General features: G+C 41.8%; 4 protein-coding genes across 6 annotated transcripts; 2 read left to right on the forward strand and 2 right to left on the reverse strand.

Annotated features, from left to right (window-relative positions):
- Positions 1–3,676: 3,676 nt before the first annotated feature.
- On the forward strand, positions 3,677–44,510 carry LOC149311452 (1-acyl-sn-glycerol-3-phosphate acyltransferase epsilon-like). The gene is made up of 8 exons (XM_089531091.1): positions 3,677–3,987; positions 17,114–17,183; positions 17,710–17,825; positions 27,660–27,749; positions 31,366–31,456; positions 35,770–35,931; positions 41,748–41,871; positions 42,711–44,510. The coding sequence occupies exons 1-8, from the start codon at positions 3,769–3,771 to the stop codon at positions 42,934–42,936; spliced, it is 1,098 nt and encodes a 365-aa protein (XP_089387217.1). The 5' UTR covers positions 3,677–3,768; the 3' UTR covers positions 42,937–44,510.
- Positions 44,511–59,060: 14,550 nt separating this feature from the next.
- TMEM14A (transmembrane protein 14A) lies at positions 59,061–82,106 on the forward strand. 3 transcript variants are annotated; one of them, XM_089531094.1, is made up of 5 exons: positions 59,061–59,231; positions 75,410–75,495; positions 78,140–78,241; positions 79,932–80,019; positions 81,372–82,106. In XM_089531094.1, exons 2-5 carry the CDS (start codon positions 75,420–75,422, stop codon positions 81,409–81,411), a joined length of 306 nt encoding a protein of 101 aa, XP_089387220.1. In that variant the 5' UTR covers positions 59,061–59,231; positions 75,410–75,419; the 3' UTR covers positions 81,412–82,106. The 3 variants fall into 3 exon arrangements, with proteins under 3 accessions (XP_089387220.1, XP_089387222.1, XP_089387219.1); XM_089531096.1 differs by lacking the exon at positions 59,061–59,231 and adding an exon at positions 70,700–72,033; XM_089531093.1 differs by lacking the exon at positions 59,061–59,231 and adding an exon at positions 72,662–72,733.
- Positions 82,107–82,972: 866 nt separating this feature from the next.
- LOC149311454 (glutathione S-transferase-like) lies at positions 82,973–101,714 on the reverse strand. The gene is made up of 7 exons (XM_089531092.1): positions 101,634–101,714; positions 96,238–96,379; positions 94,721–94,772; positions 91,162–91,294; positions 89,606–89,744; positions 87,267–87,398; positions 82,973–83,613 (listed from the first exon to the last, which is right to left on the reverse strand). Exons 2-7 carry the CDS (start codon positions 96,322–96,324, stop codon positions 83,491–83,493), a joined length of 666 nt encoding a protein of 221 aa, XP_089387218.1. The 5' UTR covers positions 96,325–96,379; positions 101,634–101,714; the 3' UTR covers positions 82,973–83,490.
- Positions 101,715–104,641: 2,927 nt separating this feature from the next.
- Positions 104,642–120,509, reverse strand: LOC149311455 (glutathione S-transferase-like). Its single transcript, XM_089531101.1, has 7 exons — positions 120,433–120,509; positions 115,115–115,221; positions 113,353–113,404; positions 110,302–110,434; positions 108,050–108,197; positions 106,038–106,169; positions 104,642–105,023 (listed from the first exon to the last, which is right to left on the reverse strand). Exons 2-7 carry the CDS (start codon positions 115,199–115,201, stop codon positions 104,904–104,906), a joined length of 672 nt encoding a protein of 223 aa, XP_089387227.1. The 5' UTR covers positions 115,202–115,221; positions 120,433–120,509; the 3' UTR covers positions 104,642–104,903.
- Positions 120,510–121,896: the final 1,387 nt, after the last annotated feature.

Consider the following 121,896-nt stretch of genomic DNA (forward strand, 5'->3'; position numbering starts at 1 on the left):
AAAATGGATCAGAATTCTGACCCTTCTCTTCTTCTTCCTTCTCCTCCTCTTCCTCCTCCTTCATGTCAAGGAGACATTTGGTAGGTTTTCCTCTTCTTATCACTGAAGTAGATCAGTCCTAGGATAAAACTTCACACCTCCATCTGCCTGTTGTTGTTGTATGCCTTCAAGTCATTTGTGATCCTAAGGCGAACTTTATCATGGGGGTTTCTTGGCAGATTTCTTCAGAGGGGGTTGCTATTGCCATCCTCTGAGGCTGAGGGAGTGGCATTTGCTCAAGGTCACCCAGTGGGTTTCCATGGCTGAGCAGGAATTCAAACCCTGATCTCCAGAGTCATAATCTAACGCTCAAACCACTATACCATGCTGGCCCATTAGGAAGGCATGCCTGTTAGGAAAAGTATAAAAAGTTGTGTTAGAAAATGCTTGGCCTCGTAATACAGTACACAGCCTGTCTATGTCTTCCCAGAAGTCAATCTCGCTGGGCTTACATGGATTTACTCCCAAGTAAGTATGCATAATTTAAGTTTCTTCAACAGAATACATTTTTCAATACCAGCTCACTCCCACGGTGAACATATAAGGAAAGCTGTGCTTGAGACTATAAACTTATAGCAAAGCCTTTGACCACATAGATCACACAAAGCTATGGATTTGCTCTTAGAGAGTTGGGTGTGCCAATACACTTTATTGTCTTGATCTGCACTCTATACTCAGGACAAGAGGCTACCATTAGGGATGCGGTGCTGGAGAAGAGTTCTGCAGATACCATGGATGGCTCAAACCACAAACAAATGGGTCAAAGAGCAAATCCAACCTGAACCTAGAAGCCAAGATGACTAAATTGAGGCTGATGTATTTTGGCCACATCATGAGAAGACATGACTCACTAGAAAGGACCATTACGCTTAGTTAGGTAGAAGGTGATAGAAAAAGAGGAGGACTGCAGTCCACATGGAGAGACTCAATCAAGGAAGGCACGGTCCTGAGTCTGCAGACTTTAACAGGGTGATTGATGATAGGGTCTCTTGCGAATGCCTCATTCACAGGGTTGCCCTGGTGGCACAGTGGTTAAATGCCTCTACTGCAGCCACACACTCAAAACCACAAGGTTGCGAGTTCAAGACCAGCAAAAGGGCTCAAGCTTGACTCAGGCTTGCATCCTTCCGAGGTCGCTAAAATGAGTACCCAGGTTGTTGGGGGCAAATTAGCTTACAGTTGTAAACCACTTAGACACTGTGTCCAAATGACGCAGCGTGGAAGGGGCGCCATACAGCCATGCCACCACAGCTATGGTGCCCTTTCGAGGGCACAAAAAGGAGCTGCTTTTTGCAGCTCCTTCCTGCACCCTCAGAAGGATGGATCAGGGCTGTGGCATTAGGTTGCCATGGCCCCGATCCCTAAGTTTCCCAAGCTCTGGTCTTGTCATGTGTCTTCCAGCTATCTCTGTGCCCACCTCACCCTCCACCCCATCCCATCCAGACCCAACTCATCCCTTGGCCGTTACAGCTGTTGTTGCCACAATCCTGACTCATGGCAACCCTGTGGATGAGACATCTCCAAGCAGCCCCATTTCTACTCTGAGCCAAGAGGTGAAGTAAAGCGCATCCCTAGACACCCTGAAAAACTAGACAAGATCCTAAAGTTCAAAGACATAACACTGAATTGCTGTTGTTGTCTGTCTTCAAGCTATTTCTGGAGTACTAAAGTTCAAAAATATCACCGTGTTAGTCTGGAAAATCGGTGTGCAAAAGGATCTTGTAGCAGCTTTGAGACTAATTGAAAGAAAGAAGTTGGTAGCATGAGCTTTCATACACTTGAGCCAACTTCCAAAGTTAGGCTCATCCAAGCCTTTGTATTACAAGCCATCACAATGTGGGGATGTGAGAACTGGTCAGTAAAGAAGGCAGACAGAAGGTGAATCAACTCATCTGAGATGTGGTGCTGGAGAAGAGCACTGAGGATACTGTGGATGGCCAAAAAGACAAATAGGTCCTTGATCAGGTCAAGCCTGAACTCTCCCTGGAGGCCAAGATGATTAAAATGAGGCTGTCATACTTTGGACACAGCATGAGAAGGCATGACTCCTTAGAAATGGAACTGATGGTGGGAAAGACAGAGGGTAGTAGAAAAAGAGAAAGACCACATGCCAGATGGATAGACTCAATCAAGGAGGTGCTAGGTGTGCAGGACCTGAAAGAAGTGGAAGACAGGAGGTCTTGGAGAAGCCTCCTCCACAGAGAAAGCATGAGTTGGGGCTGACTTGAGGTCAGCTAATAACAACAGAGACCAAAATCACTCCTCCCAACCCAGGGTCACACACACACCCCACTCACTTCCATGCCAACATTCTCTGAAGATGCCAGCCACAGATGTTGGTGAAAAGTCAGGAACAAACTCTTCTAAAACAAGGCCACATAGCCTGAAAAACCCCACAAAATACTATAATTAGAGATCCATTTTCTACTGGGAAAACCCCTGACCCTGGGTGGTTTTCATTTGCATGGGCTGGGTCTTCATTTTGGTGTTTTTCAGTACTGGTAGCCAAACTCTGGCCCGTTCCCCATGGGCAAAAAGTACGTGCTCGGCATGTACTAGGGTTAGGATATGGCGTCCCTTCCCTAGTATGTGCTGAGCACGTACAAAATGGTGGCGCCCTATACACATGGGCGCCACTATTTTGACATCGTGGACGCTTAGTGTCCGCATGTTGTGGCTCACTTATGACACCACAAGTGTGCCATTGGCACCTTGCAGTGTCATAAGCGCACTGCAAAAAGAAGCCGCTTTTTGCGGCTTCTTTTTTTGCTGCCGGGAAGCCTCTCCGTTTGGAGGCTGAGGCTTCCCCGTGGTGGAAACGGAGGTGCCGGCAGACCGCCCTTTTTGGGCGGTCTGTAAAGCACCTCTGTTTCCTTTAAAGGGCGAAACTGTGCCCTTTAAGAGATTTTGGACTTCAGCTCCCAGAAGCCTCAGCCATGTTGGCCAATAGTCTGGGATTCTGGGAACTGAGGTTCAAAATTCTCTTAAAGAGCAAAGTTTGGGGACCACTGCTTTTAAGGGTTTCTTCTTTCCTGTTGCTTTCCTCTCAGCCAACAGTGTGTATATATACATACACACATATACATATATACAGAGTGCTGGCATGGAAGAGAGTGGGGTGTGCATGTGCATATGTATATGTGCTTGTGTGTGTGTGTGTGTGTATCCTGTTGCTTTCCTCTCAGCCAACAGTGTATGTGTTGGCTGAGAGGAAAGCAACAGGGCTGTGTGTGTGTGTGTGTGTGTGTGTGTGTATATATATATATATATATAGACACCACACACACACCCCCTACTCTCTTCCATGCCAGCATCCTCTGAGGCTGCCCCCCACAGCTGCTGGTGCTGGAGAAACATCAGCCATGAACCCCTTCCACAGCAGGGCCTCACACAGCCTGAAACCCCCCCCCCCCCACACACACACACAAATAAGACTATGGACGATGCAGGCCTTGAAGGCCTGGCCCCCCTGGTCGCCATGGCAACGCCTAATGCAGCCCCCCGTCCGCCATTTTCCTCCAAGAGGAGGAGGAGGAGGCAAAGGCGCGCCGGCGGCGGCGGCGCCCATGTTCCTGATCAGGCGGGGTGCCTGCCCCCGGAAGTCTCCTCCTCCTCCTCCTCCTCCTGCTCCGCCCGCGGCGCCCTTTCCCTGCGCCTTGTCCCCGTAGCGCGGCATGATCGTGGCGTCGTCGTCGTCGTCGTCGTGGTCCCCGCGGGGCTGTCAGGAGGATGCTGCTGTCGCTGGTGCTGCACACCTACTCCTTGCGCTTCGTGCTGCCGGCGGCGGCCATGCTGGGCTCTGCGCCGACATACCTGCTGGCCTGGGGGGCCTGGCGCCTGCTGGCCGCCCTGCTCCCGCGGAGCCTCTACCACCGCCTCGACGACCGCCTCTACACGCTCTACCAGGCCATGGTCCTCTTCTTCTTCGAGAACTACACCGGAGTACAGGTATCCCGGGGGGGGAGGCCGGGGGCTGCCATCTGAGCCCATCCCTGTCAGGGTCCCGGGCGCCCTCCTTGCCCTCCACAGGCCCTCCATTTCCAGCCTTCTCTAAACACAGCGCAATCACATCAATCAGCACAGGACACTCCTAGCACTCGGCCAAAGGTAAGAGCCCCCCCCATCCCTAAAGGGGGCCAGGCGCCCTCCTTTCCCACCCCCACAGGAACTCCAGTTCAAGCAGCCTCTCCACGGGGGGCGGCGGGGGGGGGGCTTCCAAAACGCCCTCCATTTTGGACATGGGCTTATTATGGTCTGGGTGCACACACACACACACACACACACACACGTGTTCAGTATACATATATATTCTCTATATATGTATATATAATATATATTTTCTCTCTCTCTCTCTATATATATATATATATAAAGTATATACTCAAATGGGGCATATATATATATATATATATATATATATACACTTTTGGCTGAGAGGAAAGCAACAGGAAAAAAGAAACCCTTATAGCAGTGGTCTCTCTCTCTCTTTTTTATATATATATATATATATATATATATACTCTCTGTATATATACACATAATATATTCTCTCTCAAATTCATATATATATATATATATAATTTTCTCTCTATGTATATATACACACATGTATATTCTCTCTCAAATATATATATATATATATATCTTGAATACATATATATATATATATATTCTCTTGAATATATATATATACAGAGTCTTGATTATCCGAGGTAAACTGTCAGTCCCATAGGTCAGATAGCCGAAAATGTCAGATAATCCAGAGGGTCATAGGAAAAACTTAGCAATCACTATGGCCTGTTACAGACAGCCAAAATAAAGCTGCTTTGAGTCACTTTGGAGGTATGGTATTTCAATGATGCATGAATCCTAAGAGTCTGGAAGCTTCACCAAAGCTGCACTCCAGTCCTTAGGACTGGAGCGTGGCTTTGGTGCGGCCTTTGGACTCTTAGGACGCATGTATCATTGAAATACCATACCTCCAAAGTGACTCAAAGCAGCTTTATTTTGGCTGTCTGTAACAGGCCTATGAAAAGCCTCTGCGCTTGCCTGGTGTTGGTGGCTGCTGCTCGCCACTGTGCTTGGAGCCCTTTCCAGCTGCGGGCGTGGCAAGGGCTCCAAGCCACGCCCACTGACCTATCCAATGTCACCGAGAGTCGGATAATAGAGACTCTACTGTATATATATATACACACACACACACATACATATATTCTCCTCTCTCTGTATTTATAGAATCATAGAGTTGGAAGAGACCCCAAGGGCCATCCAGTCCAACCCCCTTCTGCCATGCAGGAAATCACAATCAAAGCATCCCTGACAGATGGCCATCCAGCCTCTGTTTAAAGACCTCCAAGGAGGGAGACTCCACTATTCTCCGAGGAAGTGCGTTCCACTGTCGAACAGCCCTTACTGTCAGGAAGTTCCTCCTAATGTTGAGGTGGAATCTCTTTTCCTGTAGCTTGCATCCATTGTTCCGGGTCCTAGTCTCTGGAGCAGCAGAAATCAAGCTTGTTCCCTCCTCAATGTGACATCCCTTCAAATATTTAAACAGGGCTATCATATCACCTCTTAACCTTCTCTTTTCCAGGCTAAACATCCCCAACTCCTTAAGTTGTTTCTCATAGGACATGGTTTCTAGACCTTTCACCATTTTAGTCGCCCTCCTTTGGACACGTTCCAGTTTTTCAACATCCTTTTTGAATTGTGGCGCCCAGAACTGGACACAAAATTCCAGGTGGGGCCTGACCAAAGCAGAATACAGTGGCACTATTACTTCCCTTGATCTAGATACAATACTCTTACTGATGCAGCCTAAAATTGCATTGGCCTTTTTAGCTGCCGCATCGCACTGTTGACTCATGTTCAGCTTGTGGTCTACTTGGACTCCCAGATCGCTTTCACACATAGTCTCGTTCAGCCATGTGTCTCCCATCCTATATCTGTGCATTTTATTTTTCCACCCTAAGTGCAGTACCTTGCATTTCTCTCTGTTGAAGTTCATTTTGTTAGTTGTGGCCCAACTTTCTAGTTTATTCAGGTCATTTTGAATCTTGGTCCTGTCCTCTGGGGTATTAGCTATTCCTCCTAATTTGGTGTCATCTGCAAATTTGATAAGTATGCTCCCAATTCTGTCATCCAGGTCATTGATAAAGATGTTGAATAGCACTGGGCCCAGGACAGAGCCCTATGGGACCCCACTGGTCACATAATCTCTCAAATATATATGTATTTCTCTCCCCCCCCCCCTCTCTCTCTCTATATATATATATACACATACAAACACACACAGACGTCTATATGAATTCTGGAGGGATGCCTGATTCCCACCCCTGTCTAACTACCAATTTGTAAGCCACTTTGAGAGCATTTCTGAAGCGCCAGGTGCAAATGCAATACAATTAAATAAAGATTCTTCTCACATGCAACCCAATGTAAGCCCCTTCCCCGATTCCTTCAGGGTGGCCAGGCGTCCTCCTTTTCCAGGACATGCCCTCCATTTCAAGCCTTATCTCCATAGGAGAAATTCCAAAATATCCTTCATTCTGAGCAGGACTAAGAAGCATGGATTTATATTCTGTCTCTCTAATCTGTGCATATATACACTTGTTGTTATTATTATTATTATTATTATTATTAACCTTTATTTATAAAGCGCTGTAAATTTACACAGCGCTGTACATGCAATCTTTTTAATTGGACGGTTCCCTGCCCTCAGGCTTACAATCTAAAAAGACTCGACACAAAGGGAGTGGTGGTGGGGAAGGGACCTCTCTAGTAGGATAATACATAAAATACATAGCAATACAGGAAATGATTCAATAAAACAGACAACAAAAGAACATCAAATAGCAAGTGACAATTATGCAATGCCTGGGAAGGCTTCTCTGAACAAGATGGTCTTCAGCTCTGTTTTGAAGCTGGTTAAGGAAGTGATGGTTCTTGCTTGTGGGGGAAGAAGGTTCCAGGAGTGAGGGGCAGCAAGTGAAAAGGGGCAAATCCAGGATGGGGCAGAGGAAATCCTGGCCTGGGACAGCAGATCTTGACTACCAGAACGGAGGGCCCTGGTGGGAAGGTGAGGAGAAAGAAGGTCTGATAAGTAAGGAGGGGCCAGCCCATGGAGGGCTTTAAATGTCGACAGCAGGAGCTTATACTGAATGCGGAAAGGGAGAGGGAGCCAGTGAAGGGATGGCAACACAGGAGAGATGTGGTCAGAGCGGTGGTTGGATGTGATAATGCGTGCAGCTGAATGCTGGACAGAAATTAAAGGACGGAGGTGAGAGAGAGGAAGCCCAGCCAGGAGGACGTTACAGTAATCAAGTCGTGATTACTAGGGCATGGACCAGGATCTTGGCAGTAGAGGCGGAGAGATATGGTCAGATTTTGGCAATATTGTACAAAAAGAATCTATAAGCCTTGGCTGTGGTCTGGATCTGAGGGATACACTCCATGTTCTCTAGTGTTAGGGGCACAAGACCCCCGTGAATATGGAAAAACCGCAAATAACAAAAACGCCTTTCTAGGGATCTCTAGGTCCAACTACAGGGCAACTCTGTGGTCAACATCTGCCAGAGATCGGCCATAGAATTGCGCTGGAGGAGCTACAAAGGCCGAGTAGAGTACTCTCTAATAATCTCTAGGTCTTTCAGTACAACCTTTAGTTAAGGCAGACAGTTGCCTTCCTTGTATAAAGAAGGTTGGAGTGAGTGCCCTCTTTTCCTCTCATTGCAGCGCAGGTGGAAGATGAGTGCAGACCATGAGATTCATGCAGTCAAACCTTTAGTTAAGGCAGACAGTTGCCTTCCTTGTCTAAAGAAAGTTGGAGTGAGTGCCCTCTTTTCCTCTCTCATTGCAGCGCGGGTGGAAGATGAGTGCAGGCCATGAGATTCATGCAATCAAACCTTTAGTTCAGGCAGACAGTTGCCTTCCTTGTCTAAAGAAGGTTGGAGTGAGTGCCCTCTTTGCCTCTCTCATTGCAGCGCAGGTGGAAGATGAGTGCAGGCCATGAGATTCATGCAGTCAAACCTTTAGTTAAGGCAGACAGTTGCCTTCCTTGTCTAAAGAAGGTTGGAGTGAGTGCCCTCTTTGCCTCTCTCATTGAAGCATGAGTGGAAGATGAGTGCAGACCATGAGATTCATGCAATCAAACCTTTAGTTCAGGCAGACAGTTGCCTTCCTTGTCTCAAGAAGGTTGGAGTGAGTGCCCTCTTTGCCTCTCTCATTGCCGCGCAGGTGGAAGATGAGTGCAGACCATGAGATTCATGCAATCAATCCTTTAGTTCAGGCAGGCAGTTGCCTTCCTTGTCTAAAGAAGGTTGGAGTGAGTGCCCTCTTTTCCTCTCTCATTGCAGCGCGCGTGGAAGATGAGTGCAGACCATGAGATTCATGCAATCAAACCGTTAGTTAAGGCAGACAGTTGCCTTCCTTGTCTAAAGAAGGTTGGAGTGAGTGCCCTCTTTGCCTCTCTCATTGAAGCATGAGTGAAAGATGAGTGCAGACCATGAGATTCATGCAATCAAACCTTTAGTTCAGGCAGACAGTTGCCTTCCTTGTCTAAAGAAGGTTGGAGTGAGTGCCCTCTTTGCCTCTCTCATTGAAGCATGAGTGGAAGATGAGTGCAGACCATGAGATTCATGCAATCAAACCTTTAGTTAAGGCAGACAGTTGCCTTCCTTGTCTAAAGAAGGTTGGAGTGAGTGCCCTCTTTGCCTCTCTCATTGAAGCATGAGTGGAAGATGAGTGCAGACCATGAGATTCATGCAATCAAACCTTTAGTTCAGGCAGACAGTTGCCTTCCTTGTCTAAAGAAGGTTGGAGTGAGTGCCCTCTTTGCCTCTCTCATTGCAGCGCGCGTGGAAGATGAGTGCAGACCATGAGATTCATGCAATCAAACCTTTAGTTAAGGCAGACAGTTGCCTTCCTTGTCTAAAGAAGGTTGGAGTGAGTGCCCTCTTTTCCTCTCTCATTGCAGCGCAGGTGGAAGATGAGTGCAGACCATGAGATTCATGCAATCAAACCTTTAGTTAAGGCAGACAGTTGCCTTCCTTGTCTAAAGAAGGTTGGAGTGAGTGCCCTCTTTGCCTCTCTCATTGAAGCATGAGTGGAAGATGAGTGCAGACCATGAGATTCATGCAATCAAACCTTTAGTTAAGGCAGACAGTTGCCTTCCTTGTCTAAAGAAGGTTTGAGTGAGTGCCCTCTTTGCCTCTCTCATTGAAGCATGAGTGGAAGATGAGTGCAGACCATGAGATTCATGCAATCAAACCTTTAGTTAAGGCAGACAGTTGCCTTCCTTGTCTAAAGAAGGTTGGAGTGAGTGCCCTCTTTGCCTCTCTCATTGAAGCATGAGTGGAAGATGAGTGCAGACCATGAGATTCATGCAATCAAATCTTTAGTTCAGGCAGACAGTTGCCTTCCTTGTCTAAAGAAGGTTGGAGTGAGTGCCCTCTTTGCCTCTCTCATTGAAGCATGAGTGGAAGATGAGTGCAGACCATGAGATTCATGCAATCAAACCTTTAGTTCAGGCAGACAGTTGCCTTCCTTGTCTAAAGAAGGTTGGAGTGAGTGCCCTCTTTGCCTCTCTCATTGCAGCGCGGGTGGAAGATGAGTGCAGACCATGAGATTCATGCAATCAAACCTTTAATTAAGGCAGACAGTTGCCTTCCTTGTCTAAAGAAGGTTGGAGTGAGTGCCCTCTTTTCCTCTCTCATTGCAGTGCTGGTGGAAGATGAGTGCAGGCCATGAGATTCATGCAATCAAACCTTTAGTTCAGGCAGACAGTTGCCTTCCTTGTCTAAAGAAGGTTGGAGTGAGTGCCCTCTTTTCCTCTCTCATTGCAGCGCGGGTTTTAAGGCCTAAAACAGTACCTTAAATTATGTTTAGATGCAAAGTTTTGTTTAAAAATTAAATGCATTTAAAGTTTATATTATGTTTACATGGTATATCACTCACAGAGACACATGGGACTATGATGGCACAATTTTGTTGTTGTTAACCCAAAGAATTATCATATCATTATCAGCTATTTTGGAGCTGAAATACATCCAGAGGTCTCAATAAAATACACATAGCACTAAATACAACAAGGCCTAAATCCAATTGCTAGTTAAAGTAGACCCATTCAATCAGTTTAATTTATACAAATGTTGACTTTTGTAAGTCAGCAGTAAATTCAGTGGTTCTACTCTAGACAGTAGGCAGCATGGTGTAGTGGTTTGATCATTGGACTACAACTCTAGAGACCGGGGTTTGAATCCTGCTCAGCCATGGAAACCCACTGGGGTTTGGCTCATGAAGTCAAACACAAACCCACTCTGAGCAACTCATGCCAAGAAAACCCGTTCGCTTTAGGATTGCCATAAATTGGAAATGACAAATGCATGCAACAATAGTTAGACAATACTAGGAATTGCATTTGAGCTTAAACGCCTAATGCTGAAGATTACCTGCTGGCAACTGCCATCTATCTTAAGATAAGCTTCTTGAGCGCATGCTGCAAATGTACCAAGATGACTTCCAGTTTAATGAATACTGTTGAAAATGTGAGGCTGAATAGCCTCTTATTTAGACCACTTCCTGTAGTTTGTTTTTGAGATCTTAAAACATTACTTGAGTTGTCATGAACCCTTGTTAGTCTAAGGGGTACTACAGGATCTGTTTGCTTACTTCCCAGTCTTGTATGTGATGTTCACTGTGTATGGAAATACCTTACTCCTTCATTTTATTTATCATTTAGCACTGGATTTATTGTTTCTCATGTTGAGCAGCTGTTGAGGCAGTCCTTAAATTGAGAAGAAGCATGTCCATGAAGCTAGGAGGAGCTGTATATATATGTTCTGTTGCTAGTCTGTTTCTTTGGGTACTTCCTTGGGCAAGTCTTCAGAGGAAAGCACAGAGGCTGAACATGCTTAGGACTTTGCTAGTCTTTTATGGGTATGTAAAACAAAGGCAGTGGGGATGCAGTAGGGATGCGGTGGCTTAATGGTTAAGAGGCCAATTCTGATGATTGGAAGATCGGCAGGTTGGCAGTTTGAGGCCCAAGTGCCGCAAGAAGGCTGAGCGCCTGTCACTAGTCCCAGCTTCTGCCTAGCAGTTTGAAAGCATGCAAATGCAAGTAGATAAATATAAGATAAATCCCACTTTGGTGGGGCGGTAACAGCGTTTGGTGCAGTCCTGCTGGCCACATGACCACTGGAGTAGTCCTCAGAATTGTTGGCTCTTTGGCTTAATAACGGAGATGAGCATTACCCCCTACAGTTGGTTATTACTAGACAAGTCAAATCCCAAAACAGACAGGCAAACTAGCGCAGCTTCAGGCCACCTTTTATACGATGCATACTCCAAATGCAGCCTGAAGCTTTGCCGAGGCCAGGCCAAAAAGGAGCTCCAACAGTGCTGGAGGCAGCCCAGTTCGGAACAAGGCTAACATAAATTTTGGTGTTTTTAGTCATGCAGGTATTCAGGTAAACTTTAAGACATCATTTTTTATTATGTGTAATGATATGAGAGTTGGCTTATGGGTTACAGCATGAGCAAGATGCCATAAAAAAGTGGGCCCTTGGTGTCTGCTGGAGGTTCCTTCCAGGGCTCCCTATGGATACCAAAATCCGTGGATGCTAGAATCTCATTATATGCAATGGTGTAACCTTATATGGTGTCCCTTATATAAAATGGCAAAAGGACGGTTTGCTTTTTGGAATGTTTTTCTAAATATTTTTAAGCCATGGATGGTTGAATCCATGGATGCGGAGGGCCAACTGTACTTCATAAATTGGACTGTGGAGTTAGTACACCAGGCCTTCAACTCTGATTCCTCTATTTTTCTTTCTACTGTCTGACATCAAGCCATTCATAAATGGCATATGTAGATTAATTAGCAATAACATTTTATTTATTTATATCCTGCCTTCCTCCTCCTACAGGGACTCAAGGCATCTCCCTTGGTTACAGATTTACTGTAGTAAAATGGTAGTACAGTCAGACCTTGGTATCTGCAGCGGATCCATTTGCCTCCCCCTCCCGATACCAAAATCTGTGGATGCCCAAGTCCCATTGACCCAATGGCAGCGCGGCCATGTTGCCATGCCACCATTAGGGACAATGGGGCTGAAGTCTTCCCTCCCTCCCTCCTTCCTTCCTTCCTCCTCCCTCCCTCCCTTCCCCCCAATGATTCTGCCCCAAGCTTGGCTTCGGGGGTGGAGGTTGGAGCCATGATGGCCGGAGAGATCCGGAGCTGGCTTGGGATGTTGGGGGCGGGGGCTCTGGGATCCAAGCATCGGCCCCAGCTATGGCTTTTTGCGGATGGGGAAAATGCAGACATTGAAGCCCATATTAGCCAATGCACAGCAATATTTGGTTACCCAGGGTCTCTTGCCACCATTGGATAATATGAGGGGGAGGCAGTCCACGAGAGCCGATGATGCATAATGTTTTGAAGGCATCACGTACTCCTTGGCCCTCTTGGAAACTGAACTAGGTTGTGATGCAGAGTTCAAGATTGAATGTGAAACTTTCATAATGGCACACACCAGTTTATCACTTACCAGTTCTATATCATTTAAAAACAGGACACCATATAGGCCAAATACTAAAGCAGTATGAAGTATTTAGCTTCACTCAAACTTTGGGAATAAAAAGCTTTTGAACCAAATCACAAATCATGATGATGCCATGCATTGTTTGGCCATTAAAAGCCACTTCCCCTAATAGCCCTTGCATGCATATATTATCTGTCAACGTCATCCTGTATTTTCAGCTGCTTAGCATGTTTCTTTGTGGTGTTTGCTGACAGATAATACTGAACCTCAGTCTATTACTAATGCTTTTGGACTATGGTATAAATCAAGTTGTTAGTCCCCAATAAAATATATACATTGAATCAGTGGAATTAGTATTAATTTACTAAATTAATATAGATTCACTGGGCCTATTCTAGTTGGAACTGGCAGTTGAATTTAGGCCTACCTTACAAAGGCACACAAGATGCTATCCACAAGTAACAAACAGTGTGTTTCTGTTCACAATCAAACTTTGAACACAGAACTCTGTGTGGCTTTGGTTAGGAGGCACATCGCAAATTGACTGTTAATGATAAATTGTAAAAGCTGTGCCTCAGGGCCGCCACAGCATAGTCTGACATGGTCACTTCTGTAGTTAGGCTGAAGAGTCAGTTTTGAATCCTGAATATTTCACTTTGCAGTGCAAATATTTTAATTTAAGAAATCTCTAAATGACAGAATTCTTACTCTCATTAATCTTATGCATCACAGATCAAACAATATACTACATTCATTTAAAATGCCCTTTCCACCAACACATAAAACCATACTTAATGCAAAAAACCATTTCAACCACCTTGCTGTACTCACAATAAAATCACCGGATGATGTATTAGAAATCTATTCAAATTCATTCAACAGTATGATTACAGGATTATGGCAGATAGGAAAATAATCTCGCCTTTCCAGCAATCAGTTGTGAGATGTATTGTGGTCCCTCTCTTATTTTAAGGGAAAGATGTTCTGGAGTGTCTTTATATTCAAGCTTCCCCCCTAGGGTTGCCATATCCCGCCGGGGGGCGGGACAATCCCGGTTTGGGCGGTGCTGTCCCGGTCCCGGCCCGGTTTGGCGCCCAAACCGGGACGGCCCCGCCCACCGCGGCCACCTCAGGCCCCGCGGCGGCTCCAAGGCCTTGCTGAGGCCTGGGAAGGCTCTCCGCGGTTGGAGCTCCAGCCGCGGAGACGCTCCCTCCCGGGCCCCAGCGAGGCCTTCGAGGCAGCTCCGCGGTCGGAGCTCCGGCCGCGGGGTCCTCAAGGCCTCCACGAGGCCAGGGAGGAGGAGGAGGCCGCTTCCCACCGCGGCGATCGCCGCGATGAGGGGCGGCCCCCGCCTCCTTCCCGGCCTGGGAGCCGGCCGAGGCTTCTTCCCAGGCCGGGAGGAGGAGCAGGCCGCTTCCCACCGCGGCGATCGCCGCGATGAGGAGCAGCCTCCGCCTCTTTCCCGGCCTGGGAGCCGGCCTAGGCTCCCTCCCAGGCCAAGAGGAGGAGGAGGAAACCTGGCACCTCGGCGATCGCCGCGATGCCAGGCTTCCCCCCGCCCTTCTCGGCCTGGGAGCCGGCCTAGGAGCCCTCCCAGGGCGGGAGGAGGAGGAGGAAGCCTGGCACCGCGGCGATCGCCGCGATGCCAGGCTTCCCCCCGCCCTTCTCGGCCTGGGAGCCGGCCTAGGCTTCCTCCCAGGCCGGGAGGAGGAGGAGGAAGCCTGGCACCGCGGCGATCGCCGCGATGCCAGGCTTCCCCCCGCCCTTCTCGGCCTGGGAGCCGGCCTAGGCTTCCTCCCAGGCCGGGAGGAGGAGGAGGAAGCCTGGCACCGCGGCGATCGCCGCAATGCCAGGCTTCCCCCCGCCCTTCTCGGCCTGGGAGCCGGCCTAGGCTTCCTCCCAGGCCGGGAGGAGGAGGAGGAAGCCTGGCCCCGCGGCGATCGCCGCGATGCCAGGCTTCCCCCCGCCCTTCTCGGCCTGGGAGCCGGCCTAGGAGCCCTCCCAGGGCGGGAGGAGGAGGAGGAAGCCTGGCACCGCGGCGATCGCCGCGATGCCAGGCTTCCCCCCGCCCTTCTCGGCCTGGGAGCCGGCCTAGGCTCCCTCCCAGGCCGGGAGGAGGAGGAGGAAGCCTGGCACCGAGGCGATCGCCACGGTGCCAAGCTTCCCCGCGCCCCTTCCTGGCCTGGGAGGCGGCCTAGGCTCCCTCCCAGGCCGGGAGGAGGAGGAGGAAGCCTGGCACCGAGGCGATCGCCACGGTGCCAAGCTTCCCCGCGCCCCTTCCTGGCCTGGGAGGCGGCCTAGGCTCCCTCCCAGGCCGGGAGGAGGAGGAGGAAGCCTGGCACCGTGGCGATCGCCACGGTGCCAAGCTTCCCCGCGCCCCTTCCCGGCCTGGGAGGCGGCCTAGGCGTCCTCCGAAGCCGGGAGGAGGAAGAGGCCACTGGAACCGCGGCGGGATTCCAAGCGGCCCCTGTTCCTCCTCCCGGCTTGGGAGAGAGCCTAGGCGTCCTCCGAAGCCGGGAGGAGGAGGACAGGGTTTGAAAACGTAGGACTTTTTTTTTAATTTCCTAGCCAGGAAATAAAAATAAAATAAAAAAAAAAAGTCCTACATTTTCAAACCTGGTCCTACATTTGTCCCGGTTTGGAGGTCCTCCATGATGGCAACCCTATTCCCCCCCCACCCCCGATGATTAAGATGGTAGCAGATAATAAACATTTCTGTTCTTTAAGCCTGTCAGTTTAGAGGTTCATTTGACATGAATAACATTTGCAACTGAGCAACGGTATTTAGGGAAATGTGGTTAAGATCAGCTGTTCATTTTAGCACGGTTGCCAACAGGCAGATGGTTGAGCCTCTGGTCAGTGAGGCCACCAAACAGATGTCACATGGGCCCTCCATTGACCAGGCATGAATGAAACTGGTGATCTAAAGGTCAAAGGGCTTCTGCATCCTGTTATCCTGTTCAGTTATGTACTTCCATGTGCTTTCATCCCTTTCCCCTCATTCATGAGGCCTAATGTCTTCCAGCCCTCCCTCCTTTTCATTCACATTGTCTCTTTCAGTTCATAGTGACAACAAAAAAGCCCTGTAAGACAGTGCACTTGTTGTAAATCATGTTTAAGTGGGAAAAAATCTTTTACATATTTGGGTATTTTGTTTTCTTTAAACAAACACAAGCCACACAGACACATAGCTGTGTTCTCTGTGTGGGCTAGTTCCACAACATGGGTTTTCATTTGCACAAAGGGATTTTTCAGCTGGAGGCACGGTCTTTATTTAAAACCTGTAACATGCCTTCAAATGTGTCAGTATAATACCAGAGCTGTGTTCACACAAAACACTAAGCCTTTCCAGCTTATTGGCAATAAACAGCATGCTGGTATCCTCTGCTTGATTGCTTTTGCCTGATGCCTCCTGAAAACTGGAACTACTAAACTGTCAGGGCACTTAGCAGGGCAGGAAAGCATCAAATTACAACTGAACCCAGACCCTATCTCAGTGGTGGCAAACCTATGACATGCGTGCCAGAGGTGGCCCTCAGAGCCCTCTCTGTGGGCACATGTGCCGTCACCCCAGCACAGCGTTTGTTACTAGAAAGCCAGAGGGACACGGCACTTTGCAATAAATAAGTGGGTTTTGGGTTGCAGTTTGGGCACTCGACCAAAGGAGCATTAAGATAGATTCACTATCACTGCCCTATCTTAATGCTCCTCTTTGACAAGCCAGTATTTGTAAGCCAACTTTAAAGATTTGACTTGGAAGTTGAGAGTCACGTGTTTTGTTTCAGCCTGGATGTGGGACTAAATCTGTCTGCTCTTACACATTTCTGTTTACCTTAACTGTGCCCACTTTTAGGAGGAGCAGAGTGTGAACGACTGAGTAAAATGCACCAGTTGAGCTGCTAAAAATGCAGAATTCTCATCAATTGTGACTTGTCACTGTGTTAGGATAGGCCTAAAGGCATCAGATTCTGCCTGATCTTGGAAGCTAAGAAGGGTCAGCCCCAATTAGTACTTGGATGGGAGATGACCATTTAATGCTGAGGGCTTTATTTCCAAGGAAAGAATTGGCGAAAGCACCTGTGAGCATTCCTTTCCTAAGACAACCCTATGCCATAAGTTGACAGGTGACTTGAAGGCACACACATTAGAAAGGGCCATACCAAGTTTTTACCATAGATGTTTTATACTATTATAAAAGCAACAGTGAAATTATCTTTGCTATAATATAAAAGGTTTTTTTTAAAACTGAATAAATACATCATTTTAATTGTCCTTTCCTGCAGCTATTTAGGTGCAAATGGATCCTTGTGTTTATAGATGGTTATACTAACTTCAGCGCAGTGTCAGTGGGGGCTCGAATACCACTGAGATGGTAAAGGGCAATTGACATGCCTACTTTCCATCTATCATTAGTCTAATAAAATGGGATTTGTTAAATCTTTTTCTTTTCCTGGAAAAGAGGGTTCAATCATATTTGAAGTTTTTAATTGCTTATTTATATCATTTAGCTAACAGCACATCTTTTTTTTCCCTTCTAGATATTTCTCTATGGTGATTTGCCAAAAATGAAAGAGAATGTGATATATATATCTAACCATCAGAGTACAGGTTTGTAAACAGTTTGCTTATAAAAGAGCTTTTTTTGCAGTCAAAAATTATAAAATTATCTTGCACTAAAACAATATCTTATAATTTGGCTTTTAAAAGCACTTTTCTCAACATTAATGTATATTTGTATATTATGTATGTATATTATACATGTCTTGAAATGGTTGTGGATGGTTGTATATTATATATGTATTGGAATGTTCCTGCTTTATCCTTCAAGATATAGATACATTATATGCTGGCAGTAGAATGAATAATACCCAGCAGTATTATAAAACAAGTGTTAAACATCTTGAACTTGAAAAATGAGTAATTAATGGGGAACATGATGTTAGAACATTCAAAAAGGAGAAGCGGGAATGTGGTTTTGGAAACAGCTCCTTTTACATTTCCATCTAAAGCAGCTTCATTATCGGCATGTGAGTTCTCTTTAGAAAATAAATTTATTAAACATGCAAAGAATGGATGTTTGAGCCATTATCATGTATGTTTTTGAACATAAATTGTTCTTGTTTTGGCTTTGCAGTTGACTGGATTATAGCAGACATGTTGGCCATCAGACAAAATGCTCTTGGACATGTTCGATATGTTTTGAAAGATGGGTTAAAATGGCTTCCTTTGTACGGGTGGTATTTTTCTCAGGTAACTTTAAAACTTGTTCCCATATGGCATGAAACAGTGACTTAACTATTTATTTTTGACACACCTTAGTCTTAAAATGTATCTATTTGGGAGCAGACACCATTAGTTTCCGTAAAACTTCATCCCAAGTAAAGAACTATAGCAAGATAGTAATATGTGTTTGTATTGTAATAAAGCACATAAGGCACTTTTAATTTTGTTTCCTATTTGGTTGTTATCTGAATACTAGATAAAAGAGGGTGTCTTTGGCTTTCAACCTGATTTACCATTGTTACCAACTGAAAATCTCTGCATACGGGGCATCTGCTAAAACAGAATAAGATGCCCCTGTATCCCATATGCTGAAGGATAAAGACAACAAGGTATTCCATGGCATTTCAAAATTAATTGGATTATTATGGCTTCATTTATGGACTTCAATCTACTATATCAAGTAAAAGAAGAATTACAGTACTTCACAAGTGTATTCTCCTTTTTATGTTGTGAGAGATTAACATGATTACCTCTTTGACAACTAATTCACAAGTATATATTTACACATGGTTGGGATGAAGTGAGGTCAGGCAGAAATGAAATACAGAAACTACTTTTTACAGTTGGTAACCCTGTGTGAACTTGTAATATAAAACAGGGTAATTCAGAAAGAATGATGGAAAACCAAATAAGAACCACTTTGCTTTTTTGCACCATTCTTTTTGAATTTCTTGGCACTTCATACGTCTGATGAATAGATTGCAGTCCTTGAAAGCGTATGCCATAATTCATTTGTTAATTCCCCTTGTGTCTCTTGTTTTGCTGCAAACGTCTAATGCAAAAACTTCTTTGAAAAATGCTTAACAATGCAATTCTAGCTATGTTTATTCAGAAGTAAGTCACATTAAATCCAGTGGGGTTTCTAGCTAGGAAAGAGGGTTAAATTATTAGGGAATAGGTCCCATTGAAGTCAGCCTTGTTGAATTCGATGGGACTTGTAAATAAGTGTACTTAGGATTGCACAGTAAGTAAAATCTGAAAGTTAGCATTTAGTTAATTAAACAATATTGCTTTCAATGTATGTAATTCTGGGATTCTACTAATGCAAGTAATATAGACTCTTGTTCATGGGATACTACCACTGCTATATCATGGGAAACCATGTCTTAGCAGTTCTGGAATATAAGACTGGTTTGTCTTTCAAAACAACAAGTTAAAAATATTTCAACAAATGCCTGCCTGTAGTAAAAGTAATTTACAGTAATCCCATATTTTTGTCATAGTGAAAATTCAGATTACAAGAAGTCCTCTTCCTAAATGAATGGGTTGCTTAGATATATTCTTATATTCTCTTATTCTCTTTCCCTTTTGCTTTTTTGCTCCTCTAGTTGAGCTTCATGTGGATTTCATCCTAGTAGGCTATCAGGGTGATCTAGTGAGCTGGTTCCAATAGACACAATAGTTGAATTTCAGAAGATCTTTGGGAGACAAAGGGTAGTGTTTCTCATTAGGTGAGTGTGGTTCCCTGTCTAAATTGGTGCCATATATTATAAGCAGAGTGAGAAGAAAAAGCTATATTGAAAAGGTTTGATTTCTCTACATGTAGCCCCATAATGTACATCTTGTGACATGTATATATGTTGCAAGATGTTGATTACAGGCAGCAAAAGTGGCCAGTAGACTGCACAGTGCCTACCACTGGTTTATAAATACCACTCTGTATATTCATTCATTTTGAGGGTTCTTGGTAAAACTTGATTCTACCAGTTTGTGGGGGCAAGGAAGGATGTGCTTTGATCCACATCAGGTTAAGCAAAATGTGGCCTCCAGGTGTTGCTGAACTGCAGTTCCTATTGGCCCCAGCCATTGTGGCCAGTTATAGGAGCTGCTGGGAGCTGCAGTACAGCAACATCTGGAGGGTCCCACTTTGCCCATCCTTGGCATACACAGCTGAATTTCAATCCATTAATTTCTTAGAGATTCGTTCTGGCAATTCAGTTAGATAGAGGGATGACTGATCTCTCATAGATATACTACACAAGCTATTGCCAATATTCAGAGTAAATCTTTTCAGCTCTGATGTGTGAAACTGCTATACTGAAGATCAATTCAAATTTTATAGTATCCATAGTGCTTATGTGGAAGTGCTTGTTTAACCAACTTTCTGGCAGCTGCTTATATAGCATTCATCTGATCCATATGTAAGCAATTTGTACATGCTATCCTTCCCACATGGAAGTCCCCCCCCCCCAACCCCTGGCTACTTCCACTTCGAGACCTTCACACTGGAATCAGAGATACTACATGCAGAATAGTAGCCACGTGAAGGATAATTGTAGGTTGGTCCTCATGGCTGTGGTCTCTGCAGTAGAAGGTCTTTTTGTTTAGTGTTGCTGTTGGACACCTTTTAAAAAACTGAAAATTGGCCATTTGTGGCACGTCTTGCACTGGCAGCAGCTTGGCAAACATTAAGCAATTACCACTGTTCCTATTTAGTGTGTACCATTTGTCAGCCATTATGGTTGTCTAGCAGGTAGAATGTAAAGGTGTAACTTTCTGTGAGCTGGGTAACAATGTGCTGTGAACTACAGTGATTTCCTTGATGACTTACAGGCCAATATTCAAGTTATTTTCTTTGGAGGGAGCAACAAGGGGGGAGAGCTATAAATATATTACTGTTACTCTTACTTCTCAGTTTAGGTGTTGTAATTTTTTTAATCATTGCCGTTACTTAACTCTGATCTGTTTCATCTTGAGCTGGTTACACGAAATTTAAACAGAATGTGTTTATATTGTTGTGTAGCTTCATTTCCAACTTACAATGAAATTATCCAGGGGTTTTCTTACCAAAATTTGCTCAGAAGTGGTTTGTTCAGAGGCATTGCCTTTTCTGAACCTAGGAAAGTGACTTGTCCAATGTTACCCAGCAGGTTTCTATCGCTGAACAAGGATTCAAACCCTGGTCTCCCAGAGTCCTATTCCAGAACACAAACCATTACACCGTGCTCGCTTTTAAAAAACAGAATACAATTTTTAAAAATAGTATATTCTCCTACCCAGCTTCCAAAATCCACAAACACATTTCATAGTCTCTGACAGCAGTTCTAACAATATCTTGTAGTTTTTGCATGATTTGTGCTTGAATGTGTCTAGGGCCATATTGTCCCCACTGTAACCATAGGGAAACTGGCCATTGTGTTAAAGATATTTCAGAGAAGGTGATATGAGCAAATGAAGGACATAAGGAAACCAGTGTTAAATCAGACCAAGAGCCTGTCTGGTTCAGCTCCCTGTTTCCCAAACTGGCCAGAAGTGTTTGGTCTACTTGCCAATAACTGGTACCAAGTTGGTAACCCTCTGCCAAGAGAGATGGTGAGGGATGCCCAGCAGATGTTATGTGGCATCTGACAGTACCTTCTGACACACTGCAGATTTAATGAAGTTTGTCGCTAACTCTCTCACCAAATTACAAATCCCAGATGCCAATCTGCATTTATTTTGAAGTGTAGATGCAGCTTCTGTTTAGGAGAGTTTTCCCTACATCTCTGCAGTCTGAGAAAGTAGTTCTGCTTTCTGGCCATTGAGAGTTTCTTCTGTTTTTTTCCCTTGAGTCAGCTTCCAGATTACTGGACTATTGAACCTTTCATTCCCATGGGATTGTATGATTCAAAGCTAGGTTTTCCTTTAGGACATGTGATTGTGAAAAACATTTGGATGTTTTCCATGCTGTCTTTGGAGTAGCAAATAGGAGAAATTGTGGCTATGATAAAAATTCAGTGTCGCACATAGTAATGTGTGAATAATGGCACTTAATGGATATTCATGAAAAAGTTATTACAGTATTGAAAAAGGATGTACAATGTCTATGATTCCAGGTGACAGGTATGTGTGTGTGTGTATATATATATATTCCATGTCACGCTAAATCCTGCAAAACATGAAGCACTTCCTCTTCTTCCTGTTGATCCTGTGTCAGTGATGTCATTCACACTCAGAACTTTCCAGTGACAATTAATTACAGAATTGTGATGGAATGCATGTTTCCTACCTCAGATAAACATCCTGTTGTGGAGTATGTACATATTCTGAACATGGAGAAAGCAGAACACCAGTCAGGGAAACATGGTAGTAAACATATCTGAGCTTTTTTGTGTATGTTTGTTTTCATTTGGTCTATAAAACAGGCCCTTAAATCATAGGCTGGAGAATATGGAAGAACTTAAAAAAATATTAACAGTTTCTCAAAAACATGTTCTGACATACAGTTTTAATGTTGCTTCACAAAGAAGAACTGCATATGCAGTGCAATGGATGAAGGAAAAGTATGTGGATAAGAAATAGCTTTAAATGTTATGAATAACATTGTAGTAACCTGTTTAGAAAATCATTTTCTATGGAATTTCTTGATGTCCATGGAATTTACTTCTACCTATTCTAAGTGTATAGGATTACAAACGTGGACAAGTAAGTAAGTAACTTTGTGAAGATAATTGTAAGCCGCTCTGAGAGCCTTTAGGGCTGAAGGGTGGGATATAAATACCATAAATAAATAATAAGATGGTTTTAATGAGGTCAAATAAGAAAATCAATTTTTAAATAATATATTTTGTCTTTTCTAAAATATACCATATTTCTCTTAATTATTCCATGTTGAGCTTTAGTTTCTTATTAATGTTTGAATTAACTTGTAGGTTTTTATTAGGAGTGTATAGATGCCCCAAGTGTACCCCATGAAGACAGATGGTTTAGCATGTAGTGTTTACTCAATGCCCCAAAGATGCATTGAATAAACACTACATGCTAAACCAAATATGCAGTGGAAGATGGTTTAGCATGTAGTGTTAACTCAAAAGAAATAAATAATCAAAACCTTCTGAATGCTTTCTGTTGTCCAAGGCAAAGATGTGAGAACACAGTGTAGGAGTGTCATAAACTGATTAAAGATTGCCAGCCTGGCTTTGAATCAATGCAAATTCAAAGTGAAAATGTTACTTTTTAGGATATTGAAGGAAGTAGTCAGTTTCTCTTTCAGTATGTGGTTGCTTAAGATTAACTAAACAATCTTCTGAAAGACAAAGTTTTGTTCACTTTTTAAATCCTATTTGGAAGTATAGAATGCAAGTGGAGATGTACAACAAAATTGTTGCAATGTAAACTGCTTCCTTTCAGAATTTTAGCTATTCTATTCCAGTCCCACTTTTGCCCAGCCTTGCTTCCTCTCCCTTCCCTTGTGTAGTCAATGTTTTGTGTCCACTACGAAGCCCTCCTTGGCCTGTTTTAGGAAGGATTCCCTGTTTTTGAACAAGTGTTTGAGGCACACATTTGCCCAGTTCCACATACACTGAAATCCTGGGTTTCTTTATTGTCTTCTGTGTGTAGTTCTCAGGTCTGTTTGTGGTAGCATTTAAAAATAGCTTCTCAGCATGAACCAAGTAGTGAGCTTGGTTGGCTTCAAAAGGAATTATATAACTGCAGGGAGGTTAAGGCCATCACTGGCTATTAATCACAATGGCTCTTTATGAGAGGCAGCATGTATCTGAATAACAGTTGCTAAGGAACAAACACTGGAGGATGCTTTTGTATTTGTACCCTACTTAAGTGCTTCCCTTCCACCTGGCTGACCATGATGGAAATAGATAGAGCTCTGGTCTGATCTAGCAGACTTTTTCTGTACTTTCTGTTTTTGTTTTTTGTATCTTCTTCCGTTATCCTTTTCCCTCTGCTCTGTTCTATTCCACTTCTCATCATGTGCCCCCTTGCTATTGATTTCTTTCAGGGATCTTTCGGAGTTCCCTTCTCTGGAGTTACTGCCAGAGTGGGAGCCTTGAATGAGGAGGGAGTGGGTGCTTTCTTCTGGAAGTCTGAAAAAATGGTTATGCAGGCATAACCCCCAGTTATACCCACATATGTCTCCAACAGGATACCAGCCATGTTCTGCTTCTCTGTTACTTATTTACCATCTTTTCTAGGCTGCTTAACATGAAATAGTGTCTAAACATTGTACAGCAAAAGATTACCAGTATATTCAAAATGATAAAACAATGTACATCTAAAACAAAATATGAAATCCAGAAAGACAAGATAGGGGAAAGCTTAAGCAAGCAATGGGGAGAGTATTCCAAAGAAGAGACACTGACAGAAAAAGCTTGCTTCTTAACCAACCACAGTCCCATGAGTAATCTCCTCCTAGATGGCCATAAGAACCCTTGTGGGTCTATAAAGTATTTTTAACTGAAAGGTCCTGAAAATTGCTTGGTACCTAATAGGCAGCTATTGCAGTTCACCCAACTCTGGCATAATAGGTTCAGTTTCTGAACCATCTTTGAGCCAAGGTCCTTGTAGAGTGTGCTAGAGTCAACCAGATATGTCAGTACATAAGTCACAGTGGCCAAACTGTTCCTCTCCTGGAGAGGACACAGTTGACATACCAGCCAAAGCTGATGGTAGGTTTTCTTTGCCATAAAGTTAACTTGCAGCTATACAGAGAATTGTAAGTCTTAAGTCCCCTCCAACGGCATACCTGTTACTTCAGAGGGCATACAGCACCGTGCCCAAAGTCTACACCAGAGAATAGTCATGCTCAAGGTCTCTATTTCTTACTCTTACTCTGTGTTCTCAGCATTCAGTTTCTGTTAATAAGACTTTATCTAACCCATCACTGTATCCAGACTGTTGTTCCCTATTCATATGTGGGTTTTACAGCTTTGACTATGCAAGCATAGGATTTATTCAGTCAAAGTTAGAAAGAATAAATGACAGACACTTATAAAATGGTACAGGGCAGAGTGCTTCTTCCTGGAGTTCCAGTCATTACCTGCCATTTCTCCTCTTCTCTCGGTTTTCTTCTCTTTTTTTGAAATTTTCCTCAAAATCAAGATTATATTCTCAGTCCTCAGCTGGGCTCTGTTGGGGTGTTTCCCTTCAGTTTTGGCATTTTGTAATGAGGAGGGCTGTTTCCATTTAAAATAAAATCCTTTTCTTCCTTCATTGATTTCTATAGACATCTCCCCCCCCCCCTTTTATTCCCCCTTGAGGAAACTACCCGGAAATATGCTGTGCTGATAATGAGAGAGTTCTAGCTACCCTTTTAATCTTCTCCAGATACTCCATTCCCACTCCCCAACAAACTTTTCCCTATTTCCCAGCTACTCTCTTTTCCCACACAGATGATGGGGATGCGTCCTTCTCAGACTGTCAACGTTCCCCATGCCATTGAATTATCATTGGACTGCTTGGGTTTTCTTTCTTCAGTGATTTTTGGGGTGATCCTGAAAACCTCAGGATCACCCCAAGTCAGTAGGTATATACAGGGAGATTCAAATATGCAGTGGGAGAATACATCCCAGTTACAGTAATACATTAGAAGCTAAATGCTTGTATTTATAAAACAATTATTGAAGTACCACTATAAGAAAAACAGTCTTGCTTTAGGTTTGTCATACTGATAGCTGAAATAATCCAGGATTAGAACAGATGTAAATTTCAGAAGCAACGTAAAATAGACAAGCTTGCTTTTCCATTAGTTGTACCATCTTCTGGGGACCATGGGGTAATACCTGTCAATCGTTTCATGTTGGAACAAGTATAGGAATTATTCAGTTGGCATTAGAAGGAACAAAGCTGGTTAATGTTATTATCTATACTGATATGTTTGGGCTTCCAACAAGAGTGACTGAACAACTACTAATAGAGACGTTTGGGAAGGGGAAAAACAGCAGTAGAAAACAGTAGAAAAGTGAGGAGTAAGAATTCAAGACCTTTTGGTGCTTTCTGTGGCAAAAACATTTTTGATATGCATAATAAGACAATCTTTGCAGTAGCTGGTGTGCAGGGATGTGTAAATAGATTCATTAGAAGTGCATCTTTTAAATGAAAACATTAGGCTTTTTTCTTCCTGAGAAAGCCATTCAGGAGTTAGTTAATGTAGCTGCAGTTGATCTAACCTTCTTTTTAACATGATAGGGCTGTAATTATTACAAAATTGCCCCTTTGGTATGGTTCACCATTTTGTCCTATATTGTTTTATTTCATTGGGCAATATCCAGTATCTTATGGATACTGTGAGGGCTTCCCCATCTCTCTCTGTGTCTTCCTGACATCTGCTCCACAAATTGCTGGCACAGAATGTTTGTTGGGGGAAGAGAGTAGGGGAGCAAGAGGGCAGCAGAGAATCCATTTCTAAAGGAGATGGTGGACAGAAGCCCTCGCACTTACATGTCTGTAACTAGCTTGTGTTCAAGAGTTGTTGGTTTGCTTTTAACAGCCTTTCAAAAATATTGAACAACAAAATGAGTGAATCCATTACTTGTTTTTCATTTCAAAGAGAAATCCCATACTCAGAAAACTTCATCAAACCAGTCAAAATGGCTAGATTCACATAGAGTCATTTGTCTTTGGAATAAAGAATGTCACATTTGTAGCGTATATGTATTTCATGATTTTGTGCATAGTAGGAAAAGAAAGACCATGGAAAAAATTAAATGGTGCTAAGTATAGGAACATGCAAACTGCCTTGTAGCAGATCATCCAGTATTGTTTGCTTTAACTGTCAGGAGTTCATTGAGACCTCAGACAGAGGTTTTTCTTATTGACAGTGTCAAGGATTTAACCTGGCACCTTCTGCTTGCAAAATATATGTTCTACTTGTAGCCTCTTTTCTTACCCAACAGGTCTCTATTCATACCAGGTTCATACTGCTCTAGGTTCCCCTTAGCAGTTGCTCTCTCTCTCTCTCTCTCTCTCTCTGGTATCTTCAGTGTACTTTGGATGATACTGGAACTAGACAACCAGTTTTTATTCTTTAATACAGTGGGGCCTCTGAAACCACTGGCTCCAGATCCACGATTTTGAGCTACTGCATATCTTCATGCCCCATATTATTAAATGGTGGTGACATGAACACCATGCTTCTGGTTCACATTAGTGCCATTTAATAATATGGTGTGCAATCCTCTACATTTTTTCCTATCTGCTATGGCCTCTGGAACAGAACACCTGCTGATCCGAGGGGCCCACTTTCCAGTGCTATGGTTTCATCTAGCAATTTCAGTTTAAGGTTTAACAGTGCTCACACTTCTGTAAAAGCAACTGTGAAATTAGAAAATATGAAATGAAACTAGCATACAGCATTTAATTTATTCCACATTCAATATAGTGTTGACAGGGGCCTCCTCAGTGTCTTTCTGAGGGGTGGGAGAGACATACTCTATGGGACAAGAGTGCAGAGGGTCCTCTCCGTGGTTGTGGAATACCCTTCCTTCGGAGGAGGTCTTGATCACCACTAGCACTGTTGTCATTGCAGTGCCAGTTAAAAGCATGGCTTTTTACTAAAGCTTTTGAGCCAGATTGGTTTAATCCAAGTTTGCAAATTGTATTGTTATAAAATTGTTTTAACTGGTTTCAAACTGTCTTGTTTTTAATGTGTCAAATTGCTTAATATGCTTTTATTCTCATTGTTATAAATTATTTTGCATTTATTTTATTTGTGTGGTGTCCTAAGATCCTTCAGTATAAGACAGGATAGAGAGACAGCTAGAGATACAGAGACAAGCTCTGCTTGTTCAAGGGGCTTTTATGCTCCTCTCCCCTATTACAACTCTTAGCTGCGTAGGGTTCATGGACCCAGTGAAACAGTGAGAGATAAGGCATGGAAGAATGCAGCATGATGTGAAAATCAGGGAATTCAGCAAAATTGTCTCGTATAAACAGAAATGCTTTCTCCAGATCCATGTTTATTAGCAATAATTAGGACATCAGTCCTTTTTATTCCTTTAAAAATACTTTCAGGAATCTAAAACATTGAAATACAGTGTATTTTTGAATCATTAAGTTTTATACAGTCTGCCTTTCTTTGTGCACTAGCATGGAGGAGTCTATGTGAAACGAAGTGCCAAATTTAATGAGAAGAAACTGAAAAATAAGTTACAAGCCCAGATGGATGTTGAGACTCCGGTAAGAATTCTCATGTGTGTATGTATGTGTAACTACAAGCTTGGAAGGAATGTACATGGAGATGGCTCAGTCCTTTTTTCACATCTGTTGGCCCATTTGTATGGTTCACCTTCCTACATTCATTCCCATAGAGCAGCGGCTGGGAGGAGATGTTTGGTTTGCATTCTCCTTCCACAGTATCTGCTCTAAAGAGATGTTTCCATGTGTTCACCAGAAAAACATTCTGCCCTCGCAAAATACTCTTTATCAGAAGGCAAAAGCCCCATTACTACAAGAAAATGAACTCTAACTGAAATTGAGCCATTATTTTAGCCTCTCTAAGATGCAGTTTGTTTTCTGGTCAGAACATCTGTTTGTGATAAACAGATGTAGGAGCAAATACACTGCATGAGGATTTTCTGATTACCTCTTCCAGCAACTCTTCTAAACAAACAAACAAAACCCTGAGCTGCATCAGGGGGAAATCCATGAGATACAAAGGACTGTTCCCAGTTGTTTTCCTCATTGGCTCAAACAGGCATTTGAACCATGGGAGGCGGGTAGGCAGGCTTATTAGGGAGGATGCTTGAAAACCAAAGAGACTTAGGAGCAAAATGGATGTCCCCGATAGAGCGGCATCCAACCACCCGTTTCAGTGCCAGATCGGGGCCACGGCAACCCCATGCCACGGCCTTGATCCAGCAATTTGCCGGCTCGGAAGGAGGCCACGAAATGCTGCTCCTTTTAGAGTCGGCCAAAATAGCACGTTTGCTGCCATGGCGACACTTTTTGGCCCTCCTTTTGGCATGCAGCATAGAAATGCCATGCCAAAGGAGCGCCATGATATTGCCCGCCTTGTGGTCACGCAGGTGGCTTCGGGCGTGGTGAAATCCATAATATAAATAAATAAAAAGACTCCTCCCAAAATTGAGAAAAGACCCCAATCTATAGAGCAAAGGTGGGGATCTTGTGGCCTTCCAGATGTTGGACTGCATCTTCCAGCATTTCATCACCATTTGCTATGCTGGCTGTTCTGAATTGCAGCCCAAGAACATCTGGGGGGTCTCATGATTCCCACCCCTCTTCTACAGTATTTATAGAAAACAAATAATGTTTGGTAAAAATGATAGAATATAGTTAAAGAAAAAAGATGCGCTAACCTGGTGTGTGGGGGGTTTCTTAAAATAAACCTTGGCTTGTCTTAGCTGCAAGAAGTGTCTCACTGAAAGAAAAGGTTATCTAAAATCTCGCTCCATGTAAGCTCATATACCTGCTATTTATAGCAAGAGGAAGTGATATTTGGTCTGTTCTTCAGCCTGTGTAAATAACCTGACACAAGTCCAGATCCAGTGGCTTCATTGTGTTAATGCAATGTTCTTTCATCTCTCAAACTTAGGTTTTCTGACAGTCACACACAGCTATGAAGTGGTTCCCAAAAGCTCTGTTGGGTGGAGTTACTGTAGAATAAGCTTTTAATGTGTCTGCTTGTCAGCTTTGCCCATAAAAGAGTAAACAGCGTAAGAGTCAAGCAGCCACTCCTATTATGAACTGAACAGTTTTCTGAACACTGAAAACAGTAGTTACAATCTGATTGTATTACGCTTTGACTCTGGCCAAACAAAGACAAAATATGTTTTAATCTTTTATTTAAAATTACAAATGTCATTCATTCAAGTTTGTGATGGTAACTTTAAACTACATTATGTAACTGTTGATGGAAGTACAATGAATTTAGTTGAGGTGTTTCTTGTTCTAAGATTGTGGAATTTGTCAATTAACATTTCGTAGTTGGCCATTCATCCATTTGCATTTCACCATTCACTGTATAATGACTTTCTATTTGTAATTTCTATTTGCTTTTAAAGTGTAGTCTTGTCTTCTTCAACCAAACATCCCTTCCCCCTTGCAACCCTTTCCATGGAGGATTTAGAGACGTAGGTGTTTCTTACACTATACAATTACAGCACTTTGATACAACTGTAATTGTCATAGCTCCATTTTGTGGCATCCTGGGATTTGTAGTTTTGTGAGATAAGTCAGATTCTCTGACAGAAAGCTCTAATGCTTAATACAGAAAGACATTTTCTTATACACGATTAAAGTTCCTCAAAGAAGTGGCCGTTAAGTCTTTCAGTTGTATCTGAGGGACAGGCTATACCTCTTCCTTACCTTCCTAAAACAGAGGTTCTTTTCTTTCTTAAGGCTTACTCTTGTATGGTTTTTGAAACAATTAGCATTTTAACAAAATTAGTTAATACTAAATATTGTGAAGATTAGCAACTGATAGCAGCACATTGAGGTGCTTGTTGCGGAGTTGTAATTTGTATTCTGAACTAAGAAACCATGGACCTATTGAAGGCCTAAAGTACATACATACCATCAGTCCCTCCCTCACAGTACAAACGAAAGCCATTTTGGGTTCTGACTTTAACTTTGCTTGTGATAATTTCAAATTGGACAAGCTCACTGTTTTTGTAAACTACCCTGAGAACTGAGCAGCTGAACAGCAATTTAAAAATCATCTAAGTAACAAAACCAAGCCACATTGGTGACATTCAAGGCAATCTAAAGGTACAGTTGTGTACCTTTGAGATAACAACTGACACACAATAGAAGTAGTGTTTGTTTGAAATGTTTGCTATCAAGGAGAATAGTAAAGGGGTGTATAAGTGAAAAGATCTCCCATTTCTCTGTGTATTGCTCTTTGTTCCTAGTTAGAAAATGCCCTCGTTGCTCAAATAATGCACCATTTAGGACAAGGTGATGGTAAAAGAACTTAATTTGCTTTGTTAGAACAACCGCCATTGAGCTCTATATTCCTTAACAAATTTCCTTTTGTGAGAGAACAGATTCATTTACACAGTAATCTTGTGTGTTATCAGGCTGACCTGAGAGAAAAATGAGGCTATTGATCACAGTAATCTCATCCAGGTACTGTGGAGCCTCCCCTGACAACATTTTTATTTCAAACCTTCCTGAGCTGTTTTGTTTATTTTTTTTAACACGCCCTTTAGTTCCTATTCACTGAGACAGATTCATATTCTCTTTCCCTGAAAATATATACACCTGTCTCACACGATATATACTGCATTGTCAAGTTGTTTTGTGTTAATGAAATGAATAAAGAAATCTTGTGTTTCTTATCATTTTTATGATAATACATTTTTGAGGCTACAGTCCTGTGCACACTTACTTTGAACTCAGCAATGCTGATTCTGGTTAGATATTTACAGGATTACACCGCAAGTTATGGTAAATTTAGTTGAAATTAGTTTGGAATCTGGACAGGATGTAAAAAATAGATACTAGTTTTCTATACTGAATTTGCTGTACTTTTTTCTGCTTTAACTGCTCAAATAATTCTTGAACAAAATGTTCGTTCTCAATTTAACTACATCTCTGCTGTTTCCTTTCCTTTCTTACTTTGCTTGAAAAACCTATGTAATTCCATGAATACAAGTGCTGTTCCTAATTGTGAAATACAATGATGGAAATAACCTGTATTGTGTTCCCTCCTCCACACTCACGTTATGATAATTGTAGGGGCTTGTAGTGAATGCACAATTTTCACATGTGTAAGAGCATGTTGCAATGTTGTTGTTTTTTAACGAAGTGCACATTTTTTTCAATCCTGCAGATGTTTCTTGTGATTTTTCCAGAGGGAACACGTTACAATCCAGAACTACCAAAAGTCATTGCAGCTAGTCAATCATATGCTGATAAGGAAGGTAAGATACATGTCAAAAAAATTTGGAATAAGGAAGGTAAGATACATGTCAAAAAAATTTGGAATAATTACAATTTGTATTTGGATCAGAGTTAACTAGCTGGGCTATTGACATTACACAGTTCGGTAAACTCAAAAGACAGACCTAGACACACATCGAAATTTGTCTGTCATACCATGAAAATTGTTCTTCAATTGTCATTATGCCAGTTTCAAAATTCTCTTTCATGTTATCGTCTAACAAAAAATTACATTATTCCATTCTTTCTTTAAGTAAGCGTAAAAAATGTCCCATTCTTTCTTTATCTGGTCTTCACTTTTTCCACTCATCCAACAGCCCCTTTCTCCTCTGGATCGTTGTCACAGCAACCACACAACTGCGACAACGTTCTGCCCCAAAAGGCTTCTGGCGATGCTGCCAAGGCACCATTAGCACCCTGGGGCATCACAGTGACATCACGCATATGCCGCCCCATTTGGACACTGTGCATGCACAATGTCATAAATGCGTGCGCCGTGTGGACAGCGCTGCATAAAGATGATGCTGCTGTGACGTGCTAGGATTCGGGAGTGTGTGGTTGCTGCGTGCTCCCGAAACCTAAAATCGGTGCCAGCACACCGCTTCCCACCAATATGTACCGACTCTTAGGTGGGATACAGACCGCCCCTTTCCCCGATGGGTCGGGGCCACAGAGGCCCCGATCCGCCACTTTTCCTGGCCTCGGGGAAGCGGCAAAAAGCCGTTTCCCCGCGGCCTGGAAAGGGGTGTCCTTGGGGCTTCATGCCCTAAGGACACCCCGACAACGGCTCAGCTCCTTTCTCTTTTGTTTTGCTGGCACAGCCAAATAAAGGCTGCACCAGCAATACAAGCGGCGGAAGGAGCTCCGTTTCGGACCTTCTTCTGGCACCACTGAAAGGGCACCATAAGCATCCTGCAGCGGCACGTGTGCGTCGCGCCCTGCAGCGGCGCGTGTGCATCACTCCCACACCGCTCTGTTTGGAGGTGGCGCAGGCATGACGTCGTAATGGCAGTGCCCATGTAGACAGGGCACTGCCATTACCACGCCACGGTTACGTGCTAGGGATGAGGGGCGTCTGTAAAGGATGCCCCGAGGCAACCCTAGCACGTAGCCAGGCTGGTGCAAAGCGCCAGTCTGGATACTGCCTAAGTTTCTTTTTATGATTTTAAAAACAAGATACTCACCACAGATGGTGGCTGGAAAGACAATGGATAATTCTCCCCTCCTTATGTGTTGTGGTTCCAAAAGGTACTGCCTGTAATAAACCCAAAGAAAATCCAGATCCAAAGCCACTGGATACTGCATAGTAGGCAGAACAGGAAATCTGGTCCTTAGGGTGCATGTATGCTGTAGAAATAATGCAGTTTGACACTGTAAAGTGCTGCAGCTCCATCCTACATAATCCTGGGATTTGTAGTTTTACAGCGTATTTAGCCTTCTCTGCCAAAGAGTACAGGTGTCTCACAAAAGTACAAGTCCCAGGGTTCTAGAGGATGGAGTCAAAGCAGTTAAAATGTTGTCAGTCTGCATTCTTTCTACAATGTAGATGCACCCTAAATCTCTAAATTAATGAGAGTTACAGTATATATTCACATTAATCATTTCTTGCTAGCAGCCAAATCACAGTGTATTTCAAACAGTATTCAGTGTCTCCTGCTCAGAACAACACTCTTTCTTGATCCTGTCTGAAAGGACACAAGAGATTCAGATACATAAAAACTCAAACCTATTTTTTAAAGTGGGATAAATATTTTTCTTGCCTGATTGAATCATTCTTCTTCCTAACACATTTATGTGTTTTGATTATTCTTGTATGTGATACTTAGTAGAAGCTGCAGCAGTATTCCATGTGTTGAGCTGAATGCTTAGCAGTAAAAACAATTCCTGTCATAACACTGCTCAGTGCATAGAGACTGAAACAACATGTTGAAAACACAACAGTCACACTTTGATGAAAATTTCACATACTAAAGTACAGTGTTTTACTTCAAAACATTTTCACAGTCATTCTCATGTTGAATAAACAAACATTACTGAAATGTATTTGGCTGACCTAATATGAATGCTCCCCTCAGTTATAAAGAGTGATGAAGAAACACTTGTAGAAGCAATAAACGTTTGTGGGAAACTTCCCAGAAAAGTTAGATAATAAAAGTAGCCAGTTTCCATTTGGGTAGAAAATGAAACATCTTAACTACTGTGTAAATCAGGGTAGATAAAATTAGGGCTGCAAGGTGCAGGCAGACTCCAAACCCCACTTTTGTGTCCCCCACAAAAGCCTCAATGCTTCAAGAAATTTTTCACCCCCAAAGCTACTTGTGGACATGGTTGTTTGGCCTTTCCACCTCCTCATTTCTCCCTGCTTTTTTCTTTTGGGTTTGGGCTTTGGTCAAAAACTGGCTGAAAATAACAAGTAGAAGTGATATCACTTCTGGTGCACCACAGCACAACAGCCCTGCCCTTCCACACCATTGCCTTCCCCTGCTCTAAATGAAAGATTTCATCCCTCCTTTTTCTCACTGTGCAAGTGCTTTTACACATTTGTTGTTGTCATTTTGGACTTATGGCAACCCTAAGGCAAACCTGTGGGGTTTTGTTGGCATGATTTGTTAAGAGGAGGTTTGCCAATGCCTTCCCCTAAGCCCAAGAGTGTGTGACTTGCCCAAAGTCACCCAGTGGGTTTCATGGCTGAGCTGGGAATTAAACCCAGGTCTCCAGATTTGTAGTGCAACACTCAAACCATTACCATGCCTGACTCTCCTTTTACACGTTAATGATACTTAAACTAATAGAACAGTTTCTTCAATGAGCTGTTACCCATAGTGTCAGATTATTTTCTTGCCCAAGAATAAAAGAATGAGTGACCATTTAGATAAAAAAAGCAGCTAGGTCAATCTAAGGAAAACAAAATTCTGTTACCATTACTTTCATAAATAATGCTGATTTTTCTCTCTTTAATTAAAAAAGAATGAAGACTCCCCATAGTGTAAAGATTCATTTTCAGATCCTTTGCATAAGGGTTCATCATAAGGACTTGTCAGAATTAAATGTCGGATAATGCATATATAAGAGGAATTTAGAACTGCTGATATTTTCTACTTATTAATACAGTGGAGCCTTGCCTTATGCGGGGATCCGTTCTGGACCCCCGCATAAGGCAAATACTGGGTAAGCTCAAGCCCCATTCAGTAGAATGCGCTTGGTGCTTGCGGCGGCATGGTGCCCACGCGCCATTCAATGGGTTGCAGTGCAACTTTCACATAAACCAGAAGCTGCGTATGGTGCGCCTGCGTATGGAGCAGGCGTGATGTATTTCTTAAATAATATGAAATAACAAAATACAACAAAATCCACAAAATAGCAATATCTTTTATTGGGCCAACTAAACACAAAATAAATCATGCAAGCTTTTATAGCTTCACTGCCTTCTTCATCAGGCAAAGATATTTAAAATCATACAGGAGGAAAAAACTGATGTTGGCCTGTTACAGACTGCCAAAATAAAGCTGCTTCGGGTCTCTTTGGAGATATGCTGTTTAATTGATGCATACATCCTAAGAATCCGGAAGCTGCACCAAAGCTGCACTCCAGTGCTTAGGAATGGAGTGTGGCTTTGGTGCAACCTCCAGACTCTTAGGACCCATGCATCATTTAAATAGCATACCTGCAAAGAGACCCGAAGCAGCTTTATTTTGGCAGTCTGTAACAGGCCGTTGTTAAAGTCACAAGCCTATCTTTTATCTCGGTTGTTACTTCTGTTGTCAGTTGAGATGATCTAGAACAGTGGTTCCCAAACTTTGGTTCTCCAGGTTTTTGGGATATTAGCTTCCAGAAGCCCCAGCCGGTTTGGCCAACAGTCAAGAATTCTGGGAATTGAAGCCCAAAACATCTGCAGGACTAATGCTTGGGAACCACTGATCTAGAATGATAGCGATGCAAACCAAAGCCATGCCCCTTCTTGTGAGGACCAGGGACAAAGAGCAATAAAAGACAGTTAATAACATTTCACTTCCATTAGCAACAGAAAAGTAACTTTCCCTGTGATCTAACTCCTCCTGTCCTGTGTGAAGCTTAACTGCCCCTTTCTTAGGCAGAGAACATGGAATTTCTCAAGAGGTCTGTCCTATTACACCTGGAAGAACCTTTAGGTGTTGTATAGGTGAAATGTGCCAATTGTAGCCCAAATTAAAAAGTTTTAACTTCATTCGGGGTAGAAACCTCAAATAGTTAAGTCCCTGTCCTTTGACTCCCTCTTGTTAAAGGTGCAGCATTTAATACTTTTCCTCTTGCTTAGGACTTGCAGTCTTCAAACATGTTCTTACACCACGAGTGAAGGCTACTCATGTTGCTATTAATGTGATGAAGAATTATTTGGATGCAGTTTACGATGTTACAGTAGCATATGAAGGCACTGTAGATCATAAAGGACAAAGGAAAGTGGCACCATCCATGACAGGTGAGTCATTACTGTTGAATAATAAAAATAAATCCTTTCCTTCTCTCAACCAGCTTGATGACAAAAATTGGTACATAGAATGGAATTTTAATGACCTGGTTTCCATACCAGAGCAGTTTTGCTCTGCCAGCTTGTGATCTGCCAAGTCAAACTGCCAGGTGCATTATAACCTCTTTTGTTTTTACAGTCCCAGTCAGATAAGAAAATCAAAGTGTTTGTTGGCTCTCTCTTGACATACATGTTGTACATGCGTTGCAGAATATTCCAGTGGTGCTAAAGAGTACACCGTTGGAAGAATCCTCTTGTTCCACTGTCTACATTGAAATGTTCAGTTTGATCCTGCAGGCGCTTCACAAAGTGGATCAGAGCTCAGCAGCAAGCAAGGTTATGACTTGCACAACATGTTTGATAAGACAATATGTAGACGAAAGAGTGAACATGCTTAAAATACTCCAAACAAAATCATGGCCATCAATTCATGCATGAATTTCAAAAGTTGATATTTTACATAAAAATGAGTTTACACAAAATATAAAATGTTATATAAGATCTATTTTAAACATGCATTTATTAAAATATTTTATGTACAAATAAGAATTTTGAAATGCTGAGCATGGAACACTAGCTTCAGTTATAAGTACAGCTACTTCCAGGGGATAGCTTGTGGTAGATTGTTGTAAACACACATAAATAAAGAGTAACTTCAAGACTAACAAGTTTTATTTATCATATATACTTGACACAAGTCAATCTCATGTGTAAGTCGAGGGCAGGTTTTGGGGCCAAAATTATGGATTTTGCTGTGACCTGTGGATAGGTCGAGGGTAAAACTAGGAGGCTCCTTCGGTGTGTGTATTGGGTGCGTGCGGCAAGAGGGACTCTCATTGAGGCTTTTTGTATCAGCATTCAGCTTTCGTTTCAACTTTTGGGCAGGCGAGTGGAGAGGCACTCTTAAACAAACAGCAATATCAATCATTCACCCAGGACTCTTTCTGCTTGGCTCAAGAGAGAAAGAAACTGCATGGGGAAATCTGAAAGAGCTGCTGTCACATTACTATAGTGACTTGTAAATAAGTTGACCTGGGATTTTGGGGTTAGTTTTTGGGCATAAATTTTTAGACTTGTAGATGAGTATATACCAGTGATGGCGAACCTATGCCACACATGCCGGAAGTGGCACTTTCGGCCATTTCCTCGGGCACGGGGCGAGGGAGAAGGCGGAAGAGACATGTGCATGCCCTTTCCTCCCCCTCCCTGCCTTTTCCTGGCCTCCAGCTGTCTCTCGGAGACAGCTGGAAGCCAGAAAAGGGTGCTCCGAAGAAGGAGCCAGAGGAGCGCACCTCTGGCTCCTCCTCGCAGCCTTCTCCTGGCCTCCAACTGCCTCTTCAAGAGAGCTAGAGGCCAGGAAAAGGGCAGGGAGAGGAGGAGCGACCGGCGCGTGCCAGTTGCTCCTCCCCAGGGAGCTTTGCCGGCCTCCAACTGTCTCTGGAGAGACAGCTGGAAGCAGGGAAAGATCCATGGGGAGGGAGGCAGGGGCCTGCCCATCTCCCTCCCTCCCCACTTACACTTCCTGCCCTCCAAGTGTCCCAAACGGGGCACTTGGAGGGCAGGGAAAGGTCCATGGGGAGGGAGGCAGGGGGCCTGCCCATCTCCCTCCCTCCCCACTTACACTTCCTGCCCTCCAAGTGTCCCAAACGGGGCACTTGGAGGGCAGGGAAAGGTCCATGGGGAGGGAGGCAGGGGGCCTGCCCATCTCCCTCCCTCCCCACCTTTCCTGCCCTCCAAGTGTCCCAAATGGGGCACTTGGAGGGCAGGGGAAGGTCCGTGGGGAGGGAGGCAGGGGGCTTGCCCATCTATTCTTCCCCTTTTCCCTTTCCTTGCCCTAAAGGGCTTTGGGGCAAAGAAAGGTCCGGGAAGAGGAGGACTGGGGCCGTGTCCATGGCTCCGCCCCCTCATGGGCCTTTGCTGACCCACAGCTGTGTCTCAGAGACAGCTGGGGACGGGAAAAAGGCAGGGGAGAAGCACTACCCAGAGGATGGAAGCTCTGTCCATGGAGGGTGGAAGCCACACCCCCTGGACCAGAAGCCCCGCCCCAGCACACAGCCCCATCCCAAGGGGGAAGAAGCCCCGCCCCCTGGCACGTGAACCTAAAAAGGTTTGCCATCACTGGTATATACAGTATCATATCAGCCTGGAGTGTAGCTTCAGTAGACAGTTAAACATATGGGTGAGTATGTATGCGAAATGATAGACTGTATTCAAATAGTGGGCTTAGAAACTTCAGGAAGGGAAATACTTTAATAGTCACCACCTGTAATGACAACCAGCTAAATTCCACTGATAAACAGTATGACATGTTTTAACTCTTCATATATACTAAGGTCTGGTTTCAGTTGATCTTAGTATTTTAGAGGTTGTACTTGTTGACTATCACAAAGATCTTTACTAACACATATTTGCCAGCATACTTTTCCTTTTTCAGCATACTTTTCAGACTGGCCTGAGTTTTACTGTGCTTGCTATCAGTCAGATGTTCTTTCAGTCTTGTAAAGAGGACCTTCCTGTCTCTTTAGTGTAGAACTACTTACATTCCAGACATTCAGTTTTGTGAATGGCATCCTTTGATTTCACTCTCCCACTTGTCTTCAGTACAAACCAGACATTCCTGTGTCCAGCACTCATCATGTAACTGGCCTTCGCAGATTTCTTCTTTTTAAAAAAGATATTACTGGGGCACTACAGAAAGAGTTGGCCTTGATGTTAACAGTGATGAAGGGCCGGGGGAGATGCCTTCTCAGAAGAATCTGTCAGTTGCTTACTGAGTTTTCAGATTTGTGAGCCAAACTGTCTTGAGTTGTCTGAAGGAACTGTGTGATTGTCTTCAGATAGCATCTCGTCTTCTTGTTCAAGCTTTGTAATGTCACATTTAATTTTGATCTAGAGACAAAGTGAACAGTCACAAGCATTTGAATGGTTATATGCACCATTTGTGGGCATGCGAAGGAAATACTGATACTGCAGCAGCCTATGCCAATTGCTGCCTATGCCTATTTGACGGTATACAATCAAGATTTGTAGGGGAGGGGGATCCCCACCATGAAACGGGAAATTCAGCTAAATAGACACAAGTTAATTTTGCTACATGTTGCTATCTTCTTTCTGTACAAGTCGTACCCATAGTTTTGAAATTATCATTCTTTGTCCTCTACCCAGAAATGGCAGTTTGCCTTCATCATACTTTACATACTTTCTTATAGTCAGAACATGCTAATCTTTCCAGTATCTAAGAATAAAATCCTTTTAACTGTCATTGGACATCTAGATTTCATCCAGCTGTTCCAGTGGTGCTCTTGCAGATCTGTTAAGATTGGGATTGTGAAGCAAACAAGCGTGTGTATGTGTGCACAGCCAACACATTTAAGATGTTTTGTATTCTTGCACTAAATTTTTGATGCAATACATGCATGAAACAACAGATTGTACATAATATTGAAAGCTAAACATCCAGTTTCTTCTTCCTGATTCTGTGGTATCCTTGCTACTTTTATGTTTTTATTGCAGTATTACTTCACTGGGCAAAATTTATTTTTCCCCACACCCCAAACTCTCAAAAATCACACTGGGAGTAAACTGCAATGTGAACAAAGATGGAGGCTGGTGCACATGCTTCCTTGCCTCCATTGAAAGTGGGAGGAGCTAAACAAACCAAAGACATTTGCTTATTGTAGCAGCTGATATTGGAACATGGCTTGTTTCTCCCTTGACAAGCAGAATGACAGGTTCACATTGCACAATAAGCAAACCATAGATGGAATGTTATGCTTGTATTATCATGGTGTATTGTGAGATGTGAACCCATCCTGCATCTTTGTAAGCTCTTATTATTCATCCCCCTCCACCAGTACCAGTTATGGAGGAATTGGTGTGCTAATGGTTTTTGTACCCGTGTCATTTAGTCTCTCTTAAATTGTCTCCATTGTTCCTGCCATTTATTATTATTATGGTGCTTCTGCAAGCAAACACAGGTGCTTTCTGGAGTTCAGTTTCTGCTCCTTTTTTTTCTATGACTGAATTATGTCCTTGCAAGTCCACCATGGTTTTGTTCTCATGAGAGTCCCTTTAACCAATTTTAAACAATTTCTGATTCACACTAAGGATGTTTTCTCTGCTGAAAAGCTCTTGGTAATGTATGGTTCTCAATTATGTTGTTTCTTATAAGGCAAGGTTTTTTTTTATTCCTGCTTCCAAGAATAGCCTTCTGGCAAGTTTGAGAGAATTAAGCCACCCATCAAATCCAGGCAGTTCAAGCCAATATTCCTAAAGTTGGATGTAATTTGTACTTAATGAATTGTTGCAGTGAGCTTCAGCTTTTTTAGCCTAATTACATAAGCCTTTGGGGAGTTGATCCGATGTGAAATTAAGGGTCATGGGACTATGCAACCTTTAGTGGCTCTTTTGATAGAATCCAGCTGTTACTTAACAAAAACAGGAATGCTGTAAATTGTTCTTATCCACTGGTAAGCAGAAGTGGTTACAGTGACATTGTGTCTTTTCAAAATGAATCGGTCCTGCTAAGATGAACTGCATAATTAAAATAGTTCCTCGAAACTCTTGATTGTATCCAGTTGACCATTCTCATAACTACATTGAAAGGCTGGATTTATTTGAAGTAGTGTTAAAGCTAAGAGGGACTTAGCATACAGAAGAGAGTAGAAATTTCTCCCACACTTCCACAGGGACTTGGAAAGAAGAGTTTCCAAGAGTTTGACAATGATAGAAGAAGATGCCAGGAAGCACTGTTTCTTTAAACAAATACTGTATCTTCCTTTATATTGCATGGTGTGACTTGAAGAAATGATTGAAATTGCAACCTAGGATAGTAGTTTTGTAAGAATCCACAGTTCAAAAAGGCAGTAGGCTGGCATACTGGGTTGCATGGTTGTTCTGCATTGATAGTACTGTCTGGAACCTAAAATAACCTGGGTGGGAAATGTTATGCCCTGCCATTATTTCAGTGAAAAATGTATTTGTTATAATAATTGATGCAGAAGTACCATTTTCGTATTCCATCTCAGCATTTCTGCTTTTTGTCTGTCTCCACTCAGTCCAGGTCCACCTGGACTTCTTGACTAAGGAAAGCCACCCTGTGAGCATTTGCAGTAGTGAAAGACTAAATTGTTGGGGTGTGAGTATTAAAGAAAAAATGACAGCAGAGGTTTGAGGAAATTTAACAAAACTTTACTTAACAGAAGTCTCAAAAAACTGAAGCAAACAGAACAATAGCACAGTACAAAATCTTGATTCAGCAGCATGCATACATTACCATGAGGGCAGCATGGAGAGCAGGATTCATTGAATGCTCCCAAGACCCAGTAGACCCACAAGGCAATTATACCTTTCTAATTAGTTAATGCAATCACCTGGTCTACTTAGCTCATTACCATGGTCACACCTGTCTGCTCACTAGATTCTCATCCAGTCACAACTTATTACCTGGACATAAATGTGTATGTGATGTGAAAATATCTTTCTATAAATCAATATATAATCTATAATTTTAGTAGTAGTTCATGTCTCTGAACATGGATGAAAAATAGCCCTGATATATTGTGAATCTTATTATTCAAAGTTCATATCCTGGTTTTGTTTTCAGAAGCTGGTTTCATATAAAGATCCTTTTACTGGTGCAGAATACCTGGAACTAGATTTAATTTTACTAATTAAAAATAGCATCACTCTGTTGGAACAAGGGTTACTCTGCTGGAATGGTTACCTGCATGGACCAAAAGTGTTCATGATGCTCTTCTGACTTTTAGATTTCCTTTGTAAGGAGTGCCCAAGAATCCATATTTATGTTGATCGAATTGAACTAAAAGATATTCCAGAAGAACAGATGTATATGCGAAGATGGCTTCATGAACGTTTTGAAATCAAGGATAAGTAAGTAATGAAAAGTCATGGGCCTATGTCTGGATCACAAGTAGTCTAATTTACACCTACAACTCAGCTTAATGGGCAGCTAGCTGGTTAATAGAGTTTGTACTTATTGTGAAATAGCTTTCTGATGCCATAGGAGTCACAGACAATGTGATCCAAGAACCAGGGGTTCTACTTGAGTGTGGCAAGGAGATATTCAAGTATCTATCCCCCTGGAAAGGTTATTAGTAGGCTTGGTGGGTATTTGTGAGTACGACATGCCTGAGCACTAAAAACTACACAGTGCTCTTTTCCTGCATATTTATAGAATGATGGTAAGCTGATAAGTGGTGAAACTGACTTGTTTGCTATGTCTTTTTGAGAATGACAGGATGGGTTCACATACTGCTATTTGTCAGCATGCAAACTCCCCCTTGCTATTTCACACGTACTGCTTATAGTACCTTTGAGAGTAGCTGAAAGAAAGAAGTTGGTAGCATGAGCTTTAGTAGAGTCTAGCCTGCTTCCGCACACAAGCATCTGAGGAAGTAGGCTCAAGTTTAGCTCAGGCTAAAAACTTCTTGCCTTCAGTAGGTCTCAAAAGTGCTACAAAATTCTTTTGCACGCTGATTTACCAGACTAACACGGCTGTATATCTTTGAATACTGCTCATAGGTTTGTATAAGGTTTTATCTAGAATATATATTGAAGGGGGTAATGTACTGAACAGCTCTTAAATAAGATTATCTGTGCTAAACCAGAATAGATATGCATTTTTTTTAATGAAACTCCCTTAGTGGACATTTTGTGGTAAATAGGTTTTCTTTCTGCCCTCCTTTTAAAAACCTTTTCTTTGCTCCTAGGCTGCTAATAGAATTCTATGATGCTAAGGATTCTAAAAGAAGGAACAGGTTCCCTGGAAAATGTGTTCATTCCAAGCTAAGTCTCAAGAAGACTTTGCCATCCTTTCTCTTCTTAAGCGGCCTTACTGTTGTTATGCTACTGACAGAATCTGGACGGAAACTTTATGTGAAAACGTGGCTCTATGGGACTTTATTAGGCTGCCTGTGGGTCAGTGTTAAAGCGTGAGAAGAACTGGCAAGTACAGTCCTGTCTTGCACATTGTTTGAAACTTACCTGAATTTATATTAAAAAATGTTAATAAAGCCTTATTAATGGAACACATTGGATGACGTGAGACTTGTGACCTAAATTTGTAATGGTCAGTATGGAGGGTATATATATGTGTCTGTGTGTATAATTATGCTCCAGATTTTTGAGGAAAGGCAGATAAACAAAACTTTATCTGTATTTTTCCAACATGAATGGTTATCTGTTTGCCCATGATTGAACAGAATACGAATTCATAGATAAATAGCTTAAGTGGACCAGTGAATGTATTTACTGATACTATTTTATGCTTATGTTTTTATTTCTGATCATTTTTTTCTTCTTTGGTTCACTTCAGCAATTATATCACAGCCTCATCACAAACTAAAAACCAAAGCTAATATCTTATTTTTCTTTTAATCCAGATGTGTTTCTTAAGTTTGTAAAGAAATCACTAGAACATGAAGATGCTATAAAAAGAGGATAATAAATTGTTTATGAGGGAATGAGTTTAACAAATGTATGAAATATTGATTGTGTTATATTGCCATCAGATTTTAGTTTAATTGCAAAATGTTTCATTATATACACAAACTGCTTTTTAGAGTGTTTTTTTTAAATTAAGCATCCTGTGTTGGTGCATATGTGATTATATGAAGTGTGTACAAATTGAGACTAACTCAGTTGTAACCTACCTATGCTAGATTTCCAGAAATGTTTTGGAATAGCTAAGCTATTGTGTGTGCCATAAACAGCGGTAAACATTCCAAAGTTTCCTGTTATCTCAGGACTACTACACACAGGATGTTTAGCCTACATCGAGGTTATCACTGTTGTCAACGGGAAAAGCATATGCATTGTCACTTGTGAATGTTTCTGTGACTATACCAATTGGGAAATAAGTGCTGGAGAGGGGAAATGTCAATTTTGAGACTACCTTGAGTCATATGGAACTGAATGAATGCAAACTGCTGTTAATAATGTATGGTTAACGAGTAACATCCGTGTGTTCTTGCCAAAACATAAAAGTATGTGCCTTTGTCTACTGATATTTGAATTTAACATAATATTTCACAATCAAATCATTTGCTAAGTAATGATTAGATTTGGGGTTTTTTTTTTTGGGGGGGGGGGGTATTTCCAAAGCTTTCACATTTAATGTGCACCTCTGTTGAACTGAAAAATGGAACTTGCACTGGTATGCAATTTGCACTGTAGCGTAATTGTGAGAGATGCACATTCTAATGGTATTTCACCTGCTCAAAGATTATTCTTGTCACTGTTTGGTGATATATTAGAAAACTACTTCTTAATGCTATTGGGATTACTTATTCTGTACCATGTAAGGGAATGGATTCTATTTCATAGTCAATATTTTATAAAATTGAAAAATCAAGAGTCCACACTATCAGAATGAGTAAAGCTTAGAGGCATTTTTTAGCTTTCTGATTTTTCTTATCCATTTTCTGTTGGCTTTAATTGGACTTGAATTGTTTTAAGACCCAACATGAATTCAAATGGTTGTGTCTTAGATTTTTACAATATTAAATGTGTTTTCCTCTAACTATAATGAGTAAGCAAGACATTGTTCTTATTTGTTTCTCCAAAACTGAATAGTTCAATGGTTAATTCCAGAAACTCATCCATTTCACTGGACTTTCAGTTCTACATCCTGGTTAATAGAACTGACTCTGGTTAATGAAACAAACTATTTTCTCAGAAAGCAAAGTATTGGCGGGGTACATACCGCCGCTTTGCGGCGGTCTGCCGCCGCCGCCAGTAGGTCCGCGGGGGAGCCGGAGCCTTCAGACGGCCCGACTCCCGCGCGGACCGAAAAAGAAGCTCCAAAATGGAGCTTCTTTTACTGTCGCGTTTGCGACGTAGCGAGGCGCCAGGGGCGCGCTCGCTACGTCACAAGCGGCGCGACGCGTACGGACGCTCAGCGTCCGATACGCAAAGATGGCGGCGCCCATGTGGAAGGGGCGCCGCCATCTTGTACGTATAGAATACGTACTAGGGTTAGGGGGGTGCGGAAGCACCGCCCCTTCCTAACCCTAGTACGTATTCTATACGTACTAAATGGCGGTATGTATCCCGCCAAAGTGTGTTAAGCTATTAGATGCTGAAAGGGGACTGCTGTATAAGGCCAAGGATGAGCTGTCATTCACTGTGATCTACTGTATATAATCATGTATAAGTCTAGAAATTTTGGTCAAAAAATTGACCCCAAAAAACTGACTCAACTTATCCACGGGTCAATGTAAGTACTGTATCTTAACTCTTATTTAAAAGAAGGAACTATCTCCTGGTGTAAAGCAAGAGTATAATATGGGAAGCACCGACCCCCTCTATTCTCTCATCCATCCAGTCTTAAGAATAAGCACAAAGAGTTATGTCTGATGGAATTTTATAAGTTCTTTGACATTGTTTTGCTTCATCCTTTAGATCCTTTGCAATATGCCCCTAAATTTTACTTTTGACTTATTCATGAGTCATAGCAAAATCCATAATTTTGGCCCCAAAACATGCCCTCGACTTATACATGAGGTCGATTTATAGTCGAGTATATACGGTAGACCTGAATAATAATTGCCTTTCATCTTTAATACCAAAATTCAGAAAAGTTGGTTTGCCTGTCTAGCAGTCCAGAAATCTAACATTAACTTTTCAGCTCTGCAGTGAAAACAATCTGCTTAAATGCAGTGAGTCAGAACGATTATTTGGAAGTTAAATAAGTAAACACGCTAAAATATTCCTAATTCCTAATTATCTGAAACAGAGATCACTCCTTCATAAAGCTTATTTTAAGCTTATTATTTTTGGCATACTTATGTACATAATATCTCCTTGTGACAGATCCTTTCTCCCAGGTTGACGCCATGGTTGCAACCCCTAGGGAACCCTGCCCTTGTTCCTCCATTTCATTCCTTTCTGGATTGTTTACTGGGCCTCAGGATGACTCCTTATATAGGTGGACTTGTGGTTGTGTTATGTGGGTTCTTTAGCTTGGTATATATGGCCTGACTCCAGCTCTGACTTCCCAGACAGACAGCAACAGGGTTAAAACAACAAGAATAGAGTTAAAGCGGGCCCTTAGTATCCCCTGGGTTTGGTTCCCGGACCCTTCATGGATACCAAAATCCATGGATGCTCAAGTCCCATTAATTACAATGGCATTATAAAATGGGGTCCCTTATATAAAATGGCAAAATCAAGATTTGCTTTTTGGAATTTTATATATATATATATATATATACACACACACACACACACACACACACACACACACGTATATATACACACTTTCAAACCGTGGATGTGTGAACCTGTGGATAAATCCATGAATACAGAGGGCTGATTGGATTAAACACAATATGCAAAGGGATCTTGTAGCACCTTTGAGACTAACGGAAAGAAAGAAGTAGCAGCATGAACTTTTGTAGACTAAAGTCTACTTCCTCAGATGCATTTCAGGAAGTAGACTTTAGTCTTTGAAAGCTCATGCTGCCAACTTCTTTCTTTCCATTAGTCTCAAAGGTGCTACAAGATCTCTGTACGTACTGGTTCTGTAGACTAACATTCCTATATCTTTGAATTCTAGCAATATTAAGCACAGTATGAGAATATAATAAATGAATATTCTGTTATTTATGCTTCCCAATATCATAGGCAGTTCTATCTCCTTCCTCAAATCCCAAATTCTCTCTAGCAAGTGCCAGCTTTCAAACCCTGTCTGTCTGAAATCCAAACCCTGACTCTTCTCAAAGACAAGCCTCCGCTTCAGCTACATTTGGTTCCTCTGCAGCCCCTCTTCACAATCTCTCTGAACCAGGATTAAATCCCTTGAAACCAAGTCTTTCTAGTGCTTCCTTCACACTCCCAAAATGCATATGCATTATAAACATGCAATGGAGGCACTGGCTTCTTTTTCAGGAGGATAACTAATTTGTATTTTTTTAAAAAACAAAGTAAAGATATAATTTAGGCAAGTAAAAGAAACATTCTTGTGTCACACTACCCAAAAAACAATTGTGATAAATTTTCCATAGACTGGCATGTAATGTACTGCAGGAACATAGGATGTGATCTCAAAATTCAGTTTCTGGTGTTTGGAGGGAGGAACCAGCATAGCATAGTGATTTAAGTGTTAGACTGTGATTCGAGACTAGAGTTCGATTCCCAACTCGGCCATAAAACCCACTGGGTGACTATGGGCAAGTCACACATTCTCAGCCTCAGGGGAAGACAATGGCAAACCTCTGAACAAATCTTGCTTAAAAATGCCATATGATAGGTTTGTTTCAGGGTTGCTGTAAGTTGGAAACAACTTGAAAGTACACAACAATAATGAAAGCAGGCTAAGTATTTGTCAGTTTCCTTCTGCTACTTGTGTATTTCTTGTCTGCCTGGTTAATTGTCATGACTGGTTTCAGTTGCAATACATTGGAGTTGGGACACTAAGTCAAAACTGTTTCTAGGGTGTGAAACAAGTATAACAGTGATAGAATTCAAACTGGGAAATGCATTGCAGACATATTGAGCACATACCAAAGATCAGTTGAGTGATTTTGCAGAATTGGGATAATTTATGTTCCATGTCTTATAGTTCACATAAATGTTTCTTTGGCAAATGATCTGACAGCTTCTCTTGTCAGTTTTAATGTGAGTTCTGTCTTATGAAAGAGTCATGCTCTGTACTTATGGAACAGATTCATTGCTCTCATTCTGGAAACTTAAAGCGTTGGTGCCAGGATTAAATTATACATTGCAGTAGAACTTTCCTTCAAAGGACCACTTTATTGATTTTGAATATGTATAATCACAAGTAAATATTGAAACTGGAACAAGCATTCAAGAATGACAGCTCTGTCCAGCCTAGTTTATAATGTGAAATATTAGTTGTATTACTTACCATTGTGTGTGGGTTTTTTATTTTTATTTTAATAACTTACATTTGTCAGATTGTTTAAAATAGATCTAATGTATGCTAGGAGATTTAAATACCCCAAAGGCATCAGAACCCATTGATCTTGGAAGTAAAGCCAGGTCAGCCCTGATTCGTACTTGGAAAAGAGACCACCAACGAATATCAGGTGCTGTATTTCAGAGGAAGCAATTGGCATAACCACTCCTGAGTATTCCTTGCCTAAGAAAACCCTATGAAATTCATAGCGTTGCCATACATTGACAGGTGATTTGAAGGTGTGTGGACACATACTAATGTGTGCTTGAGCTGTGTTATTTCAAGGCAATCACAGTTTATTTGCAACCAGTCCATATTCAGTTGAACACTAATGAAATAATGTTATGCCTTCCCATTTTTAGGCTCTTCTTGTTTTTCAAGATGTGATGAGATTTCTTGGGCAACATCTTATCCATCACTGCCACAACCACACATTCTGAAATCATTTTAGAGTCCCAGCCAGATTTTGTTGCCAAATATACACACACAGAACTAGACTCACAAAGTGGATCTTCTGCAGCAATGTACCTTCAGTCCTGCAATTAGGGTAAACAATGACCCTAACTTTCAGGCACTTGCCATTTGCAATTTGGGTGTTTTTCTCCAAGATAGATACATAGTACCTGTGAAAAATGTATTGCCTAGCATGTAACAATGGGACAAAAAGTGTCTCGTCTGACTTTTCCTGACACACTCTATCATTGAAGTACAAACTTGCATTGTGGCAGCACTTTTGGTAAACCACGATAGATAAAGTGACACAGAAGTAACATGCTTTGCTTGTCAGTATCATGGGATTTCTCAGTGGAAGTAGGACACTGGGAATTCTCATAGGGACTATTAAAACCTGGTCTCCACACTAATGTTCGTTCATTGTGTTGGAATCCTCACTGTGGTTCAGAAAATACCTTGCAACCCACACAATGCAATTTTGGCATATGGGAGTTAAGTTGGTAAAAAGAAATTAGGCTTTATTTTGTTGGAGTCTTGGTTTTTAATTGAGATCTGATTCTCTTGTGTCAGGAATTAAGTGGGAAAGCAAAAAAAGGGGACTGGAATGTTGGTGGCTGGAGTAGCAGCAAAATAAACAAGTTGAACCTCCTGGGAAGATTTGGGATCGGAGGAGAAAGCACTTGGACTTCACAAATGTAATGTTAAAGCAGGAAATTGTCAAGACTATTCTGGGTGATATGATGCCCCTCAATGTATAAAATTTACTCATTTGGGGGGAAATGAGGGGGGGGAGTTCTGCAACAAACATTTCTGCACCATTGCACTTCAACCAATTTTTTTTATTGTTACAGGTTTCTCTTAAGCCCATTGACACATTCTCTAAAGAGTCCCTAAGTAGCTTGAAAGGTATTTGCACAAAAAATTCAGCCACACACAGTGATACCATCCAAACCAGCCAAATAAAACTGCAGGGGAAATTAAGCAAGACAAGATTAACTTTCTAGTAGAGTACTTGACCAGGACGCTGGTTTTTATTGTTAGCTCTTATTTAGCATCTGCAGCAGTGTTCAGCTACAAAGAGTTTCTAAGTTCTCCAAGGCAGCAGTCTAAATTTGGCACCCAGCTTTAAAGCACCTCACATAATAAAGACTTTAATTTTTGAGGATTTGAGAAGTTCCAGCTTTTCACAATACTACCATTGAAGTGCAGCTTGCATTGCGGCAGCACCTGCAGAAACTCTGCAGTTATTGTGTTAGAAGTTCTGAAGTGAAAACTTCAGTGACAGAAGTGGAAAGAATTGGTGAACCAGACAAACTTCTTCAGATGTTATGGCATACTAATAATGGGCATATTAAAGAATATCAAATGGCTCTGTGTTAGATTTTATGAAGGGCTTTAAAAACAAGGGAAGCAAAGGAATGTTCAGCTCTTTTGGCATAAAAGCTGCCACATCTCAATAGGTATTGCCTGGTAGCAATTTGGTAGCAAATTAGAATTTGTAGATTGTAATTATTTCATCATAGAGGCCTGCATTTCTCTAAGAAGAGCATGGTGTCTTTTTTCATCTACCCCACCTCATTTTCTCTCCCGTTTCTGTTATCTTTTTATATAATATTCACCTCCGTTCATCCTTTTACATAGCTTTTTATTTCTGAAGATTAGATTAACTGAGGAGTACTGCTTGATCTTGTGTTTACCCATGTAAGGTTATATATTGATTGATAGGAATCTAGTGTTTCTTATGTGTTTGATAGACTTATGTTTTAGGAGAAATAGCAGAAGCACTTATGTTGATGTCTTAAGACTATAGTGACACACTGGGTTTGTTGCAGTACTTCTGAATACAATGGTTCATCCTACAATAAATAATTAATATTGCTGTCATTAGAAAAAAAACTTTTTCATGTCTTGCATTTCTCCATGACAGCTTTTTGTTTTTTTCATTATAGGGACCATGTGCCTTATTGCATGAGAAAACAAAAGCAGAAATGGAGCTGGAAAGTAGCATCTTTCTCCGTGACATTGTAGTGCAGGGGTAGGCAACCTTTTTGAGCCGGGGGCCGGGTTGCTGTCCCTCAGACAACTGGGGGGCCGACGCCAAAAAATAAATAATAAAATATTTTTTTAAAAAAAATACATAAATAAATAAACCAGGACAAATGTAGGATAAAAATTTCAAATGGAGGACACTTTTTTTTAAAAAATGGAGGACACGCTTAAAAATTTGCTGATTTTTTAAAAAATGTTAATATAAATGCATGTTTCAGAGGCTTCTATAGACAATTGCCCCCCTTGCCCGCCGCTTGCCTCCCTTGCCCGCCTCCTCCTGATAGGCCAAAGGCCCCACGCCCTCACGCAAGAGGCCAAAGGCTCTGGCGGCAATCGGCTGCAGGACCGGGCTGGGGCCGGTCCCAAGGCCTTGCCGGGCCGCATCCAGGCCGCAGGTTGCCTACCCCTGTTGTAGTGCTTCAGTTCTCTTCCCACAGGAGATGGTTGTAAAAGCGCAGCTTTTGTCAAACAGATTTTTCCAGCTAGAATGAAGACACACTTTTACAACTATCTCCCACAGGAAGAGAACTGAAGTAGCAGGATGTATTTTGAGAGATGATGGGGAGGGGGAGACAAACCTAGATCTGCCTTGGTCTAAAATTCCTGAAGCTGATTTTATTACCTGAGCTGAGTCACAATCAATTAATAGGTGAGTTAAGTTCAGCAGGGCAATAAATGTGAGTGGGGGGAATCAGCCATCCCCTTATCTTCCTTGTGTGCTTACAAGTCATTTTCCCTGGGAGCTTCCTTACTAGCCTGCTGTGGGGCCAAATGCATGACTTGTAGTTGGACATCTCAGAGAGAGGTGAAAAACCTATGTCATCCCAATGTAAATAAATCATAGATATCTTTTTGTACAGTTTACTGTTATTTTGCTCATGAAAATGAGAAGCATGATTCTGGGCTTTAATTTCCATTATCCTTTCCTTTTGGCTGTGCTGGCTAGGGCTGATGGGAAATTTAGTCGAACAACGTCTGGAAGGCCACAAATTGCCCAGCCTTAAAAAAGACATTATACATGGAACTAGAGCGCATTACATTTCCATTATACTCCAAGTGCAATGTTTAGAATATTTCTCTATTCCTATTCTGCTCCAGTACCCTGTTAGGAATTCTATTATAGTCATCCCTCCATATTTGTGGCTTTGATATTTGCAGATTTGATTATTCATGGATTTCATTATTATGTTCTCTCTAGGACTGTCTAGGTCCTCCAGTGCAACTCTGTGGTCAACTTTAACTAAAAGTTGCACTGAAAGACCATTTGTAGCTACTCCAGTGCCATTCTATGGTCAGTTTATGTTGGACATTGACCACAGAATTGCACTGGAGGACCTAGAGATTCCTAGAGAGGTGTCATCTCAGGGAAAAACATGGTGTTTTTGTTATTTGCGGTTTTTCCATATTCACGGGGGTCTTGTTCCCCTAACCCTAGTGAATATGGAGGGACAACTGTATATATAAACTCAGCAATTTGTTACAACTGTGACAGATCTGAGGGTGTATTGTTGTCTGTTCTCAGATAGAAAGGTCTTTGGCTATGATGAGAAAGAAGATAAATAGCACAGAACAATATTTTTTTTCAATATATTGCACAGCATTTGTAACAAAAATGTCCTCTGAATCTGCTCTGAGCAGCATGAACTAAGATATGGCTTACTCTGAACACGGGTTCAGTGCATCCTGTAAAGTTTGGTGTGAAATTTTGAGTCTTTGTTTTAGATAGTGAAACCCCCAAAGGCTTTTTAAGAGTGAACTTTTTGAAAGGCATTCGCAGGTGAAGAAATCCTGACATATTCTCCTGGCATTTTTTGCACTTCCAAGAAGACATGCCAGGGAATCCTGCTTAACCCTGCCTTATAACACCAGTAAAGTAGAAGTGTAGTTGAGCTGTTTACAACATGAGTGAATATGGGCAAGCCTTCTGGATTAATACTAGAGAGAGAAGAGGGAAAGAAAGCATCCTCCAGTTTCTCATTTCTGGGCTTGTAATATTCTGCTTCCTTGGAATAGCCCCAAAGAGGCAGATGTAATGTGGGAGGTATCACAAATTCGTTTATTTTGCTGGCAAAATGCACATGCAGTGTGGTTTAAATGTTTACTGGAACTGAAGCTGCTTGGAAATCTGGCAAAAAAAAAACCTAAAAAATGAAGTTTGACATGTTCATTCTCAGTTATTAAACAATACTTAAGTACAACTTGCTGAATGGTATACAGGCACATTAAAATTACAGTGACTTTGATCATTTTGAATATTAAAAGAAATTGGTATTCCAAGAATGGCCTAAATCCTCTTAGACCCCAAACAGAATTGGTTAATTGCTGTCAAGTCATCTTGGATTTATGGCAATGCTTTGAATGAGAGACCTCAAAGACATTCTGTTATCAGTAGTATGGCTCAGGTCTTGCAGAGAGGGCTGTGGCTTCTTTGGTTAAGTCTATCCACCCATAATCTTGTCTTTCTTTCTTTTTATTGCTTTACCAAGCATTATCATATTTTCTAAGAAGACACTTCATCTCATCATATCTCCAAAGTACAATACCTTCAGTTTGATCATTATGGCTTTTATGGGGCGTTCAGGCTTGATTTGCTCCAGAACCCATTTATATGTCTTTATTAGCAGTTCATGGTATCTGTAGAATTTTCCTCCAGCTTGTTGTTTGTTGTTGTCATTTCCAACTTATGGCAACCCTAAAGCAAACCTATCATTGGTTTTCTTGGCATGATTTGTTCAGAGGAGGTTTGCCATTGCCTTCCCCTGTGGATGAGAACATGTGACTTGCCTAAGGTCACACAGTAGGTTTTATGGCTGAGTGGGGAATCAAGCCCTGGTCTCCAGAGTCATAGTCCAGTGCTCAAACCACTGCACCATACTGGCTTGCTTTTCTTCTTATCAGCATTCTTCACTGTCCAGCTTTCAGAACCATATATAGAGATCAGAAATACGATGGCACGGACAATTTTGACATTGGTGTTCAGTGATACATCTTGACACTTTAAGATCGTGTTTAGTTTCTTCACAGCCCAACTGGAGAACAACCATAGAGTCAATTGGTAGTTTTCAAAGAGACAGCTGGGTTGGTCTCTTGCAGTATGAAAAGGAAGGAGGGAAGGGGAGAAAAAAGGGAATGTGGCAGCATCCTTAAGATTAATGGAAGGTGTTTCCATACTGCAGAAATAAAGCAGTTTGACTTTTAACTGCCATGACTCTGTTCTGTGGAATCCTGGGATTTGTAGTTTGTTAAGGCACCAGAACTTTCCAACACACCCGGCTAAATACCTCTCCAAACTACAAAAACTGGAGCAGCCATAAATGTGTGCTTCAGTAGTTGCTGGGAAAATGTTTGACAAATTCGATATCTTAACTTTTCTGATGAAACTCACCAAGAAAACCCTATAATAGGTTCACCCTCAACGTCGCCATAAATTGGAGGAGATTATCACACACACTTTATCCCGCCGTTTTCTCAATGGGATAAGCGTGCATTTAACTGTCAAAGATGGGTCTAACCACATCCTCCTGTATGCAGCCTGTATGCAAGCCAAGCTTATCCCGCAGCTTTTCAAGGACAGGAACAGCCATGCTATGTATAATGCTATATATAGGAGAGATACTCTGTCACCATCTCTTTCCTTCTCTCCATTTGTTGTTAACCACTCTTGAGTCAATCTTGACCCATGGCAACCCTGTAGATGAGACATCTCCAAGATTCTCTGTCTTCCACTGCTCTTTTGGGTTGCTGCAAATTCATACCCAGGACCTCTTTTATAGAATCCATCCATCTAGCATGTGGCCTTCCTCTCTTTCTGCTTCCCTCTACCTTTCCTAGCACTGTTTTCTCCAGTGAGTCATGCCTTCTTATGATGTGGCCAAAGTACGACAGCCTCAGTCTTGTCATCTTGGCTTCCAGAGAGATTTCTAATTTGATCTGTTCTAGTATGCATTTGTTTGACTTCTGGGTTGTCCATGGTATCCCCATGTATACACACCTTCTCTCCATATACACACACACAAACCTCAACTGTTGGACAGTGAGGGGCAGAGTATTTTGCATGGAGCAAAGAAACTGAAAGTAGTTTAGAACAGGTGATTTTACATATTTCAAAAGGCTCCCTCTGATATAGTGATTGACTCCACTTGACTTGTAGCTTATAAGCATCTGACCATCCACTGGTTGCTGTTAGGGGAAAGATTTCCTGATTTTCTGAGTTGCAGTGCATGCGATAACACCACTGAGAGAAGTCCCTTAGCAAGGTTTTCTTTTGTTGTGGTTTGTTTTTGTCAGTATGGTTCAGCAATAAAAGAAATATCCGCAAAGGTATACTTGGGATATGATGATTACAGAGGAAGGAACCATGTTTGGCAGTTGAGAGATGTGAAACCTGAAAGGATGTGAGAGACGAAGACAAGTACTGTAGTCTAATATTTAGCAGAGTCTATGTTTCTGTATGTTTTTAAACATTATTTTACCATGCTTTTCCTGGAAGACATCTCAATGGAAGACACCTTAAAGCCAGGTGAAGATAGCATGGACTGAGCGCTTCCATTTAGCACCATCTGGTGCTGGGTGGGGAAACTGCATCTGTGTATAGTGTCTACTAAATTTCACTAATTGTAAGTGCCATATTAAAACCACATTAGCTCCATTTGGTCTTCTTCATCCCCTCCTCCCTAATGCCTGCCACCATATGGCAGAATTTCTGTTGGTGAAAGCAGCAGAAAATGATGGGCATTTTGAGTCCACTATGTCTTGATCCCAACATTTTTTATGTGTGTTGAGGGTCAGTGGAATGAAAAGGAAGGAGCAACCTCAGAGTCTCAAAACACTCAGGAAAATAATAGTGTTGGTATGGAAATGAAGCTCACCCATATCCAGGGCACACTGTCTGGTTTGAATGCGCAACATTTATGTTCCAGTGTGACAGTTTTTCTTTGCTTGGTTATAGCTGAAAGGTGTTTCACTCTCCCTGCACAGCAATGTGTGATGAAACGTTAGGTTGCATTCTTATAATAGTGGTTCAGATATGTTTAAATGCTGCTAGTAGAGCCACATCAAGCCCTCTCAATGTGTACTCAGCTGCAGAACAGAGTGACCAGCGGTCACAAGAAGGAAGAGTGTGTAACAGTGAATATCCAAGCCTGTTGTAGAGCATGCGCTGGGTGCTAAATCTAGCATAGTTTGTTTATGGAAAGTCTTGAATCCTCTATTAGTTTAACAGCCAAATTTTGCTGGAAAGAAGAGCTCAAGTGAGATGACATCTCTAAAAATAGATTACTTCAATAAGTGTACTTATTTTACCCTCCAACAAACAGAAATACTGCTTATCTTTATTCCCTTATCTTGGCTCTTTGACATGTCATTTTATTTCATATTTGTTCATTTGGCTCCGTAGCCTAATCTTTCCCTGACATTTCAGTGAAGTCCATGTTCATAGTTTGTGGGAAGGGTCTTTTAGCTTAGGAAGGGGAAAGGAAACTTTCTGGTCAGTTAACAATTCTGAAAGTTTTAGTCCAAAAAATTAACAGCCGGAATCCTGCATGGCAGTTATGAATGTTACGCACTATCCCTATGTAGACTTTAGGGTCTATGTACAGACCGTGCAAGTCCCCCCAAATCCCACTTACCAGGAAGCAGCTGCTGTGATCGATGAGTGTCTCTTCTTCTGTCGATCAGGAAGAAGCTGGTTTATGGTCCCACTCATCTCCCATTCAAGCAATCTGCAGCACAAGGGGGAATTGCAATAGGTCTTGCTTCTGCCTGTCACAGCAGAGATAGCTCATGAGTCCTAAGAGAGAGTGGAACCATCATTCAGCTGCCTCCCTATTGACATCTGAACAAATCCCATTGATCGCAATGGCTGCCTCCTAGTAAGTCAAGGCTGTGGGGACAGGGACAGTAGCACTGTAACTATAGTATTTTCACACACATAAATTCCCAGCTGGATTCCAGTCCATGTTTTCAAGCTGTGGCATACGTTGTACCACAGGTGGGTAAATTCTGCCTGGCAACTTTGCTATTTTGCAGAAGACATGTGTGCAAATGTGTGCCTTCAAGTCACCTATGTACTTATGGTCAGCCATGAATTTTAGAGTGTTTTCTTAGGCAACCAATACTCAGAGGTGGGTTTTTCCAGTTCCTTCCTCTGAAATACAGCCTACAGCACTTGGTATTCATTGGTAGTCTCCCATCCAAGTACATACTAACCAGGATTTACCCTGCTTAGCTTCCAAAATTAAATGGGATCTGGAGCTTTTTTATTTAGGCCTCTTACAGAAGCAGTGGAGTGACATAAATTTGAATGACATTTTTAAACACTTCAAACTGATAAGCTAGTGGTGTGCAGATATGTCATGTTCTGAATACAATTGGCATTATGAGGCAGTAGAGCGTAAAACTGCTCCTTAAGCTATCAAATCCCTTAAACTGGTTCTTCCCCAATGTGGTACCCTCTACATGTGCTGTATTTGGCTTATCTTGGATTAGCCATGCTGGCTGGGGATGGTAGTCACTGTGTGATGGCTACCATAGGGGATCTGTCATTTGTTCCTTTTTAGATCCCATTTCACAGTAATTCATCATTCATTTCAAAACAAGTGAGCTTACATCATGATGTTCACTGGGCCCCTCTCTACTGAACTTTCCTATTCCAGTTTTGAAACTAAATTTCACCCCTTCAGTCAGTGGAGCCTAACTGTGATGGAATAATTACTTACATCTTTCAAAATCTGCAGTCCTCAGTCCAGTCTAGGGGAACCCTAAAGCCCAGAATGAACAATTTCAGAGCGTCTTAGGCCCCATCTTTTGTTCATTAGATCCACCACCGACCCGACTTCTTTCATTGTTTAACATCATTTTCACCCCACATCCAAACAAAACAAGGCACATGATGGTGGGGTGTTTTAGTTTGAAAGGCAATTACACTTCATCTCACCCATCCCTGACCCAGCCATGTTCATCTGTGGGCTTCCACTGATGATTCAGTTGGTGAACCCCCTTCCACTCGCACATCCCAAGTTCCAGTAAAACAGCTTGACATCAGCCATAACCTAAGCTATGTACTTTGTTCCCTGATTGATACCATATGGGTGGGTGTTGAAGATAACGGAGGTCTTCCCATGATCTCAACCTTGGACTTACTGCAAATCAGTTCACATAGAATCAATCCACTTTCTCCTCTGAACGGTCATCTCTGACTGGATCTTGTCCCAAATGGGTCCATTTCTCCCTTTGATTAGATGCTTTTGTCTATTAAAACGAGAGTGAGAATTCTCGATTGTACACAGGAAGACTCAACAGGGTTTGGTTTGTAGAGTACAGAGTTATGGGCATGCAGTAATAAAGCCTTTCTGCATGTGCAAGAGGGAATCCACTTCTTGAGCTGGATTCAGTGGTGGAGCTACAGAGGAGGAGGAGGCCAAATGGGTGTATTGCTCCCCAATAAGAGTTCTGCCCCTCCCATTAAAATGTACCTTCACTTCCTAAATGTCTACCATTGCAATAAGTTAAAACTTCAGCTGAAGTTTTAGAACTATAGTTTAGACATCCAAAGAAAAAGGGCAGGCAAAGTTACCAAGCGAATGTGAATGCAGGAAATAGAGTTCCAGGTGTGAACCATTTTCCATATCTCTCTGCATTGCTTGCTATGCCCCTGGCTGGATTGCCCAAAGGAACAGAGAATGTGACGCTTCCACCTTCATCTGTTACATGAGTCTGGAGACATTTTTGTTGGAGTAGCATAAGCTCTGATGAACTATTCAGAGCAGCATCATAGAGTCATTTAGAAAGAGGACTGCATCGATATTTTTGATTTAAAAATCTTTTTAAATGCCTGTAAATATTGGTTTTATTTAAATTTTTACTCATTATTAACATAGTTTGTGCCTGTGGATCATTTCCCAGTTGCCATATTTATGCATCAGCTTAGATGCTTGCTCCTAAAATACTAGTGCTGCCTTCTCCAGATAGGAAGTCTTTTCTATTCTTTTATAAAGCTGTCTTTAGTTATCAGTTAGGCTGCTCTACTTGAAGCAGAAGTTTTCATTCTCCTAAAATCTGCTTTTAATTTTATTTGTAGATAGATCATAAAACAATATTGTTAAATAAGAATATAAAGTTGATAATGCCATGCAGTAGGGCATTGGTATCTACTAGGGTTACGTTCCATGACTCTACCCTCCATGGATACCCAAATACATGGATGCTCAAGTACCTTTATATACAATGGTGTACTAAAATGGTGTTCCTCATATAAAATGGTGAATAACTAAAGTTTGCTTTTTGGAAATCTTTTGGGATATTTTTAAGTCTTAAGATGGTTGAATCATGGATGCAGAAACCATGGATACAGAAGAAGGCCAAGTGTATATACTTTTATTGAGCAAGTTTCAAAATCAGCTTCTCTTCTTCATCAGCTCCTGTTTACACAGCACAAGTTGGTATAGTGGTATGACTGTGTCTTACATATGCCTGTAGTTGTGGCTTTACCCCTACAGTGAATGCTGCTATAAACAGTGTAATGTGGCAAGCTCAGTGCACATTGCTATCCTAAAACTCCAAAACCTTACACAGACAGTCCTTTCTCTCAGGCCTTTCAGCAAAAGAACTGTTGCTTTTTTTTGGTGTTAGTTTATCCACTTCTGGCAACACACATCTTTGACACTTGTGAATGCTTTGAATTGCTCAGGTGTGACATTTTCCTTCATTGTTGTTTTGTGTCCCTTGCCAGGGTCAAGGTTATCAGCACTTCAACAGCACCTTATTTGATCAGCTGCCTGAGCCAAGAAGTCGCATGAGGACAGCTTTGCCTGCAAGTATCTTTCTTTCCAGCTTAGTATTTCAAACACTCAATAGGACATTTCCCATCCTGAATGACAGTTTCCTGAATAACATCACCATTACGACTTCAATTGGGTTTTCACTCTATTGAATATTTGCATTAGCAAATATTATGACTCCCATCCTCCAGTGATGTTTCCTGTTTTTCTGTGTAGCATGGCGCTGCTGTAAGGGATACCAGTGCAAAGGGGTACAGCCACTGACTCGCCCCCTGCACCCCACACCCAGTGTATTAGCAGTAGTTTTTATTTTTGAAGCATTTCCCCGCTTTCTGCCAGAAAATCAACAACCCAGGGATCAGAGACAGCTAAAAACATAGTAAAATCAAAATCAATATAATTAAAGCTTAAAATCAGAAAGACGACTTACATCTCCCTTCAACAACAAAATGGCTAAGCATGAAAGGCCAGATTACTATTTATTTGTTTGTTTTAAAACAAGTCATTTCCTGCCAGTGCAAGGATAATAGAGGGGGACATCTCTTGGCAGCTATGAAGGACATTTTATCTTGTGTTTCCACAAATATATCTTTGAAAATACCCAGTGGAGGCAGGGAGTGGGGAATCCTTTGGCTATAAATAAGATGCTTCATGGTAACATAAGCACACTGCTACCCTGTCGCACTCCGTCTGCTCACTCATGAAGCTCATACTGTGTCATTTGTAAGGGAATAACATCCTGGGTGTCTGGTAGCACATGTGTAACACCAGAAGAGTCTCATGATTCTTAGCCGTTGCAGGAGACCTCACACTTGAATCTACAGGCTTTTCAGCTTTCTCAAGAGCACACTGGGCTGCTTAGCATCATTATGGTGGGCAACTTGTGGCCTTCCAAAGTGGTGAATTGCTAGTCTGCTCATAACAATCCCCTCTACAATCTTCTCATAACCTCCAACATATCACAGATGAAAACCCAAACACCTGTGATCAAGCAACATCAGAGTTTGATCAAAGTGACAGAAGTTTATTGATGCGGGAGGACACAAAAACTAGGAGAGGCTACCATAGTTTGCTTTTGCCTGAGCCTACAGGGAAAGGCAAGACTCTTCCCCTCCTCTATTCTCCCCCTGGCTGAGTACAAACTGTTTTTATGCGTTGAATTCAGTTTGCTGAAACTGAAACGAGCTGAGGACAAAGGGGGAAAGGTGGGGGGGGAGGAGAGAGAAACTGGAACATGTTCAAAGCAGCTGAAAAAGTGGGACAACAGAAGATTATTTGGGATTCTTCCTGCCAAAATGTCTACCTCTGAGGTAGACGCTAGTGTTAAAATCATTCAAACAATATACAGTTTTAAAACACATTATTATTCTGCACCCAAAGGCTAATCCATGGTTCCTCAGGACATTTCAGAAAGTTGTATTTTTGAGCCAAGAACCATAACATGTCTGGAGCCAAGATTTAATGTTAAAACAGTTGAATTTAATTAGTCAAATGCTCAAGGACAGAAAGGTAATCTTTATAGACACCTCTTTCCCATATCGGATGAAGGAAGACCTGTGCTGTAGCCTGACACTTAAGAACAACTGAAGAGGTCAGTAACTGTAGATAGGAAACCAATGCCAACAGCACCAAATCTGACCTCTCCGTAGTCAGTAGAATTTTTCTTTCCCTTTCTCACACATGCCTGCCCTAAACATTTTACTAATGAGAGCTTGAAAACCAAATACCACACACACACACACACAGAGAGAGAGAGAAATAAGCCCCAGAGTGCTGATAACAGCTCCCAGCCCAGCCTGTGGTTGAAGATATCTCTATGTCAATAAATCACATTGTTGTTGTTGTTGTTTTAATCATTAAATAATCAGCAGGAGCTAGTTATTTATTTAAAAATGTGTTTTACAGATAGCCTGCCCTACTGAGATAGGGATCCTGTTTTATGAAAGTCTCCAGGGGTCAGGATGTGTATGGACAACTTGAATCATAATCTGATCTCACAGCGGACTGCCTTAGTCTGTCTGTGCTAAGGTTTGTCTGGGCAAATCACCCAACAAAGGGCTCATAATGCTGAGTACTTTTCTAAACAGATCTTCTCCCATAAGGGAGAAGGAACTAGACAATACAGAGACATTTTCTCTTGTATGATTGGGTCATAAACTCAAACTGCTTACAAATGCCATGTAAATGGAATTCAATTTGGCTACATGAGGATCACTAAAGCCTGTTGAAGGTCTCTTCCAGGTTGGTCTATAGAAGCATGAGATCAGGGATAGAGCTTCTTAGGTTTTGCTGATGGGTGTCACCTCTGCTTCACTCATTTTGTTCTTTTGGGGGGGTCTATTTGTAGTTTTTTCTTGAGATCTACAATGAGGCTCTTCCAATAGCATCAGCAGCTTCATTTATATACCGCATCATACTGAACTAAGCAATCTCTAAGCAGTTTACAACTGTAAGCAAACTGCTCCCAACAAGCTGGGTAATCATTTTAGTGACCTCAGAAGGATACAAGCCTGAGTTGAGCTTGAGCCCTGGCTAGTATTGAACTCATAACCTTATGCTTTGGAGTGAGTGGCTGCAGTGCAGCCATTTAGCCACTGTTCCACTGGGGCTGCTTCCAGTGTTTTGTTCAAATAGCAAGCATGGTTTGCAGAGCTAGAGTGATGTAGTGACTTGAGCTTTGGACTATGACTCTGGAGACCCCATTTCATTCAGCCATGGAAACTCACCAGGTGACCTTGGACAAGTCACACTCAGTTTCAGAGGAAGGAAAAGGCAAACCCTCTCTGAACAAATTTTGCCAAGAAAACCCCATGATAGGGTCACCTTAGGGTCCCCATAAGTTGGAAACAACTTGAAGGCACACAACAGCAACATTTTGCTGAGGTGATCCTACCTTGTCTTGAAGGGAAACCTCTCTCCTGATGTTAATATCACTTTCAGTAGAAAAGAACTTGGGTCAGCAAGGGATAAAACCCTTATTGTCTCTCTGTGGTCCCATTGTTGCTTCTCCCTCTATGGCAGAAGATGCCTCAAATCTGACAAATAGGGTGTTATACTAGACATTCTTCCTGCTCATACCCAAAGGATTCTAGGATAATGGGATCTGACCATCACTGCTTCAGTACTTTATAAGGTCCCTTGTGACAGCATTTCCAAGCAGGGAATCAAATAAACTGGTGATTATAGGCAGGCTTTTAGAGATAAGTGCCTGCTTCATGGAATACTTTAATGGGACATCTATTTTAGGACAAATAACAGTTTTAATTTTAAGATGTTTAGGAAGGATGACTATGCAAGTTCAAATTACGAGCCTTCCGTAAATTAGCAGATGAGCATTCTTTTACTTCATTTCTATAATCTTCAGTATATAATTGTATTGGAAAGCTGGACCCTGTCCAAAAGAAGTCTTTCTCCTTAGACCGCTTCCGTTGTATTGCTCTAGCTGAAGCCACGATGTTTCGTTTCGGCAAAATCCCAGCCAAAGTACATGACATGAAAAACACCAACTCCCTCTCAGAATTCAAACATTGTTCCAAATTTAAACTAAACTGCAAAGTGGGAATGTCCGAGAAATAACCATGGGAATTAACAGTATTTGGGATAGGGAAACTATTTTCCCCGTTTCTGGAAACAAAGGAGCATTTGATACATTAAACAACTTTTCCCATCTCCTTAAAATTTGTTTTTCTTTTCCAAGTGTCAACTCACACAAAAATCATTCCCACTGAGTTCTGTAGAACTTGCTTGGTTGTGACAGCCAACTCTGTGAACCAAAGACAATCTTCTATCTTGAGTCTACCATCAGACATGCTTTGTTCTACACATACTTAAGGTATTAGCAAGAAAGACAGGATAGTTCCAGCATAACCTCATAAATCTCCTGATTTCAATTCTGAGCCTATGAACTGCAGCGAAAGTCCCATGAGAAAACAGTGCCTATCTTTTAAAAAAACAGTCATGAGGATCCCCAAGGGAATTGGCTGGTTCAGGAGGGTTCAAGGGTTGAAGACTGAAGCTTACTTGCTAAGATTTTCTCAGTAAATAGATCATGGTAACACAGGACAAGAACTACTGGGTTCAATATGAAGAATTACCATTCTTCTTTATATAAAGCATAAACATTTGAGTCTTCAGACTTGAAAAGAAATTTGGGAAATCTTAAACTGAATTGAATGCAAATCCATAGCTCTTCTCTTTCCTTTCAGTAGGAAACACATTAATACCAGCCCTTTGTTTTCTACTACAAAAGAGCATAATTTTGCAATAAACTAGATTATGAGAATACAGATCACCCCTCAGGGATTTAAACTAAGCAATTTTGCCACCAGCACTTGAAGTTCTGTTGGAGTAATATTTCCTTTGGCCGTTATGATGAGAGACGCATCCTTTTACACTACTAGCCCATTTGTTCCATTAAATAAAGTGGAGTTTGTACCATCTTGATGCTACTGGGATTGTCATCCAGCCAGCCATACCTTTATTTATACCCCCAATTGGGACTCAAAGTGGCAAACAAAATAAAAAGAATTACAATAAAAAGGCATATGATTAAAACATACCACTAGTTGAGATTAAAACAGTATTAAACCAAATAATAATAATAATAATAATAATACCATTTGAAATATTGCTTTAAAACAAAGAAAAATCACAGCTCAGTGCTATAAAGAGCAATTTTTTTTAATAAGAGCAATCGAGTTTCCAAATCTTACTGGAATAAATAATAGTAATGCTGCCTTTCACACTTTAGTCCCAGGCTTCTGGCTATTTTCCTGCTTCAGTTTTGCTGAACGGGGGGAAATTCTGGATGGGTGCCTAGTACCTCTCCCCACCTTTCATCCTTATTTGGCTGGTTCCCAGGAGACTGATGTCACTTCCCCTTCCCACACACATGCCCTGTCACAATGCTGTAATTGTGGTAGTGTGACTTTCCTTCAACACAATGGGCTCTCTTGCTGCTTTGCTTGATATGGTGGCAGTGAAATGGATTTTATAAAACAATGGAAGGAAGAATTGAGATTTCTGATGGGCACCTCTGTCCCACTATAGGGGCAGAGTGCAACAGCTGTGTTTTCTAAGCTGAATATGCTGGGCAATTGTGGCAACCCCCAGGAAAGGCTCCATCCTTGATATACCGAGTGCTTCCACTTCCTCTATCAAAAATAAAGGGAGACTATGGGGCCCAAGGCAATCCTGGAGTTAATCACAGCTACTATTCACACCCAGAACACACCATCCTGCTCCAGGATTATTCTTTTTTCACCAGTAAATAATAAAAAAGCAAACCTTGGACAAATACCATGACCTGGGCTGACAAAGGATTATGGCAAGCAGAACAGCAGCAGTGTTGTGTGAAAAGGTCCCTGGCTTCCCTGTTTTAAACCATCTTCCTTCCATGATAAAGCTTGTGTGAAAACGGCCAAACTTTTGACATGAGGTTCAATCAAGATTCTTTAAGATTGCCAAAAGATACCTCTGTGAGATCAAGTTGTTTCTGATTTATGGTGAATCTAAGGTCAACCTATCATGGGGCTTTCTTGGCAATATTTCCCCAGAGGGGGTTGCCATTTCTTTCTTTTAAGGCTGAGTGGGAGATTTAACCAAGATTACTCAGTGATTTCCATAGCCGAGTAGCAATCTGAACCATGTGGCAATCACAACTGCTAGCTCAAGAACATAAAATATTACTGTAGACAGCCTTTGGGATGTGTGTATGTTTGATTTGCTCTGTGCATTAATCTCACAAGATTACATCCAGAATCTGCCTACCCCTCGCAGTTGCTCCAAACAGAAATTTGCCTCTATCTAATGTTCAGAGTAGAGCATATTCCACACCATCAGGAAGGGCCCCCAATCCTAGCATCTACAACATGGGAAGGGGCTAGACAGCAAGCTGGCATGGTGTAGTGGTTTGAGCATTAGATTCATTGTGGACCAGGGTTCAAGTCATCACTCAGCAATGGAAACCCACTGGGTGACCTTGGGCAAATCACATTCTCTGCTTCAAACCCCCTCTGAACAAATTTTGCCAAGAAAGCCCTGTGGTAGGTTTGCCTTTGGGTCACCATAAGTCAGAAATGACTTGAAGGCACACAACAACAATGGGGCAAGAGAATTGCCTATGAGGAAGAGAGGAAACTTCATTTCCATCAGTTCAGATGCATTACATGCACTTCAGTTTGGGCTCAACCCAATACTTGTTATGTATGGGGCATTCTGGATGGTGGGACCAATCTAGCTATTTCTGGGACTAGATCCACTTCATTCTCCTAAAACCTAACCATTGTGATTGTAGCTCAGTTGATAGGACTGTGGTCATACAGACTATTCAATCAGGCTGAAGGTGTTTGCTTTAACATCCATTCAACATCTAGCAAGAAATGTACACATGTGTCTGTAGCTCTTGTACATGTTGGGCTATGTGTTTTTAGTCTCAAATTATGCTTGCAATTTAGGTTTCTGTAGCCCTTATATTAAAAAATTTAAAACATTGGAATTTAAAAGCCCCACTCCCCCCCCCTTTTTTAAAAAAAACCTGTTTCTTTAATCCAAGGGAAAACAAAGCCTCCTTCCTTTAACCAAAATAACACCTTCATATCTTAAAGTCACTAATAATAAGATATGTTTAGTCTTGTAGACAAAAGTCTGGCATCACATTTCAAAATCTCCCAGAATATATAAATCCCCATTGCCGCTGCATTTATATGAAAAATGCTTTGCTTCTTTCTTTTCTCTCTCTCTCTCTCTCGACTTTTAACTATCACAAAGACCTGGATTACAAGGATAATTACCAAATATCTGAGGAATTTTTCTTTTACAAATAGGAAAAGAGGCACAGTATCTTTTATAATAACTCCTATAATGCTGCACTGGAAACAATCTGAAGTTTCAGATCATTTCAGATTAAAAACTGACCATTTATTTATGGTCTGGTTTCTGATGAAATGGTTAGGTTCTCAAGATCACTATGATTTAGGGCAAAGGAGATTGTAATTGTTTGTGTTATCGTTATAAATAACCTTCCCGACAAGGATCCCATTAAGAGATGGTAAAAGCCAGCTTTACTTAAGGGAATGTAGTTCCACTTTCTAGATGTAGTGATGCAGGAGGGGGGTTGAAGGGAAGAAGGGGAATGCCGGGCTATGGTCCATGCTGTGGTTCTTCCTGTCAGAAATAACAGTGTTTCATATAAGCAAACCCATAAATTTGAATTTGTAATGTAAACGCAATAATATCACTTTGGCACTGCAAATACAATAGACTAATTATATTTCTGTCATTTTTGTGGCTGAAATTATAGCTAGCAGATAGTAAGTTCCGTGGGAGAGTTCTGTCCTTAGCATACATTTGCAGCTCCAAGATAAAGACTGCCGTCTTGCTCAAAAACGTTTTTGTCCTCCGCAGCACTTTCATAGAGAACATACAATTTTAGGGGCCTATCTAGGATTTCCTGTTTATTGTGAAATTTACTGAAAGCATGTGGATACTCATGTCATTATACTTAATGGTGGGGTGGGCAAAATGTGATCTATAGGCCACACTTGGCTCCCGGGGCTGTTTTGTGGTCCCCAGGACCCTCCAGGTATCAATTGCAGAACTTGGAAAAGCAGATCCTGGAAATTGCAGTCCAAACATAACTCTTCCAAGTTGTGCATAAAAAATAATATTTGGAAATTAAGAGAAGGAAGGATTCCCATTTCCACCTCCTACAGCTACTATTTGTATCTAAAACCTGTCCCTGAAAATGTACCTGTATTGGAGAAGTCCCAGCCTCAGAGGAAGGCAATGGCAATGGCAAAAGCAATGGCAAATGTGAAGAAATCATGCCAAGAAAACTCTGTGAGGGTTGCCATAAGTCAGAACTGACTTGACGGTATGTAACAACAATAATAAAATGGTCCACAGTGGACTTGGCCTGAAATGAAAACTTTTGGGACTCAAATTCATACTATAATCAGTGAAATATTAGAAATAAACTTTGAATGCCTTCCTGAAGTATATTTGCTAAATATGACTAACAAGATTAACCATCCAGTAAGGAAGATAGAGAAAATGAAGGAGAGAATTCTTTTATACATGATAGCTGTTGCAAGAATAGTTTTAGCAAAAGAATGGATAAAGAAAGACATACCACAAATAGATGACTGGATGTGGAAGGTATTAGATATGAAGAGCTTAGATACTGTTAAAGAAAATTGAGGGAAAATAAATTAATTGAGGTTGAGCAGGCATGGAACCCAATTTTGAAATATTGTGAAAAGAAATCGCTTAAGCAATAATATGTATTAATGACAATTAATATGTTTGACAAGATAACAAAGTAAATGATATATATATGGTTAGAGAAACGAAATGTTTTGATAACACTGTCAAATGCTAGATGAATATATGAGGTAATCCCTCAAAGAATCTAAACCCAGAAAAGAACTGGGAGACAATTAGTAAACATGAAAGAAGTTTGTACATAAAGGGATTTAACACGAGAAGTCAACAAATTATGTGAATTGTAAAACTACTACCTATGATAAGAAATGTTTTTATTATATTTGTCTGTCTTGTATGTTACTTATATATGGAATAATTTTTTAAAAAAAACCAATTTGGAGCAATTTGTTAAACTTTTGTTAAAAGTTATAGAGTCCAGTTGTTGGCTAAATCAAAGTCAAATATCCCATCAAAGACAAAAATTATATCTTATACACTTATATTGTAACTCTTTTCTTAAACATTTAATTATGATTTTTATTATTTGTATGCTTAAGTTTGTGTATGTTTTTATATATAATTTTAAAATAACCATACAAATATATAGGATATAAGTAAAATTTATATTTTACATATATCCTTTATATTGATCATTATAATTATTGTAAAGGCAACAGTTTAGAATCTGATTCTCATGAATGAGTTTCAGTATGAGAGTTGCAAAAATTACACAGGGAAGGAGAGAGCACATTTAACCAATTTTAAAAATGTTCCCACAAAGTGAAATAAAAACACCTGGCACATTTAAAATCCTCAGCCTCCACTGAAACATTCAAAACAAAGTCACTCACAATCACACACACACACACACACATATAAGTAACAATCTAAACTAATATTTATTCAGCTGAGTATTAATGAGTGCAGCTGAGTTGCTAAAAACATAAGTAACATATCTAAAGATTGCTTCTGTTCTTTGTAGTTTTGCCCAGAAAATGTTTTATCTTCTGCTCCTGGTCCCCAAATCACTGGAGATTCACTAGCAATATTTTCTTTGATCAAGTTCGATAAGTAACCTCAGACAATTTTTAGGAAACTGCAAGTATCATCGCAGTGGTGGCCACCCCCCAATAAGCTTCTCTTGTAGAGATATTAATGCAAACTTCTCAGTCAGAATCCAATAATTGGAGTCAGGGAACAGAAAGGAATGCAGTGATGCAGCTTTTGTACAGTCCATGAGTGTGGGAAGAATTATGGTTCAGATTTCCTCCTCCCCATAAAGAACGAGATTTATTTGCAAAGACTTCCCTCCTCTTTGGCCAGTTATTTTGGTGTCTCCAGATTTGGAGGATCCTTGACACACTGTCCAGGATTCTCTCAGCCAGAAGCATAGAGAGGAGAGTTGTGTAATATAGGCAGTGGTGCAATTTAGATAGTGGTACTGGGCAATGTACCATTGTCATTGATGGACCCTGAGTGTGCCACATGGTGGTGGCAGGAGGCATGGCACCTATGCAACAAGAGGACATTCTGGGCTTGGTATGGAGCAGACAACAGGCAGTTCCTCTGTGCAATGATGTTCTACTACAAATTTGTCAGTAAGTTTCTCAAAGTGACCAGATCCAGCTTTCAAAAATACTTCTTTTTTGAGATTTATAGCCTGGGACAAGGTTGGGAATCCCACCTATATACAAACTCAGTTGAAACAGTCTTAATTTCAGTGGTGACATGAAGGCAGGGCTCACTGGGTTCAACCCCCAGGAGGTTTTGACTAGCAAGGCCTATGCCTGCAGTCAAGAGATAAGAAGACTAGGAGTGGGAAGGGCAGCAATGAAAGAACTAAGCAAAATCCTAAACAGCAAAGATATGCAAGCAAGCACTAAAGTTAGAATCATCCAGGCCATAGTATTCCCCCTCACCATGTATGGATGTGACAGCTGGACAGTGAAAAAAGTGGATATAAAGAAAATCAACTGGTTTGAGATGTGGTGCTGGAGAAGAATGCCAAGGATACCATTGATGACCAAAAGGCAAACACAGGAGTCCTTGAACAACTCAAGCCTGAAATATCCCTAGAAGCCAAGATGGTCAGATTAAGGCTGTCTTACTTTGGCCACATCATGAAAAGGAACAACTCATTAGAAAAGATAACAGTGTTGGAAAAGGTTGAGAGTAGCAGAAAGGGAGGAAGAGCACACACCAGATGGCAAGAGTCAACCAGGGAGGTCATGGGCATGAATCTGCAAAATCTGAGCAGAGCAATGGAGGACAGGGAGACTTGCAGATGTCTCATCTGCAGGTTTGCCATGAGTTGAGATTGACTTGAGGGCAGTTAACAACAACAACATGCCTACCACCCCTTCATGGGCTCTCCTGATCCCCCTGAGTTTAGCTGCAATCCCCACAGCAGCAGGAGGGAAACTAGATTTTCCCAGCATCAGTGCAATGTTATAAGCTAATCCCTGTTGTAGTCCAAAAGTATTTTGAAGTTTCTTGGACTTGAGCAAACAAGATCCATTGGCATCACAAAAGACCTGGTCCTGGCAAAGATGAAATTACAAGAAACAGGGTTTTTTTTAAAAGTTCAATTCAATATTGCCACTTGTCTCATTAGAGAATTTTCAAATTAAAAAGCTGGACAGTGAAGAAACTTGACAGGAAGAACATTCTTTTTGAATGTATGAATTTTTTTTTAGTTCATGATTTTTTATTGTCTGAAGTAATATATAAATTTGATGTGTATGTGTGTGTGCCTTCAAAATAGTAAGTGAGAAATGATATAGGACAGGTTATGCTGTAGTATCTTTAGGCTCGGGAAGTGGGAAGTCAATATAGTTTGTGTTAGTACTGTTAAATAGGGCCGTGTTTTGGAATTTTAGTGTTATAGTTTTGTATAAGGGGAGGGTATAGGTGGGGTGCGAGGATAGGGGCCAATGAAGTTTAGTGGATTTTAGGATAGGTTTTTAATAGAGTGGTTTTATTTGTGTTATGTGAGTAATTGAGGTTTTTTTTATAGTAATGTATGTTTTATGTTTTAAAAGTTAATAAAAATTAGATAGCTGTTAAGACGAATCTCTTCTGGCAGGACTTTCCTGAATAGATTCCCGGTCACCAAAAAGACCTAACTTGTTATACCCTGACTTCTGCTGCAGTTACTGTTTGTTGTTTTCTTGTCTATTATTTTATGTTATGTTTAAAATTGTAAATTGTTTAATTGTAATTTGGGTGGGGGGGATTTTGGGATAGGGAAATGTATGTTTTAATGTTGTAAGCCGCCCTGGTTGTGTTACAGAGAGGGGCGGGATAAAAATAAATTTTATTATTTATTATTATTTATTAGAAGATAGTTAGTGCTGGAGTCTAGAGAAAAGTTCTATGGATACCGTGGGTTGGTAAAAAGATAAAAGAATGGGCCCTAGAATAAATCAAACTTGAATTCTCCCTAGAAGCCAAAAAGACTAAACAAAGACTGTTGTACTTTGGATATGCCATGAGATTATGTTATTCACTGGGAAAAAAACCCCTATACTACTCTGCAAGGTAGGAGGCATTAGGAAACAAGGGATTGAAGGAAGCCAGGGCTCTGACTTTGCAAGACCTGAGCATGGCAGTGGATGAGTCTTGGAAATCTCTCATTCATAGGGTTGTCCTAAATCGAAAGTGACTAGAGGGCAAAAAGCAACAAGCAGTGCCTTGCATTTTTATGATCTGACTCATATGATCTCATGATCTGAATCAGGGCCTCCACTTCAACTATTTCCCACCTGACTGCTGAGCTCCCTTGATCCCAGAAGGTGGCAGTGTTATTCCTCTTTGCAATATTGCATGTCTAGGCTAAGCAAGAAGAGCCAGGCAAAAAAAAAGGAAAAGATATAAGGCTCAACCAGGCCATATTGTGCCATGTGGCTGCTGAAGTGGGCAAGTTTTCCTGGCAAAACACCTTGTGGGGCATCCCACCTCCAGGACAAGCCTTTCCTTAAAACCTATCCAGTGTTGGTCATACAGACAATAACATCCAAATTCCGCAAAACGGTGAGGCCGTTGTTGGACCAACCAAAATGTGCAAAATTCACGATGCAAAACTTTCAAAGTTTTCCAAATGCAATGGCAGAGGTTACTTGAGAAATGCAGGGTTCCCTAGCTAATAAGGGGGTAGGTAGCCTTGCAAAGGACAGAGACAACCGATCTCAAAAGGAGTGTCTTTTTGTGTTGATAATGGAGTTTAGGTTTTATTTCCTAGACTTTAAAACTCTATCTGCCAGAGTCCACAAGGCCAGAAGGAATAACCTCTGCCTGGATGGATATCCCTCCATGCCACCCTAACTGAGAACAACCACATCTGGACAAAATGTAGGCCTGTGACTCCAACATGGTCATATTTTTCTTTCTCTTGTATCATTTGTAACACCTTTGCCTTATGAAGAGGCCGGTGGAGCTTTGAAAGCTTGCAACATGGGTCTCAGAAGAAGTACCTTTTTATATTGGTAATCGAATTCAGATTTTATTTCCTGGAATGCTTTGTTCCCAGTGCCCCATGGCCAGAAGGAGAAAGGACCCGCTTGCAAAGTTATCCCCCCACAACACCTCAACACAACACAACATAACAACATCTTGATCAAATGCAGGCCTGTGAGTAATATTGCCGTTCTATGATTTTTTTTTCTCCCATACAATTTTTAAAACACTTTTGCCTGATGAAGAAGCCAGTGGAGCTTCAGAAGCTTGCATCGTGTACACTATGTTGTGCCTTTTTGCTGGTTAAATAAAGGTATCACTGTTTTGTGCATTTTGGATGGGATTGTCCATATATATTGCTCTATGGCCAATGCAGCTCCCCTCTGAGTAGGTAACATGCAGTTTGTGCCTTTTGGTTGGTCCTATAAAGGTATCCTTTGTTTTGTAGATTGGGGTGTACTTTGCTACAAGGCCAACAGGGCTACTACTCCTGATGGATAGGTAATGTGTACTTGGTGCCTTTTGGTCGGCTCCATCCTATCTTGTGTACTGTATTCTGGATGTTCTTGTATTTTTGCTACACAGTCAACATGTAACATGTATTTTGTGCCTTCCGTAAAGGTCTGTCTGTTTGGTGGATTTGGGGTGTTGTTGTCCTTTGCTACCTGGCCCACAGGGCTTCCTCATAAAGGCCTCATGGCTTCTGTGGATTTGGGATGTTGCTGTACTACTTTCCCTCTGGGCTGCAGCAGGAGGCGCGCGAGGGCAGGAAGGAAAGAGGGAAGGGAGAAGGGAAGGGAGGGAGGGAGGGAGGAAAGAAGGAGGGTCTGAGGCAGTGGCTTCAGGAGGGAGACACACCTCGGGAGCCCAGCAGGTAAGTGGGGAAGGAAGGAAGGCTGGAGGGAAAGCAGGAGCCCCAAGAGGTGGAGGGTGGCCAAGGAGAGCAGCTGGAAGAGACAGGCTCTGCTTTTCCTCCTCCTGCTGCGCCTTTACGCAGGGCCTCTCTCTCTCTCTCTCTGGCTCTGCTGGCCCAGCTGCTCCCCTTTTTGGGAGGCTTTGAGTGACAGGGAGGAGGGCGAGTGGGCCTTCAGGGAGCAAAGCCCCTCCTTGGCTGAGCAGGCGGTGCCTCTGGGCTCCTGGGAGGGAAGGAGAAGGAGGGAAAGATTAGAAAGAAAGGAGGAAGAAAGGAGGGTCTGGGGAGCAGAGGTCCTCCTCCTTATTTCCCTTTGCCAGGATCTGCTGCTCTCCATTTCAAGCCTCCTTTTCTCCAGGAGGGAATCCAAAACTCAAAGCTTAAGAAGCATGGTTTTAATGTTTCTAGGGGTGTTTCTAGTTCAGGCTGACCAGACTATTCCTCCCTTTCCAGGACCAGTCCTCCATTTCAAGTCTCCTTCTCTCCAGGAGGAATTCCAAAATGTCCTCCCTTTGGAGCATAAGCTTAGGAAGCATGGTTTTCATGTTTTATATTTAATGTAATATTTAATATGGTTTTAATATTTCTAGGGGTGTTTCTAGTTCAGGGTGACCAGACTATTCCTCCCTTTCCACAACCAGTCCTCCATTTCAAGCCCCCTTCCCTCCAGGAGGCAATCCAAAATGTCCTCCATTTGGAGCATAAGCTTAGGAAGCATGGTTTTCATATTTAACATGGTTTTCATATTTCTAGGGGTGTTTTTAGCTCAGGTTGACCAGACTTTTCCCTCCTTTCCAGGATATGTTCCCCATTTTCAGGCCTCCTTCTCTCCAGGAGGGAGTCCAAAATAGCCTCCATGTGGAGCATAAACATAACAAGCGTGGTTTCCCCCCTTCAGTTTTAATATTTTAGGGGTGTTTTCTAGGTCAGAGTAACCAGACTATTTGTTTCTCTGCTGAGAGACAAGAGAAGAAGCACTGTATATCTCGCCACACAAAAGCACAGTCATTCCCTGAGACATCAAATGGTGCCCTGAGGCACAACATTTCCTAGGATCTAAAAAACCCCTACAAACATTTAACAAAATCTCTCTCCCTGTATGTACACTGATATGTGCAAAGGGAATTCTTCATATGTTCATGGGCCTAAGCTAAACTCCTACAGAAAGTGCCAGGATTCAAAGCTACCTGGATCACATGTAATTTGTCTTGGAAAGCCTGCTACAGATATAGTTCTAATGCCTGATGATACAGCATTTTGACTTTTGGGCTGGGTTTCTGGAAGACCAGGGCTTGAAGCCTTGCTTGGTTTTGGAAACTTAGTGGGTCACCTTGGGCAAGTCACACTCACTCAGGACCTTATTGCATTATACTCTTAAAGCAGGGCTAAGTCGCTTTAACTGCTCTGCCTCCTGTTGCATTTTGGGGTTTGTAGTTCAGTGAGGCTTAAGAGCTCTCTGGCTAAATATTCTAAATGCCCCTTCCTAACCTACAAGTTCCAAAATGCAACAGGAGGCAGCCACAGCAGTTAAAGCGACATAACCCCGTAATGCAATAAGGTCCAAAGTCTCAAATCTGAGCAAATCACACCAAGAAAATCTTATGATAGGGTCACCATAGGGCTGTCATAAATCAGAAACAACTTGAAGGCATACAACAATAACAATATAGGCCAAGAGTAACCAAATTGGCCCTGTTTTCCACATCCTCGATGGGCAAACTCCAATGGTCCCAACAGCTATTTTTCCTCTCCCAGACATACTACGGGCTGCACCATGCTCCAAACAGTGGAAGTAGATGTTAAACCTCTTACGGTTCTTAAAATGGCTTGACAAAGAGGCTCAAGAGGGAGCTTATTACTACGGTCTCCATTTGGTATTGCTGTCACCTTGCTCCAAGTCTGAATCCCGGCACAAATGAACTCCACATGTGTCCTTAGTGCACTGTGTGAGAGTGGGAAGAGAGAGGTGGAATGTCAGTTTTGAATTGCAAAGCCTTTGGTATTTTAAAAGGATATTAGGGTAAAGAAGGAGAGGAAATACTTCTTTGCAGAAAAGTAAAGAATTAGTCTTTACTGTAAAATATGAAAATTAATAATAAAATGGCAAAATCAATGTTTGGTTTTCAGAATACACACACATACACACACAGTCCGCTCTCCTTATCGGCAGACTTGCCATCTGTGGATTCAACCATCCACAGACAGCAAGCCCCTGTTTTCATTAATGGCAGCACGTGCACGCAACCGTTCCACCACTAATTTTAATGAGCATGCATGGATTTTCATATCCATTTGAATACGGAGGTCTGACTGTATATGTATATATATTCAAGCCATGGATGGTTGACTCTGGAGAAAAAATCTGTGGCTGTGGAGGGCCAACTGCAATGTATGCAAATGTATTTGCAACTCTGTTTTCACACTCCATTTTTGCTGTTTTTTAAATTACCACAATCTGAATGTCTGTATTGTATGTAGTAGAGTTGTTTCCATTCACAAACCATTCTAATGGGAGCATGGACACCAGTAACATATTTTAAAATGCTTTGCTTTTGCTGGTGAACACTTCCTAACCTTTCAGCCGATTTCAACCTTTTTCAGTACCTTTTACTGTGCCTACTTTGCTTTTTCCTCTAGACTTCTCACCATGATTGTTGACTGGTTTGGCTTTGGTTATGCTGCAATTGTGGCTCTTGGAGGGGTCGTGGGATACATTCGCAAAGGTAAACATTGGAATAGTAGTATGCAGGACGATTTGTTGTTCTTCTTCTTATTGGTATTATTATTTAAATCTCACCTTTTTCCCAGTGTGGAATTCAGTACGGCTTACAAAAAACACATTGTTAAAAATTCACATAATAGAATTGGAAGAAGGGCCAGTAAAAGTAAATATGGTTAAATGGATGCAGGATCTTGGAACCAAACCCCAGTGTATAACAAGGGTCCACTGTATATATAAACTACTGAGATATATTGCCGCTCATAATGTAATTACAAGTAAGCTGTTATTTTAAATCGAAAAAATAAAAAAAAAATCACATAATACAAAAGTGAAAAAGTGATTAAACTATCAAAAATAAAACCAGTTAAAACACACACAAAACACCAGCACAAGAAAACATTGATTAGTCAATTTTTGAAACAGAAATGTCTTCATTTCTCTGTAGAAAAAAAACAGGAGGGTGCCACTCTAACCTCTCTGGGAAGAGAGTTCCAGAGCCTGAGAGCAGCCACCAAGAAGGCTGTGTCCGTGTTCCCACCAGATGTTCCTGTGAGGGTGGTGGGACAGAGAAAAGAGCCTCTCCACCAGATCTCAAAGTATAAGCTGATTCATAAGGAATAATACAGGCCTTCACGTAAACCAAATGGATATCTGGAGACTGGAAGAATTATGAAGCAATTACAGTTGGCCCTCCACATTTGCGGATTTGACTTTTGCGGATTTCATTATTTGCGGTTTTTATTAGTATTTTCTGTCTAGGAATTTCTAGGTTCCCCAGCACAACTCTACCAGACGTTGACCATAGAGTTGTTCTGGAGAATCTACAAGTTTCTAGAGAAAACACTTCTCTAGGCATTTGTAGGTCCTCCAGCATGATTCTATGATCAACTTCTGGCAGGTGTTGACAATAGAGTTGGACTGGAGGACCTGGAGATTTCTAGAGAGTGTTCTCTCAGGTAAAAAGAATAGTGTTGTTGCTTTTTGCATTTTTTCCACATTACCAGGGATCTTTAACCCCCTAATCCACCAACTCAGTTCTACAAATCAGATGCTGGTATTACTCGGGTTTATTGATTTGTATGTGCTGCATTTCTTAGAAAAGTTTATCTCTTATTTTATGCTCAGTAGACAGAACTGTTCAGTGTTAATTAACACATTATGCATTTGTTCAGAGGGGGGTGGGGGAGGAATCCTGAAAATCCCTGTAAAGTCTGAAAGTACTTTTTTCCCCTTCTACAAATGCTTTGGAATTATTGAGATCAGCTGCTCTGTTGTTCTTTTTGTGTGAGCTAAGAAGCAACAGTTCATTATTGTAATTGGTGAACTAAAATAAAAAGATGATAATGGTCAGAATCCAAGAACACTGATGCAGCTGTACACGATCCAAAACCTCCCCTTCCTCTTCTCATTTTCGTACTGCAGCACCTTGTTTTCCATGCCAGAAAACCTGTTGAGGAATTATCCAGACTTGTGGCTTCTATATAAATGCAGCATGAAATACTTTGAACCCTCATCAGTGTCAGTTAGATGTCCACCCCTCAGCATGAATTGCTATAAAAGAGAAAGCTCATGTCTTTCTGTGTTACTGGTTCTTATGTACAGAATAGAGAAAAAGGAAAAGAACATAGAAGTGTCAAATTCTGTGGCTTTTTGTCATTGTCTTAGAATCACAATCTGGAATGGACTACAAGGGTCACCTACACTAACCCACCACCTTGCAGAAATAAAAAAATAAAGTACTCCCGAGTAATGACTATCCAACCTCTTTGATAGACCTCCTAAAAAGTAGAGTCCACCACCACCCCAGGAAATCTGTTGTACTCTTAAACACTTCTTACCATCAGGAGGTTCTTCCTGATTTTTAGGTGGCATATTTTTTATTGTAATTTAAACCCACTGATTCCTGCCCTAGTCTTAAAGAACAGCAGAAAACAAGATTGATCCATCTTCTGTGTGACACCACTTCAAATATTTAAGTGTCACACACACACATACACATGCACCATCTTCTCTTGTCTTTGTCATTCTCTTTATTCATTTAATAACCATTAGCTACAAGCTGAGATCCGATAGTGACATGTTGGAGCATAGCACTCCACCAGCGTTGCTATGATAAATTTCTTATTCCAAAATTGCACAAGGTAGTTTGGCAGTGGCAAGGAGCACACCCACAGCCAAATAGTAATGAAGGGGAAAGGGAGGTGCTTGCAGTTGTGTAGCTAGGAAACAAGGAATAGCTATTATCCTTTTGGCCTTCCAGTGTAATACTTGTGGATACAGGAGAGGAATGATCCTCTCCCCCTCCATTTGCGCCCAGTTGTTTCCCCATCCTTTTAGCAACTGTTTGGTTGTGGATGCTGCCCCTCAGTACTATAAAGCTTCAGTTGCAGCAGAGAAGGGGGCATTGAACAAGGGTATCGCCTTCTGCAAAAACCATTAATGTCACCTCTAGGATTCTAGCCCAAGTATGATTTTTAATAACTTAGTTTCAAATTCCAAAAGTGATTGCTATAATTTAGAAATTGAGTTTTTTTTAAAAAAATTATGAGTACTTTTCTCTTTCTTTTTCTTTGTTTTTTGCTTCTTTTTTCTACATTTTCCCACTTTTTGATACTAAGCTTGTATATATGTGATTGCTATTGCAGGCAGCAAAATCTCATTGATTGTTGGTCTCTTCTTTGGCTTGATGGCTGCTTATGGTGCATACTGGGTAACCCATGATCCCAGGGATGTGAAGATTTCATTGAGTAAGTATCCCTTTTGTCAAGAAAAGCACCTTAGAAGAAAGGGTTGAAACACACTCTTAAGGGCATTTGCTTTACTACTGTAAAACAGAGGTGGGCAGCTGTGGAAGCCTAGCTGGCCATATTAACCACCTAGGAAATCTTGGCAAAAATGCATGCAAACACTAGTATGGGGACATGTTTTGGGTTCAAAAAAGATCTCTTCTGGGCCTAGATTTGACCAGGGGCCCCACAAAATGTGGTGGAAATGCAACTCAAGTGGATACTTTGGAGTACTTGGGGACAAAAAAGTTTTTTTAAAAAATGTTTGCAAAAATTGGTTTTTGATCCAGATATGATGGACATGCCCTCAACACCCCTAGATTTGGAGCCATTGTGAGGCAGAATATTGGGGTGGGGGAATGGTTTGCAAAAACATGTTTTTGATTCTTGGGGCAGGCAGCTTTTATCATCACAGAAACAGCCCTGTGGCCACTTGTGGTCATGAATTGCACTTTGCCCACCCCTGTTCTAAAAGACTTAATCAAAGAGCTGGATAGCCTTAAAGTGTGAAGTATTATTTTTTGTGGCAGCAGAAATTATTAATTCCAAATAGATACCAATTACCAAAATCATCTTTGATTTTTTTTGGCTATGGTGTGCATTGGCTTTTAGTGGACAAATTAAAATGGAGTTGAGGCGAGAGAGCTGCTTGTTCTCTTTAATATTGGGGGATGCTTTTCATTTGGCAAGTGATCAATGGGGAAGTCCCTGCTTTGCTCAAATTTTATTTGTGTGCCATATTTATACCCCATAGGTTTCATACTTTCCAAACAGGTTCTTGAGTTTCCTTTTAAATAGCCTAGGGGCCAAACAAATGAGCAGAAAAGAGCGGCCCGAAGCTGCTACTTCTGAAAGCGGCCTGAGACCCCTCTGACCACACCACCCACTCCTAAGGCAGCCTGCATACTCACACTGTGATTTCATGGCATGGCATCAAGCCGCACTGCTAGATTTTCCTTCCCCCCCCCCCTTTTGCCCCCACCATCCATGTGCACCGTTGCAGGAACTCACCACCGGCAACTGCTTCCTGCCTAGATGCGATCCTATTGGATGGCCAGCCCCTTTGATTATACACACAGTTACACCTGCGACCCTCCACTGGGCATCGGATCAGAGATGTGCCTAGTAAAACACTGGCAATGCACAAGCATGCCCCTCTCGCCCCCCTTTCACCCATGCCCCGTCTTGGACTGGCTGATTTCTGTAGATTGTACTTATAGCCATAGAATGTGTCACACTTTCCCTTTTTTGCATTGCTGCCTCGACCCCTGGCTCCATCATTTTTAAACGCATACCTGCACCAGTGCATTTATACACCACTTTAGGATTAGGGTTAGGATGGAGCGCTCCTTTGGGACTGGTCTCATATCAGGGCGTTTATATGCAGGGTTGAAAGTACACACTTTTTTTGGAAGGAACAGTTTCTTGCAGGTTCTTTTTAAATCTGCTTTCTCCCCTTTAGTGCGGTCACAATGTAGTTTCTGGCCGCTTCAGGGATGTGCATCATCTAAACACCAGGCCCCCAAGCAGCTGGAAACCGCTTCTTTTGACCCATCAGTTTGAGGGCCTAGTGTAGTTTGGATCTTTGAGACATGGCTAAAAGACAGGTGGAAATTTTCTATCATAATGAATACCACATGCTTGTTTGCAGTTACTGCTTTTCTTCTGACCATTGTCATGGGAGTGAGATTTAAGAGGACCAAGAAATTAATGCCAGCTGGAATCATAGCAGCTCTAAGGTAAACGGTGTTGTTTTAGACTGCAAGCCTTTTCACTCTTACTCTGGAGAAAGCCCCATTGAACATAATGAAACTTCTTTTTGTGTACCATTGCTTTTGATTGTGCTGCATATGTATTTAAAATATTGTCAAAAAGATGCTTTTCACTTGGTTTTTATCCCACTGTAGTCACAGTGGTGGGATACAGACCGCCCAAAAAGGGCGGTCTGCCCGCACCTTGTTTTGCTGTGCAAGGGAGCCGCGGTGGACAAACCACGCAGCTTCCTCGCGCAGCAAAAGGAACCCAGAAAAAGCAGGTTCTTCCTGCAATGCCATAAGGATGTCGCAGTGTGCCAATGGCGCACTCATGACATCCTTATGGCAGTGTGACGTGTGGATGCTAAGTGTCTGTTGCGTCAAAATGGCGGTGCCCTCGTTACATGCTAGGGGTGAGGCCAGTATGGGCGGTGCGCCCTTGGCCAACTCCTAGCACATGACGGGTGCACCGCAAAGGCCTGTCTGGATCGGGCCAATATTTCAAAGCTTCTCAGATGAGGTTCTGACTATACTGTAGTTATAATATGGCACTGAGATCTGGCATGACAACTTGAATGATCTGGAGGTCTGATAAAACAAGTTGCTGTGGTACCTGCTGGCAGTATATGTTGAGCACTATAGGGTGAAAGCTGTTTACTGTCATTCAGCCAAGTATCACACCTAAAACAGCTTTATTTGTGAAGGCTGCTAAAAGTATTTGCTCTACATATAGAGCAGAGGACTCATTAATTTGACTTTTTGTATATATGAACATGCATGTCTACTTTTACTAGGTGAGTGATGAGTGTAGTCCAGTACATAGACTATACTTAAGTGCAGATTTTTATCAAAGGCAGCCTTTTGCCTTAAAATTTAAAAAAGAAGAAGCAGGAGCATTGTCCTTAAGGCAATGAAAGATGGTTAGGAGTACTTCTGTAATCCTTGATAGGTTCTGGGAAGTTAAGTAGTAGCAGTTTGTGTTCTTCAGGCTTTTTCAGTGGAGAGTAGAAAATAGCATTTTCCCTTACTGGTCTTTATGGTGCAAAGAATCAAAATATTTAGAGTAGCCATCCAGATGTTGGACTGTAACTCCTAGCAATCCCAGCCAGTAGTGAGAAAGGCCACATGATTCCCACCTGTGATTTAAAATAACCAAAAATACACACACACATGGATAGGTTATGAAGTCATGATATTTCTTTAAAAAAATAAAGCATAGAATATTTGAAGCCATGCATGTGGGAATGTCAAACCTGTCTTAAATGGCAATATAACTGCTAAACTGATACCTTCATCTTTCTTTTCCTTCCTTCCTTCCTTCTTTTTTTTAAATGTAGCCTTCTGATGGTTTTGAGACTTGTCCTTCTGCTGGTATGAATGACCAAAGCAGCAAGAAACAACGTTTATATCATTCAATGTGAACAAGCAAAAATTTCGACGCTTCCCATTCTCAGGGATTTGGTTCCAGGCCACCCCTCATGCAGATGGTAAAAAATGCAGATGGACGTGTCCCATATTATTCAGTGGCAATTATCCATGGGCAGTCAAATCTGCGGATTCCCAGCCTGCTAATACTAAGGGTCCACTGTAATGTCTCTATAAATCAAGTACCCAAAGGCAGTGTTACTCCTTGTAGATTTGGGACTAGATTCTTCAAATTACATTGTGTTTTTAGTGCCATTTTCCTGGCATCTGTGTTTTTGCTTACAGTGGCAACTAGTTTGTTCTTTTAAAAATCTTAATTCTTTATATGCTAAGGAGCTTTCAATTCTACCTTTCTCCCACAAAAGATAAGTGGGGGGTCACAGGGCCTTTGAAACTCAGGTTAGCTGTATTTAGTGGGCACACAATTTGTATAAAGTCCCAAATAACAATTTTTGGAGAACATGTTATGAAGCAATGTAATATGGATCATGTAATATATTGCTGCTTACTTGCTGACAATTTATTAAGTTTTGTTTCAGTAGCACCAGAAAGATCTTTATTTTGGAAACGCAGTAATGCTTGTCTCCTAAAATCCAACATGTATAAACTGCCAAAAACCTGAAATAAAGAAATTTCAATACTTTGAAGCCGTACCTGTGTGGCTTTTGACTTTAGAATATGTCAGGGTTTTTGTTTTTTTGAAATATTTTGATATTTGAATTGCATGGAAGAAGAGACATATGACTACAAGAGCAATTGGGATGCTAGAACTAGTTTGTCTGTTTATATCCCTGAATCCTTGCTTTCATGGAACCGCAACTTTTCATCATGACCCAAAGAAAGGGCATGCCAACTTTCCAAAGCTTTTGTTAATGAGCTAAAACTTTTATTATTGTTTTCTTGAGAAACAAAAATAAACCTATCCTACCACTGAAGAAAGAAGTGTCCTTTGGTAGTTAATGCACGCTATCAATGTAGGTATTACTTTCAGACAAAATGCTTAGAATTACTCAATGGCTACCATCCTGCACTGGTACCTCTTCAGCTGAACTGGTTTGGCCATCTGGTTTTCTGAAGTAAAAACAATGCATTGGTTCATATGTACCTCAGAAACCACATTGGAAAATTACTTTGACTGAGACCTAAGCACACTTATGCAAATGCACCAGAACTTGCTTTTAAAAACGAAAATCCTCTTGGTGGCATCTGTTACTGAAACAAGACGTTATAACTGTAATACTTTTTCAGACATTGCACAAGAAGGTATTCAGTACTTCCTTGTGCAGCAGTTTTGCTTGGCTGAGCATAGCTTTGCATTTTGATGCAGTCACTGATTGCCTACAGGGTTGCACCAGGAAAAAGCCTTCCTGCTATTGCCCAGCTGGTTACTGTTGCCCTGCTGGACATCTGTGGGACCTAGGTGCAGGTGTGTTGGTGAAATGCTGTGTTGTACCAGCTCCAAAATGCAAGCCAGAGATGCAAAATGCCAAAGAGTGCAAACAAATGCAGTTAATCAGCAATGAATGAGAAGTTTATTCAATTGTCAAGGCAAGTATCTTTGGTCATAATTAAGTAGTTCATGCTAGTGATTACTATGATGGGATATAATTATTTCATAAAAATTAATTCAATTATGAATTTTCTAAATAACTGTTTAACCCCTTCTAATATGACACATGAATACATTTGAGATGGATTCCAATTTATTCTTAAAACTGCTCATGTGGAGAGGCAGCGAGTGATATAATGCCTGTTTATGAACCTGGGCAGTTCTGCTCTTCCGAATAATTTAAAGAAGGCTTAGAAATATAGTGCCTTCAAATAAGAATTCTTATTTACATGACTAAGTGAGTACAGGATTTTTCACAGGTTCAAAAGCATTTGAGATTATTCAAGAGGAATTATCTATGTGTGTGCATGCATGAAGATAATATTTCAGTTCACATGAGCCTTATAATTAATAGTACAGCTGGAGAAAAAGAGTAAAATGGCTAAAATTATGCTTTGCAAGATCATCCACAACTTGTATTCTCAAATGCTGTAAATCTTTCCGATTTGTGCAACAAGCTTTTCATCTGTGGGGGGTTTTCTCAGGCCACCAGGCTGCAGGAATTTCTTAATTGTGGGGATGTTGCTTATTCTTGTTTTGAATGCCTAAAATGAAAAATGAAAAAAAAAAAAAACATTTAAGGACCAAATGTACCAACATGGCTGGGCTTACTTAAAAGTAAAGTATTCTAGGCATAGTGAAAAGGTTATTGCCAACAGTTCCCCTGATCATTACATTTTAGGACTTTAAAAACAAAGTTTCAAATGCTATTTGGACAAGAGTACTGATAAGAAAGCCATTTGCTTGTCAGTCTGTAGGGTCAAGACCTTGGTTTTGTAAGCAATCTCTCAAAGGTATAGAGGAAAACTGAGAAATGGTTTTACAGTCTATGTCTCAACTAATCATGTGCTGCATGTCAATGGCAAAGAAAAGAAATGCTACTTGAAAGAAATGACAAAGTGAAATGCTACATATAAACATGAAAACTCATTGTCATTAGTAACAATACATATATTGTTAAAAGTTTGTTTCCCATCCTTATCCTCATCTGTTCCAAATTTATAGAATAAAGATGGATAGGTTGTTGTGATTGTCACAGTAATTCCCTGTGCTCCAGCACTGTCCCAAAGGTAACCAAAAATCCTAGCTGAGTAATGAGCAGTGGCATCACTGAAGGAGTCAGTCAGTAGAACTGTCACCATCCTAGCCTGAACTGAGAGAAGAGCAATGTAGGGTTCAAACCATTTACTCTTCAGCGATAAATTAGAATCTTTTCAACTTCAACAACAAAAATGGACAAGGCTCTAGCAAACTCAGCATGGGCACATTTAGACTGTACATTTGGACTTCATAAGGAGAATCTAGCAGTGTACAGGAGAGCTAAGAAATTTCATGGTGGGGACAGGTAAAGCAGCATTTGTTTTCCCATGCTCTGTGTAAAAATAATAATTCTCTTCTGCTCACAGCTTCAGATAAAGAAGCTGAAATCAGAAAAAGCATTAAGGACCTGTTACAAGGACTAGCCTTTTGTAAATACCCTTCTGTAAATATTAACCTCCATTATGGCTTCAATCACAAACCATATCTTTGAACAGGTGATGAAAATCGCAGAGTGAGAAGGCTTGGTTAACAAGATAATGAATCATAAAGTGAGAAACGGCTGCAGATTTTTGATATGGTGTTAGTTACACATCCCTCCTTAGAAGATACTTTGCCCAGTTAACATACATTTTGATAGACGGGTCTTTATGCTTTTACATCAGTTCAAAAGTTTGCCCATCTATGTCTGCATTTTTTACTTTGACTTCATGGTTGCTTTGGGAGAGACATTTTCTAGTGCTACCGATCAGAATTATTGGCGGGGTACAGACGGGCAGGGGAAGAAGTCTTGAAGGTGTCTTCCCCTGAATACGGAGCCTCCAGACGTGGCTCAGGTGATGGGGCTTCCACATGGGGGGCAGTGAAGACGCCTCACCTGGGGCCGTTTCTGACCCGCAGTTTCCATACCGCCGCCTCAGAGGACGCTGCAAAGAGAGAGGCAGCTTCTGCACGGGCAGCCAAAAACGGGCCTTTTTTTTTTCCTTTTGCCGGCTGGTGGATGTGCAGCTGCGCAGCTGCGGCGCTCAGCACCGGCGGCAGAAAGCCTATGTGCACATTTAAAGCACCCAGGCCCCTTTAAACTTTTTCCCTCGCCCTGCCCAAGAACAATGGTGGTCTCCTGCTAGCTGGTGATCAGCTGGTGTTGGCATCCTTGTCCGCTTGCACGTTGGTAGTGTCACCAGCATCATGGATGCCTCCTCTCCTTTGGTCCCCACGCTCTTGCTGAATCTGCAATGCACAGCCACAGCTGTCGCCGCTGCCACCGCTGTCCCCCTGCCATCCCCCATCACCTCCCTTGTACATATGTAAATATTTAAAGTTTTAGGGGTTTTTTATTGTTAGGTGAAAATGGCACAGGAATGTGTGTAGGGGTTCACTTTAAATTCCAAACTTTCCCCAATTCTAGCAGCGCATGCGTACATGTTGCTCTAGGGTTAGGGTTACGAGCATTAAAATAGAGTGCAGCTGTGCTGCAGCTTCCACATCTGCATGGCATCTGACGTTCTAATTAGAGCCTCGGTGCAAACTGCGCATGTTCCAGGACCCCGACTCATTATGCGACGCAGCAGACACGGAGCTTTTAAATGGGCAACTTAAATTAGTGGCGTAACAATTCTGGCGTACCGGTGCAGCAGCTTATAGACCAGGGGTAGGGAACCTTTTTGAGCCGGGGGCCGGGTTGGTGTCCCTCAGGCGACTGGGGGGCTGAAGCCGGGGGTGGAGCTTCAACCCTCCGGGGCGGGACCCCCTGCCGCCCTCGGAGCCCTCCTGGAGGGCCCCAGTGATGGCAGCGGGCCCCCCAGAGGACCCCTGCTGCCCTCGGAGCCCTCCTGGAGGGCCCCAGGGATGGCAGCGGGCCCCCCAGAGGACCCCTGCCACCCTCAGAGCCCTCCTGGAGGGCCCCAGGGACGGCAGCGGGCCCCCCAGAGGCCCCCTGCCTCCCTCGGAGCCCTCCTGGAGGGCCCCAAGCACGGCAGCGGGCCTCCCAGAGGCCACTGCCGCCTTCGGAGCCCTGCTGGAGGACCCCAGAGACAGTAGCGGGCCTCTCAAAGGCCCGCCGCCGCGGCCGCCCATCGCGGCTTTTCGCCGCTCTGGGCGCCGCCATTTTGGGCGGCAAAATGGCGGCGAAGTCTCACGCGACCTCCCCCAAGGTTGCGCGAGATTTCGCCGCCATTTTAGGTGAAAAAATGGCCGCGAAGTCTCACGCGACCTCGAGGGAGGTCGCGTGAGACTTCGCCGCCATTTTGCCGCCCAAAATGGCGGCGCCCAGAGCGGCGAAACGCCGCGATGGGAGGCAGCGGCGGCGGCAGCGGCGGCAACGGGAGGCAGGGGCCGGCCGCCAGGCCTCCGCGGGCCGCATCCGGCCCACGGGCCGGAGGTTGCCGACCCCTGTTATAGACGGAGATGCGCAGCTGCGCAGTATATAGAAAAGAAGCAGGGAAAAGCAGCACCTTTTTAATGCCACTTCTTCCCGCTTGGGGTGTGCGGGCGGCGTGTTCATGGCGGCATTCAGGTAAGGGCCGTCTGAAGGCTATACCTTCATGACGTCATGAACACACCCCTTTTTGCCCGTCTGTATCCCGCCATTGATTGATATGGTCACCTTTTCCATTTTCCTCTCTTTTGTGGTTAAAAATAAAGGAAGGGAAAAGCAATGGAGAAATAAAGGTTACAAATGGAAGACAGCACCCCCTGGACTGTCTGTAAAGTTCAGTGAATGAGGCAGGACAGTTACATAACAAAGCAGTCTAGATTTCATTTTATTTGCAATCTGATCTTTCACTAGAAATGGCAGGCAACAAGACTGTGATCTTATGTCTGCAAAACACGTTCTGGAGCACTGAGCTGCAGTTCTGTGTGCATGATGAAAATCGAAGTTTTTATATGACAAGCATGGGTAGCATTTGGTTAAAACTAAAGCCGATCGAATCAGGAGATCCCAAGTACCCTTAAATGTAAAATATAATATTAATATAAGGGAAAGGGGTAGACATCCATATACACACTCCCCCAGTGTCATAATCTTCATTGCAGTCAGTGACATGCTTGGTGCCCAAAACACTGATGAGCTACTGTGATAAGCTACAATTACAGTTCATGAACACATAAACCACCTTACCCCAGTATATCATGTCATTTCCCAGAGATTAGCACTTACCTGCAGCAGAGGAAATTTAGAGAGAATATCAGGCTTCACCTCTTCTGATTCAAGAATAGTTTCAAGCAGATGTACATCTGCCCAACTAAACTTGTTACCAACAAGAAAATCTTGACCATGGTCTTTTAAAACCTATGGAAGGTGAACAAACCAAATTAATGTTGACAGTGCGCAGACCTTGGAGTCACTCAGTATAACAGAGACATAAAATCATAGAGTTGGAAGGGGCCTTATGGGTCATTGAGGCCCTGCTCAATCCAGGATCTACACTTAAAGCATCCCCAGCAGGTAACTGTCTAGCCTCTCCTTGATGATGTCCAGAGAAGAAGACCCCACTGTCTCTGGGCCAGAGGTTTCCAACCTTTTTGACTTGTGGAGCCATTTTCAACTTGAGAAATTCAACTTGGCAAATTTCCATTCAGAATGTGATTTCTAATTTTCTTATTTTGATTCTTCTTTTTGTTTCTTATTCTTTCATTTCATTTCATTTTTTTTCCTTTCATTTTCCTGGAGTGGCCACAGAACACCTGGGAAGTGCATGCAGAGCCCTAAGGGCTCCTCAGAGCACAGGTTGGGAACCACTGCTCTAGGTAATTGGTTCCATTGATAAATAGCTCTTAATATAAATAAGTTCTTTATAATATTCAATCAAAATCTACTCTCCTATAACTTCAAATTGTTAACCCTGATTCTACTATCAGGAGCAGCAGGAAACAGGCCTGCCCCCTCCTCTCTGTGACAGCCCTAGAACAGTTTAATGGTACAAATGTCACCCCTCAGTCTTCTCTTCAACAAGCTGAATTTGCTCAGCTCTTTCAACATTTCCTCAGATGTTTTATTGTCCATACCTCTTATAATCTTTGTTACCCTTCTCTGCTCCATTTTATTTATATCCTTCTGAAGCACTCAGAAATGAATGCAGTACTCCAGATGAGGCCTGACCAGTGCAGAATAGAGTGGCACTATATTTAACTTCCTTTAACTTGAAAACTATGTTTCTATTCTTGTAATTGTTAGCTCTGCCATTCAGTTATAATCTACACATTGCATATGCTCCAACTCATTACACAGAGACTCTTAACACCTCAGTCCCTGTACATGTCTACTTTGACATAAGTTCCTTTGGCTTACTCTCAGGAAATCAGGTATAGGATTGCACATAGTTAATACAGGCATTACCCCGCAAAAGGTGCATTTGATTATATAAATGGTTTTGTGTGATTTTATGTTGCAGTACAAACTTTGGTCCCAGATCTTTCCAGGCTGACAGCAAAGTCCAATGATACATGCCCTGCAAAGAGATCTTACTGTCTCCCACTCATTCACATCAAAATCCATATAGCGGGGAATTCCTCTAAGCCTTGAAACAGATGAGCCATTCTGCAGTTTCCTGCCATGTTTGGGGCATAGTGTTTAAATAGTGCAGTCCCTGAACACAGTGGGAAACTACACTAATGGTACATCTTCAGAAAAAAACTGGACCAAAAAGGAGCAGAAAAATCTGCTCCTTTTTGGCAGCCCAGTTCAGGATCGTGGCAGTGGCCCAGATCAGTGCTAGACATGTGTGATCGCTCTGGTCCTGGCATGGTTTATGCGGCCCATCTGTTTCAGGCCAAAGCTGCACATTCCTAGAGTTATAGAATATTAGAGTCACAAGTGTTTGCATGGACCATGCAGTCCAACTCCATTCTGCCATGCAGGAACACACAACTAGAGCACTCCTAACAGATGGCCATCTGTGTAGGATGGAGAGTACACCACCCTACAAGATAGTCTATTCTGCTGTCAAACAGTTCTTATAGTAAGGAAGTTGGCTGGAATTCTTTATGGCAGTTAGGTACAGGTATTCAAAATCCCTACTTAGCCCCAACTAGGGGCTATGTAGGGACCATGAAAGCCCCAAATTGCACTTACCAGGCAGCTGCCACTGCCATCAATGAAGGCCTGTCCCTCGACCAGTCAGGAAGCAATTGACTGAAGTTCCCACTCCATCCCATCACAAAAGTGCAAGTGTTTATTGCAACGGGGGTTCTGCTTTTGCCTGTCTCACTGAAGATCATTCACAGGACAGGATGGGACCATCAGGCAGCTGCTTCCTGAGCAACAGGGGGACAGACCCCCCATCATTTGCCATCCCAGCATGAGAAGGTTGGAAGGACTGGGCTGAGATCCACTGTGTAGCATCGTAAGTGTGGTGCTTACATATATAATCTCTTCTACAGGATTCTAGCAAATCTCTTTTCTTGTAATTCAAGTTCATTGGTTCTCATTCATGTCTCCAGAGCATAACAAGCAGCAGAGAACAACCCAGTCTAAGCCAATGCCAGACTGTGACTTACTTTCTCGTAAACTGGGAAGTATCTGGTTGTGGCTCTCTCAATAGTTAGAGCTTTATGCTGTTCTTTGTCGTCAGTCTTGAATGGAAGGTACATCAGCATCATCAACAGATCACCTGTTCCTTCCACATACATGTCAATTCTGTGGGAAGAAGGGAACAATGTAGCAGTTACTTTTTTATGGTTGTGTTTGTCAGGATGTGCAAGTCAGCACAGTAAGTTGTGACTAGATGAAGGTGTAGCAAATGGCAGGTGTAACCAGAATAAGGTAAACCTGCAATTACTAAATGAGAGAGCAATTGGCCAATTAGGCCAGGTGGCTATTATTGCCAATCTGCAGACTGTAACTGCTTTGCAAGTCTGGTGTGTTTCTGAGAGCATATTGGTAATGTTTGCTCTCCATGTTGCTGGAGCATACAGGGAATTGTATGCTCTCCATGTTGGCTGGCTTTGCTCTCTGTGAGGTTACATGCAGCAGGACTGGTAATGCTGTACTGACATGCTGCTATATTATGCTTTAATTTTGCTATTTGTACTGAGCATTTTTACTGTGGGGTTTTTTTTTTTTTTTTTTTGCTTCAACTTTATGACTTCTGAGTAAAGCATTTTTTGTTAACATACCTCCAAGACTCTGCTATTGTTATTTTTACTTCAACATACACCCCAACAGTGTTCCAGTATTTATTTATTTATTGGTCATTATTTTAAATTGTTTTGTACCTATCAGTCATTTAATTTAAAATACTATTAGTTTAACAAGTGAATAAGTGATTGACATAAAACCTTATGGAATGGAAGCCTTTCTGTGCACTTTTTCCTGGTATCCAGTTTAGGGTCAAGAACCATATTGCATTCACTTGTATGTAAGATACACTGATATTTTTTTATTGAAGGGGTGGGTAAGTTGTGGCCCTTAGTCTAATTTCAAAAAGCTCTCTGCTGATGCTTACTTCAGACTTCTGCAAAAGTGATCTCTTTTTTTCCCAACAGCTTGCTGGGTGAGGGTGAGGTTGAGTGGGCACCAGCTTTTTGATCCCCTCTCTCAATCAGCCACATCAGCCGCCACCAATGACTGCTGTTTTACCCACTGCCAGCATGCAACCCCTAGCAGAGAATCCCTGAGAGAATGCAACCATCAAGGTTAAAAAGGTTGCCCTCTTCCAATTTATGGTAATGAAAAGCAGCTAAAGGGGCTGCACATTTGGGCAGAATAGTGGCAGGAAAGAGTTGTTGTTGTGTGCCTTCAGGATATTTCCAACTTATGGTGACCCTAAGGGGTTTTTTTTTTTTGGGGGGGGGGGGCAAGTTTCTTCAGAAGGGGTTTGCCATTGCCATCCTCTGAGGCTGCGAGAGTGTGATTTGCCCAAGATCACTCAGTGGGTTTTCATGGCCAAGTGAGGATTTGAACCCTGATCTTCCAGAGTTATTGTCCAATGCTCAAACCATGCTGGTTCTCAACAGAAATAATTTTGCCAAGGAGTGCCATCTACTGTTTTTATATCTGACAACAAGTCCCAAGTAAATTAAAAAATTGAGTAAACAGGGCCATGACACAGTACAAAGCTCTCTCCTTCAGGTCCTTCCCATAGAGGTTGTATTTTCCTGCAATGTAGCTGAGAATGGCTCGGGTCTGCACCATCTTCATCCCATCAATTTCCACCATGGGCACTTGCTGGAACAGGAGGGATCCATCTTTTAAACAGAGAAAAAGTGATAAGGAAGAATAAATCCAGTACCTACAAACCTCATTTTCAACATAATAAATAGGTATCAACTGGGTGTTTCTGAATGATTCAATGTTATTCCTACAATGAAACTAATAAGGGCACATCCAGACTGATTGCAAAGTCCCAATTATTGTTCCTGTTCTTTCCAGTTTTATTCTGGTTTAAAATAAATTGACCTGGACAGCTGGTATAAAAAGACTCTGGTCATTATCAGGAGCTGACAAAAAATATTCTGGGATAAACAAAATGTGTATGGATCTCCAAAATAAACTCGGAAAGAACAGGAACAAATCTGGGAGTTTCTGCTCTTTTCAGTCCGTCTGGATGCACCCTTTTTAATGCAGGGATTATGGTCTCTGAAAATAGATCACATTTTAACAGAGCAAGTAACCATTGCCTTTGGGAGAATCAGTCTCTGATGGCGACAACATGGCACTGCCAAAATCTCTCAGAACCTTTCACTCCTTTTAATGCATGCCACTGCTGCCACCAATTATGTGAAGGTGATGTCCGCTATCCCACCAATTCTTCACTGTGAGACTCGAACCCAGGACTCTCTTAAGTGTGTCTTGCACTATAACTCTCTTTAGATTCCAGCACGCTGGGTTTCATTCCCCCCCCCCTCCGTTCAGCACCAACTATTCTTTGACAGCTACACTATCTAATGTGTTCCAAACCTAAAAGAGTTTTCTCAATATTGGTAGCATTTTTAATGTGTTTCTGAAACCATTTAAGGCAGCTGCTTGTTGAAACAAAGTAAGGAATTCATTTGCAAGTCAGGCTTAATACAATATCTCTTTCAGTGGATGGACACAGTATACACTCATCCCTCCATATTCCTTGGGGTTAGGGGCACAGGACCCTCGTGAATGTAGGGAAACTGCAAATAACAAAAACACTGTTTTTAACCTGAGAGAACACCTCTCTAGGAATCTCTTGGTCCTCCAGGGCAACTCTGTGGACAACATCTGCCAGACAATGACCATAGAATTGTGCTGGAGGCGCTACGAATGCCTAGTGAAGTGTTCTCTCTAGGAATCTCTAGGTCCTTCAGTGCAACTTTTGGTTAAAGTTGACCATAGAGTTGCACTGGAGGACCTCAATATTCCTAGAGAGAACATATTAATAAAATCCATGAATAATCAAAGCCACAAAAGTCAAAGCCACAAATGTGGAGGGACAAGTGTATAAATACTTTATTAGTTACATAGTTTAACAATTTCTTTAGCTTGTTTTTGTGGTTGTTTCTCTATAGCTTTATATATGTTTTTTTACAGGCTAAATTCTCACAGAACCTTTATAAAATCTTATAACCCTTCTGGTTACCTGTTACTCCACTACTCACCAAACACTATGTCTCCCACAGGACACTACAGCAATATAATTAAGGATACTATCTGTCCCTTTCTTGGGTACCTAAAACCCTTTCTAACTGCCCTCACAGCAGCCTAACCTAGCCTTAATGGCTCTTCACCCCCAGGGCACACTAAACATCAACAACCCTTTCAAAACTGCTCCTCCCTCTTATATACTCACTCCTGGGAGCAGCCACCACCTTTTTCTGGCTTCGCTCCCATTGACTAGTGCCAAGGTTCTAATCTACCTGTTGTCTCCACAGTCTCCATGTTGGTTTGCACAGCTAATAGGTTCATTTAATTCAATTTATTACCCATATTTTTTAATACTGCCCTTCAGTACTACTCCCAGGTTGGTTTACAAAAAAACCAAAACAATTTAAAATATGAGCAAAATAAATAAAATAAGGTAAAAGCCACAATACTTTAAAAACAGTGTCACAGCATGCATCCGGGATTAAATGAATAAAATGTTTAAAGCTTGGGAAAACTAGAAGGCCTTTGCCTGGTATTGGAAGGATGTTAAGTAAGTGCCAGTCAAAGCTCTTTAGGAAGAGCATTCCACAGTTGAGACTCCACCATTCAAAGGACCCTCCTTCTGAGAGCCAACCATCTCACCTCAGATTGTTGGGGTATCCACTGGAGGTCCTTCATAGAAGACTATAACTTACAGATAACCACATGTGGACATCCATAGTCCTAAACTCTAAGGGTTTTAAACAGCACTTAAACTGGCCTTGCCTGCCAGATGTCTTGGATACCAGTAGGGGCATCACTACGGGCTGCAGGGGATGTGGTTCACACTGAGGGACACCCTGGAGGGTGTACACCCTGTGGGGCAGTACACCCAGTTGGACTGGCTCAGAGGCTCGGCAAACAGGAAAGGGCATTGCCTCCCTTTTCTCATCCATCAACCACACCAGATCCAGAATGGGCTGCCAGGAGGTCACAGCACCGCCACGTTTCCAGCAGCGGCTGTTGGAAGGGGGTGCAGTGCCTTCCGGGTTTGTCGTGCCTGCTGGTTGAGCAGCTGTGGCAGACCCAGAATGGACTATTAGAAGGCCATCACACTGCCCTCCATTAGCAGCTGCTGGTGGGTGGTGTGGTGCCTTCCATTCTAGGTCCAGCATGCCTGCTGGAACAGGCCTCTGGGAGGCTGTGGAAGAAGGGTGATGTTCATACCCATTCCAGCTTCTCCTGTGCCATGGCTCTCTCAACAGTGGAAGCCAAGGCAACAAAGAAGCCCAAACAAAAAGCCTTTCTGTTCCCTCCCTTGCCCAGCTGCCCAGCCACCCCTTCGCAGCCCTTTCTGAGTCTGGCCAGGTGCTGGCTGGGGAGCAAGCAAGTGAGGTGGCCAGAGGGGAAGGAGGGTGGGACAGTCCGGTGCCACCCTCTGCTCCCAGCAGCCCTTTCTCAGCACTTGCACCAAGTGACACAAACCCTAATGATGCCACGGGATACCAGTGTCTTGTATTTCCAGTGCAATTGAAACTAGTTCTCTGCATGAGATTATCTGTACACTCTGGCACTGACTGCAAAATATGGATGAATAGATTTTTATTTCAAAGGCTACGTGTGGCTCTCTAGATGTTGTCCAATGACAGCTTCTGTCATGCTGGCTTTGGCTATGCCGTCTATGGCTGATGGGAGTTTCAGTCCAACAACCTCTGGTTGCATGTTGCCCTCTTATGACTTAAAGCATCAGCAACTGATATTTTATTGGAAGCAGTTTTTTGAGGGATCTTTTGGGACTGTACAGACTACCAAAATGCCAGAAAACAAACAAAAATATAGATATTGCTAGAAATCAACTTCTGGTACAGGGTCCTAGGTGAATTGCCTCTTCTGGAAATATCTACAAGAGCCTATTCACTTTTGGGTTTTGGGTTTGTTTTTTTTGTTTGTTTGTTTGTTTGTTTGTTTTTTGCCAAATAGGGTCAAAAGTCTGCAAAATGGCTTTCGGTGCCACATGCAGATTCAGGGACACACTTTATCCACCTTTGCCTTATACTGAGACCAGGTCCTCACATACTCACCTTTTTTTAATTTTTCCAAGTCTTCCTTTGAATCTATATACCGATCTTCAAACTGAAACACAGCAATGGAAGAAAATTTAGTTTCTCCCACTCTCCTTCTACAGTACAAATTACAAATGATCTTGGAAAGACCTTTAGTTTAAAAGCGGCTGACACTGCTTGGATTCTCTTGAAAAATGCAAAACACATTACATTTTTCTCGTTCTGAACTCTTGATATTCATTTATTCATTCATTCCAGAAAGGAGAAAAAGAGGCTCTTTGTCCCTGTGGAAATCATGTGCTTGGGCAGTACGTCATACAGAGTTTCTTTAGAGTTATCATTTTTTTCAGTGTGCAGATCTGTCCATATGCTGCATACAACTAAGGAGCTGATAATTAGTTGCAAAGAAAAAACAGTCCAACTAGTTGAGCTGAGACCAGGTTATGTGTGTGCATGTGCCTTCAAGTAGGATTACTTGAAATTCTGGAGGAATTTCTTAGGTAAGGAACATCCAGAGGTGGTTTTGCCAGTTCCTTCCTTTGAAACATAGTCTACAGTACACTATACAATTATAGCACCATGATGCCACTTTAACTGACATGGAGTTCTGGGGTATGTAGTTTGGTGAGGCAGCAGAAGAGGTCTCTAGCTAAGGAGTTTAATCATCCTACCCTACACTGCAATTCCCAGGATTCAATGGGATGTTGTCGTGGCAGTTAAAGTGGAACCATAACTGTATAGTTGTGTTGTCTGTGAGGAGCCCTGGGCAGCCAAGACTTCTCAGAAAACATATCCCAGTTTAACCTGCCCAGAGTACTGTCTTCTTCGCAACGCATCCTACACGTAGCTGACGTTAGGATGCCAGGAACTTGAAACAGAACTATTTTTGTGCTGTACCTGATTCTACAACTTCATCCTTGAGGAGATCACATTCAATTATTATTATTATTATTATTATTATTATCAAACTTTATTTATAAAGCATTGTAAGTTTACACATTCCTCCCATCTTTAATTCACTTTAGAAAGATATTTTATTTAAGGCTGGTTATTCATAGATTTAAAAGTTTCATTCTATTTTCTTGTTGTTTTACAGATAGTTCACTTTGGCCTTAATTGTATTGTTCCTGGTTTTTTTTTTTTAATGAATTGTAAATTACCTGGGGCCCTTCTCCACAGAAGAGAGATTTATTAATATTTTAAAAAGTAAAAATAAAAATGATTTTAAAAAACCCATACAGCCTAATAGGTTCAACAATACAGTCTAATAACAATTCTGCATGGCAACATGATTACTACCCTGTCTTTTGAAGGGTAGGGGAGATCAAAAAGAATATGGTATCCTGAACTCTTCTGCAAATACAGCCGAGAAGTCAGACTTGATTCAGGGTCATAATACATATATATTCAGTGTACATAATAGGATGCTGAGTCAGTTCTGATAATTCAATTGTATTTGCAGAAGAGGTCACCAATTTTGACCAGTAGTTCATTCACTCAGCATTATCTTTCCTTCTCTTTGTGGATACACGAACCTCAACTCCAGCTGCAGCAAGGAGCCAGCGGATGGATTCCATTCTTCCTCTCCCTCGGCTGTAGTGCAGTCTTGGTTTCCCAGACATCTTTTCTTCCGTCAAGATGGGGAGGTGGCTTTGTGGAATAATATTATCAAATGTCCTAAAATGGAGATAGAAGAGGAATGAAGAAAAGAAAGGCATGTCACAAAGATTGTGTCTTTCCCATCTATGTCTACTCAGAAGTAATCCTCATTGATTTCATAGGAGAGTACATTCAGATCTCCGTATCGACAAATTCTGCACCCCACAGATTCAACCAACCACGGTTTGAAAATATTCACACACACACACACATTCCAAAAATCTGTTTTATATAAGGGACACCATTTTACTATGTCACTATGCATAACGGGACTTGAGCATCCATGGATTTTAGTGTGTGAGGGGAGCAGGTTCTGGAACCAAATCTTAGTGAATACCAAGGAGTAAGATGAATTGACTTCACTGACCTCAAGAGAACTTACTCCTTTCTATATTCAGAAAGTATCCCTTCTGTCCTTCTCCCCTCATTGGAAAGAAAGGCACAGAAATAAAGAGAAAATTAGAGAGGAACCTTGTGCAGTAAGTGTGTATCAGATTGGATATGGAGGACCCTCCATGGAAATTAGTAAATTTTTTTCTTTTGTTGTTGTTGCTGCTGTTGTGTGCCTTCAAATCATTTCCAACTTACAATGACCCAAAGGCAAACCTATCATGGGGTTTCCTTGGCAAGATGTATTCGGAGGAGGTTTGCTTTGCTTTCCTCTGAGGCTGGGAGAGTGTGACTTGCCCAAGATCACCCAGTAGGTTTCATGGCTGAGCAGGAATTCAAACCCTGATCTCCAGAGTCATAGCCCCATGTTCAAACCACTACATCATGCTGTCTCTCTGTTTATATCACCATAAAACCTAAGTGGGGGAATGAACAAAAGACAAAAGGCCTGTTTCAAGTACTATATGCCTGCAGATGCACATGGCAAATCATGTGGAGACAGCTGCCTTTGGCAGCAATTCAAAGTGGTTTGCAAGTTCAGATTCTCCCCATTTATGCACCTCCTTTCTACCATTCCCGAGAAACAACAAAGAAAAAAATTCCAGCTGCAGAGGCCTTTCTGCATTTGTTCAACAGCTCAGCTTAAGTCTTGTTTGTTTTTTAAATCTACCTAGTCATGCTCGTTCTCCCTCCAAGGCCAGAGAAGTTCACGATTAATTTGTGTAACATTTTGCAAAATGTTTAATCAACGATAAGGAATTTGTCCTGAGTAGTCTGCCAGTAAAGTCACCAATTCTGGCAGAAGATCAGCTGTAATTTTTTTTCATCTGTACAACAGACTTGTAGTGGCTGGGAGTTCCCATCTCAGTGGGCCAGTGAATTGGCTCCAGATTTTCATTTGAACTCCCAAGGATAGTATGCGGCATCATGGCTAGCTTCTTTAACATTTGGACTCAAACCCAGAGCAGATTTGCCAGTCTGAGACATTTTGTTGCCTGATTTAAAGGACCAGGTGGCATCCCCTATAGTTCCATATGGTGCGACAGATGGAAACAGGTAGAATCATAGCTTAAGCTTACTTCAGTGCTCACAAGAAGGGCTTTCGCACTATACAATCATAACAGTACGATTCCACTTTAACTTTTAGTTGCTTAATAAAACCCATCTGAATGCTCTGTATCACCATATGCCACTGTACTATAATATAAAACATACTGTCCACCCATCCGTTCTATGTTCTCTTGGCATCTCCGATTGAACCTGAGTGGGGCTGCATCCCTACAACTATAGAAATAATTTTAACTTGTGTGGGGGGGTGGGGGTGGGGGTGGGGGTATATACACACACACACATACATACAGTGGGCCCTTGAAATCTGCTGGGGATTGGTTTCAGGACTTTGCATAGATAACCAAAATCCATGGATGCTCAAGTTCCATTAAATACAATGGCATAATAAATTGCATCCCTTATATAAAATGGCAAAACTAAGGGGCAGACGTGGAGACACTGGATGGCGTCAGCGTCATCATGGTGATGCTCATGTGGAGAGTACACTGCCATAATGATGCCACCCATACGGACTAGGGTTCCGGAGCGTGCAGTTGCAGCATGCTCTGGAACCCTAGTTTTGGCACTGGCATGCCGCTTTTGGGTGGTGTGTCTTGCGCCTAAAATTTGCTTTTTGTAATTTATATATTTTTGCATTATTTTAAAGCCATGGATGGTTGAATCCATGGATAAGGAATCTGTCGATATGAAGAGATGACTGTATAGTTAAACCATAAAAGCGGTAGAGTTATCGTCCATTAAGTTGCAATTTTGATGGAATGTGGTTATACCTTAGTCACTAGGGGAAAGAACTAATTGCAGTGCAGTTACACAATTATTCTGCCTCACATTCCTTGTAATCAATATGATGACAGAATTGACCACAAATTTTCCAGAAACTTCGATAACAAAGTTGCATAAAGGTTTGCTGGGATGGCCTTTGTGTAATGCTATGGGCTAATGGAGAGCACTCTATGCAGATGATCCCTGAATAGGATTGAGCAGAGATGTGAATAATAAAGCTCTACTAGATCAAAAGCTCTACTAGATCAAAAGAAAAAAATAAATGTGGCAGCACTTTTAAGACAAACTGGGTTTTATTTCTCACAACCATTCATGGATATAAACCCATATCTTCGGTTGCAGCTTAAAGTGAGCTTGTGTAAGGATGATGGATTAGCTATAATAGGCAGTTGGACTATCTAGTTAGAGGTGCACCTAAGTTCAAAGTGAAGCTCTTTCACAATCTGGTGCTTTGATGGTAGGCTCTGAAATGATAAGCTTCAAGGCCTGGGAACTTGCTGCCAAGGGAAGGTAGACTGAACCATGTCCTGTTGTCCTTTTGCCAACAGGCAGCAAAGGCCTTTTATGCAGGCAGGCCTTTCTTATATCTGCCATTGTAGGCGGTTTAACTGTTTTATTGGTATCACTATCCCTGTTGTGTTTTTAATTACAGTTCTAATCAATTGATCTTTACATTCTTTTTAAAATCAAGATTTTGGTTTTCAGTTCTGTGTTTAGGCATTCTTAACTCTCCTGTGCCTTTTTGGCACAATGATTGTATAGAAATTTACAGATTGAGTCTACCTTATCTGAAATTCTTGGGACAAGGAGTGTTTTGGATTTCAGAGTTTTTCAGATTTTGGAATATTTGCATAAACATCATGAGATATTTTGGAGATGGCACCCAAGTCAAAACATGATTCTCTTCCAACTCTATGATTCTATGATTCTATGAAACTCGTTTATGTTTCATATGCACCTTATACACATACCCTGAAGGTAATTTTATATACAATATTTTTTAATAATTGCGTGCATGAAGCAAAGTTTGAAGCTAAGCAAGTTCAACTCTTGTCACTGCTTGGATGAAAGACCACCAATGAATACCAGGTGCTGTAGCCAGCGTAGTGTAGTGGTTCAAGCCTTGGACAATGACTCTGGAGACCGGGGTCCGAATCCCAGCTTGGCCATGGAAACCCACTGAGTGACCCTGGACAAACCATACTCTCTCAGCCTCAGAGGATGACAATGGCAATGGCAACCCTTCTTCTGAACAAATCTTGCCAAGAAAATCCCATGGCAGGCTCACCTTGGAATCATCACAATTTGGAAAAGACTTGAAGGCACACAACAACAAATGTGATATTTCAGAGGGAGGGACTGGTATTCCTTGCCTATGAAAACCCTATGAAATTCATGGGGTCGCCATAAGTCAACAGGAAGGCACATGTACACACACACTGAATACCAGTGTAATGCAATGTACATTGATCAGTGGTCAATGTCCATGGCTGACAACCCATTGTGCAATTACCATGCACAAAAGCAATATGTACAGACAATGCATATTCACATGCACAATGGTTCCATATGTATATCTCTGCTTACAACACTATCAGCTGGATAGAAATGGTGCACATTTTCCAAAGAAACATAACTCTGCATGTGTAGGTGCAACTTACACCTGTATATGTCATTAACAGAATGCCAGGCATACAATTCCAATGATTTCAGAAGTGCCTATTGCAATTTCTGAGAGCGTACTCTGGAGATCAGGGTTTGATTCCTTACTCAGCCATGGAAACCCACTGGGTGACTTTGGGCAACTCATACAGTCTCAGCCCCAAAACCTCTGGGATAAGTTCACCTTAGGGTCACCATAAGTTGGAATTGACTTGAGGACTCACAACAATGACAGATATTGGACAAAGAAAATATTTTCCCCCAATAAACTGTATCAAACTTTATCAGACTTTTTAAAAATTTAGTTCTATGGTAAACTTACAAAAGACAGTCAGACAGACAGACAGACATGAATCAAATAAGAAAGTCTACTGTGGTTAGTAGAGGCCTGGGAGAGTTTTTGTACCAAGGGCCACTCAATTTCCTTTTCAGCCCACTTGGGATGCATCCACATTGCAGAAATAATGCACTTTCACACCACTTTACCTACCATGGCTCCATCCTACAGAATCCTGGGCTTTGTAGTTTTGTGAGGCACCAGCACTCTTTGGCATTGAAAGCTAAAGACCTTGCAAAACTACAAATCCTTGGATTACATACGATGGAGCTACAGCACTTAATGTGGTGTCAAACTGCTTTATTTCTACAATGTGGATGTAACTTTCACTATCGGCTTCTTATCCAGCTGATAGTAGTGTAAGCCAAGATATATGGGACAAATGGGACCTTCTTGCATTTCACTTTTGTCTCCTACAATTATAACTTCTGTGCTCTCTAAAAACTGCCTTTCCTCTTTGATTCTGCAAACTAGCAACAAGTCCCATAATGGTGTTGGGTTTTTTCTCTATTTTAGGCAGATATTTAGTTCCAGCACATTATTTTTGCACAGTGATCAGCTTGTTACCAACCTGCATTTGGTGGTTTCAGCTTTTATCCATTTCTCTCCTCCTCACTTCCTTTGCAGTCTTCTGCACTACTGTATAAAATTCCCACTGTTTCCTTTCCTTTGGCAACACTGCCAATAAAGAGCACTTTAAACTACCTTTTAAATTGTGTAATAACAGTATGAATGGTTCCATTTGTGCTGCTCTCCGTTGGTTTAAACAACTTCCTTATGGCTCTGCTATTTGTAAATAAAATTATACCCCAGGTTTACATGTCCTACTCCATCAGTGGACTTGAAAGAAGTGGACTCTAATCCCTGAAATCCTGTGATAAAATAAATTGTTTAAAGGTTCCACAAGAGACTGACTGATGATGATGATGATGATGATGATGATGATGATGATCTTCTTCTTCATCATCTTCTGCTTCTCCACCTCCCCTTCATTTTGCAATAGTTTTTTCAATGCATTCCACGACTTACCTTCAACTGTGAGCCTGGTTTTAGGAGCAGAACTTTCTCTGAGCCAACTCCTTTGGAGTTATTAGCTCAAGTCCGACAGAGATGAGCAAATTAAATGTTTTTTGCTGGACCTTCACACAGCTAATCTTTCAGCTAATCTGAGTTTGCACAAAAAGAGGAGGAGGAGGAGATCTCTTCCAGTGTCCCTGAAAGTACAGCTTGCTCAAATTCCAAAGGTGTAGCCAGCCAACCATATTATTCTGTTACACAACGAAATTAAGACAAATCTTGGGATCATCTGAGAAGACTGTTAGATTTGCTGTTTGCTAAACTTTTCACGGGTATGAATCTGCAAGAATTTAGAAGTATAATGGAGGATAGGGAGTCTTGGAGATGTCTCATCCACAGGGCCACCATGAGTCAAGGTCACCTTGAGGGTGTTTAACAACAATAACACACTTTTAGGAGCTTGAAGCCACTTCCTCAGTGCATTTGATGATGGTGGCTAGGTAAAAAGGAAGGTAGAATCTGAGCTCAGAAGTTGCAACAAACTGGTGGTCTTTGCAACCAGTCACTTTTGTGCCAACAAGATTGTGGTGATGTTCCATTTAAATGCAGCGTAACAAGTTAAAGCAAAGTTACTGTACTGTCTACTTAGTAATCATTTCCAGTTCTTTTCTCAAGTGACTTTCAGAGGCATTTTGACAGGTTTTCAAGTGTAACATTTAAAAAAAAATGTTAATTCTACTATTTTATACAAGGGACACCATTTTACTATGTCATTGTATTTCATGGGGCTGAGCATAGCAATAGTATTGGAATTTACACGATAAAAGTTTGACAAATTGTCCACCCTGCCGAAGAAAAAAGCACCACCAAATAAAACATGAGTGAAGTTGAATCTTTATTATCCCTGTAGCTAAAACAAAACTCAGTGCCATTTATATTGCCTATGTCAGCTGACTGTTTAATGAGCAGAGTTGTTATGTTTTTTTAACCCTACATTAAGACATGAAATGGAGCTCAGACTCCATTTCTTTTTGCTCCTAAAACAAGACCTTGCCTTCTACACAGCAATCCTCTTTGGTGAAGTTGCTTGGGTATTCCCTCGGTGTGTCTTCCACAACAGAAGTGCTATGTGCAAGTAACAGATACATACTCTCAAGCACCCATCTAGGGAACTGACTGAACCACAGGCATGGAGGATTGAATAATAGCTCTTAACAGATAGGCACAGATATTAAAGGATCATTTTCCTGTAATTCAGACTTCTCCACATGGGAGAAGTGGATTTTTTTCAGACCTCCACCATGGACTCCATACTCCACCTAGAAATTTCCTTCTGTTCGGTTTAGAAGACAGGATACCAGTTCTAGGGGAAGAAATACAGAATGTACTACATGATTGTTGTTGTTGTGTACCTTCAAGTCATTTCCAACTTATGGTGACCCTAAGGTGAACCTATCATGGGTTTTCCTTGGCAAGTTTCTTCAGAGGAAGTTTGCCATTGTCATCCTCTGAGGCCGAGAGTGTGTGACTTGCCCAGGGTCACCCAGGGAATTTCCATGGCTGAGCCAGGATTTGAACCCTGGTCTCCAGAGTCGTAGCCCAACACTCAAACCACTATGCCAGCACTAGCCTAAATGGTTTTTAGTCAGTTCCTTTTTATAAAGATGGATTCTCACCACATGGTAAAATTTATTGTGCCCATAGGGTTGCCTTATATTCGTTTTTGACATGAAACACCTACAGAACCTTGAGATCTGTAATTTTGTGAGATGCCAGCACGCTGACAGAAAGGGCAAAGACCTTGTGAAACTACAAATCCCAGGATTTCCAATGATGGAGCTACAGCACTTAAAGTGGTGTCAAACTGCATTCTTTCTACAGTGTGAATGCACTCTTAGTTTTCCCTCCCTTCTTGCATTTCATCTCCTACAGCTCTAGCTTCTCTGCTCTCTAAAAAATGCTTCCCTGCATTTTTTCCCAATGTACATGCTTCCCAAGGAATTGTTCACACACTTCTTCAAGAATGTGTACCTTTCATCCTCTTCCACCTTGTAGTAGTTTTTCTTTGGGGGGGGGGGGGGCAAAAGAATAAGAAGGGAAAAATACTGTGTTCTCTAACAATATTTTGGGATATACAAAAGGATCTTCTGGGATATGCAAAATGGCCCTGAAGCAGTAGCTTGGTGTTGCTTTGATTGGGGGCATGGTATGCGGTTACTGCAGCCCCAATCTGGCATTTTTACAGCCCCAAAAGAAGTGGCAAAATACTGTTCCTTTTTGGGTTGGAAAAAGCCACCCTTTCCACCACGGCCTTTCCATTTCTGTGGCGCCTACTTCCTCAAATAGACAAGGCACATTTAATCTGGCTCCTTTGGAAAAGCCAATCTGTCATGGGAAACCCTACCAGCAGCACTTCTTCCATCAGTATAGCCTCTTGCCTCCCAGGAACACAGAGTTCTCCCAGGAGCATGCATTTTCCTCATGAGAGCCATGATGAGACTCAGTCAAGGAAAGCTGCAGCCTACATTTTGAACATCTGAGCAAATCTGTTGATAATAGGGTAATTTTGAGGTCTCATTCATAGGGTCACTGTAAGTCAAAAATCAACTTGTTGTCAATTAACAATACAGCCCCCTCATCATCCCCTAAACCCCTCAACATGCCACAGGTAAGTCTACTATACTTTAGTTCCCACCCCCATTTTAGACCCAGGAGAAAGAAGCCTTTTACAAGAAGTAAACCAACCCTTCAATTTCGGGGGCGGGGCAGGCAATATGACCCCAACATCTCAACTGCAAATTGTGGGGTGTTGCCATGATCTTGCACAAAGTGGAATCACAGCACTATAGCTGTATGGTATCAAAAGGCCCTAGACATGGTTTTCCTTGCCTCTAACCCAGGCAGTGGGGAACCACTCAGGACTTTTTCAGTCACATTAACATAGCTTCTCATCAGAATATCCAGTGTGTCAGTGTGATTGTGGTGCATCGTGTTACATATCAGACAAATAAATGCTTAAGTAAAATACAAATGATGTAGAGTATTTTATTTCATGCTAGTCTAATGGTACACATGTCACTGTATTGTCAGTTTCTCCTCGGTCAGTCTTGACATTCTGTTATTAATTGAGCTTCATAATGTAGTTAAGTGAATTTATTCAGGCCTTGTGCCCATATATGATTGTAGGTAGATATTGGAATGATTAAAATAACTGCCTAATCCCAATTTTTGCATTTTCCTTGCAGCTAAAATAATGAACCATCCACCATCTTCAGCAACAATTCAGTAGAAAATTTTCATTACATCATCAACTGTTTTTTCATCAGGAGCTGGTCTTCTTGGACTACCAGGCTGCAGAAATTTCTTAATAGTAGGGATGTTGCTTATTCGTGTTTTATAAGCCTAAAAAAAGGAGAAAGGAGGGAAAGGGTTCAGAACACAGCAATTTTATGCCAAGGTAAGAGGCCATCCTTGAATACTCATCTGTCAATTGAATAGCATACAGACCATTGCAAGATTATGATAATAAAATGAAATAAGCTACATTCCTTGACAAAAGTAGATGCATAAATGAAATGTATTTCAGAAAATTCTTATTTGAATTTAAATAATCCCAATCTAATTTATTAGAGCAAAAAGTTTGTCCTCTAAAATTCATGTTAAAATAATTATTATTTTTAATAATATCACAATTCTGACAGAGGCCAGAAACCGACTGGGTAACTATGAATGCATAACCAAGAGTTAAGCACTCATGACTGCTTTGTATTCATGATCCCCATGTGTCCCCTTGTTTAGTCTCTGAATCCCAAATTAATGGTCTCCCAATCTCCACTTAATGGTCAGTAGCCACTGCAATCAATGAACATCTGTTCCCCTGTCGATTGGGAAGCAGCTCCCTGATAATCCTTGTTCCCATGCATGCAATCTCCACTGTGATGGGAGATGGTGAAAGTGACTCTGTTTCTGCCTGCCGCAACAGAAATCACTTGCACTTCCCAACTGACAGGGGAACAGACCCACATCAATTGCAGCGGCTGCTGACTGGTAAGTGAAGACTGGCATGAACGGAAGTCAGGCTGAGATTAATTATATTGCTATTCAACTTCCATGGTTATGTAACAACATTTATTCTATGTTCCATTTGATTATTTTGCTTTATTAATTAATTATTTTGTTTGTTTGTTTTAGACTTCAGGCCCCATAAGCCCTGCCCAACACCGATAAAAGATTACAGGAACTCAAATCTGGAGGTCCATTTCCTCTAGCCCTCCTCTAGAACACATCAAGCCTTCCAACTGCTTTGTGAATCCATCCCCACATGATCTGAAGTACGTGACTAGCATCTAAGAACCTGCAGGATCATCTCTGGGCTGCCTTATTACATTGCATGTCTTGACAAAAATATTTGCTGACCTTTAAAAGAGGGAATTTGGAGAGAACATCAGCCTTTAACTCTTCTGTTGCTAAAATGGCTTCAAGCAACTGGACATCTGCTTTGCTGAGCTGATTTCCAACCAGAAAATCTTGTCCGTGATCTTTGAGGACCTACAGAGCAGGAAACAGTTTAAGAGATTTCTAGTGCTCCAGGGTCAGTAGTCCTTAAGCTTTGCTCCTCCATGAGTCTTGGATTTCACCTCTCAGAATCCCTGACCACAGTTCATGCTGAAGGGGACTTCTGGGAGTCAGAGTCCAAAGCATGTGGAGAATCAAATGCAGACAGCCACTGCTCTAGGGAAATATACAAAACTGAGAAGATATAGCTGGACCATTTTGAAAATCACTCATCTGAACAATATTACATCATTACAGCAGAAGGTTCAGAAGTTCTGGACACAATGAACATGCAAATTGGCTGACATCATGCTTTGACAGAGTTGCATAGCATACATAGCATACAGCTTTGCACACAGGCTTTGCTTGTTTGTTTCTTTTATTTATATCCCATCTTCATCCCAAAACAAGATACAAGGCAGTTTATAATGAAGTTATTCATTGACTGAAAAGCTGGAACATGTCCAGAGGAGGGCAACCAAGATGATAGAAAGTCTGGAAACCAAGCCTTAGAAGGAATGATTTAGGGCAGGGTTTCCAAACCTTTTTGACTAGCAACTTGGCAAAGTCAACTTGGTAAATTTCAGTTCAGAATGTTATTTCTTGTTTTCTTATTTTGATCCTACTTTTTGTTTCTTAATTTTTAATTTTGTTACAATTTTATTTCTTTCATTTTTCTGGAGCGGCTGCAGAGCACCTGGGAAGTGCAGACTGAGCCCTAAGGGCTCCTCGGAGCACAGGTTGGGAACAGCTGATTTAGGGAATTGGATATGTACACCTTGGAGAAGACAGAGAAGTGACATGATAGCCATCTTTAAATATCTGAAGGATGTCATGTAGAAGATGGAAAGACATTGTTTTCTCCTTCTTCAGAGACTAGAAGACAAACCAATGGATTTAACTTATATGAAAAAGGTTTCCAGTTAAATAACTTTTTTACTGTAAGAGCTATTCATCAGTGTAATGGACTGCCTTGGGGGATGGCAGACTCTCATCTCTGGTCTTTACACAGAGTTTGATCATCTTTCAGGACTGCTTTACCTATATATTCCTGCATGGCAAGGGGCTGAAATAGAGGGCTGTTGTGGTCCCTTCTAATTCAGATTCTCGGATTGTACTATACAACCCTTGTACTGAATGGCAACACATTGCAGCTGAATGTGCAACCAAAGGAGTCCTACCACCAATTTCAGCAAGCACAGCTGCACTTCCATGATCTTGAACTGTATGTCAATGTGCTGCATCCAACAAAAATGTACAACTGCTTCCATGGGAGAACACACACATGCATAGGGCACCAAGAGGACTTCAGACATCAGTGGCAGAATAGGGCAGAAGCATCTAACATTTTAAACATTTATTTGTCTAAACATTTTCATTATTTCAAGTTTGCAAACTTTCCAAATGCCATCCTGTTACGCCATTATGTCCATGTAAACCGAGTTTTGATTCTGTAAAGTTGAATGGCATCATCATACAACATTTGTACTTTCAGGAGACAATAGAGATTTAGCAATGTCTTTGCGACCACTGTACAAGCCACCATAGTGCCATGGGTTCTATTAGCACTGCAGTGCACTGTGTCCCATTACATAATGGGCCCCCACTGTGCAGGTTACCCGAATATATATCAGTTCACTGGAAGGGCTGTATATTGTGTCACAAATGTAGCTACGTCATGGTAAAGTTACAAACTGTAGCCTCTGAGATTGGATTCCAGTCCCCATTTATTCCTCTCCTTTGCTACCCATTTCTGATATACCAAAAATTCTCACTGATACCTAGTAAGGACTAACAATTGTTGAGCTCCTGCAACTCAATTAATAACATGGTATTAATGTGCTAATGTGTCTAATAACGTGGTAGCTGCCCACCTTTTCAAAGACCGGGAAATATCTGCCAGTGGCTTTCTCGAGGATGGCTGTCTTTTCCTTCTCTTTCTCCTTCGCATCAATTTTTTTGAAAGGCAGGATCATGATCATTTCATTCAGGTCCACAGCACCTTCACCATACATATCAATTCTGTAAAAAGAGAATGCTCTCATGATGCTTGCTAACCAACTATACCTATGTAGCTTAGGGGCTGTACAGACAGCCCCTAAGGGGTGGCCTGCAGCCTTCCCATTTATAGCCAGATCAAGCCACAGCAACTGCCTGATCTGGATCTAGTCTTTCCAGGGTGCAAAAAGAGCGCAACAGCCATGGTGTCGCAGATTTACAGTGCTCCTTCAGCGCTGCATAGTACAGACGCAGCACTGGAGGAGTGCTGTGACACCAGGTGATGCGGCATCACAGCGCCCTGGGGGGCAGAGCCGGTGCATGCGTCTTGTAGATGCTACATCCCGACTCCGCCCCCAGACCTGCCCAATGTGCCAGTCTCCACAGGTCCTTGGTCTATTAAAACTTAAATGTACAACACTATTTCTCCCATTGTGAAAGAGCTCTTTCCTCCCATTATACTGATCTAATGATAGATTAAGAATTATAATATTATGAAGTACTATGAGATTATCATATGACAGGAGAATTTCAAAGGTACAATTCACTTCATTAACACTGTATCTCATATATAATCCTTTAAACAACCCTGCATGTTAACATTGGTGTATTGGCCTTCTTGGGGAAGGAGAAGAACTCATGCAAAGACATGCAGACTGCAGCCTTCCAGATGTTGTTGGACAGCAACTCCAACATTCATTACCCCTGGCTAGGACCAATGAGAGGAGCTGCAGTCCACCAGTCCTTTTATGGATGGCCATAAGTTGTCCCTTTAAGAGAGAGGTTGAAGCCAAGGCGCATTTTACTTTTTTTTTAAATTACAGATTTAACACTAAGCTAAACACAAAGTCAAAACAATTAGTGGGGAAATCGTACAGCAGTGTCACAGACATCATCCCAAGGGGTGAGGGAAATGTCCAGTTGGCCCTTTGTATCCACAAGTTTTTTTATCCACAGAATCAATCATGGCTTGAAATTTTTTAAAAAATTCAAAAAGCAAACCTTGTTGTTTGCCATTTCATATTAAGGACATCATTTTGCTACCCCATTGTATATAACAGGAATTGATGATCCATGGGGAGTCTTGGAAACAAATCTCAAAGGCTGCTGAGGGCCCAGTGTACTATAATCCTGTCTCTTGCAGGTGGGTAGGCAGAATGAATGATTTTCTTGGGGCTCTTTCACAATACATAGTTATAACACTGTGATTCCGTTTTAATTGGCATAGGTCCATCCTACAGAATCCTGGGGTATATCATTTGATGAGGCACTAGAGATGTTCTGTGACAGAAAATTCCAACCACTCCTCTCTAAACCTCAAATCCCAGGAGTGCATAGCATGGAACCATGGCAATTCAAGTCAAATAATAGTGCTATAATTATGTAGTGTGAAAGGCTGCTTGGAAATATCAATTTCTCTTGTAACAGGAGTGCTTCCCAAATTAATTTAATTTCACTGATTCCCTGAAACAACATACTCGCCAGAAAAGGGCCTTATTTTAATGGATACATATTTGTCAAAAAGTATGCATATCTCTATTCAAAAGAAAGCCACAGTGAATTCAGTGCAGCTTACTCCATGTATGTTTATAGGACTACAGCCTTTCATTGTTCACACTGCTTTCCTATAAAGGAAGAGTATTTTTGGGGGAAATTATTTTTTAATGTAATTTAATTTCATGTAATTCATACAAAACCTTGGGAAAGTGTGTTAAATTTCAGTTTGTTGGTATTAAATGAAAGTGAGCAGCATGTGGCCCTCCCGATTATGTTGGACTGCAACTCCCATCATCCATCATCATTAATGCCGATGGCTGGTGCTGATGAGAGCTGTAATCGTACAACAGCTGGAAGACCACATGTTGCCCACCCCTAGTTTAGTGGATGAACTCTGGAGGAATGACTTTTAATGAACAAGTCTATGCAAACTTAGTTCTGTTTGGAAGTCAAGTGCGTAAATAGTGCTCCACTCAGCACTTTTTGGTTGCAACTGGGAGTGACAGTGAGCTGAAATATACTGGCTCATAACTTATCAGCAGATCCTCTATGGTAAGCCAGAAATTTTAGATATCATGCACAGTAAACAAAAGTAGACATGCAGTAACCAAATTTAGAAATGTTGCAGTACAGTGCTCTTTCCTTGAGGTCTTTCCCATAGAGATTGTATTTCCCTGCAATGTAGTTGAGAATGGCTCGGGTCTGCACCATCTTCATCCCATCAATTTCCACCATGGGCACTTGCTGGAAAAGCAGGAATCCATCTTGTGGAAAGAGAGGAAAATGTAAAAAATACATTTATTTTCCTTGTTATATTGTTATGACTTTAGGGAACATTTTATGTCATGCTTTGTAACAGAGTTATTTTGGTATACTGTATGAAGCCCCCATACACTTACACACACACACACACACACACACACACACACTTGTGTAAGTACAGCGCATCCGCGTTACATGTGGGTGTATCATACGTGGCTTCAAGCTTATGCTAAAGCCTCCCGGCAATTAAGCAATGGAGCATGTGCCTATGGTGTGTGCACCGCACCGCAACAATGCACCCCATTGTTTTCAATGGGGCACAAGCATACACAGACTTCTCTTTACATGGGGAGATCCGCAAAGAATCCCCAGCATAAGGGAAGGTCCCACTGTACCAAGTGAAAATCCTGAATCATATTACTGTGCACTGTAGGACTGAATCACTTGCATCTAGCTCTGTACAACGAAAATATTTAAAAGCAGAAAGACTGGTAAAATTTCTCACATTAAACAAAATATGACTTATAATATAATACTTTATGAGTGCACAAGATGCAAAAATATCTATTGCCACAGCTCAGTTCCTTCATAAAGCATCACTGTTGAGATCTAGATATCTGGGGATGATTGGTGTTAACTGTAAGCATGGTGAAGAGATTTGACATATGATGATGGATGTTTAATGTTATTTCTACCTCCCATTTTAATTCTATTTTACTTCTCATTGTAATTATCTTACACATAATTGATTGTTTTAACATTTTTATTCTTACCTGTTTATTTGTATATTTTTCAGTACATATTGTATATTTTTATTTAGATTTTTATAGTCAGTATATAAGCTGTGCATGTTTAGGCTATTCATACGTATCTATATTGTATTGTGGTATATTGTACTTAGTGCACTATATTAACATTTTATATATATGTGTGTGTGTGTGTGTCATTGCTTGTATTACTATGTTTTGAGTATTTTGAAACGGCCCTCGGGCTACTCAATAAACATAATGATTGACTTATAATTACACAATGACATGCAGAGGCTGGAAGAAATATTCATCCCCCTTTGACCACATGTTGTATTACAATCTAGAATGAAAATGGATGTAATTGACACTGCTAGCACTTGATGTACATAAGATACTCATTGACCCTGCCGCAAATAACAAAAAATGTGAGACCTCAGGTCCCGTTGTTTTCTATGGCAATGCGACGTGTGCATGGCTGCATGTGCCTCCATTAAAAAAAAAAAGAAAGGGGGGTTGCTATCCACAGAAGCTGAAATCTGCAGATGGCAAGCCCAAAGATAACAAGAGCCCACTGTAGACACAACACATTATTTTTCCAGCAACAGGTGACAGGGAAACCATTTCTTTTCAGGTCCATCATTTACTAGATCAGCCCCTCCAGGAAGCAGTCCACATCTGACTGGACCAGGGGCCCTGGCTCATCATGCAGCAAGGTTGCCCAGCATTCTCAGGTGCTGCCAACCCAAGTGCAGGAATGGTTAGACTGAGCTGTGACCCTAGCCCACCCATGCTGGGGGTTGCAATCATGAGGGAGTTATAGTCCATTTCTTCTGTTCCCTTCCCCCCAAAAAAATCAAAATACAAGAGGTATTTTTCGGGGGGGGGGGGGTTGAATGGAAAGTAAATACTAGTAAATAGTGAGTACGCAGAGAAAAATGCATTTCTTATGTTATTTAAACTGCATCTGATTTTCAGCTGGCAATACTGCATGAGAAAAAGATTTAAGTGTCAAGTCATGATTCAATCTATATTTGGGGGAGCTGTCTTCCCTTTCTAATTATGTAGTATAACCATCCAACCAATGCAGAATAGTAAAAGGATTAGTTTTTTGTGGGTTTTTCGGGCTATGTGGCCATTTCTAGAAGAGTTTATTCCTGACGTTTTGCCAGCATCTGTGGCTGGCATCTTCAGAGAATGCTATCCAGAGATGCTGGCAAAATGTCAGGAATAAACTCTTCTAGAACATGGCCACATAGCCCGAAAATACCCACAAAAAGCTATGGATGCTGGCCATGAAAACCTTCAACTTCACAGTCAAAGGATTACTTGTTGCTGTTGTGCATCTAATTCATTCCAACCTATGGCAACCCTAAGGTAAGCCTATCATGGAGTTTTCTTGGCAAGATTTCTTGGCAAGATTTGCCTTTCCCTGAGGTGGAGAGAGTGTGGCTTGCCCAAGGTCACCCAGTGGGTTTCCATGGCTGAGCAGGGATTCAACCCATTGTCACTACAGTCATAGTCCAAGGCTCAAACCACTACAGCTCACTGGTTCTCACATTTACCCTTCTTCCTACAACAGACAGAGCATAATGTAGTGGTTTAAACATCAGCTTACTATTTTGGAGATCTGACATGAATCCCCAGTCGGCCATGGAAACCCACTGGGTGGAACTGAGCAAGACACACTCTCTCAGTTCCAGAGGAAGGGAAGGGCAAACACCCTTTGAACAAACTTCTTTAAGAAAACCCCATGATAAGTTCATCTTAGGGTCTCTATAAGCTGGAAATGATTTGAAAGCCTAACTACTACAACAGCATATTTATGCCTAAAACTGTGGATACATATTTGGTGTATAATGCAGAACATGAGTAGCACAGAGCAAGTCCTACATGAAGATATCTGTTTTGTATATTCCACAGTGGCCCATCTGTTCTTTATGTGGCATTGGGCAAGGAATCCATGCAGACTTCTGCTGCTCCATTACTGAAAATTCATGTTTTGTCTTTAACTGTGATGGGTACAATATAGCAATTAGCAGTGCAATTCTTTTTGTGTGTGATAATCTTAAGGTTGCGTTTTTTTTTTTTGCAAACTCATACAAATAGTTGTGAATTCTATATACATTCAATCATTGAAGCAAACATATTAAACATTCAGACAGCATACTCACCTTGCCTTAACTTTTCTAGCTCCCTCTTTGCCTGGATATATGGTTCTTCAAACTAGCAAACAAACAAAAAAGGCAAGTGATTTGAAGGATCTCCTAATGTAAAATGCACAATTCCCAAATATCAGTATTTTCTAGTTTTGAAAACTAATGAAGCTTGGGAGTGAATATGTTGAAAACTCCTGATTAGCTTATTATTTCATGTTCATTTATGGCATTCTTGAGAAAAGGATATCACACTATGGAAGAAGGCTGGAGACAGTCTGCTAAAAGTGCTATGTCACTTGAAAACCAATTTCAATGCTACACAAAAACAAATTCCACTACTAATTCCTCATAATCAAACATTTTCTAGTTAAAAAACCAGTTTAGCAAAATAATTCCACACAAAGAGTTCAAGTCAAAACTGTATATAAATTATTTGTTCTCCTAGTTTTCTCTGGGTTTTCTGGGCTATGTGGCCACGTTCTGGAAGAATTTATTCCCGACGTTTCACCTGCATCTGTGGCTGGCATCTTCAGAGGGTGGTGGCATGTAAGTGTGTGGGGTGTATGTATATATATATATATATATATATATATATATATATACTTGTGTGACCCTTGGTTGGGAGGAAGTGATTTACATGTTAATCCATGTGTTGGTCTGTTGTTGAATGGCAAGGCCTCAGAGTGGGAGAAGGTGGAAATGTACCTATTTAATCCATTGTCTGCAGGGGAAACCTCTGATCCTGGGTGGTGTTCATTGCCATTCAACAAAAGACCAACACAGAGATTAACATATAAATCACTTCCTCTCAACCGAGGGTCACACAAGTATATATATATACCCCATACATTTACATGCCACTACTCTCCGAAGATGCCAGCCAGAGATGCAGGTGAAACGTCGGGAATAAATTCTTCCAGAACGTGGCCACATAGCCCAGAAAACCCAGAGAAAACTATGGATGCTAGCCGTGAAAGCCTTCAGCTTCATATTTGTTCTCCTACATTTTATCTTCACAACAGTCTTGTAGGGTAGGTTAGGCTGAGAGATAATGCCTGGTCAAAAGTCACCCAAGCTGCTTTATGCCTTCCAACTCTATGATTCTATGTACTGTAGTTCTAGCCTAAGAAGAAATCCATATGTGTGTCAATTTTCATGCTCCATATTGCTTATATGAAAAATATAATTCTCTCTTCATCATGCTCCATGAGCATTCATGTCAGGTTTAGCATGAAAACAGAAAACCATTTGATGTCCTCATAATCTGAAAACAAACCCATACTTTCTAAACGTCTGTACTTCCCCTTTAACAAACCCTGAACTTTCCCTCCCCAGCAATGCAACACAGCAAAATATAGCAGAGAGGAAATCCATACTACTGTCCTGCAACTTATCTTCTTGCCAAATTAATTTTGGGTGAGAATTGGAAATACACTTGGACACCATATTTGGACCACCTCAAAGTAAACTTCATGTTGCCAAAAGAAACAGAGTGAAGCATAACACACCTCCTGGATTTTCCCATACTCTAACCACTGCACCACATTGTTTTTCATTAAATAACTACAGTTCTTCCAACCCTTTCCGCTGCCTTCATTGGTTTATTTACTATGTGTATATTAGTGTTTCGAGCTGAAGCAAGTGAGTACTGGCATGAAATTAAAACTCCTCTTTCCAAACCTGCAACAAAGGATTTAACCACTTATCAATATAAGTTAGTACCTCAAACGAATCCTTAAACAGATATGATCTATTTGAAAAGCAACTGAAAACAAACCTCAATCCCAGCTGCAGCCAGCAGCCACCTTATGGGTTCCATTCGGCCTCTTGTATTGACGTAGTGAAGTTTAGGTTTTCCAGCCATGTTTCCAAGTGTTTTCTATCCTGTTTTGATGAAAAGGATGGTTTTAAAATGAAATTATATATGGAAAGTGGAAAATTAAAGAAAAAGCAGGACAGCTTTTAAAATCTTTATTTTGCTTTTGTTGCTGCTTTTAGCAGAAAATGAACTGATATTTAAAAAATGAAGAATACTTTTATTTCATATTGCATACAGTACACATAAACTACGATACTAAAAGAAGTTAACAATATTTAGTCTCATTTGAGGTTCATATCCCCTGCCCACAGAGCAAACCTCTTCATCAGATATTGCTTGTGTCTTAAAATCAGTTATTACACACACTATCTCCCTCGTCTCACAACCATTTCTCCAAATCTCTGCCATCTGCCATATTTCAATTTAATAAAAAGCAAAAGATAATGTCCTCTTTCTGAAATGAAACTTTTAATTTCCTTCTCAAGGTTTTTATTCCTGTTCTAGCCTTTATGTTGATTTTTCTTCACTACAGTTTTATCAACTGGCTACTGTTCTTAGAACAGTGAAAGTCTCACAGAACCGTCTTACACACATGAATTCAAAAGTAAACCCCATTGAGTCCAATGGGGCTTAGCCTCAGCTACATGGGTCTAAATCATACAGCAGTTTTCAAACGATGGAAAAACCAACAAGAAAATTAAATGAAAAGGCTGATTTGTTAAGCACCTCCTTTTTTGAAGAATGGGGAGGTTACCCATTTGGGTAGGTTCCATTTTATGTAAAAGCTGACGAACAGCCTGACTGAGTGGAGTTTTTCACTCCAGTTTCATCCATGTTTCGGGGGGGGGGGGGTTCCCATTTTGGTGGGATTCAAATCCAAATAAATAAATAGACTGAACTTTGCAGATTTCCTATCTCTTGCTTTGGGTTCTTTCTCAGGAGAAGCTTACCAATGTTCCTGGCCAAAGGATTTTAGGGGGCACTTGGACAGGGCACCTTCCTAGTCTTCCCATTCATCACTGTGGAGTTCCTAGCTCCACACAAAATTGCTATCAACTGGCCACACTGTCAGTGATATACAAACCACTCACCACTCCAGTGTATGCAGTCTGTCATGTTCTGTCTTCACAGTTACATGGAGCAAGACCCACTGTTGTTCAACTTTATGGCCTACTTCCCCCATCCTTCCTTTAAGATCTCTCCCAGAGCATGCAGACGGGAAGGTGTATTTGTAGACTAGTATGCACGCATGCACACATGCACGTGTGCACGCATGCACGAACGCACACGCACGCGCGCACATACACACACACAGCCTGCAAGATGTATAGACAGGTAATGGTTGTTGTTGTTCTGTGCCTTCAAGTCATTTCTGACTTATGGTGACCCTAAGGTGAACCTATCATGGGGTTTTCTTGGCAAGATTTGTTAAGAAGATGTTTGCAATTGCCTTCCCCAACCCAGTGGGTTTCGTGGGGAATCGAACCCTGGTCTCCAGAGCTGTAGTCCAGCACTCAAACCACTACACCACCATGGCTCTCTATAGATTTTTAAAACCACATCAGTTTCCTCCACTTCCTGCAGCTTTGTTCAAAGAGATCCAAAACTTTTGCCTTTACACTTCCATCCCTCTATAACAAGTAGACAGTGGAGGGACTTAACTGCATTGGACAGCCTGGCATAAAGAAGGCTTTATCCCTTTACTCCCCCACTCTAGTGATCTGATCAGAATTTGAATCCATGATGACCCTCTGGTTATTTGCATGAAAAAGAAACTACATACCATTCTCTGCACTCAAATTCAAAACCAATCACCAGAGAGCCAATCCATACCAGACAAAAATGGAAGACAAAAGAATAGTGTGTGTGTGTGTGTGTGTGTTGTGCCTTCAAGTTGCCTGTTGACTTATGGCAACTGCATCAATTTCATAGGGTTTCCTTAGGCAAGGAGTACTCAGAGGTTGTTTTGCCAATTCGTTCCTCTAAAATACAATTTGCAGAACCTGGTGTTCAAAGGTTGCTTATGTAGTTTCCAAGAACAGATCAGATCTGGTGTCTTTAGCCCTTTTATTTACTTATTTAGCAAAATAAATAAAATTATACAGTATTCCTTTATTGTGGTATTTCAGGGAGGCAGATAAAACAATAAACAGATTAAAACAATTCCAGATTAAAACAAGAAGTGTCTTAAACAGGTTAAAACATATTGAACACATAACAAATAGTTAAAGCAGTTTAAAAGGCTGCAATAATTTAAAACTAGGTACATATACATCTAAGTTACATTAAGCCCCAAATGCATTAATAAAAAGCCAGGTCTTGACAGGGTGCCAGAAATAAAGCAAAGCTGGTAGCAGTCAGGGAGGGCATCCCACAATTGGGGTGCAATAGCCAAGAAGACCCTCTCCTGTTTCCCCCCACAATATACTGCTCCTTGCAAACAATACTTGGGAAGATTATATACATACACATTGTACTGTATATGTATGGATAAGCAATGCACGTATTCTTTAAATAACCAGATGCCAAACCATTTTGCACTTTGTCATCACTAGCCTCTTGAATTCAGGCCAGTAGCAAACTAGCAACCAAGGCAGCTCCTTTAAGATTGGTGTTATGTGTATTCTTGCTGGTGTGTGTGTGGGGGGGGGGGGGGGACTGCATTAGCTGCGGCTTCTGGCTCATTTTCAAGGGCAGTCCCATGTAGAATACATTACAATCACAGTCTAATTGGGACGTTACAGTGCATGAACCACTGCAGATAACTTATCCTTCTCCAGGAAAAGCAGTAGTCAAAGTCTGCTGGTGCCAAGCCCTCCAAGCTACAAAGTCCATTTGGGCCTCCAATGGCAGGGATGGCTCTTGAAATACCATCAAGTTGTGCACCTGTTCAGGAGGACCAGATGTCATAACCACAAAGGAGGTTCAATCTGAGGAAAACTGCAGTGTGACAAGCCTTATAATGCATACTTTTCAGATTTTGTTGTCAATGGCAGGCCTTCATGGGAGGTTCAGCCCCGAAAATGTGAGACAGGTATCCCCTACTGAGAGTGACCAGATGTCATAAGCCCAAAGGAGGACAAGGCACCGCAAAATGGCCAAGAAAAATGGAGGACGTGACCAAATAAAAGCTAAAAACACTTAACATAAATTCATGCTTCATAAGAGTTAATCACACAAAGGAGTCCACGAGTTTATCCCGTGAATATCCTGGAAAAATTGCGTAATTACACAAAATGATGTCACGTGATGTCACACAAAACCCGCCATTAAAGTGGTCACAAAGAAGCATTAATGTGCATCTTTTTACTTTGGGGAGTTCAGAGATAAGGCATTTCTGATATCACATAAAAAAAATAACCATCCGCACAATTGCTTGCTGTTTTTGCTTTATTTGCGGGATGCTTTAAATGCTTTTTAATCTCTCTTTAATGCTGAAGTTAGCCCCAGTGTGATCAACTCCTCAATCATGCTCAAAAGGGAGGACATTTTGGAATCCTTCCCGGAAAAGAAAGCTGAATGGAGGACATGTCCTGGAAAAGTAGGATGCCTGGTCATGCCCTTTGTGATCTCCCAAATACTAACCATGCCTGACCACTAAAATAGAAAAGATGGGGTGTATTTAGGGCAGGATGGGGATGAAGCCAAGGCTCTCGAGAGGAATTACGCAGCCAAGCAGTAACTGCAGAAGGAGGGGAAAGAAGCCCTCAACTCCTGTCACTTTTGTTACTGTTGCCGTGTGCCTCAGGGCAACCCAATCCTTGCCAATCCTTGGCAAGGCTTGCTCAGAGGAGGTGTGCCATTGCCTTCCCCTGAGGCTGAGAGAGTGTTACTTGTCTCTGGACAAACCTTGCTGTTAGCTGTTGTGTGCCTACAGGTCATTTCCAACTTTTGGTGACTATCATGGGGTTTTCTTGGCAATAATAGTTCAGAGGGAGTTTGCCATTGCCTTCCCCTGAGGCTGAGAGAGGGTGACTTGCCCAAGGTCAGCCCTTGGGCAAACATTGTTGTTTGCTGTTGTGTGCCTTCAAGCCGTATCTGATTTATAGCTACCCTATTGTGCGATTTTCTTGGCAACAACAACATAATGTTTCTTTATCATTCCCTTTTCACCAAAGGGCAGTACCTTAGAACATATATACAAGCAAAAATGAACCATAAAACACAACACTATAAAATGCTAAAATAATGTACCAATATGCTACAAACAAAAACCCTAAAATAATCTAATATGCTTAAAAGAAAATGTTCAGAGGAGGTTTCCCATAGGCTTTCTCTGAGGCTGAGAGAGTGTGACTTGCGCAAGGTCAACACTTGGGCAAACCTTGCTGTTTGCTGTTGCGTGCCTTCAAGCTGTGTCCAATTTATGGCGCCCCTATCGTGTGATTTTCTTGGCAAAAACAACATAATGTTTCGTTATCACTCTTTTTTCACCTAAGGGCAGTACCTCAGAACATATACAACCAAAAGTGAACGCTAAAACGCAACACTATAAAATGCTAAAATGTGGAAAAAAATATACCAATATGCTAAAAACAAAATCCCTAAAATAATCTACTAATATGCTAAACAGAAAATGTTCAAAGGAGGTTTGCCGTTGCCTTCCTCTGAGGCTGAGAGCGTGTCACTTGCTCAAGTTCACCCAGTTGGTTTCATGGCCCAGATGGGAATTGAACCAAATGTACTGAGCCCCAAAAGCCAAAGCAAAGAGGTTACCATCCCCATCGTCCAGCTGAATCCTTTAGTTTCCTCTCCCTCCATCAACATCCTTGAAGGGAAATGAAGGGAAAACTGTGGAGCTGAATCCGGACTGAAGAAATAATCCAGGTTGGCACCATTTTAACTCCCATGGTTCGATGCTATGGGATTCTGGAGAGTGTGGCGGCGGCAGAACTCTTTGGCAGAGAAGGCGAAATGTTTCACAAAACTACAGTGCCCAGAATTTCATAGCATTGAGCCATGACACATAAAGTAGTACCAAGCTGGATTATTTCTGCAGTGTGGATGGAACCAAAGGGGGCAAGGTTCCCTGGGCATCCATCCTCCTGATTGTATGGATGGTGCGTTAAAAACCTTGTCTGGAAACAGAGAGGGAAAAACCCTGTCCACCCGAAATGCTCCACAAGTAAACATATAAATAGTGTCCTATGAGGACAGTTTGGAGACTAATGGTAGTATTGGGATAATAATAGTTGTATTATTCCACCCATCCTTCCCAAGGCTGCTGGCCTTCAGCTGCAAAGCTGTAAAGGAATTTTTCTAGCCCGAATACTAACCTGCTGCTGGAACTGGAGGAGTATCTGCAAGTTCTTCTCATGCACAAGATAGAATATGTGTGAAAGTCTCTTATAAAGCCCCAGGGAGAAGTGAGAACCACCCACCAGGAGGAGAAAGTCCTCTCTGTGCTAATGTCCTTTGACAGCACAGTGATATTGTGGCCTTTTCACCCATGATGTTATGTCACAAGAAGTCAGTGACCAGATGTCCTAATCACAAATGAGGGAAAGGAACCGCAAAATGCAGGACATTTGAGGGAAATGGAGGACATGGCCTCATGAAAGCTAAAAAACACTCATAAATTCATGCTTCTTAGCTATGCTCAATATGGAGGACATTTTTGGAATTCCTCCTGGACAGAAGGCTGAAATGTAGGACATGTCCTGGAAAAGGAGAGCATTGGATCATTCTGACTCAGTGCAGCTGTGTTGTGTACTTGTCTTTTTACTATGCTCCACCCGTTGCTGTTGTTGTTCATAGAATCATAGAATCGTAGAATTGGAAGAGACCACAAGGGCGATCCAGTCCAACCCCCTGCCATGCAGGGACTCACAATCAAAGCATCCCCAGCAAATGGCCGTCTAGCCTCTGCTTAAAGACCTCCAAGGAAGGAGACTCCACTACACTCCGAGGGAGTGTGTTCCACTGTCGAACAGCCCTTACTGCCAGGAAGTTCTTCCTAATGTTGAGGTGGAATCTCTTTTCCTGTAGCTTGCATCCATTGTTCCGGGTCCTAGTCTCTGGAGCAGCAGAAAACAAGCTTGCCCCCTCCTCAATATGACATCCTTTCAAAATTTAAACAGGGCTATCATATCACCTCTTAACCTTCTTTTCTCCAGGCTAAACATTCCCAGCTCTCTCAGTCGTTCCTCATAGGGCAGGGGTCAGCAACCTCCGTCCCGCAGGCCGGATCCGGCCCCCGGAAGCCTTCGTTGCAGCCCCCGGGGGCGGTTGCCACCGCCTCGTAAAAAAATAACGGCGCCCATAGGAGCAAAAAGCTGCGATGGGCGCCACCATTTTTTGCCCAAAATGGCGCCGAACTCTCGCGTGACCTTCTTTGAGGTCGTGCGAGAGTTCGGCGCCATTTTTTCGCCCAAAATGGCGGCGCCCAGAGGCGAAGTCTCGCACGACCTCAAACAAGGTCGCGCGAGACTTCGGCCTCCAGGAGGCCCGATGCAACCGAGGGAGCCCTTGAATAGGGCTCCGACGGCTGCATCGGGCCTCCTGGAGGCCCGATGCCTTCGCTGGCACCCTCAAAGAGGGCTCTGACGGCCGCATCGGGCCTCTGGAAGGCCCGTTGAAGCCGTCGGAGCCCTGTTCGAGGGCCCCGGCGAGGGCATCGGGCCTCCTGGAGGCCCGATGCCGTCGCTGGCACCCTCAAAGAGGGCTCCGACGGCCGCATCGGGCCTCTGCAAGGCCCGCTGAAGCCATCGGAGCCCTGTTCGAAGGCCCCGGCGACGGCA

The sequence above is a fragment of the Sceloporus occidentalis genome, unplaced genomic scaffold, assembly GCF_023333645.1.
Source record: "Sceloporus occidentalis isolate IW3139 unplaced genomic scaffold, rSceOcc1.0.p SCAF_6, whole genome shotgun sequence".
Lineage (NCBI taxonomy): Eukaryota > Metazoa > Chordata > Lepidosauria > Squamata > Phrynosomatidae > Sceloporus > Sceloporus occidentalis.

What these genes read in the sequence shown, in the direction of transcription:
- LOC149311452 (XM_089531091.1), top strand. Translation starts at nt 3,769, where the DNA reads ATGCTGCTGTCGCTGGTGCTGCACACCTACTCCTTGCGCTTCGTGCTG. An exon ending in AGATGGATGTTGAGACTCCG is followed by an intron (nt 27,750 to 31,365) that starts GTAAGAATTCTC and finishes TCAATCCTGCAG; the next exon opens with ATGTTTCTTGTGATTTTTCC. An exon ending in ATCATATGCTGATAAGGAAG is followed by an intron (nt 31,457 to 35,769) that starts GTAAGATACATG and finishes CCTCTTGCTTAG; the next exon opens with GACTTGCAGTCTTCAAACAT.
- LOC149311454 (XM_089531092.1), bottom strand. Translation starts at nt 96,324, where the DNA reads ATGTCTGGGAAACCAAGACTGCACTACAGCCGAGGGAGAGGAAGAATG. An exon ending in TTGCTGCAGCTGGAGTTGAG is followed by an intron (nt 94,773 to 96,237) that starts GTTCGTGTATCC and finishes GCTGTGTTTCAG; the next exon opens with TTTGAAGATCGGTATATAGA. An exon ending in CTAAATTTCCTCTGCTGCAG is followed by an intron (nt 83,614 to 87,266) that starts GTAAGTGCTAAT and finishes TTTTCATTTTAG; the next exon opens with GCATTCAAAACAAGAATAAG.
- LOC149311455 (XM_089531101.1), bottom strand. Translation starts at nt 115,201, where the DNA reads ATGGCTGGAAAACCTAAACTTCACTACGTCAATACAAGAGGCCGAATG. An exon ending in GCTAGAAAAGTTAAGGCAAG is followed by an intron (nt 110,435 to 113,352) that starts GTGAGTATGCTG and finishes TCTTTCCACAAG; the next exon opens with ATGGATTCCTGCTTTTCCAG. An exon ending in ATTTCCCGGTCTTTGAAAAG is followed by an intron (nt 106,170 to 108,049) that starts GTGGGCAGCTAC and finishes CCTGCTCTGTAG; the next exon opens with GTCCTCAAAGATCACGGACA.
- TMEM14A (XM_089531094.1), top strand. Translation starts at nt 75,420, where the DNA reads ATGATTGTTGACTGGTTTGGCTTTGGTTATGCTGCAATTGTGGCTCTT. An exon ending in GGATGTGAAGATTTCATTGA is followed by an intron (nt 78,242 to 79,931) that starts GTAAGTATCCCT and finishes GCTTGTTTGCAG; the next exon opens with TTACTGCTTTTCTTCTGACC. An exon ending in GGAATCATAGCAGCTCTAAG is followed by an intron (nt 80,020 to 81,371) that starts GTAAACGGTGTT and finishes TTTTAAATGTAG; the next exon opens with CCTTCTGATGGTTTTGAGAC.